Below are 144179 nucleotides of genomic sequence, written 5' to 3'. Positions count from 1 at the left end.
TGGTGTCGTTTTGCAAAACGATTGAGGATTGGATAAAACGAAGGCGTTTTTCAATGTAGGGTAAGCAACTTTGAAAGTTGATTTCCCTGGAGCTTCAGTGATGGTTTCTGACAAAAGCGTTTGCGTTAATTGGCATTTATAGGCAAGAAATGCGGTTTGATGAGGACTTAGACTATTCACAAGCGTTACGAGTAATTCTAGTCACGAACACAGTAATTTTCAAGTTAAAATAGACTTGATAAAAATAATAAGAAGTTAAACCTAGAATTCAGTCATTATATTTTGCATAGTTTTCGCTCAGGTAAGCACTGCTTTCCTTGCTTTCCCTCACCGATCGTCACTGCACAACCTATAGCAACATCAGTTATTTTATGTTATTTTAATATCTAGCAACATTTATTCTGTGTAGAAGTAGTAGGTTTGACAGTCAGAAATGTAAAAATGGTTGCAAAACGGTAAAATGATTGGTCTGTACCAATTGCACGTTAAATGTGATTTTAAAACACTCGCCTCCAGTTTTTAGCTGGCACTGCGCGTCTGGGAGGCATGTAATATAGTAAGCCATGTCCTGTCTCGAAGATTTAGGGTAGGCCTAGCTAAGCATAGTTAATAAATATACCTAAGTATATTTAATAAGTACATTTATTAACTATGGCCAGGGATATCTAGAGAAGGGGATATGAAGGCTTTTACTACGTCTGACAATAGAAGGGCTTCTATTTATCTTAAATAATATCTGTTTATGGTCAAATAACAATTGGCACCTATAATCAGGGCCGGATTAACCATTAGGCTAATAAGGCAATAACCTTAGGCCCTGAAAAAATTCGGCCCTCAATTTTTGTAAGGCTGGTATTGATACAGATCCAGTAGGCCTACAGTTTTTGTTTAAAAACGAATGACTGAGTTGAGTAAATACATATAGCCTATGATGAGCCCATTTCCAAAACCACGTAAGCGCCACTTTTACCGAAATTGAGTTTAGAGCAGAGCTTTTCAACCTGGGAATCACGAACCGTTTTTTGGAGGTTCGCGAGGTGCTTGAAAGTCCAGAGTATTGTCTTCAATTTTTTTTGCCAGAAAAGATTAAAAACTGTGTTTTTTTTGAAATCGCCCATTCCTCCACTTGAGGTTAGGCTACTAGCCTATATCGTTTAAGCTATCAGACTTGCAAGGCTTCAACAATAGGAAAGCATTCGATATTTTTCACCAAGTTTTTGTACTTTGCTTTGTGCAGACTAAAATTAACCAGTAACAACGCTATGGTAAAAAAGCAAAATTATGTACAGTAGAATCCTATGCAAAATATAGATTTCTCTTTGTGACTTTTGGTAACTTTATAACTTCTTAAATATTGACCCAACAACCATGAAATTTTGGTTCTACATTTCTTTTGTTAATAATTGAAACAACTAAAAAAAGTAACTTTAGTGACAAAAAATTGCCCTAGTCATTAGGTAAAGTATTAGCCTACCATAGCTAGCCTACCTACTATCCATTTCTTTCTTTCCAAAATCGTTTCCATCTGCTTCAAATTTGACAATAAAAATTGTGTTTATTTTCAAAGCCAATTATGCGCCATTATTAGCCATTTTTCTGTTATGTTTATGTTATTTTGCAGTAAATAATTTCAATTTTTGATGTAGGCCTATGTATTTTTATTACTTTTTGTAGCTTGGTTTGCAAAATTAGGCCCTTCTCTAGTAAACAGCCTTAGGCCTACACTACCCTTAATCCGACCCTGCCTATAATAATTTAATAAACTTTGTTATGACAACCTGCATTGCACTATTACCACCAGGTATGGATATTCTATGAATGCTCATAATTACTTGTTAATTCAACTGCCCGTATACCTACTTGCTTTACACCGAGCCAACTGCAAAGGTTTTGTCAAAAAACAGCTAACTGGTAACCTTTCAATTGTCTTTTCAAACAAGTATTTTTTAAATATGTTCTACATAACACTTGCTAACTGTCTTGTGTAGCTGAGTGTAGCCTACCAGCTGCACTACACAACTTTCTGCAATTTAAAAAAGAACCGCATGTTTAATGCGGTACCAACTACTGCCCTTAGAGTGTCATGAGAATAAGGCAATCGCTCTGAGCCTTCGTATCCCCTTCTTTAGATATCCCTGGTTCCATATGCCAACTAGGCTACATCTTTTAGCAGTTCATCTTTCAAATCTTTGAAATGGGGTATTTTCTTCAAAAAGTTAGGATTAGTTTCGGCTACTTTCTTCCTCAAGTAAAAATACTGACTATATCTGAATTAAGGGGAAGCACATTTCTCTCCAATCCCTTGAAGTTTTGCATCGACTTACTGATACCTGACCTTAACGCCATAATGACACTTAATTTAAAGCAGGTGAGCAGCATACTGTACCTCTTCCTCAACGGTTACATTAATATTATAATAGTAATACCTGGTCACAACGGTAAACCATAATCTCTTCGTGGGAAAATTGTACCATAAGATTTCCGGATCCGTTCGTCTGTATGCAATGATCAAAAAGAAACACTCTTCTGAAATGTCTATTCAAGAATTGTATTTCTGTAAAAAATAGCCCACTGGCCGTCGAAACTGAGATGCAACGCGATACACCACTAAACTTGTCACTCCAAAACAAATTACTTGGATAAAGACGGAAATTCGTCCAGCTGTCAAGCACTAAGCAAACAGTTAAATATGCGACCACTCTTCAAGCAACAATTTTAAAAATGACAAGAATAAATTACGATATTTCAAACGCACGTAGGCAGTTACTGTGTGTGACGTAATAATGATAACCAATGATAAGCTATTCAAGCAGCTGTTCAAGTTTAGCTTACACCTGTTCAAGCTTGGCCCACACCTGTTCAAGCCTGGCTTACACCTGCTCAAGTAATTAAAGATTTAACGATGATGTAATGTTATGCTGCAGCTGCAAACGGTTGTGCAATTCAAGATTTAACGATGATGTAATCTTTGCTATTTTCTAGCAACAGTCCATGACGTAAGACGTCAGGTTTAGTAGACAACGGTTCTATGTGACGTTTGATATGAAAATTGTCCGTAACATTGAGGGCCCTAGTTATGACAGTCTGACATGGCATAACTAAAAAAGAATTTAAGGACAATTTTGAGCCAATGAATAAAAACACACGAAACACAAATTGTTTGAATCACTCACGTTTAAGTTAAATACGCAAATACAAAGGGCATGCAAAGAATGAACAGCAATAAGAATAATACACGACGATACATGAAATTGGTACCATAGGTAACGCAAAAAAATGACGCTATATCAGGCCCGTAATTGACGGGGGGGCTTGGGGGGACAATGCTCCCCCAAGCTCAAAGTAAGAGATACATATTGTAGACTAAGACTATATTTTGAGGCCTATGACATGATGGTAAATGGACTAAGGGACAGGTACATGCAAAAAGACTTGGCCAATTTAGCCAACTGCCAAGAACTTTTATTGAGTGCTGTCAAAAACATGGAAATTGGTGGAATAAAAGATGTGACTGATTATTATGATGAGTTAAACAAACATGATTTAGAGGCTCAACTGAAGGTGCTCCACACTTTGTTTAAAGAGCAGAATGGAGGAGATATTGAGCATACTAAACTGTCGGACATATTGGCATTTTTAAAAACTAGCCAAACTTCAAGCTCTTCAACTCTGTTAGGGGAAGTCAAAAAACTGGTGAAAATGATTCTGTTAGCACCATCAACTAATGCTTGCAGCGAGCGTTCATTTTCAGCAATGAAGCGTTTAAGAATATCTATGTCTCATGACAGATTGTACAATTTATTGCTGTTGCATGTACACAAAGAGGAAGTCTCTAGCTTGAATGTAAACGATATATCAAGGGACTTCATCAATGCAAACTCTGCCAGGCAAGCTACATTTGGTTTTCCAAATGAGTAATCCCAGGCCCAAGACTTTCTATATTTAATTTGTTTTGATTCTCATATGTCACTTTGTACAATTATCTTGTTGTAATTTTGTAGTTGTTATGTAGGCCTACTGGTAAGGGAATAGTTATAGGGTTATTCCAGACAGATTGCACGATAATGATTTTTAAATTTGGGTGAGTATTTTTGGCAAGGCATCTCAGGTAAAAGCAATTACAATGGAGTAAGATGCTGGTTTTGGAAATATTGTCCATGAATATCTCTTAAAAACAAATCCATCAACATTGGTATTGGTATCAGCTTGGATAGCTGTTGGTGTTTTTTGACGTTTACTGCCGAATATTACACCCCAAAGGGGATAAATTGGTTCGGTGGAGACCTGTACCAGACAAAGTCACGAGGGTCATTCCTGACAAAGTTGTGTGTTAAAAATATTGCATCTATTCTATTCCACATTCATTTTGACTGGAATTACCAATTTTTTGGCTGAAATTATCCCAATCATTCGAAATTACTGCTATCTAGCACCTTGTGACTTTATAACATATGCCGTGCCGTTGCCCGAAAAACCGCAAATTAGACTCATTGCAACTACAAATGTTATGTGCATAGCCTTTTACTTTGCAACAGCTTTTGAGCCCCCCCCCCCCCAAGCTAAAATGTATAATTACGGGCCTGCGCTATATACAATGGTTGCGACAATAGCCGACTGTTCTGGGCTCAGACAAACGTCGACCACCGCAGACAGAACTAGGCTCAAACCCTAACACTTAAGTGTTTTTTACGGGGCGAGGCACGAAATATCCCTCAACACGTAGTCTACTTTCACTTTCCCCGTACTCTCATCATAGTTGCAAACGGCAACTTTAGCTCTCCGAACCACAGGCTTCCCTTTCCTAATTTGTGGAACCACCTCATGCACCCTCCCAAGTTGATACTTCCCACGTTTACCAATGTCTTGGAGAGAACCAGTGTTGGGCACGATAACTCATTTTTCAGTTAAAGGGGCAGTAAACCCCAAACCATACTTTTCGATTTTTTTGTTTGTAAGTGCTCTAGACATGTATAATAAGTAGTTGTCGTTGAAATTTTCGCTTAATTTCATTGCGTTTCCTTTGTAGGGCCGTTTTAGTTAGCCCTTAGTTTCAGAGCGACGCGTGCTCACTGAACCGTGCGATAATCACGTGTGACGTCATAAGAGTACTAGCCGATCTTATGTTCGCGCAAGATGCATTGTAAGCAAGTGTTCGTAGCGTCGTTTCCAACAAATACAATGAACTACATGTATTTATGTCGATTGTAAGCGGCTTAGTAGTTGATAAAATGAACACTGAAAGTAACTACCTTTCGACAAGTACCATATTAGTTTGTAAAGAACTAGGTCAAGAAGATTCTTAAGACCTCTAGTATAGATTACTGTACTGTCTGTACATGTACAAAATTCACTCTCTCTGTGCACACGGAAAAGCTTTTTTCAAAGCAGACTTTGAATTCTGACTTTTTATTTCAAATCAGAATATTTAAATCCAACATATTCGCCGCTATCTTGATTTGAAAATTTCGACCTAATTGCCGAAACGACGCATGACGGCAGAGGCACACGGATTGAACGTCCAAGGTAACCCCAGATCCAGCGAACAAACTGTCTATAGGCAATGTGTCTATAACGTCTGTAAAAACAACTTTTGGTTACATTTACTCTTGTTACGGTAACTCCTTCAAATTCAAAACAACTTTTTAAATGGCCGCGAGTGTTGTATGTGCCGATTCGATGGGAGACGGCCATGGCCGCAAATTTTTCTTGACTTGGCAATGGGAAGCATGTACATTGTACACTGTACAGCCAAATACAACTTGTATTGTTTCAGTGAATTTGTTTCAGTGAAATTGTTTTCAGTGAAATAGCTTAGCATCAATAAATCATCATTGCGTTGTTGCTTTCTGGGCGAAGTTGGCCTGTTTACGAGCAGTTTGAGAAAAGTACACATAATAGCAAATCAGTCGCTTTTTTACATTGATTCAACGTCTAAAATCAATGTAAAAAGCGACTGATTTGTTATCTGGGTATGTTCACACTGAAACGACCATTTATTAGGTTTAAATTAAGTAAGAGACGAAGTACATCTGCAAAACACAAGCCAACAATATAAAACGAACCAATTAAATCAGTCTCACACGATCAGAACTTAAAGTAACAAAAGTCCCTTTTACTGAACACAGCAAGAAAAGCTCTTAGGAAAATGGGCTTGCAGAGAAAACAATCAATGGAAAGCGCGCCGAGCAGAGAAACTATAATGTACAAACATACATAAAATGAACGTAAATTTGTTATAAGACACACTGGCTTTTCAATGAGTCATGTAAAAGAAGCTGGATTTGCTAGCTAAAGTATAAAATGTACTGGCTGAAGTCCATACCTGAAGAAGTTGCAAATCCACTATTTTATGCAATCTTGTGTCCATGATCGTGTATGTGCCGTGCTTCCCACAATGTCCAGGAGAATCTACCCTTCCATCTCCTGCTAACATGAGGTCAATACCATCACCTTCCAATTGTTGAAGTACAGTGTTCTGCTCAATGACATATTAAAAATTCTTATCAATGACACTCAGTGACGTTCGGTGGCTTAAACCATTTGGAAAGCAACTTGGAAATATGTTGCAGCAAGGTAGTAGGCACGAAGGGCGTAACCGTCGGGCGAAGCCCAAAGGCGTGTTGCCGAAGGCAACACTTCCAGCGGGGGGTCTGGGGGGCCTCCCCCAGAAAATTTTGAAAAACACTTCCAATTTGGTGCGCTCTAAGAGCATTTCCAAAACAAAATCTTCGGACTTTCCCAGTCCGAGGATAAAGATTCAATCAATCAATCAAACTGGGACTAGTCTAGAATGTTGGCTGCTTTTTAGACTGAGCACAAAAACTTATTGTCAATGTCATCTGTAAGCATTTACGACATGCATTGGACTGGTGCACTAGTAAAGAGCAAATAATTAGCCTATAAATTAAGCTAGTCCATTCTTGAAGAACACAAGTATGTTTGCTCTGAACTTGTGATGTCAGTCTATTGACCCAAAGAATTTAAAAAACACTTGTGCTGTTTCAGTACTGGTTGGTTAATGTACCCTTTGGAATTGCATGTCTTATTGTAGAATCTATGTTTTTTTTGGTAAGAGAACCAGCTTTATTTTCAGCGTACTCAGTAGCCTATAGTTACAAGCCCGAAAATCACTCATGCGTAGAGACTGTATTCCTTTCGCCTGAAACCAAAAGCAGCCGCTATGAGATACGCATTGACGTCACTGGGAAAGCAACTTTAACCATAACACCAGATAACACATCTGATTGGCTAAGCAGCTGGTGTCGTTTTGCAAAACGATTGAGGATTGGATAAAACGAAGGCGTTTTTCAATGTAGGGTAAGCAATTTTGAAAGTTGATTTCCCTGGAGCTTCAGTGATGGTTTCTGACAAAAGCGTTTGCGTTAATTGGCATTTATAGGCAAGAAATGCGGTTTGGTGAGGACTTAGACTACTCACAAGCGTTACGAGTAATTCTAGTCACGAACACAGTAATTTTCAAGTTAAAATAGACTTGATAAAAATAATAAGAAGTTAAACCTAGAATTCAGTCATTATATTTTGCATAGTTTTCGCTCAGGTAAGCACTGCTTTCCTTGCTTTCCCTCACCGATCGTCACTGATGACACTATTTTAAAGAAAAGATTGAGCACTTCCGTTTACAGTATGTGTGTGTTTCCATACATTTGATGAATGCAAGCATTTGATGCCAGCATTTGATGAATGTGATGAATGCAAAATAGCAGTACCATCTATAACAGATATATCATTGTTTACAAACTTCTATTTGAATAAGTTTATACTGATGAAGCCACACTTGTGTGGCGAAAGCTCTGTATTTAAATAAACCGATTCTTCTGATTTGGTGTGATTTGTTTACTTTATTTAAAATGTTTTGTCACACCGTGCATCTCAGTAGATCATCAGTTAAATTATAGAAAAATTTGATGAAAAGTTTAGGAACGAAGTTTTGTTTTGGAATTTTACAAACTTACCCCGGCTTTTCACTACGTTCATTGGTAGACACCTCCGAAAATGTATTTATTGAGAAATTTGGATAGTGCATTTCATTATCTTCAAAAGATATGTCTTGCAAAGCCATTCTTGCTTTTTTGGAAGTGGAAGTAAGGTAATCTGGTGGAATTCATTTTCTTTCTTGCAAGTTGCAGGTCACACCTACAGATTGTGTTAATATCAGGGCATTAGCCTGAGTTGCTGCAATAAACATATTCCAAATCAAGCAAAGCAACTTTTACAGTATTATTTGGCATCACTTCTCTTTCTAAAGCTATTAAAATGTACACTACTGTTATTTCATAATATGTCATATTATAGAGTCAAAGTTTCTTAGTTACCTTTTGCCGCACTGATTGGCTTCAAGGCAGCTTGGCATCCTTTTGATGAACAAGCACGGAAATCTAACACGTTATATTGTGTTACAGCATCACAAGTAACCATTTCTGTTTGGCATGACTTCGGCTTTTTTTAAAAAATTTCTCTCGATCTTTTCAGGGTACGAATTGAGGGTAGAAATTGTTCAGGGTACGAATTTGGGTGCATCCCTAGCCAGTAACTGAAAAAGACAACAACAATGTATTATATGAAGGAACATTTTTTGTTAATGCACTTGGTGAATTATACATGGGATGTTCTAAAAGCGCATGTAGCTGGGAATCACTATACCAACAGGCAGCATACATATTGTAAACTTATAGAAAACAATTTCTCAAGGATGCTACTTCGCTACTTATGTACGGTACTTTATAACAAACATGTAGTAATATAATTATTAGCTTAAAATTACCTCAAGAACTTGCCGCTTCCTAGCAGCCGGTCGCATGGATAAAGTGGAATTTTGTTGTGGAGTTGTCTCTCCACTGGACTTTGAATCCAACGGTTGCAAAGTTGTTGAAATGTTTTTGTTGGGAAAAATTGAAGGGCATGCATTAAGGTTTAAATTGACACGTGTGGCATGATCCATGTCAAATTGAAAAAGATTTTGAAAATCTGTTTCCTTGAAATGGAGTCGCCATATTGTGCTGGACTCTGTTGATCCTGGCCACACTCTTGTGGTGTTTACAGACTTGTTCCATTTCTTTTTTATGGTACGATTTTTTGGAAAATGGAACAAAGAAATTTTTTATCAGTAGCCAAGAAGAACTGCCAGATGAACAGTTATAAAAGGCACAACACACCGATTTGGCATGATGAGTACCAAATTGTAACAGGTTTAGCTTAGTTTACTCACACAGCACTGGGGAAGAATGCATATTGAGATATAGGCCTACTTGTCTAGACAATACACAATCACAAATTGAAATACATGAGTAAATACTGAGACTGGTAGGTAGGCCTATCGTGCACACAGCACAAGAAACAGCACTGACTAATCATGAAGTAAAAAATAAATGCAAATCTCTGCAAACCTTGACTGTCTAAATCTCCTGCTGTTAAATACCTACCATCAAAACTATGCAAACACTGCAAGGTCTAGCCCAAAATGTTTAGGTTAAACGTCCAATAAAAAGTTTAGTGTAGTCTGTAAAATGATGTAAGCTAGCACCAAGGCTACAATAAACTAAATCTGAACTTCAATTGTAACTTGGAATAATCTTATCCACTGCTGCAAACGCATGCCACACCTAAAACAAGCAAAATATTTGTCCAACAGTACTCGCATGACGTCACCCGAGAAAATTTTTTATTTCGACAACAGTTCGCGCGGTGTGTGTTTGAATTACAAAACCAAAACTTTGTTTTAAGATTGCGTGAGAACAAATGAGTATTTTTTCATAAAAACAAGTGCAACGTGTTTTTGAATATCCCCTTTATGTATTTCAACTCTCAATTTGCATTTGAAAATGGGGTTGTCTGCCCCTTTAAGCGATAACGATAATCGATAAACGAAAAATGCTTAAAGCGATAACGATAAACGATAAATCAAAAAAATTTAAGCGATAACGATAAGCGATAAATTATCGCCGATAATGTCCGATTTGCTAATTTTCATCTTCATACTTTTTGAACTTTCATTTCAATAAAATGCTCAATGACAATAATGACATGACAAGACATGAACAAGACATTTCCCATTTATCACTTTGAGCGATAAGTAAAATGTAATAACGCTTAAGCATTACGCACAAGAAACTTGTGAAATTTGATAACGGATTTGCCTAGCGTCTTATATATAGGACGGTTTTTTTCTCAAAAAGTACAAACACAATGAGGAAAAAATAATTGTGATATGTTCTTTAGGTCATAATTATGCAATATTTAAATTTTCCGAAAATTTTTTTAAGTACTTTCACTTTCGGCACAAATGGGTTAACTTTATAAGTTAAATGGCACTTACGAATTTGGTTATTATTTTTGGATTAAAGTTATATCGCCAAGCTAGAAAAAAATCGATCTTATAGTCTATAACCGATCTTGTGTTGTTATTGTGTGTGAATTTTGTCTTTTAAACTGAGGTTGTGACGTAACCGCACGTCTCAAGGCAAGTTCTTGCAATTTTAGTTAATCTACTCATCTAAAGATTTAATGCGCTTAAAACAGTAAGTTTCATGTTTTGACGAGAGGGACTTTATTTTTTTACGACAATTACTAAAAACTAACACTTCCAACGAAAAAACAAAACACAAGAATAAAATAGTTGATCGTGAGGTCACGCGAAAGACCATGTTTCTGATGTAAAAGCGGCCTCGTATTGCGACACTTTCACAAACCACTTGCCAATTTCTTTCGCTTCGCTTCAAAGGAATCTGTACTGTCTGTGCGCTTACATTTTAATTGTAAAATTCACTTGCGATTGCCCATTGCAGCAAAACAACAAGAGACTTGTTGCATGCATTTCATTGCATTGCAATTTGCAACTCTAATTTTGGAATCAAACTCAATTTGGAATCGAACTCCCATGCCTTTGTGTACTTCTTGGAGATGATTTTCGTACGTCTACATCAACATCAGATATGCCTTTGTCACTGGTATCAAGTTGATGCAAGCTTGAGAATTAGAAAAATTCTCGTCTAGCTAAATTTCGCTGATACAACACGAGGTTATTTCGTTACCCTGAAGAGATAATTTCAATTCATTAAATTTGGAAAATATGTCTGACAAGTAGGCGATATCATTTCTCACAACCAGGACGTCATTCGCAAGGCCAAGGTCACAACAATTTAGAAATTCCACGATACTTTCTAACAGAGAATAAAATCATGCAAGCTCAAAAGCTTTATCATTCTCATTGCACAATCGTTTGAATGAGCGTGTATTCAGAGCGTGCGCTTTAATTTTATTCACTGCTTTGATGACAGTCTTCAAAGACAAATTAAGACGAATGCTAGACCAAAATATTCTGGGATTGTAAGATCGGATTTGCGTAATCGCAGTGCTTCAAATTGTCATGCGTTACGTTACGACCTCAACTAACTTGTAAGGCACTGCGAAGCGACGTTGCCAACATAATCGCCACAATATCTGCCACAGAGCTCTTATAGTCACCCTCTTTTGTATTTCTTTAAAGCGATGCATGACAAAAATGCTTTGCAATCCTTTTGTAACTGCCCCGATTTATTCTCAGCGCCCCCCAAACGCCCACTTTATAGCCAGCGCCCCATTCATGGTCGCAAACGCCCCCAGGGGGGTGCTGGCGCCCACTTTGGGAACCACTGTTTTAAAGCCTTCTTCCTTAAGGCAGCAGCTCTATCTGACGCCAACACAAAATTGTTAGGTAAATCAATATCTTCCTTCAACGGTACAGGTATCTCAAATCGACCATTTTTCAACTCAATATTCGGTTCAACAAGTTCTCTAGCCCGAATGTCATTGCGAGACAATTCACAGGTTTCATTTTGCAAGGTCAAATCCTGAATGACTTTATTCAGGTCTGCTATTTCCATATCACGAGACTCAATTTTACGCTGAAAGCCAGAGATGACATCCGACTCTGAAGACGTCTGCACTCTGCACACATTAGCAACGCTTTCATTTAAGGGTGACTACCATCACAAGCCAACCAACCGAGAGCAGTGAGTAAAGCATGTGGTTCACTACGATATTCACCAACACGCTCTTCTTTAGCCCACATCAAATAAGCGTTGTCGTTGCCAATCAGTACATCTACAGTACTACAATCATTCAAATGAAACATATTCACGTCATGAAAATGACGGAAACCACTTAAATCCTGCTTATGCGGTAAAGTTTTAACATCGTCAACCCAAGCTGGGTTAACCACCGAAGTTATATCACAAAACAGTTCATCCGTCTCTAACGACTGGATGTTGAGTTTAACAAGGTCAGCACAAGTAGGTTTCTGACCAACCAGAGTATCCATTTTAAACGACGCTTTATCCTACGGTTTAAGGCCAAGTTTGCACACCAAATCACTCGAAACAAACGTCAACTGCGAACCAGGATCATGCTGACAATACACCAACTTCGATTTGTCAGTCATTGGATTCAAAACACGAGCAGCAGTAATGTGGTTAAAGGCTGCTTTAACATTTCCAATCTTAACATTACGCACAGGAACTCTGGCACCAGCATTATCTTTACCGATCGAATCCAGAGAATCACGTGACGTCACATAAAAATCATGCAGAAGAAAAAAGTGTTTCCTATCGTTGTTAGGCCCACATTGACGACAGTTGTTTGCATGATTACAGTCCCTAACCATATGCTGGCGCAAACAATTCAAGCATTTTCCAGCTTTCACAATAACATCTCTCCGATCTTTAGGTGTCAAGCGCATAAAATCTTTACAATTAGACAAAAAATGATATTCAACTTGACCACGTGACGAACAATAAAAACATGCCGGCATGTCTCTACGTCTGGCCACAACACCGCGCGATGCGCCAACAGCAGTCGAGTACTGCGAACTCCCTGAAATCACATTATCATGGGGTTTTATCGACGTCTGCTTAACCGGACATGAAGGCAATTTTCCTTTTCCAAACTTTTTAAAATGCTGCGACTCACCAGAATCGCCCATTAGCATAATGCTAAAATCAGTCGACTTACGCGTTTCCTCCCGTACTACAAAATCGAACAAACTCTGAAAAGTAGGCTCATTAGTGCCATCATACCGATCACCTAAAAAGTCAAGATAACGCTGCTTAGCGTCAAACGGGAGTCGCTTAGCCAAATCCAAAACAAAACGTCCTTCCAATTTGTCACGCTGACCATAAGCTTGCGCGTAAAGCAGACACTGCGACAATTCATCTTTAAACTCTTTCAAATCACTGGAAAAGATCGAAGTTAATTTGCTACCATAGCGATACTTTCTAATTTCTGGTTCGGCGAAAAGATCTCCTCCAAAACGTTGGGACAAGCGAGCTAACGACATTTCTATCCTGTCTTCCTCTGACAAGCCAAGAGTGTCAGAAACCAAATTAGCAATCGTTTGAGCAGCTGTTCTAACACAAGCTGTTTGTAACAAAGTCAAACGAGTCCCTTTAAAAGCTGCCATCAAGGCTGTAACACGATTTTTAAAGAAGATAAATGGCATATTATTACCATCGTAACCAATCAAGGCCGCCTTATCGAAAAACGTCCTACTATTTTGGTAATCAAAAAAGCAATTCTGTTGTTGAGAACTCGATTTAGCGAGAGAAGACAAGCTATATCCCTTAAGGGGCTGAGTGGGGCTCAGTCACATGCACACTGCACAGCCCGATCACGATCCTCACACAAGTTAAAATCAGAAGACGCGATACGCCTCTCACAACCACTCAAATTACGTGTAGCTGGGCGATTAAAAACTAGCGGCGCAAAAAACTGTGAAGGGAGCAAAACATTACTTCTGATAGCGGCCCCGTGACCTGTACGCTGTGGGGAGGATTTCGGTTATAATTCGCAGGCCTTGGCTCTAGAGACTTCGGAAGACCCTTTGCCGCGGCCCCGAGACCTCCTGAAACAGCTTGAAAACGTGTGGATTGCACTGGTCCACCCACGGGTTGAACAGGCGTCTGCAAAAGGTTATGTAAATTTAACCGCGATTGATGTTCACTTCTGGAATGGCTAGAAGAGCCCTTTCTAGAACTACGCCGGGAGCCCAACTCTGAACGATATTCAGCTAAAACTACCTCTTTACGTTGTTCAGCCCTCAACTGAGCGTCTTTGAGTGCGAACTCAGCAGGTCTCGCTTCGGCTCTCGCGGCAGCCTCAGCAGCTCTCGCTTCGGCCTCAGCTTTCGCGGCGGCCTCTGCTCGTACGGCCTCAGCAGCTCTCGCGTCGGCCTCAGCTCTTGCGGCGGCCTCTGCTCGTACGGCCTCAGCTCTCGTATGGCCTCAGCTCTCGCAGCGGCCTCAGCAGCTCTCGCTTCGGCCTCAGCTCTCGCGGCAGCCTCAGCTCGTATGGCCTCACCTCTCGCGATGGCCTCAGCAGCTCTTGCTTCGGCCTCAGCTTGGATCTGGAGCTCCTCTCGTCTTAGCTGTAAGTTAATTTGTGCAACTATCCGAGACCAACTCCTAGACATCCTAGTGCTTACATTTGAGGCGCTATCCTCAGGATGTATGTCAGCATCCAACATATCTGAGAACTCACTTTCTTTTTGTTCAAAGTTATTTTTTAATGAGTTAAATTCGGGATCTACTCTATCACGAAATTCTGCCAAAATTGCAGAGTTAAAAATTTTATTCAAAAGTGCATGGAAATGCCGTAATTCCTCTTCTAAAGTAGATAAGTTAGAGCGAAAAATTAACAGTTCCAGCTTATCACTTAAAAAACCTAGGGCTACAGAAAGTTCCCCAATTTGAGTTAAAATATCCCTTCTAAGATGCCGGGCCTCTCGAACTGACTTAGCCTCATCGTTACTGGGTCCCTCCCCAGAATGGCCTGCCCGACCGCAAAGAGCATCATCAGGCTTAAACTCAGTCGACGGCGGTCGAGTCCTTGTCGCCACCGAGTGTAGACATATTAAATGTTGGGGCTAAACTTAACAATTTAAAAAATTAAGTTACTTAAACACACAAATTATTAAGTTATAAAAAACTTAACTGCAAAGACCGTAAAAATGCAAAAAGAATTTAAATGCACAATACCGTGGTTGTAGGAGTAAGCCTATATATATGAAGTCTTAAAGTTCCACAAAACTTGCTTGGATTCGTCCACTTGAATCTTCAAGCACAGATCGATTGTCTTTAATTGTTTTCTTGCCAATGAATGTCAATGTTGTTTTTTCTTCATAACCAACAAAGAAACGTGTTTAATTTTCAGCTTAAAATTCTTCAGTACCAACTGAGAAGAAACGTCTTTATTATTGTGCTTTTGTAGACTACCATCCAGCAACAAATCGTCTTTATTATTTCTTGTGCTTCTGCAGCCTACCAACCAACAACTTTGTCTTTACTTTTTATGGTTACAACGGTAAACCATAATCTCTTCGTGGGAAAATTGTAACATAAGATTCCCGGATCCGTTCGTCTGTATGCAATGACCGAAAAGAAACACTCTTCTGAAAGGTTTATTCAAGAATTGTATTTCTTTAAAAAATAGCCCACTGGCCGTCGAAACTGAGATGCAACGCGATACACCACTAAACTTGTCACTACAAAACAAATTACTAGGATAAAGACGGAAATTCGTCCAGCTGGCAAGCACTAAGCAAACAGTTAAATATGCGACCAACTTTCAAGCAACAATTTTAAAAATGACGAGAATAAATTACGATATTTCAAACGCACGTAGGCAGTTACTGTGTGTGACGTAATAATGATAACAAATGATAAGCTATTCAAGCAGCTGTTCAAGTTTAGCTTACACCTGTTCAAGCTTGGCCCACACCTGTTCAAGCCTGGCTTACACCTGCTCAAGTAATTAAAGATTTAACGATGATGTAATGTTATGCTGCAGCTGCAAACGGTTGTGCAATTCAAGATTTAACGATGATGTAATCTTTGCTATTTTCTAGCAACAGTCCATGACTTAAGACGTCAGGTTTAGTAGACAACGGTTCTATGTGACGTTTGATATGAAAATTGTCCGTAACAATACCTTCAAATTACCATTTTATTTCTTGCAAAACGAGCAAGAACTATTATTACGCAATTACAGCTTCCAAGAGTGGAAAAATATAGAAAAACTTTTTATTTTACATTGACCTTAATATTCTCTACATCAGGTACAGGAAACCGACCCTTCTGCGCATTTTGATACTAATTTTGTCGATCTGTGATGAGTGGTTCCGGAGATATGGCCAAATTTCGAGATTCTAAGGCCCAATAATTTCAAATTTCGTGGACCACCTCAATATGACGTCATAATTGGAAAAAATTGGGGTGTAAACTTTTTACCCCAAATACAACCAAATGGGACCCCAGGCATTTGGATTTCAAAAATGGTGAAAAAATGAAACACCCTAATGTAGATACTTAAAGCACAGTCTCTATATTATATATTATATCTCTATACGCCATTGAGCTTCCAGACTAGTAATATAGAGACTGTGCTTAAAGTGTCCCTGACAGGTTGGACCCAAGTATAGTAACATTTACTTTTCTAAGCATTTCTTAGCGCAGAATTATGCTTAGCGAACTTCTTAATCTTAGCCTCGAAGCTCGACTGGTTAGGGCGAAATTTATACAAAACGACTGCTTCGCAGCGCCACCACAGGCGAAACTCCATATTTCACTGCTCTGGGACGACTTTGGTGGTATTAAGTCATCCTGGGTGGGCGTCGTTAGCGACGGATAAAACAAATGCTTTCTAGATGTAATTGGTGGATCACAGTTTGATCGAAGTTAGTACAAGCGATTGCTTTTTCAAAGATTTCTTGTTTTTTGCAGTTTAATAAAACTGTACTGGATACGTTCCTACAAAACCTAAAATATATTTGAAGTGAAAAATAAAGAAATCGTACGAATCAGCATTCATATTTAATTCATCATCATTCATCACTATTCATAAATAAATCAAAGTTCTCTCTCATAATGTGCCTTCAGTTGGCCATTGAAATCCGGTGTAATGGCCATCTGGACTTGAAAAATTGTATCGGGTTCGCCAAACAATGCATGACGGCAGCACAATCCGATTGTTGCTTCCGAGAGCATCACCTTGTAGCCTAGTATCCACTCCAATACCTGCCTGTAGTAAGCGACTAATTACTGATTCTGCCTGCAAGGAAATAAAATCACTTCTTTTAGTGTGCATTCTTTAGCGTTTAGGGTATTTTTAACCTAATGTAACATCCTTACTCTTTTGATAGGTCTCCGTTTTCTCCTTTCAGTTTATTGTTTTTTCTCCAGTTCTTCCTGCTCCTCATTAAAAAAGTACCCAAAAGTGCAGGATGTAAGTGTGCCTCAAAATCGGTCAAAGTGGTAACACAGCTAGATGCGTCTTTCTTGTCTTTCTTCAAAAGTTCTTTCGTCTGTGGCACTTCATGGCAACATACACATTCATTGGGCTGAGGCATAGACTCGAACTTGTGGCAAACTAACCACCTAGAGTTCCCAGCACGCCACTCATTGCTGAGAAGATCCAAATCGGGTTGGGGAACGTTCAAATATTACATAACGCTTTTTTTCCGAATTTTTGACCCCCCTCCCTCCCCCATGTAACGCCAACGTAACGCTTTTTCAATCCCCCCCTCCCCCATGTAACGCTTTTTTACTACGAATTCAGCACAAAAAAACTACCATTCCGTACTCGAAAGCTTACGTAACGTTTTGCTTGAACACCCTCCCCCCCCCGATGTGACGCTAACGTAACGCTTTGCATAAACCCCCCCCTCCCCCTCGAAGGCGTTACGTAATATTTGAACGTTCCCTTGGTGGTGTTAACAAAATCATCTCCAGTGAAGTGAAGAGAACATAGACGACTATTTTTGTATGGCCTATCCCAGTGGCGGCTGGTGGCCTCCTGAATTGGGGGGGCTGCAAGGCAGCATATCCAAGAATTGTTGGAGGGCGATATCAGACGAACCTTGCGGGCGTGTCGCCGAAGGCGACACCCACGGCGGGGGGTCTGGGGGGCCTCCCCCAGAAAATTTTTTACAATTACATTTAATTTGGTGCATTTTGAGAGCATTTTCAAAAGAAATTTGGGAGTGGAATAACAGTCAAAAATGCTGCTGTAGAGCTTGAAAAATACTAATATTTCAAATTTTTATATTCAAAATCAGTGCTAAATACAAATCAAACTATGTTCTATGCACTTCGTCGTTTTCTCAATAGTTCGCTCAGTTTGTTGTCTGCAAATATTTATTGTCGATCGCCGGCATCGGACACGATTGTCCACATACGATCCACACAAAAAAATACACAGAAACAAAAGACAAACAGAAGTACATTCACAGGAATGACGCTGAAGTAAGCAATAAATTTATTAATCAATCGTCCATTTCAGATCATGCGATCCATATCACACAAATTAAACATGCGAAACAAAAATCAATATTCAAAATGAAATATCATACTTAATCTGTTCAAACACCCAACTATGAAAAGAAATTTAAACTTTATCAATCGATGAATGTTGATATCACTGCTGTGCCATAGCAGCCATCAAGGCTAGGTAACGGCATAGCCTACATAGTGATATTATAATGAAGGAGGTAGTTTGAGTTACGATAGCAGTCATACCTTATCAGGGAATCAACAATAGAGTTTGACGATGATTCACATTACCCAACAAAAAAAAGGCCCTTTTCCGTTGTAATGCATCAATTGTTATATGACATACAATGTTACACAAGACTTGATGTTCACGTAGCCTACGCTATAATGTTTGGGCAAATGGTGAATAATTCTAAATGCATTATTGAATGCAACACGCAAGCGATTAATTCACGTTGGTGATAATTTTCCCATGGTGACATGCATACATTGGGGTACAATATGAACGGAAGAGAACATTTTTAACTTCACTGGAGCTCTTGTAAAATTTTAATTTATTGGTAAAACAGTATAATGATCGTACTTGTCGGTTTATATCCTTGTCATCACACATTGCCGTGTCAAGAAATACACCCAAGTATCTGACGCTATCTACAGATTTGATTTGACTTCCGTTGAGCCGTGAAATTGGATTTAAATTTAACTTTAAGTGATTAGTTAGAAAATACATAGCAAACGACTTTTTGCAGTTAAAAACGATCTCATTACAAAGTACATAATCTTCGCACACACACAGTATATTGCAGTATACATGTAGTATAACCGTAGCTACATCTTTTTTGGAGCACCCTGCATGTATGCACCCACTGCTCCAGAACTAAAAATGCTTGGAAGTTAACATTTTTTATTCTTTCCTACAAAAATTATCTTTTGCCAGCTGAAGCCAGCTAGCAACCCTGCATGTATCACAATACAGAAGGACAAAGACAAAATCTCAATTCTATCACAAGTATAAATGCCCACTGGATGGCAAGTATAATTCAGTTCAATTCAAATTATTTTTCTTTGACAGAATGCAAAAGAAATGATATTGTAAAAAAGAAATACAGTAACAAAACCAACAAAAGGAAAAGGTGGCAAAACCTTAATGGTTTAAGACGTGCATGAAAGGATCTAATATTGCGGTATATGCATCGATAAATATAGTTAAGCACGGCCACCAAACCTGACACTTTAAAACAAGTAGATGAATTAGTTAAGAATCAGTCGCCTCCTCATTCCAGAAACAATTGGAGCGCCAATTCTTAAAGCAATGAGAACACGACTGAACCTAACATTACAAAAACAAACAAATACACACACACATATTGTAATTATAACCATTGATCTCGCTCAAGCCATAGGTGCCACATTTACTCTTTGCTACACATTACTGAGCATCACATATAAAGGACAGCGGACCTTTATTTATAGATGAATTCCATTCGGCGACTTTTTGCCATGGCAAAATGGTCAATTACCCTCTCGTTGAAATCTTTGGTTTCAGTTATTAAGCGATTTTCTATTGACACCATGGCTAATGCAGAAAGTCTTTCAGTACACATGGTGCTGCGGGAAAAGGTTTTAATCCTTTTCAGTGATGAAAAGCAACGTTCTGGTTCTGCTGTTGACATTGGAGTGGTAAGTAGAATTTTAGCTAGCTTTATTACTTCAGAAAAAGTTGATTGCATTCCTTCCAGGTTTAGCAACGAAAGCAGCTGCACAAGTCCACTCACTGAATGCATGTCATTTCTAGAATAGAGAACAGACAGCTCCGGTTTGAGCTTGTCTTTGATTAACATAGGGTATGCTTCACAACATTTTTCTAAAGCTTTTTCTGGAAACTGTCTTGCATATTGTGAAGCATTTTTCAAATTAAATAAAGTGCTTGCTTCAAGATGATTGGTGAACTTGAACCTTTCTTGACACTGCATTAAGACAACATCACATACTTCTTTAGCATCAATGATTTGGGATTCAGGCATTCTCCGTGTGGGTGAAGGTGACTCATTGTCTGCAGCAATGCCTTCCCTTATTCTTTGTATTGCTGACAGAAAATTATCCAGAGAGCACTGCACTTTGAATGACTCAAGCTCCACAGACTGCAGCTGAGCAAACAGTATGTCAACATGAGGCATGATTTTCGAAAAGAAATCTAACCAAAACACAAATTTTGGATCTATGAGCATTTGTTTTATACCAGCAGCAGCAAAGCCAGTCACCGAAGAGTTGCTTTGTTCCAAAGTTGAGCAGCATTCTATAAGTGCGTCTTTTACCTCCGATACAGCATTCACCGTCCTGCTTTTAAAATTCCATCGTGTTGCTGATAGGCGAGGAATACGCCTTTGAGCAACTTGGTCCAAAGCAGCCATTCTTTGAGGAGATTTGGAGAAAAAACTTGGGATTCCCGAAAGACTGTTAAAAAAGACTCTGACACTGGTATTCTGCGAAGTGGCTTTTTGTATAACCAAGTTTAGCTGGTGTGCATAACAATGGACAAAGTGTGCATTGCTATATACTTGCTTGATTCTTGATTGCACACCATTTCTTGCACCACTCATAGCAGCAGCACCATCATAAGTTTGTGCTACAAGTTTGGATGTATTGCTCCCAAGCAAAACTTTAAGTTCCTGAAATAGGATTGAAGACAGAGCTTCTGCTGTCTGGTTAGCAGGATTAAAAAACCCCAAAATCTTTCAACAGGCTTCCCATGACTTTCATACCGTAGTACAATCACCATCTGTGTCTTCTCTGAGATGTCAGTAGTTTCATCACACATGATTGCTACAAATTCAGACTGTGATATTTCTTCTTTAATTTTGCTTTTGCAAAGCTCAAGAATCGTTTCCAAAAGCTCATTTTGAATAGTTTTGGATGTACCTTTGAATACCTTTGCAGAATTAAAATGATTTTGGAAGCGTGAGTCAAGATTGGAAGCAAAATCAATTAACCCCATGAACACACCAGGATTTTTTGAGCCTTGACTTTCATCATGTCCCCTTAATGGCAATTCAAATCTGCCACAAAATTTTATACAATCTATAATCTTTGACAATACTGTTCTGTTCTTCGTTACTTCTTCATTATGTTTAGTAATGGAGAGTTGATATCCAGAATCTATAAGTGTAGCAATATTAACTCTGCCAAGCACTGAAAGACTCAAAGTATTGTTCATGTGGAAAGTTGATCTACTATGCTTCTCTGTCTTTCTACTGAGATTTTTCAGGTCTTTCACACCTACTTTGGTCCAGGAATGTTCTTGATCTCCACCAAACAGTAAACAGGGAAAGCAAAAGAAAGCATTTTCACTGTTGCAGCCACACAGCCAGTCATGATCATCATACACATTTCTGTTAAACTTCCTTGCATAAGGGTTACCTCTACTGGTGGATGATTGGGAAATGTCAAGGTTTGGAGTGGGTCTTCCTTGTGCTTTGATGCTAAGTTTTTCTTGCAGAGACAACTGGGAAAACCTAATTTTTTTCAATGACATTACAGAATTATCCATTGTATATAAATTGCAAAATGTTCCAATTAAAGTGTAAATTATTATAGCATAAACCTGTTAAGACAAATGAAATCATTGTCAATTTTTTTAAATGAAGGTAGATTCAGAGTCAAAATAAGAGTATCCATATATATATGATATTTTTTTTTTATTTATTTGCATCAGACTCAAGATGAAAGTAGAAACAAAGCAGATACTCAACTCCGAAGAGCTGAGTCGTAATGTACCAAATACAAAGATTGAGTGTAACAGTCTGTTCGCATTAGTTCATATATCCATTGGTTGGAAGACAAGTTACAGCGGGTTACAAACTGATATAATTTTTTACAAATGAAAGCTTGAAAAATGGTGATATTGTTATCAACGAATGCAGAGGTGATGCTGCATCGTCTCTGCAGATTAAACAACATTCTGTAACAATTATTGTATCCAACACGTAAGCGATTACTACTGGATAGAAGATAGTTACACCATAGTTGACAGGCATATAAAGGCATACAATAGGAACGAAACAACACATTTTTAACAGCAATCAAACGTTTGGAAAACCTTGCTTTTAACATGTTTTCAGAACAATACAATGACCGTAATTGTCGTTTCATGTCTTTATCATCAGGTAGAAGCGTTAATTATTACTCCAATATATTTCAAGGGTCTCAAAGCAGATACGATTTTTATTTAAATACCGTATTATATATGATCGGATTATAGCCAAATTTCAACATCTAGGCTTTATATAAAACACCAACAGTTTTGTTGCAATTAAATATAATGTCATGAGAAACTACATACATTTGACAAACATTGATGAGTTTCTGGAGTCCCTTGACACTTGATGCAAAACAACACAAGCCTTCAGCATACATTAAATGATTGAAGACAGGAGTTGCCAATGCAGCAGCCAACAGAAAGACCGTTTAATTCAGAAGATAAATCATTCATGTAGATGCACTTCTGCAGCATACCGGTACTAGACCTAGAGGGCAGACACTAGTGAAGCACCTAACTTAACTATCTATCACTCCTGACGGATCACTGAGTGGAAACAATTATCGTTCCTTGCCCTAGAAAATACTATACCAACCCTCAGCAGCATGGAGTCACATGCAAAGATCAAAACTGGGCAAAGATCAAAACCCTAACCTTATTCCTAACTCTAACCCTTACCTTAATTAACCCTACCTAACTTTAATCCTAACTCTGGCAACACCTGATTGTAACTATGGCAACAAGTGTGTAAAAATAGCCACTTTGTAATAACAATAATAGGATGGATGAAGAAAACCGGACATAAAAGAAACCCATCCTCAGGCAAAAGCAGGTTTCGATGTGGCCCAGGAGAGCAGGTGTTGAGCTCTTTTTATGGTCAGACTGCACATCACAGTCACACAGTAGCCTAAGACGATTGAGGTTCGAGATCCAGTGTAAGTTATTGTTTCTTGTCCTAGCACTATTGTTTCTTGTCCTAGCACTGTTGTTTTCTTGCCCTAGTACCGGTACATCCTATAACCTGTTGAATACCCTAATCCTACAGCTATCACATTTACAGTCATGTCTCATCGCTACTCTGCGAAACAAAACTTAACTTTAAAAAGTCTGTAGAATTATTCGGTTAGGGGGGGGGGGCTGTTTTCCATGCAGCCCCAACAGATTCAAAAATTGCTGTTATGTATTCTGTAAAATACCAAAAGAGGTGGAGCTTCAAGGATATTTTTTAGCCAATCAGAGCACTTGAAATCCAAAATCTGGGGCTGCAAAGAATGTTGTCCCAAAGCCATGTTTCCAAACAAATTTTTAAATATTTTAATTTTCAATCCGCAATCCATAAGTGAAAAAAGTAATCGGGTCGGACAAACACAGAGGAAAACATATCTTCCCTTTTTTCTCTTTCTTTCAGGGGGGGCAGCAGCCCTGCAGCCCCATGGCACGAGCCGCCACTGGCCTATCCCACTTTCGAACACTTGAAGAAAACTTTGACTATTTTCTTCTCAGCACCTTGTTTTGTTTGAAAGCGCAAAAAGATAGCATACGTCTTTGTCACGACACTGTCACATAAACAGCAATTTTCAGGCATTACATAAATTAAAGGTAAATGTTTGTGAGATACTGCTGTTACACTGCAAATGGTTACAGCCAAATTAGGACAAATAAAAAATTATCAAAATTGTAGTACAAGAAGTTAAAAAAACTGCAATTTCAATTGAATTGAGATGTTATTTCATAAAAATAAACTCAACCTATTTGATCTAAACATGATAGTAATAATAAGTTGACTTTTTCATTTCGGTACCGTAATTCTCATTTTGCACATTCTTTAGACCAACAGAGCCCCACACATTGACGTTTTGCAGTAGTCGTACCATACCTTACCAACTCACCAGTCACCACAGAGAAATAAAGTATCTTTCCCCACACATGGTGACGTCACAGCGGTGTTGCCGTTTTTATTTTCGCAATTGAATGAGTGCCAGATTCGCCGAAAGTGAACGAAAGTTTACAAGCGTGTAAGTAAGTAGCCTGTTGATATTTTTTACAATTTGCTGGTCATGGAAGTTTGTTAGTGTCATCTCTTTGGTATCTTAGGTAAATTTAGCGAATTTATTTTTCTGTCAGAGGCACTTTAACGACCTGTTTTCGAGTTCGCTGTGGTAATATCGAATTGCGCGACCTAGCTTTCGGAACACCGTTCCCTGGTCATGTGCTATGACGAATAGTGTTGATATCAGTGAACCGTTGTTTTATGCGGCTCTTTTGTTTGACTTGAGGCTGCTGTTGAGTTTCTGTGTTGTTAGGCGTTATTAGATCATACGTTCACTAGGGCTTTGCAGGTGGCAACAGGAATTGACCAAGTAGATAGCAAAACAGTGATAGAAGAAATCTGATTGGCTGTTTGGAAAACCGAAAAATGTTAACATTGTGATAACAAATTTCATTAATAATCAAGCTGGTTTGGTAGGTTTATATTGGAATAGCTTCAAAACTGGCACATTGCACAAAATATAATATAGTGTATGACTTTTATGCATGTTGAAGTTACAGTACACCGTAGGGATAAAAAAAAACACAAATTAAAGTTTGTGCGTAACAGAAAAACTGAACTTTTCACAAAAAGTATAATTGAGAGTTATATTCAAACACAATCTATCTATTACAGGACTATTAGGGTGTTTCATTTTTTCACCATTTTTAAAATTTAAAATGCCTGGGGTCCCATCTGGTGGTATTTGAGGTAAAAAGTTTACACCCCAAATATTTTTCAATTATGACGTCATATTGAGGTGGTCCACAAGGTTTGAAATTTTTGAGTCTCAAAATCTCGAAATTTGGCCGTATCTCCGGAACCACTCATCATATATCGACAAAATTAGTGCCAAAATGCGCAGAAGGGTCAGTTTCCTATACCTGCTGTAGAAAATAGTAAGGTCTATCTGCTTCAGAAAAAAAGTTATTTCAAAAAATCTTATTTTCGGTCTATTTTCTCCTGATAAACAGAGATCAGGTGATCAAGATAAGAAGTTTTTCTGTATTTTTCCATCATAGTCCTTGTTCGTTTTGCAAGAGATAAAATGGTAATTTGAAGGTATTACTATTATAAGTTAATGTAACCGTTCTTCGTCGTATGAGCTTTCTTCCGGACTATATGTTTGGGCATGAGGTCATCAGCCACTCGACAGTCTCATCATCCAGGGCCTTCAGTCCAAGCGTTCCATGTGGTGGTTGATGGGTTGGGTAGTCATGGACGACATGGTCTACCGTCTGGTCTGTGGCACCACACTCGCATGTAACCATTGAAGAAGAGGTATGCTGCTCACCTGCTTTAGATTTAGTGTCATTATGGCATTAAGGTCAGGTATTAGTAAGTCGATGCAAAACTTCAAGGAATTGGAGAGAAATGTGCTTCCCCTTAATGCAGATATAGTCAGTTAGTATTTTTACTTGAGGAAGAAAGTAGCCGAAACTAATCCTAAGCTTTTTGAAGAAAATACCCCATTTCAAAGATTTGAAAGATGCACTGCTGAAAGATGTAGCCTAGTTGGCATATTGAACAAAGCTGGTCTTCCAGTGCTTAGCAAACAGAGAAACCTAGCACTTCTGGCATACAATCTGCCGAAGCATCGGTACTGCTATGTTTGAAACAGAGAAAAAAAAATAAAGTAGTTAGATGTCTACACAAGTAGCGAAAGCGATTCTGATGGTGACATGAATTGGGAAGATGATAAGGAATACGAGCCTCTGAAACCAGCTGTTGGGGAAAAGTGTACAAGAAAGTACATTCTTTTTCAATAAATGATAGAAGTTGTGTACTTGCTGATCGTAGCATGACTTCGGTACGCCAGCAGTCAGATCTTATGAGGTCGGTTCTTGAAAAAGATCAAGTGGCTGCAATGCTGCATCACCTTCGACAGTATACCGCCAACGACAAAAAAAGAGAGAAAAATCTCTGATGGAAAGTGAGAACCTTCTCAACTCAGCTTCTTCCATGCAGTTATGTTGTCGATAAAATAGATCGATACGTTTTTTTGGGCCAACTTGTTGATGATAATGGCATGAAGCACGAAAGTGTGCTTGCTGTTAAATCTTTTCCCAAAAGTGTGTCGGTCACTGCAGAACTGATTTTTGGCACCATCATCCAGGAGGCTTGCAGAGTTCACCTATCCGAAGTATATTCAGTCATGGCTGAGACGACTGCTCTCAACACAGGAAAAAAGTCCGGAGTCAATACTCGACTGGTCAATTATTTTAATGATGAATTTGGTCATGATATTCATACCCTTTAATGCAGGGGCGGGCAACTTCTCCAGTCGCCGGGCCTGATATAGGAAAATGAAGTAATTGGCGGGCCGGATTCATTAATCGCGTATTTATCTACCTACTGTAGACAAGGAATAAATCGTATTTAATGTAATGTAAACTTTAAGTTTAAAGCATAGAGACTAAAAACAGGATTTCATGAATTTATTAACAATTAACTTAATGTACTTCAATAGCTGCTGAAGTCAATGAGACATCTGTGGTCGATCAAAGTTGTCAACAAATTCTTTGAACTCTGGCTGCATGTCGGACGTAGAAACCCTCAGTAAAGACTGCTCGAGAACATCAGTGAGATTGCATCGCAGCTTTGTCTTGTTGATATTGACGGTCGAAAATGTTATGTAGAACAGAACAAGTATGCCTAGTTTCATGGCCATTTTTCTCAGGTTGGAAAACTTGGACTCATTCAGTGACGCATAAAATTTGTCAATGTTTTTGGATTGGAATATCTCTTTCTGGGTAGACACTTTAACAATCGGAAAACTTAACTCTGCCAATCTCGGTAACCGACCGTGTGTCAAAAGTCTACAAGTGGGCCTATGTGAAACTACTAGGGTAACTAATCAAGGCTTTGTCAGTCCGAGGATAAAGATACAAAAACCAACCAAATCAATCAATTCCAGTTGTAGAGCTTGAGACTGAAGGAGATTCTTACAAGAGATAAAAAAAAATGATGGAAAGGCACGTTTATGACGGAACATAACATACTTGTCCCTTGACTAAAGGCCAAAAACAAAGAACTATAAAAAATAATTAACAGTTACTATTATTTGACGTAGTAGGCAAGTAGTGGGGGATTGCGGCAAAGTGTGGTCGCGGGCCATATTACCATGCAAAGACCGGAATCTGTTTGCGGGCCGCTCAAAATCTCGTCGCGGGCCGGGTCCGGCCCGCGTGCCGTATGTTGCCGCCCCTGCTTAATGCATGTTCCACATAAACGAAATATATCTTTCCCATGTCATTTCTTTTGTGGACGGCGCCAAGTAGAGTCCCGGAGCAATGCAAGACTGGGCTTTGCTTATAACCAGATAGCAAGACTAGACAAGTAGACAAGTCCAGTACTGAAACCTTAACACCAACTATTATTACGCAATAACAGCTTCGAAGAGTAGAAAAATAAAGAAAAACTTTCATCTTGATCACCTGATCTCTGTTCAAGAGAAAATAGACCGAAAATAAGATTTTTTGAAATAACTTTTTTTCTGAAGCAGATAGACCTTACTATTTTCTACATCAGGTATAGGAAACCTACCCTTCTGCGCATTTTGATACTAATTTTGTCGATCTATGATAAGCGGTTCCGGAGATACGGCCAAATTTCGAGATTTTGAGGCCCAAAGATTTCAAACATCGTGGACCACCTCAACCCTTTCGGTGCTTGCAAGCACTGATTGTTTCCCTCGTTGCCGTAGGCATTGTTGGATTCCTTTGGTGCTACGAGCACTAGTTTTCCTTCGGTGTTTGTGGGCACTGGTTGATTCTGTTTTGCTTTAAGTGTAGAAGCAATGGAAAGCATGGACATTAGGATGTTTCATTTTTTCACGATTTTTGAAATTGAAAATGCTTGGGGTCTAATCAGATCGGATTTTGTTTACATATAGCCGATCCAAAATATTTTTTCGATCGGACGACTTTTAGAGGGTGCTCGGCCCCCCCAAAGTTTAAAAATTTGAAGCGTGGGAAAATTTGCAGGAAATATGTGGTATCTCGGTAATGGAAGGAGATAGGAAGACGGGCAAGGTGTCAACTTGTTCGGAATGGCCAACTTCCTATCTGCGCTTAATACATTTTACTACCCTATCTGCAACGGAAAAAAAGTTAATTGCAAAAAACTGTTTTTTTCATATTTTTGATGTTTTCTTCAAAAATAGATTGAGTCATCAGAGTTCTTACCAGCAAAAGTTACCAAGTGAAGATGAACCGTCTTGCTCTTATTCAACCAGCTCAGAAACTTCCAGCCTGGTAGCACAGGAGAGGCTAAGGCAAAGACCTGCAGATATGATTCCACCTGATATAACCGTTTCCAGCAGTGAGTCTTCGGAAGATGAGACACAAGGCTTAATTCTTGATCCTGGTTTCGCCAAGAAAGTAGTAACAGGTGGCAAGATGTACACAAAAAATTGCCGTAAGTTCTTTAAGCTGTATGTTAGATGACCGGCAAAACACTTCTATTCGCCATCAATCTGACCAGTTGCTTGCATGTGCTGGTGACGACATTGCTGCCTCACCGACTACCGTATATAGATGTAGGGAGAAAACAAGAAAGCTGTGTTTAGAAAAATGTGAGTATGACATCTCTGCTTCCGATTTTCTGCAGCTTCATTATGATGGTCGAAATGTGAATGGTATGGATCGTTATGTGTTTTTGGGTCAAACGCATGATCGAGCAAAGAACAAAACAATGGAGAGAGTTATCGGAGTAAAGTCTTTTCTCAAGAAAATTTCTGTTAATAGTGAAGCTGTCTTTAATGCGATTATTGGTGCATGTGGTGAAAATCTTTCCAAAGTATACTCGATCATGAGTGATACAGCGAGATTGAACACGGGCAAAAAAAGTGGTGTTAATAAACGAGTGACTGATTACATCATCGAGAATATTGGACATGAAATACATTCTTTTGAATGTATGTTTCATGTAAATGAAATTTACTTGTCTCACGTAATTGCTTAGGTTGAAGGAAAAAGCAAGGGTCCAGATGCAATGCAAGAAGGCGCACTACTCAACAAAATTAAGTGGATTACAAAATGTAACTTAGAAAATCTCATCGCCAGGAACAACGTTGATGTCCAAATCACACCCATAGCTGCTCTCCACCTCAGAAGCAAAATTGAATGGTTTTCAGATCAAAAACGCTCAAGAATTTCTGACAACAGTTTTCGAAGTGACCAAATGTGTCTGTTGGTTTTAGCTTGTCAACTGTTTATGGATGTTCCAGCCAACTTGAAGCATTTGCTTTCCTACAAGCAAGAACAGACAAGTCAATCACGTTGGGTGACAACGGCAAATGGGTACTTTAGAATGTTGCTTTTCAGCCCATTTGATCTAACGTCTGCTGAGAAGAGCAAATTGTCACGTTTAGTTTCGTACATTGCTTCTGTTTAGCCTATGTTCCGTCTTTTATTATGATCCATCTCAATCCTTTTGCCCTGGATGCTCCTTTCCTGACTTTGTTCCAGAAAGATCTCCTGCAAGCTTTTGAAGCAAATTGATTCCACACTCGTGACTGTAGTATGGCGCTACTATCTGGATCATGCAAAAAGCTGGCTCTCTCCACAAAATGTTGCCATAAGCATATATTCAGACAATTCACCTTTCTCTATGACAATTCACCCTGATAGCAGTATGACACAATTAAATGATCAATGGCTTGACAGTGTTGAAGATCTTGATGATACATGCAAATTAATTAGTGAAGATGAATTGTGTCACCATTTTGGTAACAATAATCAACTGGATATTATACATTTTAATATTCGTAGCCTTAGAAAAAACAAGGAAGAAATTGAGAGAGTACTCGCTCCATTAAAAAGACCTCCAGAAATAATTGCCATCTCTGAAACCAAACTGAAACCTTTTGATCCAATTGGTAATATAGCACTACCAGGGTACCAATTTGTCCATGAGGACTCCATTACAAATGCTAGGGGAGTCTGCCTTTACATTAGGGATAACATCCTGTACCAAGTCAGACATGACCTAAAACTCAACATTGAAGGCTGTGAAAACTTATGGATTGAGAATATTTGTGGTGATCAAGGCAAACTAATCATTGGTGTCATCTACAAACATCCCAGTACATCCATCAAAATGTTTATTGATTCATTTAGTGATACGCTACACAAGTTACAAAATTTTAAAGGACTTTGTGTGATAGCTGGTGACATCAATATAAATATTTTAAATTCTACAACAGAAAATATTTTATCCTACAAAAATCTTTTGCAAAGTTTTGGTTTAAATAGCCTAATAGACATACCAACACGGATTACATCTCATTCCAGCTCGCTGCTTGACCATATCTATACAAAATCCACTCTCAATATAAAATCTCAGGCCTTTGTTATTCAAAGCGATATCACTGACCACTTTCCTGTAGCTGCTAAATTTACTTTAGACAATCACTCCAAGTCTGCTGAACACACTCACATCCGGATACGTAGTATGAAGAATTTTAATGAAAACCAGTTTGTAAATGATGTTGCAAAATCTATTGATAACAGCATGACGTTCAATATGACACCACAAGAGAAAGTAATAACCTTGGAACAGATTATTAATAATGAAACCAACAAGCATATGCCCTATACTAAACTTAGCAAAAAAGAAAGCCGGTTATATTTGAGGCCATGGTTGTCAAGGGGTATTCTATCCTCCATCAAAACGAGGAATAAAATGTACAAGCAACTATATAAATCTAACTTTAAGAGTAATGATTTATACACCAAGTACAAAAAATATAGAAATCTGCTTACTCATGTGAAAGAAAAATCGAAGTCTAATTATTATAAAACTTCAATAAACAAAGAAAGAAACAACTCTAGCAAAACATGGCAAATAATAAATTAAATTACTGGCCGTACAAACAAAAAACACAATAAACAATATGCAACCAACTTCTCATTAAGTAATGGTCATAAAGTTACAACCGACCCGGTGCAAATAAGTAATACATTTAACACATATTTTACTCAAGTGGGACCTTCACTTGCAGCCAAAGTTCCAAAAACCACTTCTAATCCATTGTCCCTGATGAGAGGCAGACTTCTCAATTCCCTGCACCTAGAAAATACTGATGAAATGGAAATTTTAAGCATTGTCAACAGCTTAGATAACAAAAAAGCAACTGGTCCAGATGGCATCACTATCAAAACAATAAAAAGATTGAAGTATGTCATAAGCCCAATCTTAGCTTCTATAATAAATGAATCTATGACAATTGGTAAATTCCCTGATAGCTATAAAATTGCAAGAGTGATACCCCTTCATAAAGGAGGACCAAAAAATAAAGTTGATCAATACAGGCCTATTTCCATCTTAACATGTTTCTCTAAAATCTTTGAAAAAATCATTCATAAAAGGTTAGTAAATTTTTTTGAAAAATTCAATGTTTTGTCCCAACAACAGTTTGGTTTCAGAGGTGGACATTCAACCACATTAGCTGCTACGGATATCTATGAACAACTACTACAAAATTGTGATGATGGTTTTGTTACATGTAGTATCTTTATTGATCTTGCTAAAGCATTTGACACTGTTGACCATGAAATCCTTTTAAAGAAACTAGATTATTATGGCATCAGAGGAAATGCTTATAATTTATTAAAGTCTTACTTAAATCACCGTTACCAGTTTGTGCAGTTTGGTACTACAAATTCTAAATATGAAGAAATCAAATGTGGTGTACCCCAAGGCTCAGTTCTTGGTCCACTGTTGTTCATTATCTACATTAATGACCTTAATCATGCTTCTGAATTTGAGACTCGTTTGTTTGCTGATGATACACTACTATGTATTAAGGATAAAAGCCCTACTAGATTGCAAGAAAAAGTGAATTCTAACCTCCTAATGATTCAAAACTGGATGCATACAAACAAGTTAACAATTAATGTAAGCAAAACCAAATACATGTTGTTTGGGTCAAAGTTTGTCCGAGAAAATTCAAATCTAGAAATAACTTTTCAAAATACCAGATTGCAACGCACAAACACCTACAAATACTTAGGAATAACATTTGATGAGTCGTTATCATGGAAACAGCACATCAATATAATCTCAACAAAACTTTCTCAAAGCTGTGGTGCTCTATATCGATTAAGAAAGTACGTAAATTCCCAGACATTAAGAGCAGTTTACTATGCTCTAGTTCACTCCCATCTAATGTATGGTATTATCTGTTGGGGTCGTGCGTCTAAAACGGAACTGTATCCTTTAAATCTAGTACACAATCGCATCATTCGCTGTTTAAACTTCACCAAGATTAAGGACAGAATTCCCACCAAATCTCTTTTCAATAAAAGCAACTTGCTACAAATCGAAGACATGTTTTTAATAGAAGTATGCAAGTTTGTTTATAAAAGCAATAAAGGACATCTACCAGCAATTTTTTTTGAGTACTTTCGTCCTAGTAAGGAAACTCATAACTATAATACCAGAGGTGCTAAGAAAGATATGCTTTTCAAACCAAGAATGCGTACAAAGCTTGGTCAACGCTCAATTAAACTTCTTGGAACAAACACTTGGAACAAATTACCGGAACAGCTAAGAAAACTTCAAACAATTAGTATGTTTTCTAAAAAATTAAAACTGCACTTAATGTCTGAGTATAAGTAACTGATAGCTTATAGTACCATCAAACTGCTTCTACTTATTCTCACCGTATCTCGCTAATTACTGTATATTTGCTTTTGTCTTACCAGTATGCTGTGTTGTATGTATATTGTATATGCCATTTTGTATTTTTGCATCATTTCTAGTAGTTCTGTTTTTTTTGTATATTGCACTGCTAAATTTCGTATGTGTATTGTTTTTTTATGTTGTATATAATTGGTCACAGCGGTAAACCATAATTTCTTCGTGGGAAAATTGTAACATAAAGTTCCCGGATCCGTTCGTCTGCATATAATGACCGAAGAAACACACACTTGAACTTCTTTTCAAAAAGTGTATTTCTGTAAAAATTAGCCCACGGCTACCGAAAACGAGGGGGTGCAACGCGTACACCACTGAAAACTGTCACTACAGAACAGATTACTTGGCTAAAAGACGGAACCTTTGTCCAGCTAGCAAGCACTAAGCCAACAGTTAAATGTGCGGCCAACTTTCAAACAATCATTTTACGAATGACCAGAATAGATAGCAATATCTCAAATTCACGTATGCAGTACTGTGACGCAATAATGAAAGACAATTATGAAGTCATTCCAACAGGTGTTTAAAGCTGATGTAATATTTCCTGTTTAAACAGGCCCAAACAGGCCCAAACAGGTTTGACACAATTCTTATGAACGCTGGTGCAATTTTGGCACATGTTTTAGGAATTTCCATGACGTAATATTCAGTAGACCCGAACGGTTTCTACATTACGTTTGACCAGGCGAACAACCGTCTGGAACATAGCGGCCCCTAGTTATGACAGTTTGACATGGCATAACTAAAAAAGAATTGACGACAATTGTGAGCCAATGAATAAAAACACATGATACACAAATTGTTTGAATCACTCACGTTTAAGTTAATACGCAAATACAAAGGGCTTGCAAAGAATGAACAGCAATAAGAATAAACACGATGATACATGAAATTGGTACCATAGGTATACGCTAAAATGACGCTATATACAATTGTTGCGATAATAACCGACTGTTCTGGGCTCAGACAAGCATCGGCCACCGCAGACAAAACCAGGCTCAAACCCTAACACTTAGGTGTTCTTTACGGGGGCGAGGCACGAAATATCTCTCAACACGTAGTTTACTTTCACTTTCCCCGTACTCTCATCATAGTTGCAGACGGCAACTTTGGCTCTACGAACCACAGGCTTCCCTTTCCTAATTTGTGGAACTACCTCATGCACCCTCCCAAGTTGATACTTCCCACATTTACCAATGTCTTGGAGAGAACCTACCACTACAAGTTGACCAGGCTCCAAATTCTCGGCCATTTTTAGCCATTTTTTCCGGCCCTGAAGACCTGGCAAGTAAAAATCGATCCATTTACTCCAAAACTGCTGAGAAAGTGACAAATTGAACCGATAATCCCTTCTTAATTGGTCACGATCATGTGGTTGCCCAACAGCACAGTATGGGTCTAAGTATGGGGTCAACAGTGAGGCAGGGGTGATGACAGTAAAATCCCTAGGGTCGTCACTCAAAGGTACCAAAGGGCGTTCGTTCACGATCCGAACGGCACTGCCTGTGTACGTAAGCAGTTCAATGAAATTGGGCTTACGTAATGAAGAGTCCAAAATGTGAAAAAAGTATTTGGTCACATCAGCCATGAAACCAAATCTTTCAAGCCGAAATCTAGCCAAGACATCTGCCAGAGGGTTTAACAAGTCAGGACAAGAAGACATTACATCATTAACACAAGTTCCTCGAAATTCAGACTTGCCATCGTAAACAATGCGCTTTTTTAATTGTGACGTCACAAAGTATGGTAAATACCATTCAAATCCCTTGACATTTCCAGCTTCACCAGCGCGCTCAATATAGCCATTAGATTTAAGATCTTTCATGGTGTCAGTAAGGAAATCACGAAGTTCAGGTTGTTTTAAAGCTTTCTTTCTTAAAGCAGCAGCTCTATCTGACGCCAACACAAAATTGTTAGGTAGATCAATATCTTCCTTCAACGGAACAGGTATCTCAAATCGACCATCTTTCAACTCAATACTCGGTTCGACAAGTTCTCTAGCCAAAATATCATTGCGAGACAATTCACAGGTTTCATTTTGCAAAGTCAAATCCTGAATGACTTTATTCAGGTCTGCTATTTCCATATCACGAGACTCAATTTTACGCTGAAAGCCAGAGATGACATCCGACTCTGAAGACGTCTGCACTCTGCACACTTTAGCAACGCTTTCAACTAAGGGTGACTTACCACCACAAGCCAACCAACCGAGAGGAGTGAGTAAAGCATGCGGTTCACTACGATTGTCACCAACACGCTCTTCTTTTGTCCACATCAAATAAGCGTTGTCATTGCCAATCAGTACATCTACAGTACTACATTCATTCAAATGAAACATATCCACGTCATGAAAATGACGGAAACCACTTAAATCTTGTTTATGGGGTAAAGTTTTAACATCGTCAGCCCAAGCTGGGTTAACCACCGAGGTTATATCACAAAACAGTTCATCAGTCTCTAACGACTGGATGTTGAGTTTAACAAGGTCAGCACAAGTAGGTTTCTGACCAGCCAGAGTATCCATTTTAAACGACGCTTTATCATACGGTTTAAGACCAAGTTCGCACACCAAGTCACTCGAAACAAAGGTCAACTGCGAACCAGGATCATGCTGACAATACACCAACTTCGATTTGCCAGTCATTGGATTCAAAACACGAGCAGCAGTAATGCGGTTAAAGGCTGCTTTAACATTTCCAATCTTAACATTACGGACAGGAACTCTGGCACCAGAATCATCTTTACCGATCGAATCCAGAGAATCACGTGACGTCACATAAAAATCATGCAGAAGAAAATAGTGTTTCCTATCGTTGGTAGGTCCACACTTACGACAGTTATTTGCATGATTACAGTCTCTAACCATATGCTGGCGCAAACAATTCAAGCATTTGCCAGCTTTCACAATGACATCTCTCCGATCTTTAGGTGTCAAGCGCAAAAATTCTTTACAATTAGACAAAAAATGATATTCAACTTGACCACGTGACGAACAACAAAAACATGCCGGTATGTCACTACGTCTGGCCATACCGCCGCGCGGTGCGCCAACAGCAGTCGAGTACTGCGAACTCCCTGAAATCACATTATCATGGGGTTTTACCGACGTCTGCCTAACCGGACATGAAGGCAATTTTCCTTTGCCAAACTTTTTAAAATGCTGCGACTCACCAGAATCGCCCATTAGCATAATGCTAAAATCAGTCGACTTGCGCGTTTCCTCCCGTACTACAAAATCAAACAAACTCTGAAAAGTAGGTTCCTCAGTGCTACCATACTGATCACCTAAAAAGTCAAGATAACGCTGCTTAGCGTCAAACGGGAGTCGCTTAGCCAAATCCAAAACAAAACGTCCTTCTAATTTATCACGCTGACCATAAGCTTTCGCGTAAAGCAAACACTGCGACAATTCATCTTTAAACTCTTTCAAATCACTGGAAGAGATAGAAGTCAATTTGCTACCATAGCGATACTTTCTAATTTCTGGTTCTGCGAAAAGACCTCCACGAACTCCAAAACGTTGGGACAAGCGAGCTAACGACATTTCTATCCTGTCTTCCTCTGACAAGTCAGGAGTGTCCGAAACCAAATTAGCAATCGTTTGTGCAGCTGTTCTAACACAAGCTGCTTGCAACAAAGTCAAACGAGTTCCCTTAAAGGGCGAAGCTGCCATCAAGGCCATAACACGATTTTTAAAGAAGACAAATGGCATATTATTACCATCGTAACCAATCAAGGCCGCCTTATCGAAGAACGTCCTACTATTTTGGTATTCAAAAAAGCAATCCTGCTGTTGAGAACTCGATTTAGCGCGAGAAGACAAGCTATATCCCTTAATGGGCTGAGTGGGCTCAGTCACATGCACAGCCCGATCACGATCCTCACATACGTTAAAATCAGGAGACACGATACGCCTCTCACAACCACCCAAATTACGTGTAGCTGGGCGATCAAAAACTAGCGGCGCTGAAAACTGTGAAGGGGGCAAAGCATTACTGCTAATGGCGGCCCCGTGACCTGTACGCTCTGGGGGAGGAGTTCGGTTGTAATTTGCAGACTTTGGCTCTACAGCCTTCGGAAGATCCTTAGCCGTGGCCCCGAGACCTCCTGAAACAGCTGGAAAGCATGTGGATTGTACAGGTCCACTTACGGATTGAACAGGCGTGTGGAAAAGGTTAGGTAAATTAAACTGTGATTGATGTTCACTTCTGGAATGCCTAGAAGAGCCCTTCCTAGAGCTACGCCGGGAGCCCAACTCAGAACGATATTCAGCTAAAACTACCTCTTTACGTTGTTCGGCCCTCAACTGAGCGTCTTTGAGTGCGAACTTAGCAGCTCTCGCTTCGGCCTCAGCTCTCGCGATGGCCTCAGCTCGTATGGCCTCAGCTCGTATGGCCTCAGCTCGTATGGCCTCAGCTCTCGCGGCGGCCTCAGCAGCTCTTGCTTCGGCCTCAGCTCTCGCGGCGGCCTCAGCAGCTCTCGCTTCGGCCTCAGCTTGGATCTGGAGCTCCTCTCGTCTTAACTGTAGGTTAATTTGTGCAACTATCCGTGACGAGCTCTCAGACATCCTAGTGCTTACATTTGAGGCGCTATCCTCAGGATGTATGTCAGCATCCAACCTATCTGACAACTCACTTTCTTTTTGTTCGAAGTTATTTTTTAACGAGTTAAATTCGGGATCTACCCTATCACGAAGTTCTGCCAAGATTGCAGAGTTAACAATTTTACTCAAAAGAGCATGGAAATGCCGTAATTCCTCTTCTAAAGTAGATAAGTTAGATCGAAAAATTAACAGTTCCTGCTTATCACTCAAAGAACCTAGGGCCACAGAAAGTTTCCCAATTTGAATCAAAATATCCCGTCTAAGATGCCGGGCCTCTCGAACTGACTTAGCCTCATCGTTAATGGGTCCCTCCCCAGAATGGCCTGCCCGACCGCAAAGAACATCATCAGGCTTAAACTCAGTCGAGTCGACGGCGGTCGAGTCCCTGTCGCCACCGAGTGTAGACATATTAAATGTTAGGGCTAAATTTAACAATTAAAAAATTAAGTTACACAAACACACAAATTACAGTACTAGTTATAAAAAACTTAACTGCAAAGACCGTAAAAAATACAAAAAAGAATTTAAATGCACGATACCGTAGCTGTACGAGTATGTGAAGTCCAAACGTCCACAAAACTTGCTTGGATTCTTCCACTTGAATCTTCAAGCACAGATGGATTGCCTTTAATCTTCTTTCTTGCCAATAAATGTCAAAGTTATTTTTCTTCTGTACCAAACTGAGAAGAAATGTCTTTACTTTTTAGCTTAAAGTTCTTCAGTTGCCTACCGAGAAGAAATGTCTTTAATTTTCTTTGCTTCTTTAGACTACCCACCAACAAGATCTTCTTTTATTATTTCTTTGCTTCTAAGTGCTTCTTAGCCTACCAACTAACAAACTTCGTCTTTTATTTTTTATGCTTTAATTTCTTCTTGACCTACCAACTGACAAGAACTCGTCTTTTATTTTTTATGGTCACAGCGGTAAACCATAATTTCTTCGTGGGAAAATTGTAACATAAAGTTCCCGGATCCGTTCGTCTGCATATAATGACCGAAGAAACACACACTTGAACTTCTTTTCAAAAAGTGTATTTCTGTAAAAATTAGCCCACGGCTACCGAAAACGAGGGGGTGCAACGCGTACACCACTGAAAACTGTCACTACAGAACAGATTACTTGGCTAAAAGACGGAACCTTTGTCCAGCTAGCAAGCACTAAGCCAACAGTTAAATGTGCGGCCAACTTTCAAACAATCATTTTACGAATGACCAGAATAGATAGCAATATCTCAAATTCACGTATGCAGTACTGTGACGCAATAATGAAAGACAATTATGAAGTCATTCCAACAGGTGTTTAAAGCTGATGTAATATTTCCTGTTTAAACAGGCCCAAACAGGCCCAAACAGGTTTGACACAATTCTTATGAACGCTGGTGCAATTTTGGCACATGTTTTAGGAATTTCCATGACGTAATATTCAGTAGACCCGAACGGTTTCTACATTACGTTTGACCAGGCGAACAACCGTCTGGAACAATAATATATATCTATCAATCAAATCAATCAATACATCAATCAATCAATATTTGCGTTCAACTTCGACACCGTTCCATTTTAAATAAGCCATGACACCACTCGAGTGTGGCAGACTCGATGACCAGTTCGGTCCTTCTGTCACTCCCATCGTCATCAGCAAACAACCTAGCTCACATTGTAATCTTGTATTGTTTTGTTTTTTCGCATGTGCTGATGATGCAAAATAAAAGAACTTCTTCTTCTTCTCTAAAAATGTACTGACAGATCTTACTTCACTACCTAGTGAGGTAAGCATCGAAAATATGCTGCAACAAAGACAATCAAACCTGAAGCATTTCTTCACTGTTCAAAGCAAGCAAGCACGCTGTGTTTTGTTTGGGAACAGGCAGTTCTGGAAGAGCGTCAACAACCACAATAGATCAAATGAGAGGGAAATAGGGAAGATCATAGAATTGCTACAACGAAAGAAGATTATTAACAACTCTGATCAACAAAGCAAAGTTGATGTTAGACTGAGGTCGTATTTAAGCAATGCTGAAGAATAATCATTAAGTGTTACATGCCGGCAGTAATTTTTATTCTTGGGTAACATGCCCGATTTTTCGTTTTACATGATGTTGCTTATTTGTTTTGCTTTCACTGGTCATGACTGGGGATCCCTGTTTCTGGAGCTGCGTTTGAGTACCTCTAGCCCGCAAGTATTGTACATACTGTTGAATTTATGATTTTCTTCGCGTTCGCATGGTGTATGACTCTTGATTTGCACAGCCACGTCAATGTCAACTGTTTTGTTTAATTACTCTGTGTTGGTAGCTTATGCTGAAACGTTTACATACTATGTGAGAGACACTGTGCGATAGGAGATGACGGTATTCTAAGCCAATCGTGAAAGGAAGTCCATTGTCGTGTAAAATTCGATGCACACTTGTACCCTATGCCATAGCACATGTTTGTTGCTCTCTATAACTTGTAATCACTGTAGTTACTGGTTCCAAGGGTTTTGCTTCTGTAGAACAAAACATCAAAAATATGAAAAAAACAGTTTTTTGCAATTAACTTTTTTTTCGTTGCAGATAGGGTAGCAAAATGTATTAAACGCAGATAGGAAGTTGGCCATTCCGCACAAGTTGACACCTTACACGTCTTCCTATCACTTTCCGTTACCGAGATATCGCATATTTCCTGCAAATTTTCCCACGCTTCAAATTTTCAAACTTTGGGGGGGCCGCGCACCCTCTAAAAGTCGTCCGATTGAAAAAATATTTTGGATCGGCTGTTTGTGGCCAAAATCCAATCTGATTAGACCCCAAGCATTTTCAATTTCAAAAATCGTGAAAAAATGAAACATCCTAATGGATATTATGATTGTAAAATAGCTGCCTTTGAATTCTTCGGACAATTCATTCAACGACCTAGTTTTGTAGACACGAATGTGTACTATATTTCTTTATGTTTCATTACCCTGGCATGAATAGCCGATGCATACTTGCCTGCGAACTGTGATTAACTTCTGCTCTCTCTGTGTTGATTTTTGTTAATATTAACATTTAATTTTTTACAAATCCTTTTCTTTTGTCTGCTTGTTATTTGTCTAATGTTTTTCACTCATGCATCTGAGTAGATTATTAGTGATGATTCAATGTTTTTTTAGTACTGAATTGATGTCTGGCTACTTCACATTTGGCCTTCCGCGATGCCACGTGATGCTATTCTTTTGCGTGCTTTTTATATCTTGAATAAACCCTGCGTGCTGATTACCGCGTCAAACTGTGCTGTTCTACATTTCTCGTAATTAATTGTACCAATAATGACATTTTAGAGACTCATGTGTCCTCGAGTCAGGCTACTGCTCTTGATTCAGACGCAGAAAATGCGTTCTACCTGTGCGATTCTCTTCGGTCACTAACTCGCAATTTCAATATCTGCAAATACCACAACATCAACTCTCCTACTTTTGAGACAATTCGTAGTGCATCATTATTTGTTATTCATATAAATATCAGGTCATTACAAAAGAATTTTGACTCTTTGTACGATTTTCTTGCTAACTTCGACAAACCTCCTGATGTTATTTGCACAACTGAAACTCGTATTCAAGTCACTCCTCTGTTAAATATTACTCTACCTGGGTACGTGTATAAATAGGTTAACTCCATTACTTCTGCAGGTGGAGTTTTGATTTACGCATTAGACAAATATAATATCGCACCCTTGAAACCTTTTGAAGTGCCTTGTGTTGACTGTGAAAGCTTATTTGTTAATATAAGTAACACCACAACAAGCGCTAACATGAAAATTGGCGTAGTATACCGTCACCCAAACACCAATATTCAACGTTTTGTTGATGCTCTTGACAGTGTGCTAAGTAACTTAAACAAAATGAATCAAACCTACTATATTTTAGGTGACTTCAATATCAATATTTTAAATGACGTTCTCCCTTCACCCGTCACAAAATATCTAAATTTTATCGAACGATGTTTCTCATTCCGTATTACCTGGAATAATTAAGTCTGACATCTCTGATCATTACCCTATTTTTTGTATAATTTCCCTTGTTGACAACTCGCATCAACGCAAACCTCCTTTCTACAGAGACAAGCGTAACCTTGATTCGGCTTCCTTCATTGAGGATTTGAACTCCCAACTTGGCACGTTTCTGTTGGGTATTAAATCATTACAACCTCATGAACTGGATTATAAATACAGCGAACTGTTACAGATTTAAAAAAATGCAATTGACAAATACGCTCCACTAAAAAAAATGTCAAGGAAAATGTGCAAGTTAAAAAGGAAGCCGTGGATTACCAGTGGGTTGTTTACTTCAATTAAAAATAAGCAAAAAATGTACAAATCGCACTACCTGAAAGGAAATCAAACAGACAAGCTAGAGTACAAAAAATATGCAAATAAGCTCACCAAATTGAAATACATTTCCAAGCAAAATTATATACAATCGGAGATTGAACAGAACAAATCTTCTCCACGCAAAGTTTGGGAAGTCATTAACTCACTACTGCCAAATAAACAAAAATCAAAACAAACAATCAGTTCTATTAATATTGATGGAGTGTCATCAAACAAACCCATCGAAATGGCGAACCAATTCAATAAATTCTTCTGCAATATTGGAAAAGTGATCTCTGACAGCGTTCCGCTTGCCAACAATAACAACTTCACATCCTACCTTACAAACCATACACGTTCCTTCTTCTATTTTTCTTGAACCAACGACTGGCGATGAGGTACTCAAAGAAATCCGAGCTCTAAAACCCAACAAAGCAACTGGCTACGATGACATTTCAGCATACTTCATACAGATCACCTCCGTGATTATTGCCCTGCCCTTCTCAATTCTTATTAACTATTCCTTTCAGTTCGGTATTTTCCGAGAAACATTTAAACTTGCTAAAGTTGTACCTGTCTTCAAATCTGGAGACAAACTTGAGGTAAATAATTATAGACCAGTGTTTCTCAAACTTTTTTAGTTTATCGCCCCTTTTTCGTTATTGAAATAAAATTTCGCCCCCCAAATTCTGTCAAGTAAAATAAACATTGATAATAGAGTGATAGACAAATTTAGTTTGGTTTGGTGGCCGTGCTTAATTTACTTTCGTGTACGTAACCTTTAATTTGCATCGCATGCACGTTTTAAACTTTTGTAGTTTTGCCACCTTTTCCTTTTGTTGGTTTTGTTCCCGTTCACTATTTGTAACTTTATCATTGCTGTTGTTTTCCGACAAAGAAAAATAAATTGAATTGAATTGAATAGTTTTGGGAATTTAATCAACGAAATTGAAAATAACATGATAATGTTCAATGGGATGGATGAGCTTGGCGACTTTCACAAAGTTTTGAAATGTTTGGCGACATTTTCGTAAGATAGAGTCGAAGATCACCCCGTTTATGAACTAGCAAGCGATTTCTTTGCTTTGGAAGCATCAATGCCACAGCCGAAAGCCCCTTTTCAACCATATGTAGGCTATATGAAGTAAGAAACGACAAAATCCACATTCTAGCTTCGTTCCAGAGAAGCTCATATTTGCTAGCAACCTGGCACCAAAACAAATCGTATCGATCATTTCTAAATTTCACTCTTGACTCATCATCTGTTTGCATATCAATGAACTGCTCTTGAAGTTCCACTTCTATGTCTGTAGGTTCGGTAGAAAATGGTTGTAGCCTACCACCCAGTTTGGAACATGGAAGTCTGTTTGTTTGTTTGTTTATCTTTATCCTGCATTGCGGGAAAGCGGACTTGAGCGCTATGCATCGGTGTACGCCTTCCGACATACACCTGACCCACGCTGCAGCCGACGGCAATGTCTGTTTCCGGTGGTCTACTCTACTTATGACGTAAATTTGGTACTACCCATTACTCGAAATCGATCACTAGGTAGAGGCAATTATCGTAAAGTTTCTTGCCCAGAGAAACAACAGCAAGTGCGGGTGGCTGGAGTCGAACATGCAGGCTCTCGACTGCGAGCCCAACGCGCTAACCACTCGGCCACGGCTCCACGAGATCTGCAAAGCGAAGCTTCATGTCTTTATGAAGCATGTTTAAATGTCAGCACTATTTTTGCCATTGTTCTTCTGTAATAACATTCTGGCTCAAATTGGGAAACTGAATTAAGATATTTCGACCCAAATTTTGTTTGAATAAAGATAGCTTTGCAAGGAATGGGGTAGTCACGCTTTTGCACTTGATGAGAGTTATTATTTCTCCCTGAAGCTTTTTGTTTACTTTGTTTATGGCATTGAAAATGTCTGCCAAATATGCGATGTCATTCTTTAAGGGTACGGTATCACATCTTCAGCTAATGTCGCGTCAGTGCTTGATAGGGACTCGATAACTGAAACAAAAAGGGCATAAAAGCGGCTCAAACAAGCACCTTTTGAAAGACATCTTATCGCGGTATCCAATAAAAGACGTTCAAATTGTTCATCATTTTGGCAACAAAGTGAACGAAATAATCTGTCGTTGAGAGCATGCGCTTTTATCTTGTTGACGCATTTTATCACAATATTCAGTGATTCATGCAGTTAAGGACTGATATTACGGGCAACCAAATGCTGACGGTGAATTAGCCTACACAATGTATTGCAATAAGCCCAGGAATTTCTCTTTTCATCAGTGCAATGAAATGAACCCTCGATGCTTTCCAACCATTGCCGGAGCATCATCAATTGCGCATTGTAGAATATTCTTCAGTGGAATCCCCTTCTCTTCGTAGAAGTTTTTCACTGCATTAAAGATGCTTGATGCCCGAATATCTGGAGGAAGACTGAGCACAAAAATCATTTCTTCTTGAGTTCTCATATTATGAACAAAACGCACATCCAAGCAGCAGCGATACATTGTCAATCAAGGTGGATTCATCTATTTGTAGTGAATGGTTTGCACGTTGGACTGCTATTAACGCATTAGACTGTTATTGGTGGTTTGATAAATTCGCCCCCTTTGAGTGTTTTCGCCCCCCGATCGCCTCCTTTGATTTTTTCGCCCCCCTGGCGCTCGAAATCGCCCCCAGGGGGGCGATTTCGCCCACTTTGAGAAACGCTGTTATAGACCTATCTCCCTTTTATCGTCTTTCGAAATTTTTTTGGAAAAGCTCATGTATAAAAGGGTCTCTTCCTTTCTAGATAAACATTCTGTCCTTGCTCCTACGCAATTTGGATTTCGGTCTGGCTTATCTACTTCATTTGCCGCTATTGATATTATTAGTGCCACCTATGAACACGTAAAAAGCAACCTGTACACAGGTTTGGTTCTCTTGGATCTCAAAAAAGCCTTTGACACGGTATACCATCCCATTCTACTTTACAAACTCAACCACTATGGAATCCGAGGTACAGCAAACGAATTATTCTCCTCTTACCTAAAAGACAGAAAGCAGTATGTCGCGATTAATGAACAGGAATCTGTACAGAGATGCATAACACATGGTGTACCTCAGGGTTCAACGGTGGGTCCATTACTGTTTTTATTGTACGTAAACGATTTACCAAACTGCACGTCTTCTGTTCCAAGACTTTTCGCAGACGATACCTGCCTGGTAATTAACGCTCCTAATCCATCCTACTTAGAAAAGGAAATACAGTATCGTCTGAATTACTTAACACCAAGAACTGAATTAATGCCAATATATTAGTTATCAATCCTTCAAAATCAAATGTCATTGTGGTTCCTCCTAAAAAATGCAGCTACCCAGAAGATATCAATGTAGGCCTACAGTAAAATTCGCCTATAACGGCTTCGTTTATAACGTCAATTCGCCTATTACGCCACATTTCGCTCGGTCCCGGCAGAATTCCTACCTTTTACGTACATTTTAGTTCGGCTACAACAACATCGCCTATAACGTCAATTCGCATGTAACAGCACCCTTTATTGGTCCCCAGACGTCTTTTGTTCGTTTATAACGTCACTTTAAGCCATCACCTTCACCACGAACGGTCAGTCTTTCAGTTAGCGCTGCTGCTTGCAAAATGTCTTCCCTTTATTTTGCTACGTCGTTCGCAGCAGGGACTTTAATTTACTGAATTAACTTTTTTTCCGCGTGAAAAACTATCACTTGTAAAAAGCAGCTCTACAGCTGACCTTTAAGATGTCGTACAAGAGGAGGCCGGTGATGATGGCGACGATCCTGTAGAAGCCGTTTTAACCCCAGAAGTCAATCAGACAACTAGACCGATACTTCCGAAGTCACGACGATAGGGAGCAAATCCTACATTATTTAGCAAAAGCTGAACGCTATGTGGTAGAAATCTGTGTCAAAACCGAAACAGTTCAAGATCAATGCCTTTTTTGCTAATAAACGATGAACTTTTCTACTACTGTATGTAATGAGCAGACGAGCTGTATTGCGCAAATTTCCTGTATAGGCTATACCTTTTGCTGTAGCCTGTAGGTTATTTTTTTTAAATAATTTCTTTGTTTACTGTATTTTCTGCGTGACTTTTGTCAGTTTGGTGGTACACCGTAAACCTGACTAGATTATACACCTCTTTCTTTAATCAAAAGACAGTTTTGGAATAGTTTGCGGTAGTTCGTCTATAACGTCAGTTTTTGGAATCCCCTAGAGGTGCCATTATAGGCGAATTCTACTGTACTTTATAATTGTGCTCAGATCGAACAAGTTAAGTATGCGAAATACCTTGACATTATTTTTGACAATGGTCTAAATTTTGAACCTCATATTAATACAGTATGCTCCACAAGAAACTTTCTAAATCTGTAGGAATATTGTCCAAACTCAAATACATTCTACCAAACAAAACATTATTACAATTATACTACGCACTGCTGGTACATTCTGGTATAACGATTTGGGGTTCATGCTGCAAGACACAAATGAACAAGCTTAGCACCTTACAAAATAAGGCTGTCAGAATAGTAGCAGGTGGTCTGATCATGTCACACCTTTCTATAAGCAACTTAACATACTCAAGCTTAAAGATTTGTACGAACACGAAATTGCTAAGTTCATGTTTAAATTTGATACGGATGTATTGCCTCTGCCTTTCGCACACTACTTTGAGAAAACCAAACTCATGTATAATGCACGTCTTACTAGACACTCTACCAATGATTGTTATTTTGTCCCACGTTACGCCTCATCCCGACTCCAGCGCAACATTAAGTATGCCGGAGTGAAAGTCTGCAACTCCTTACCAACGAGCATGCGTAAATTGTCATTTTATTCTTTTTAAAAAGCAACACAAATATTCACTCATCGCCTAATATTAGCACGACTAATTTTGTACTACCTTTATGTTACCGATAGCCTACTTTGGCTACTAAATATATTTCTCTGCGCAAGACTATCATCTAACACCTTGTCTCAATTTTCGTTATTGAATTATTCATTGTGTTCTCTATCCTATGTCGCTTGTTCGTAGTGATCATTTAGATTAGGTAGGCTACGTAACTAACTGTTATCGCAATTCTAGATCTTCTATTAGAATCTGGGGTATCTGCTTGACTCGAAGACCCATGGTCTCTTCGCAGATTCCCGTTGCTGAAAATTCCTTTTTTATTGCTGTATTTATTGTACTATATTTACCTACAACGAAATAAATCAATCAATCAATATGACGTCATAATTGAAAACATTTGGGGTGTAAACTTTTTTCCCCAAATACCACCAGATGCGATCCCAGGCATTTTGAATTTCAAAAATGGTGAAAAAATGAAACACCCTAAGGACTATATGTATCATGTCTAACAAATCTGTTATAACGATTCACTACCTACCGTCACTGCGAAAGCAATATGACGAAGGTTCATTTTCACTGCAATTTAGTTCCTTTTTAAACTGGTGCAAGCAAGAACAAGACTGTTCTTCAACAAGGATGAAGATTACAAAGTTAATACAGTAGAACTCGGTTAATCCGGATTCGATTTGACCGGCGATTCCATCCGGATTAGGCGAAGATCCGGATTAACCGATGACGGTTCTATCAAACCAGACTCATTTGTACTTCCAGTTTCATCCGGATTAGGCGAAGATCCGGATTAACCGAATTCTACTGTACATTGTTACTACCTGGTGAACAACAATTACTCCAATAAAGAAAATATTGATTGATTGCAAACAAAGAAAAAAGCCGAAGTAGAAAAGAAACCTTCAGCAAACGTTTCTTAAACTATCGTTTTCATCTTCAGTGTTAGAAAGTAGGTTAGTTAATAGTTACGTACAAAGTAAGTCAATTGGATTTAATTGGAATATCTGATGAAAGGTTATTTGACAAAAGCGTGGCACATGCTCTACGCCGTCGCAAAAAGAAGTGAATAATGTAAAAAAAAGGTTAAAAATATACCAAAAGGCAATTAAAGAGTTTTGACTTCGATCACCAATACACTTTGTATGTCGCATCCGTCTCATACATTAGCTTGATATTCCACGGTTTTTAAACCAATATTATCGTTTTGTAATATCAACATTGCAAAATCAACGTTGGTTTCCACAAGTGCCAAACCAAACGTCACTGAACACAACCTGAAGATAATTCCAACCTTTTCAGATGCTCAAAGCTGGTTGTCACTCAAAAAAATCAACAAATAGGTTCATTAAATAGCTGACAATTTTTATAGCGTTGTAACGACGTAGGCTGGGTAAATAGTGACACCTGTTAGGTGAAGTTTGCAAACAGCATTTCATGAAACGCGGCACCAGGTTTCAAAATTAAATACAAAATGCATTGTTGTTTTAACAAGCATTACAATGCAGGCAGTCTGCAACCCAGCCAGCGATAATTGCCATTTTTTATGTCGTTATAACGTCGCTAGATATAGACATAAAAATGACAATTCTTGTGGCTGAGAAACTGTCGACTCCGTTTGCAACCACGTATTCATCATTCAAACGCGGCATTGAAAGTTTCAAAATTAAACACAAATTTCGATACAAATACTGCGCTTCGCAATAGATATGATCAGCAACAAGCTTGAAACAAAATAATTTATCATTGCATACAAAACATGTCACACAGTGAGATTAACAATAGAGAAAAACAAAACAAACAATTTATTTTCAAGTGAAAATACTTGACATAGGAAATGACGTTGACAAAAGGTAACAAAAAAGATTACAGCCACGTGTGCTCATGCAGTAGTCTCCGGTAATTAAGCTTACCCGCTTAATAAGTCCAAAATTGTCCGGCTTAATAAGCGGAAACTACTGCAATAGTTTTAAACGCTACAGGTTTACAATGGAAAAGCTAACGAAAATCGAAAAAGAACACCCAAAACTTTTTACAACATTCTACTTTTATATATTTGAAGCGTTTTAAAACTCAACCGAAAACCAATTAAAATGTAATGGTAGAAATATGAGGAAAAATGCAAAACGTAATTTCAAGAAAAAACCTCTTGATGCTTCAGTGTGATTTCTGGTGTAAAGAAGCATTGGGAGTAAGACATTATGGGAATATAATTATTGGAAATAAGCACTATGGGAATAAGACAAATTTATGACGAGAAAAGAACTTCTAAAAATTTGACAGAAGAAACGCAATGCCTTGCATAATGTGGATCACTTGGATTAAATTGTTTTTTTGAAAACAGTTGTAGGAATTGTAAACAAGAAAACGAGTATAATAAATCAATGTGAAATATACCATCAGTGTAATAAGCTGGATAAACACATTTGCAAGAACTGAACTGGAATTAGGTTGGTCAATGCACATTTTAAGATCGTATCAAAAAAGGGCTTTTAGGGAACACCAAAAATAATAAATCAATTTTAGCAAAGCTCGATTTCGCAATATAGACGCAGCATTTCATTTACAATACAAATACATCATCACATTTCTTTAATTTTTGTAATGGTTAGTAGTAAATTTCATTCATTGTTAAATAAACGGGACATTGTAAAATGATGATGGCAAAAATTTAAGAATATATTTGACAGTGGCTTAAATAGAACATTTAAGGCACAAGTGAGACTTCACAAAATGAACACAGCCATTTTTCTTGTTTTGTACCTGTATGTTTTGACAATAACCGAAGAGCTTTCACAATGAAAAACAAGCAGTTTAATATTTTAGATTCCAATTTTAAACAGTAGAAAAATTAAATAGCAACTGCTCATGCGAACTTTACTAAAAGTTTTTCTATATTTCTTTTCATAACTCGCCGAATTTGGTAGAATATATTTCATCGTTGGCAAAAAGTATAAAAGTTTTTTACAAAACCAAATAAAAATACCATACTTTCACCAGTTGGGTAAATAAAAGCTATGACACACCATTTTACAGATAATGTAAAATGGTGAGGATGTTGTCCTAAAAGAGAACTCCTGCATCAAATTTTAACAAAAATCTAGAACAAACAAAGTACCCTATCAAAGTACTACATTTAAACTTATAAGCAATTACTTTTTGTATTAATTTTTACTACAACTGAACAGTTCGTTAGTTTCTTTGTTCAAACAAAAAATAGTGCAACTTTCCCAAAGTTAAGGAATAAACAAAGAACATGACACAATCTTAAACCAAAATTGCTCATATAAATCTTTAACTAGTAATAAATTTCGTGGGTCGAATGTGGTGAATGATATGCTTTTATTGCAAACTCTTCAAGGTAAAAGTATGTTGTTAAAATATGAAAACGCAAAATGAAAAAAAAACTTTTGTGGTCGTCTTTCAAAACCCTACTAGTGACAAGACATCTAAGGTACCATATCTCAGCCACGGTCAAAGATATTTCAATTCTTTGCTATTATTGCGATTTTTAAATATATATATATGACGAAGACAAATCTATTAGTCGCAGTTGCAAAAGGATGTGAGGTTATAAATGCACTGCCCCAGACATGATTTTTTTCTCTCTTGATACTTGCACAAAAAGGTTGCGTATCTCAGATGCGTCGAAGCTGTTTGCAATTGACAAAGAAAAAAAAACTAACAAACTGTGAAAGATGAACCGAGTTACGCTTGTATCCCAGAGTGACCATTCGACAGCAAAGGCGTTCTTTCAGATACTTGATTTGAAGGCATCTCAGGCGGATCTTCGCGAACGTTCAAGCGTTTGTACGAAGCAAGTACTAAGATCTGCAAGACACACAAAGGATGGATTGCATTGGCATTTGTTGATAACAATGCAGAGGTAGATTACCTGGGATATTGTTGACATAAACGAGTGTGTTGTAATGTGCACACATGACAATGTTTAAGTAAGTTAACCATTGTTGAGGCAAGTATGTGGAGTTTGTGACTTGTGGCAAGTTTGTACGTGGTTTCGACACTAAAACCGTAAGCATTGGTCATGTAGATCACAGAAAAACCTTTTGTTGTGTTATAAAAATGATCATGAAATGCTCATTTTCTTTCATTATTCAAGTTGAATACACAATTAGTTGCTTATGCGAGTGTGTTTAAAAACAGAATTTATAAGGTTTACTCAGACATCCTTTTATCGTTCAAGTGCGGAAATCAGAAAACCCGATGTTTCCATAAACTCAAGGGTTACGAAACTCTTGCTGATTGGCTAGTTTGATCTTGATTTAAAACCCTTTGTTGGTAGCTTTGTAGTTTTTAGCTGCTTTGAACAAAATTCCTTTTTTCGTCTGGTGACAGACTACATAAACAAATCAGGACAAGTACTTGTCATTGATATCATTGTAAAGTTCTGCAACATCCCATTTTCCCAGACCGAAAGAAATTTCTGCAGGTAAAAATTAACTCTTTCGTCGAATAAAATTCGAAATATAACATCATCGATAACAACATGGGTAAATAAATAAAAGAGTAAATAACACCAATGATGACAGAATAGCCAACGGGTTGGCAATAAAATAAGCTTTCAAGACTTACAAAAACTAGAAATACAAGAGTTAGATTCACAGTTCCCATGATTTCCAATCGATCTAGCAACGAAGCAGCCCACAATGGTCCTAGAATCTGACCTATCCCCATCACTAGTAGACGAATGCCTTGATTAAAACCTGGTAAAAAATATTTGGGAAAAAAAATCTTTTCAATGAATTGTTAACACAACAATCTGTATCATAAAAACTCTGTTTATAGTAAGGAACTAGCAACTTTAGCAGTCTCCCTTTTCCAGACAAATTAAATCAGCTTTTGCAGCAGCATTACAAAATTAATCCAAGTTATCGTTGTCACACAAACAAGCCAGAAACCTAGCACTCTTAATTGTGGAAAACCAACAGTGTTGTGATTGTAGTGAGAGATTTCAACACTTTAAAGCTTACCTTGCGTTCGTTCGCTGGTGATCTTAGAATACAACGAGGCCTGGGGGACCCAAACAAATGGAAGATCAAGTACTAAAACACCGCTTTGTATGCTGAAGCACACAATCACCCACGTCGTGCCTTAACGAAAAGTTACGTTCAGGCAGTTATGAAGCAATTTCAGTTAAGTTGTTTTTGAAAAATAAAAAACATTTAAAATTCATTACTTGGCTACATTAGTACTATTTACTATATTTAATATATATATTGAGCAAATTTGACCGTTGATTTGACTCATTTGCAATTGTTGCAGTTCCAAAAGTAAAATAAGGAATTTACAAACTCTTCATACTTCTTTCATATAACCAATATTATCGTTTTAAACGCCAACCATTTGTCATAAAATTGTCCAGTATAAATTTTTTTAAGGAAATCTAAAAAGTTATGCGCGTGGCGAAAACACTCACCGACTGGCGACTTGACAGCGAAAGAAATATATGCAGCAAAAACCACATACACAAAAACCATCACGATTAAACCCCCCAGGAGCAAAACACGGTCGGATAACTTCTTGCTTAGAAATGCCAAGACAAAGAAGCTGATGACAATCTGCATAAATAAAACATAATAAAAACATAAACAGACATTTAATAATAGATTTAGGAGATCGTGAAACTTTTCGAGCGCCCAATTAGATTATTTTCTAAACAGTAGTATTGCATCAAGATGTTTTTTACGCTTATCGGCCAGATTGTGATTTCAAGATCGCATGTGTATTGCACATTTACATGGTCATGATCCAGGTGCGGGTATAGCGCTACTGCCTTCAGATCTTGAAGGTTTTCTACTGACGCTACTTTAACCGGTGCACGACCTGTCGACCTAATGTCGCGGTTTAATAAATGAGTACGAACGACGCAGACACGAGACGGTTCTTTCTTGTGTCTATTATTCCAACTACGCTAGTCAGAGGTAATCACGCGTCTTTCAATGTTAAACCTGCTCAATTTCAATGTTAAACCTGCTCTGTTGATTTATTCAACAGTTAACACCATAAAAAACAAAACAAAGAAATAACAGAAGCGCACACAATTCCATGTAAATTTGTAAGGTTTCATCTCAAATTATAGGAAAATCCCCTTACAAATTCCAACATTTGGAGAGGCTGCTTTAGTACAACTGAAGAGATTTCATTTTGCAACACTGACACTGCAAGCGATGCCTCTGAACAGCGCAACTTCAACAACAGATACAAGAAATAGCCCTGTCTCGCGTCATCATTCGGGTCAGGCATCATTTGTGCCGTGGTTTGCAGTATTCAGGTCTTGCGGTTATAAGGATCGCGTCATTTGGACGGCGGTATAACGACTTGTTTTGACTTTAGCGGCAACTTCCAGACCGGTGATCGTTCTGCTAGGGTACTCCCATTGCCATTCAACAAAGGCATAAAAAAGCAGATCTTGATAAAATGACTTTAAATCCACGCTTAAATCAAATGTGCACAGCATATCAACAAACATAAAATACAACAAATGTATTGTATATAAAGTACAATCCTATACGATTTGATTAATATTTGTATAAACAATTACAGACTGGTTGTCGCTTTTGATCGTGCTGCGACGAAGATGAACTTAACTTTGAAACATACAAATATTTCTACATAAAAGTTAGAAAAAGTTTTGCAAGTGAGCTAAGTCTGAAATTATTGAAATGAAACATATATTCATCCAAGTGTGGAAAAGAATTTCTGCATTTTCAAGCAGATTTGGTATTGCCAAAGTTGGCAGTCCTAATCTAGATTTTTTATCAACTTGCATAAACATAAAATAATTGCAAAGTTTTTCTTAGATGGCTACATTGCTTCACAAGAGAATCAATTATAATACATTTGCTGTACAACTGCATCCCTGAATAAAAAGAATCGAACACAAAGATCGAGAAAATAAGTTCATCGTTCAGAAAAAGTTTTCAAAGCTCTAACTATATCTTTACGACTGAAATCTAAAAACTGCTTTAGTATTAGCACTTACAAGAACTCCAGCTACACAAAAAAAGATACTGTTTGGAAGTTCTCCCCAATCAAATAGTTGAAGTGTAAGAGGTGTCAGCAGTGTTTCTATTCCAGTCTGGATGAACATCAGAGTAAAAGTAACTGCGAGGCAAACAATAACCTCTTCACGAAGCAAATCTGCAAACAAATTAAAAGGGTTAGTAATAAAAATTGAATGTAAACATGTTTACGTTGCATCGATCGCGGCACAAAGGTTGTTGAGTAGCAGTAGACCTGCTCTTTCTAAATAGTTTATAAACTAGCTTTGGAAAACATTCTTAGAAATACTTCTTATAGTGTCTAGATTTCAACAAATATCCACTTATATTTATCTCGTACGTGCGAGCCCAAAGAGAAATCTATAAAGTTGAAGTGGCAGCGAGCGGATAAACTGAAAGCACACAAATGCGTGGAGTTCACAATTGCAGATGTTGTTATTAACTCCACGTAGATGTGTGCTTCCTGCTTCAACTACTCTGTACCAGCTATGGCTAGGTGACACATGGATTCTTCACGACAATTGCTTAAACTCATGAAATAGAAAATTAGTGATATTATACGGAAAATATTGTTTCTAGCACTACTGTAGTTGTAACGTTCAATTGACGAAAATGGAAGGAACGACAAACAGGTTCATTTATTGCTTCACTGACGTTCGCCCACCATGACAATGCGCATCCTCAGAGCGAATAACACATAAAATAAAATTGTCAAAGTTATATAGTGCAGTGCGGCTGAAGGCAAGAAAAAATGAAACACAGATTATTTTAAAGGTTGGCCAAAAAATGTATGGCGGTTACTTTCCACGTTAAATTGTAAACGTAATAACTTCCAACATTACACATAAAGTCGAAGCAGTGGAGACCAACAGACAGACATTCGAGACGAAATTAAATTACAATAGATTCTTAGATTTTATTTTGGCATGTGTAAACAAAAAGCTGACTTTTCATGTTCCATTTTTAACAGCTCTGCGATGTTCTTTGACCGGGTAATTTATGCTGCGTTCAGTCCGGCCAATGTAAACTGCGTCACAATCATTGCACGGAATTTCATAAACAATACCACATTTATTGTGAAAAGAAGTTGTGTCTTTTGGTAGCAATTACATATTGCCGATGGTTTGAAACAGTTTCATAGCGACTTTAACTCCGGCACGATTCAATACTCGCCTCATCGACTCAAAAGCTCCATGTATGTGTGGAATGGTGATGAAACAGTTATAAGTTTTGTTGGTGGTTTGTTTGACGTGACGGCTGGTCGAGAAATGAGTGTGTCGCTCTGTTATCTTTTTTTAGAAATCCATTAAGTTTGAAGGTCGAATGCACCACAATGCGCATGCATTAACTTAATCAATGATTAAAGTTAATCATTGTTTAACTAAACAGTGATTAAAGTTAATTCGTTGTTGGTATGCACCAATAAAATTTTGTTCATGATTAGTTGATCAATGATTTAATCAGACTGTTGATGGTTTTTGCTGAGTCATAACTCTAGCAATGTGTATATCTTTGATTTGTTATGGGATTCAGTAGTACAATTCAGTGGTAGAAAAGGGTAACTGACATACATTGTTTGTTCATGGCAATGGCAAAAAGCGTTATATTTGACTGATAAGTTATTTGTAAGGGGTATGTTAAAATACAAATTTGGATTACAAACTCTGAGTACCCCCCAAAATAATGCTACTGGGAGTAAAAAAAGACATACCACGAAAAAATTTTTGGGTTGCCCCTACACTAACTCTCCGCTACCGGGGGGGAGGGAGGGGGTTACGAGCGATTGTCTAAATACATGGGATTTGATATCTAAAATTTGAACTGGTGGTCATAGAAGGCTGGGACTAATCTCAACAGTTTCGTTTTGAAAATTAAGATAGGAATGTAACAGTTTCAGAAGTATCAGGTGTATGGATTGGCCCAGACAGGCCCATTTTGGTCCGAAATGGCCTATCGTGATTGAATCAAATTCAAAATTTTACCTTAATAATAAGGGGATATTTTTTGTTTAAAACAGTTATGATTCGAATTGGTACTTTCAAATGAATCATATGCATTATGCAATCAAGATTTTCTTTTTTCACTCCACTCTACTGCACATATTGCAATATAACAATTTCTGCTATACGGTTTTAGCCTAATTATGATCTTTCATTTTTGCCTCAAAATAACATTCACGGCACAAAATTCTGCAACACAGTAGGTTACATCATTATAACATAGCATGCTGCCTTTCTTTGTATATCGGACACTTGTATCATTACTCGCTAGTGAACTGATAGATGAGCATTATCGCTATATCTTGTTAAAACTTTTAACAAAATTGGCCTTTTAGCAACAAAAATGCCCTTTTTTTCATAATCCTGCCCGCCCCCACAGTCAAATTCGTTCCGGCGCCTCTGACTACAATAGCCAAATTTTGGTCAGCAACCCATAACCTCAACTATGATACAATTTTAATCAGTTGCTGTCCATTAAAAGTGTCCATCAGTTGCTGTCCATTAAAAGTTGCTGTCCATCCAATAACCCTTTACAATTACATTTTGGTCATTCTAATCCAATCACCCATCACATCTTCCATAGTTCAGAAGGTGCAGCCTGATGTTGCAATTACCAAGAGCTAATAAAATACCAGTACTAGAAACCTTTGCTGGTAAGTTAATCAAGCTTTAAACCTACTCTGGAGCTGTATTAAATCTGTTACTTAATTTGCCTAGTTAATCACTGTTTGATCATGGATTAAACAGCCCTTGGTGTTGGTGCATACGAAAGTCTCACTTAATTGTAGTTTGATTCAAGATTAAGTTAATTGCAATTTAATCACTGTTGGTGCATTCGACAGGTTGTAGAGTGTTTTGGGAATAGATAATTTGTGTTGAAGTGAGTGATGTGTACTGCATGAGTACATGTATCTGTTGGTGTGTGTCGGTTTTTTGGAAATCTCTGATGCTTTGGTTGCTTTCGAATTCTTTAGTGAATTGAAAATATTGTTATATAATGCCATGGTGTAACCTAGCAGGAAAAGGATGGGGAGCCCGAGCATCAACTTTGCGTACAAGTGCACTAGCCTTGGTCTACAGCTCAGCCAAATATGCCTCAGCTGTGTAGAACCGTAGCAGACACACTAAAAAGATGGATGTATGCATTAACGACACCTTGCGCATCATCACTGGCTGTCTCCGCCCCACACCTACTGCTTATCTGCCAACTTTGGCTGGTATTGCTCCTGCTCATGTCCGTAGGGAAGAAGCCTCTCACAAACTGGCTTTGCATGCGAGACTCGATCCTCAACACCTTCTCCACAGTCACTCCCAAACAAATGGACCAGTCAGACCTCAACGCCTATCATCAAGGCGCCCATTCCATTGATATGCTACACAACTTGTGGATAAGAACTTCAGCTGCATGGAAACATGGGCCCAGGAATGGAACGAGCTGCCACATATCCCTCCCCAGTTTTCAGTTATACCAGCACTCTCCATCCCTCCTGAAGCAGACCTCTCAAGAAAGGCATGGGTCACATTGAACAGGATCAGATGTGACGTTGGCTGCATTGGAGCTAATCTGTTTAGGTGGGGGTTGCATAATTCGCCGATATGTGTCTACGGAGCGGTAGAACAAACAATGCAACACATACTCCATGAATGTTCCATCTTACGGCCCCCAAGTGGAATCACTGGTACTCGACAACTGGACCCAACTACCGTATCTTGGCTGCACGAGAAGGCATTGCCAATCTAAGCTACTACAAGTCAAACGAGAGAAGAAGACGGAGTAACTTATAACCATCAGTGGTGTAACATTGTTAAGGCGGTTTGATTGGCCTCTCTGGAATTTATTATTGTGCAACAGTATTTTTACGTTACTTTGCCTTTGTTTTTAAAGACAGGCGTTGCCACTCTAATAGTCGCTCCCGCCGCATGTCAAAGGCGATTATGTGAAGTCAGTCCCTTTGTGTTGAAAAAACAGTATTCGTAAACAAGCGAAAGGGTGCCCGAACGCCTTTACTAGACGTGTATGCTATTAGTTTTGGTTATGTAATTGTACTGAAATTCTTAAGTGTTGGAGAAAAAATCAGGTGTTTATCTCAGGCCTCCTAGATGTCCTCCAAATGCAATGTTTGGTCGCCGGCTTGCACAAGCCAACATTTCTCCTCGAGTTCCCATTTTAAACTTTTTTCTCCACTCGAGTTTGAACGTGAAACTGTTTTCTCTTTACTCGCTTTCACAACTTTTTTTTATTCAACGCCTACAGACGTGACACGTTTAACGTCAACATTGTACAATCGTCTGCAAAAAGCGACTGATTTGCTGTCTGTGAAAGTCTCTTACCGCCGCTGAGAAACATTGCTGAGAAACATTTCCAAAAAAAACTTGAAAACCAGCTCCACACAGCTTTGGAAGCATTGCATTTAAATATGACTGGAAATATTCTTCATGGCCTTGTTTGCGTTGTTTTTACCTGAGTGAATAAAAAATATGCTGCGGAGCGCGATACTTGGCTATCAGGAAGATTTCTGGTAGCCCACGCTTGGTCGCGGAAAAATGAAGGAGCTTGGAGGCCTGTTATCTCATTTGCAAACTCAATTAAATCGTCAAAATAAAGGATTGCGAGATATGCGACTATGCGTGTGGCAGCAAAGCGAGCGAAACAGAAGATAAGCATCAAGCCCCTACTCTTTATAACATTGTTAATATTTTTCAATGGCGAGAACAGAGAAACAACGTTCTTGTGAAATTATAATATACAATATATATACATGTAAATTTGACTACCACTGAAAAACTTAGTGAAACATTTTACTGAATACTCACCATTGTAAACGTAAGTAAAAAATTGTGAAGGGGCCCTATCCCTTCTTTGTATTTTGGATCTTGTTTCATGAACATTGCTATTAGCACCAATGTGATTACTGGAATTAGTGTCTTCAAAGCAATCATCATCAACACTTCTGCTGTCGGACCTGGGATTTTTATATAATTCTTTGTAAAAAAGTAACATCAAAAACGTATGGATGACCCAAAGTAGTGCCATGAAGAGTCCTGGTACTGTAAACGAATTGACAGAAAATGGTCCTATGTTGAAGTTCAACTTGCGAAGGAATAAGTTGAAGGCAGGTCCGAGTATGAGACCTATTTGTCGCAAAGACATTAAGTGTGAAAATGCAGCGGTTCTTTCATCTTTGCTTGTACTACGACTTATCATCCCCAAAATCGATGATCCAGATCCAGAGCCCAGTCCAGCTATTAATCTGCTTCCTAAAATCATGTAGGGATTGATAGCAGAGAAATACATGAAGTTTCCTAAAAAAAACAACATTCGGTAAATTTTCAATCACTATATATTCAGTTTCCATTGTTAAATTTAGAAAAATATTAATTAGAAGCAGCAATATTATATACCGACACTTGCACAAACCATGGTCGGATAAAAAATAAAACGTTCAAGTAAACTACTACTACATGAAATCGTTTATGATTTGAATATTTTTTTTTTGAAAGGGCTATAATATGTTGATGTCACGTCAATGATTTCGCAGATGACATCATCAACGTCAAAAATATTGCGCATTATACATCAGTGCTAAGCAAATCATACCTAACGAGAACACAAACACGCAGTCAGTCAAGCATGACAAATAAAAAGTCAAATTTTGTTTAAATTATACTGAAAGAAAGCAAATGAATTGAGCCATAGATGACTAATTTGCATATATGTGTACTGCGTAGTTAACAAAAGGAGTGGGAGCTGGAGACACCATTTCAAGATTCAATTAATCCTTTAAACCTACGAAAATAGTCATGCCAAAGATACCGAAAATAAACCTTTTATGAGATAAAAGAGCAATTATAACTTATGTAATTATGTATATATTATAATATGCTAGATACCAAACAACTGCTTCTATCAAACGCAATAAAACAACTCATCATGCAATATGAAAGTCCTATTTCATAAGTTAACATATCATAATGCATTTGTGTAACTGGGTAAATGATATTTGTCACAAACTTAATAGAAAGTTATTTTCAGACTATACGTGTCATGCCTAGGCGACAAACAGTAAGATTTTATGGTTCTTCATAACTTTCAGTGCAATGTAGTCAGAGGTGAGCAGTAGTGCATTACTTTCGTAGTGCTGTTATCGCTACTTTTTAGTAGCGGCGCTATCTTTTTGTTGAGTAGTGGCTGCAGTAGCGGTGCTACTTTTTTTTCAATGTAGCGGTAGCTGAGAGGCGCTACATTTCTTTCAGTCGCACTAAGGCTACTTTTCAATTTAAAGTGAACAAATGACTCGTTTTTGTACATGTTGCATTATGGAAATAATGCATTAAAAAATCAAAGCAGAAATCGTTTGACTATTGCGGGAAACATCAAGCCACGTTGATACCCACAAGAGTGACAACAACACCAGCCACGGCTACAAGAATAAATTTTTTGGTGTGTTTGTGCATCGATACAGAAAGAAAAGTCAATTGTGGAGGTCTGTTTTTCAGACAGAAGCAAGTCCTTGAGCTTTCCTAGTGCCGATTTATAACGTGCCTCTTTATTAAATATAACATCTCCATTTCTTCTAGTGCTACGGGGGAAAGATTTTTCTCCGTTGTTTCTCCAAGTAGTGGTGGCACGGTGTTTTTGAAGTAGCGGATGCACACCTCTGAGTTTAGTTAGCATATAGAGAAAATCTTTAAAAAATTGTACCTCCAATTTCAAACAAATTACTAAATATAACTAAAGCCTTTGTTGATCCAGTTATATCAGTGACTCGTCCATAAATTGGTGCAGATAACAGACCAGTTAAACTGAAAGATGCCATCACTAATCCAATGAAGAAAGGCTGTGCATTCAGGCTCAAAAGGTACATGTTTAAAGTTGGCAAGATGACAGCTGAAAATAAAATTTGAATTAAGTTTATAGACAATTAATAAGGAGCCATAGCAACAAAATACTTGACAAGTTATTAAATAACAAATAGTGACATTATCGAAACAACCTACAGTTTTGCAAGGTCATAAACTGCATCATAGTGCATCAATTTATGGCCAATAAATTTGAACTAAACATACAAGATTTAATATGTTTGCTTAAATGACAAATAATACGGTAATGTAAATGGATACAGTCTAAAATCATGTTATAAGGTTACACAGTGACAGTTCAGACTCCAACAGGTCAACTTATGAACACAAAAAAGTCTTACAAAGCAAAAATGTTTCCTTGGAATTTTGGGGGTCCAAAGAAAGTTTTGAAACAATCCGAATGACCATGAAATAGTTGAAGGCAATATGAAAATAATTGCGGGAAGCCAGCTCAGAGAATACTTACTGCTCAACCAGACTATTCTATTTACCTGTTCATGCTTTAGTTATCATTATTTTATGTCAGACATATAAAATATCTTCAATTCCATTTTAAATTTCATCTTTTAAATATGTATATATTATATTCAGACATGTGTCTACAGAGGTGTAATCGACTTATTGTGAAATGCGTTTAAAAAAACTGATCGGTAAAGTGGGTGAATATGAATATTTTGAAATATCTTATTAATTTTCAAAAACAAGTATAAAGAGTTACAGTTTCCTTAAAAAGTGGTTTTAAAGATATGCTGACAATTCTTTATTTCTCAGGTTACGTACAAATGTAGTCTGATGTTTTCAAGAAAAAAAATTGCTGAAAGGTTACATTTGTTAAAATTATTAAACTTTACCACACTACCAAACAAAATCAAGGCTATCAAATCAAAAGGGAAGTAGCCTACAAACAAAATCGGTTAAGCGCATATCGCTTAAACGTATCAATCGTTTTATCTGGATCAAAATCTGAAACCCCAAATCAATCCTATCCAGCAGCGTGTTTAGGAGGGAGGATAAACGACGATGCCTCCTCCTCCCCTAATGATCAGGTAAAAAAATACAATTTTTGCAAAAAAAAAATTGTAGCGCCAGACATAAATTGCTTGGATGATTCATCCTAACGCAGGGGGGGTATACTTTTTGCAATGTAATTTGTCAACAGTTTTTCTTGAGATTCAATGAGCACTTTTAATGTAAGCACATTTCTGCCTTTTTTCGTGATGACTGCCCGATCGACGAGATTTTCGACTTCTATCATGAAATGCTGAATGTTGAACCAAGCAATTGCTTCGCAGCTACTACTGAATTGCGAAGATGGAAAGCGAATTGGCTTGCAGGTTCTGTGGATAAACAACCTGCGACACTTTTGGATGCGTGTCAAGCTGCTGAACAACTCGGCACATCCGATTATTCATAAATTTCTTCAAATCTTTGCTGCGCTTCCAGTTGCAACTGCCTCCAATGAGCGATGTTTCAGTTCACTAAAGTACCTTAAAAATTATCGCACGACCATGACCGAGCCACGCTTATATGGTCTAGCTCAGATGTATTTAAACAAGGATATTGTACTAGAGTATGATACAGTCATTGATATATTTGCTAAGCGCAGCCATCGCATTAAACTGTAAATTGTCATTGCGAATCGCCGAGAATGTTCTAAAGGTATTCGAGGCGGGAAGGACTAACTTATTGTGTATGTTCTGAAGTGTTTGTTTGATACCTTTTGTTGGTTCATTATTCACTAATTGGGACAGTAACTTCCTTCTGCAAATTCACTCTTGATTTTGAACCCCTCTCCCCTATCTGACGGTTTCAGCTAATACTCTCCCCCCGTTCTAACGCATCATATGACATTTTGGTATACCCCACCTCTATTTAAAGGGTCAAACAAGTCTAATTTTAACCCAAGTATAAAAATTTTGAACCAATTAACAGCCATTTCACCAAAGTTGAGCTTCCTGTGTACTGCCGTTGAGACTACCCGTCCCCATGTGTACTACCCCCAGCTGCCGAGTCAGCCGCTACGCGGCTGACTGATGCAATGTCTTGGCCTCCCCCTAACAAACTTTCTAAATATGCCACTGATCCTATCTAATGTGAAGTAAAGCCATCAGTTAAGCATATCTAGCTTATAAGAATAAGTCGGATAATACTATCAGGATTTACTTGTCGTTTGCATACTCCACTTGTTTAATAGTATAATTCTGCCACAAAGCAAACATAAAATGTCTCCTTTTCATTTTGCATAATTGTTTGCCATGTTCAAAGGGGACATAAAGCAAAAGTGAGACAGACACCTGCAATCAAAACGAAGACAAGTGTCTGTAATTCCATGTCGTAATCTTATGTACAAGACACGGCACTGAAAACATACAATTTTCGCACAGCTGGGCTTCATTAAAGCAAAAGAGCAGACAAAAGGAATAATCACACTAATCAGTAAATACAATAAACTGTGAAAGAAATCGATGAACTACCTCATCTAAATAAAGAAGTTTTAATGCTTTTGACGTCATTCGTTGGCGACTGACCTTCCAACGAACGGACAATCGGACATTGGAGAAATTATTTTGGCTTGAGAACTTTGGAAATTTTCTTTACTGGATCAAATTACTGTTGTGAAATGTAAAGCGTGATTTGTGCAGGTTCGTTGAGTAGCAATGTTTTTCTTCCACGCCTCTATTTTCATAGAGTCTCATATAACTCAGCAGTTGTGAACTCAGCACATTGCAGTTGAGTAAGTGACACCTGAGCTAGTAACATTTCAGCAAGTGACTGAAATTGATAAATGATGAACCTAAGCAAGTAAAAACTGACCAAACCGATACTTAGCATGCAACAAGTCAGCAAATTCAGTTTAGCAAACGATGACCAAGCAAGTCTGATGCTAGATGAAAATTTCATTTGCAACTTGGGCAGTAGCTGAAATGTAGTTTGCTGAGTTGACACATGCTAAGTGGTCCGAGTACAATTTTGTAGGCCACGTTCCATGCCCATAACCACGCAGCAGCTGCAGAGCTGAAAATAGCATGCTTGAAACAAAAATGTCAGAGGTCAAAGTTTGTGTTGTGACATCACAGAGATTGTTAAGATAAAATAAGTCCGATTGTCACCTTTTGCAGAAAAATGCTTTGATCGTACATGCTCTGGGACGATCGCTGACAATATTGTGTTGTGTAAAACTAATAAACTCTTTCAAGTTTAACCAGAATTGTAAACAGTTGGAAGGATTGGATCAGTTGTAATGTACACTGCAGCCTATGGTTATTAGTTAGCACATGCACAACACAATGCACATTCCCAGCAATATCACTCATTCAAACTAAGCCCTTTTTTAGCAAATTGGTTAAGGGTATCCACTATCTGGTCTGCTACTATTCGATGAGTCCAATTCGGTGAGTTCCTAACATCTAACCCCTAACCCTAAAACGGCAATGATAATTTGGCTACGGTACCCAATAGTTTAAAAAAAAAATTGAAAAAATCTCCGAATAGGGATCGGACTCACCGAAACAGGCCATTCTACCACTATCCAACCATCGGATCATTGTATCAAATATAGGTGATATATGCTGATACAACCAACCGATTTTGTCTGTATTTCGTTTCGTTTGCTTCTAACAAGAAGTTACAAAAGATTAAGATAAGATATACTGTGCATCAAGTTTTCTTTATAATCTTTCCAACTATCTTTAGTCTTCTTTGAGAATATGCCAATCCTTTCATAAAGGAGACTGAACATCAATATTGTAGAACCTGTTAAACAAAGAAGTGATGACTAAGAAGGTTTCAAAGGATATGCTTAAACTAGATAGAATTGGGCAGAAGAAGCTAAAGCTATTGTAGTGAACCGTTAAATGAAACAAAAGTCTCTGTTTGGGATACAAATAAGGCAAAATAACAGATGTTTAAAAGTGCAAACGAAGAAACACAGCTAAGAAAAAGCAATAATTTAGTGAATGTTAAAAAAGGGAAAGTTAAAGATGGACTCCAACACCATTCGTCATTGCATATGACTAAGAAACTGTGTTCCGAAAGCTAGTGTAAACCGCTACTATTGCAGCAAACCTACAGCATCAGGCTAAAACAGGTCGTTTCTATCTACATTTGTTAAGTTAAAAAAGCTTGGATCAGCACAATGCTGAACTTTGTGATTTACGCATAATAACATGAGATGGCCAAGTAAAGTAAGGGCGACGCTTAGAGAGCATCAGTTGCCCCGATGTTGGAATTTTTGATCAGCCCTTGGTAATTTTGTTCCAAATAATGAAAAAACACAGGATGTGAAATATTTTGTCAATCGGAGTTGGTTAAGGGGGTCAACATCCAAGTCAAAGTTTGATGTTTAAAGCTATTTTGTGAATATCCGTCGGTCACGTTGTGGAGTTTCCCTGCAATCTGGCCATTGTACGTCACAATGGTTTATTGTCTTTGAACAATCAACAAACTAGTCGTTGTATAGTATGCAGTTGAAATAAACGTTGTTTGATAATTTGATTCGTTTGCTGTTTAGTTAGAGTTATGCTTGTTTAATGGTTTGTCGAAGCTAGCTAGATAGAAGATAGATAGAAGCTTGAGGATAGATAACAGCAACATAAATTAACTTTTATGAAACAGTCTTAACTTTTACATCGATTCAGTTGAGAGAAGTGACCATAGTTGCACAAATTCAATGTTCGACAATGTTGAATCGTTGTATAAATGATGAATTTGGTATATAACTACGTTGGTGTGAACTTTTAAGTTTGCTTTGAAATATGTGCATGTCTGAGCTTAGTTAACGACTTTACTAAAACTTAATTTGGTCTATGTAACGCGTTCACAGGCCTGGAGCATAGTCAGTAGTCAAGTGCTTCACTGACGTCCAATTCTCTAATTTTAATGACATCACTTCAACATTTCCACCTCTTATATTTTGTTTTATGTACACACTGATTTACGATTTAAACAGCCTGAGAAGCTGCTCTTACACATAACCATAATATGGAAGTTACAGTGTAACTGTGTATTTATTCCACTTTTCTTTCCTTACCTTGCTGTACATACTGTGATAACGGATGCGTTAATTTTCCAAAATTTCGAGTTCACTGTTGACCCCTTTAATGAAGTTCAAATTCAATAAAATTTTGGCTATGACGTTTTTTGGTGAATAGGAACAAAACTACCAAGGGCCGAGTTGAATTTCCAATTTTTTAAAAATAAAGGGGCAACTGATGCACTCTAGCGACGCTTTGAAAAGGCTGTGGGACCTTCGTAAAGCGGAATGGCCCGTTTTGGTGAGTCTGATTCGGTGAGTCCGATCCCTTAGCGGGGGATTTTTTTAATTTTTTTTTTAAATTATTGGGTACCGTAGCCTAATTATCATTGCCGTTTTAGGGTTAGGGGTTAGAGGTTAGGAACTCACCGAATTGGACTCACCGAATAGTAGCAAACCCTCGTACAGAGTTGGTCATGTTTTGAATGAGAAGGGTCAAACTAGTACTCTGCTTGAAGATATCAATCTATGCTATTAAAGAATGTCCAACATGTTTATTTAGGGTGTACCAAAAAAACCTTACTTTCACTGATCTTGCTGTTGGCTGGCAAAAAGTTGTGTTTGGGGTCAAAACTAATGCTAATATAAAAATTTTTTAATTTCATTGTTGTTTGACGCCTATTTTCTTTACGTTTCCATGGAAACAACCCAAATTTTAAAAAAATAGCGTAACTTGAAAACCACTATAGTTAGAAAGCTGTAATAAACACCAAAAGTTCCAGAATACCAATATTCCTATTAGTGTTTCATACATTTTATTGGTCTAGGTAATGTAGTTTTTTAGATATTTCCTAAAATAGCGTTTTTGTAAAAAAATCTTGATAATTTACTCTAAAAATTATTATTTTATACAAATTTTTGCTATAGCTGGCTAAAGTGGCAATGTAACAATCACACAATAGTCTGGCAATGTAAACAAAAAATTAAAGTACTTGACTAAACACTTAAATTACCGGTATACAGTAAGCAATACTATTTTACTTCCTTTGACAATGCTCAAGACAAAAGGTGTAGCCTACCAGTGGTCCTCCGGTACCTGTGTAGCCGTAATGCGATATGCAATGTTTTACACATCATATCAATGAAAATCAATGTTGCTTGATTTGTAGTTTTTACAAATACAGTTTCATTCCTTTTTTAGTGACTCTTTTTGATGATGTGGCTTGTTTTTCTTTCAATCCTTTGATAATCTTTAAAATGTTTGTTTTGCTGTAGCATTTCGGGTGAGTTTGTTATAAAATTCAGTAAGAAGACCCAATGCTCGTTCAGATGCATCATTGACAACTGGGATTGCTTTGATTATATATATTTTTTACCTTTAAGGCAGTAGATTTTTGTGCCAAAACTTGGGATTAGCTGTTAAAACACTTGTATCTAATTTGAGCAAATTGAACAAAGTCCATGAGTCTTTTCCTATAAGGTTGTGGAGTTGAGTTTGTTGTTGAAGAACTGGCATTTTCTGGATTTTGGAAGTTTACTTGATTTAAATGCTCCATCATACTTTAAGAGTTCTCTAGCCATTTCCTGTTTTTGAGTGAAGGAAGCATGATCGCTGAATAGTGCAAAAATAACTAGGCGCTCAGAAAGGTACCACAAATGTTTATCAAACTTTGTCAAATACGCTGAAAGTTATTTCAATAAAAAGTGGAGGTATAGTTGCAGAATATTTTTGCATCTCTTTCATATCATTCCTCGACTGGCAATGTAGTTTTAAATCATTGATTGGACAATCAAGAGAATTGGATGCAGTAAACCAAGGCTCTATATGACATAATACCAGACTGCCAGAGATGAAATTTCATTCAATGTTGCTTCAGATACCAGATTTAACTTCAGCAATTGTGATTTGAATAAAGATTTTTCAAAGAATGTATTATTCTGTTGCAACCTTGTTATTATTATATTACCGTATACACTACACTACAGTTTATACAGTTATTATATGAATACAGTTTTGCTACTGTTGGATAAATTGCACTGAACAACTGTCTATAAATCTTCGTAAAGATTACAGAGAATTATTTATGCTCTCAATAATATATCTCGGAGGAAGTTTGGATGCCAGACAAGTGTTCCATTTTCAAACTCCAGGAGCATCACATCATGCTCGTTGGATGAGTAGAATAATATATTCTTTGAAAATATTTTTTTCAAATCACAATTGCTGAAGTTAAATCTGGTATCTGAAGCAACATTGAATGAAATCTCATCTCTGGCAGTCTGGTATTATGTCATATAGACTATAGAGCCTTGGTTTACTGCATCCAATTCTCTTGATTGTCCAATCAATGATTTAAAACTACATTGCCAGTCGAGGAATGATATGAAAGAGATGCAAAAATATTCTGCAACTATACCTCCACTTTTTATTGAAATAACTTTCAGCGTATTTGACAAAGTTTGATAAACATTTGTGGTACCTTTCTGAGCGCCTAGTTATTTTTGCACTACAGACGAAATCGGTTAATAGTATACTGCTTAAACGTATCAATCGTTTATTTGAATCAAAACCTGAAATCCCAAACCAAATCCAATCTAATGTTAAGTAAAAACATCGGTTAAGCGTATACCGCTTAAAAGAATAAGTCGGATAAAAGCATCAGGATTTGCTTCTAGTTTGCCTACTTCATTCATTTAATCGTATAATAATTGTACCCGTTAGCGAAAAGAGAATGTCTCTTTTTTGCTTCGCATAATTGTCTGCAATGTTCAAAGGCGAAATGAAGCAAAGGTGAGACAGACGCAAGCGATCAAAACAAAGACAAGTGTCTGTAATCCCAGGCCATAATCTTATGTGCTAGACATCGCACTACAAAGAACCAATTTTCGCACAGCTGGGCTTCATTAAAACAGAAGAGCACACAAAAGGAATAATCACACTTCCCAATAAAGAAGTTTAAATGCTTTTGATGTCATCGGTCGGCGACTGGCCTTGCAAGGAAAGGACACGGACAAATTATTTCGGCTTGAGAGGAAAGTGTTGAAAAGAATGTCTAAAAGTTTAAACCAGAAAACTGTGGAGAATTTTTTTTTAAATTGCTGAAAAAAAGTAGCCTATTGTTGTGAAATGCAGTGCGTAATTTCATTTGTTGCAGTATTGTTCAGTTGAAGAACAATGCAAATTAATTATTTTACCAGACATGGCAAAACACTTGAAAAAAAACCTTTGTGATTTCAAAACAAACAATGAGTGTGAGCTGTGTTTTTCCACCATACCACTATTTTCGTAGGCCCTTTTCCATACTCAAAACTACACAGCTGGTACAGAGCTAAAAATGGCCCGCTTGATTCAAAATCTTCAACGTCAAAGTTCGCGTTGTGACGTCACAGAGATCGGTGATATGAAAGATTGCCGATTTGCAGTCCGATTGCTGCAGTTTGCAGAAAAATGCTTTGATGGTTCTCCCAGTCAGCAAAGCTGATCTTTTTTACATTGTTTCAACCTCTGCAGACAATAAATCAATGTAAAAAAGACCAGTTTTGCTGGCTGGGACATACAGCGTAGTGGTATGTTAACACAGAACTAGGAAATTCTTTAAAGTTTAACCAGAATTGTAAACAGTTGTAGGAAGTATCAGTGGTAATGTGCGTTGCAGCCTAGTCAGCACAGACATCTTCTCAACATTACGCCCATTCACAATAAACCTTTTTTTAGTAAATTGGTTAAATGAATCAATCGTATAATCGTATCAAAATGTCTGGCAAATAGGTGATTCGATTAACCGATTTCGTCTGTATTCAGCGATCATGCTTCCTTCACTCAAAAACAGGAAATGGCTAGAGAACTCTTAAAGTATGATGGAGCATTTAAATCAAGTAAACTTCCAAAATCCAGCAAATGCCAGTTCTTCAACAACAAACTCAACTCCACAACCTTATAGGAAAAGACTCATGGACTTTGTTCAATTTGCTCAAATTAGATACAAGTTTTTTAACAGCTAATCCCAAGTTTTGGCACAAAAATCTACTGCCTTAAAGGTAAAAAATATATATAATCAAAGCAATCCCAGTTGTCAATGATGCATCTGAACGAGCATTGGGTCTTCTTACTGAATTTTATAACAAACTCACCCGAAATGCTACAGCAAAACAAACATTTTAAAGATTATCAAAGGATTGAAAGAAAAACAAGCCACATCATCAAAAAGAGTCACTAAAAAAGGAATGAAACTGTATTTGTAAAAACTACAAATCAAGCAACATCGATTTTCATTGATATGATGTGTAAAACATTGCATATCGCATTACGGCTACACAGGTACCGGAGGACCACTGGTAGGCTACACCTTTTGTCTTGAGCATTGTCAAAGGAAGTAAAATAGTATTGCTTACTGTATACCGGTAATTTAAGTGTTTAGTCAAGTACTTTAATTTTTTGTTTACATTGCCAGACTATTGTGTGATTGTTACATTGCCACTTTAGCCAGCTATAGCAAAAATTTGTATAAAATAATAATTTTTAGAGTAAATTATCAAGATTTTTTTACAAAAATGCTATTTTAGGAAATATCTAAAAAACTACATTACCTAGACCAATAAAATGTATGAAACACTAATAGGAATATTGGTATTCTGGAACTTTTGGTGTTTATTACAGCTTTCTAACTATAGTGGTTTTCAAGTTACGCTATTTTTTTAAAATTTGGGTTGTTTCCATGGAAACGTAAAGAAAATAGGCGTCAAACAACAATGAAATTTAAAAATTTTTATATTAGCATTAGTTTTGACCCCAAACACAACTTTTTGCCAGCCAACAGCAAGATCAGTGAAAGTAAGGTTTTTTTGGTACACCCTAGATTGTTTACTATTCGTATTTAGTGGATCGTTGTCCGGTTTGTTTGTGGTGGATCATGGCAGAAATCATTTGAAAACCCCTGCTTTAGATTGTTCAGATTTAACAGAAAAAATGCATGCAATTACTGTAGAACACTCCGTCTGTTAATTGTATAAATTTAAGGATCTAACAAAAGTAAAAAAGTCTGCTGGTTCGTGTTTTCTAATCATGGTACAGAAGGTGAAAACCTTCCTCCCCACAATTTTTGTATGTTCAGTTCAATTTGTTTTTATTTCTGACCATCATAACGAAAAAACAATCTATTCCAAAAATAGCGGAGGTCTAAAAAAAATCTATTGCACATTTGGCGATCACATCTTATTGACATTATAAGGAGAAAATCAATTGAAAGTGATCCATCACTTCCTTCTCTGACTGACTAGTGACTATGGCTGACAACTTTCCAATCAAAATACTTACTCACTGCCCTATCCTAGAAGAGGCTAAACTTAGATTTTAAGGGTCCCTTACTATGACATTCATGAAATGTATATTTGTTGTGCATTATTGATGAACAGTCGCGATTTCCGCTTTGCTTTTTCATGTGCTAATACAGGGGTCACACACTGGCGGCCCGCCACGCTGTTATGTGCAGCCCTCGGAAGGTATCAGCGTATAAGTATAACCAAAAATACTTTTCTTGGGGAGTTAATGAGCATGAAGGCAAGAAATACTTTCCAGGAAGCATATTTTTGCTTTGCATACGATTCCACTGACCGACCAATCAGATGGTAGTACCAGGTGGGGGTTACTTAAAGTTATTCCAATGCAATGTCCAGCCACACTATCTCAGTGGTTGATAAAAACGTCTGTTTTCGAAATTGTCTGTTGAGCATAGGGTTGATTATTTTAAGTTTGTAAATGTCATGTAAACACACTACTATGTTTCACCGTTATTGCGTTTCACGAGCAGCGTTCCCTTTATGCAAGTTTTTGTTGGCAAAATAGGCAGGTGTGCCAACTCAATTTATAATACATTGGCAAAATATTATATATAAATTTAAAGACTTTTTCTGGTTGTCTTATAAAAATATTTATCTCAGTACTGCAGAATGTTGTTAATCAACAATTCTTGCTATGCTGATAAGCTCCGCAAGTGACAGTTGAAGAGCTTGTTTCCAAAATCGCTTACATCCACTTTTGGTGATTTCGAGAAAACCACGAAAAACGTTTATGCGCGTAAGTGGTTTTGGAAGAAAATGCAATTTTTAGTGTCGAATTTGAAGCAGATAGAAAAGACTTTGGAAAAAAATAATTTGATAGTAGGTACCTATGGTAATACTCTACCTAATGACACTCTAAACTCAATTTTGGTAAAAGTGGCGCCAAAGCGGTTTTGGAAACAAGCTCTTCAGTTGTCTAAGAATAACACAGGCCAACAAAAAGAAAATTTAAACGGCACGACATGTTAGAGTCATTTTAGGGTATTATTTTGCGAAAGAGATTTAGATAATTTAAACGGACTTAAAGAATGCCAAAAGCAAAAAAACAGCTTACGTTGCTCTTGCCCGCAAAACAGCCGCTGATCGCATGGCTTTCTCATATGGTATGGAAATTTCAAAGAAGATGGTAGAGTAACTTACGCTGCTGGAATAGTCACGTAACTATTCACTGCAATATTAAGTAAACCAGCTAAATTAGATGCACTATTTTTAATGAGGTTTTTCCGCTGTGAGACAAAAACTTTTACTTAGGCCGACGCGATTTCACACTCCGTAATCTACGTCGACAATGATTTTAAGTGCGTTCATTTTGAAAACTGCTGAGTTGAAGACAACAGCTTGTCCTGCGTTAGTTGAACTTGTCTTTTGGAGGTGAAAATCACTTGCGAACATCTCGACCTATACTAGAGTGTATTATAGCCTACTGTATTCAATAAAAGACTATAAATAGGAGTGGGCTATAAATGGGCAATTTTTAGTTTTGCTTTAGGGACAGTTTTTTTGTGTCCCATTTAACCTATCTCAACATGAAATGACAAAATTTTTGGTCTGAGTTCCAAGAAAAAAGTGTGCAGGGCGAAAATTCAAAATGGCCGCCATTTTCCATGAAAATCACGATTTTAGCCATAATTTGGTCATTTTGGGGTATTTTTACCTGGTTGTGGTGTCTTACCCCATGTTTGTGGGGTTAGGCAATCTGTTTAAGCAATAATAAGTAGGGTTTAACTTTCACGTGTAAAGTTACGATATAGTTTGACAAAATTACCCACTTTTTTAAATCTATTTTGTGGTTTTTGTTTCGAGCATCAGCAGACTACAAACTGTATGAAATTGTCCTGCTTTCAGCTAAATCAATAAAAAACTTCAAACACAAAAAGGTACTCTGTCAGGAAGTAGCATCTGCAAATGCCCTTGTAAATAAGAAGCCCACAACAAAAGTAATTCTGTACAGAGAAGTAGGATAATAGATGGTGATTGGCATCTATACCACTTCGGTAATTCTCATCTTAAATTTTTTTAATGATGATTGCACTGAATATACGATGATCTCTATGTCCTCTCTTCATTGCCTTTGAAGATAGAGACCAAATAGTTGCCTTTATTGTTGAGACGATGAAGAGACTATAGGTAGCTGCCAATGACCCTCGCTGGACTGCAGTACGTCTTTGGGAGCAGATTGATGCCCTCACAACAGCAGCCACAAGCAAAAATCTCAAGATTGAGATATGTGTTGCAGAACAACTGGCATTAAAGCATGTGCCATATCATTTGCTTTGTAAGTCCCATACATGTGAACAGTTTGATACAGACAATCTCACAGCTATGGCTGCTCTTGAAAACAAAACTGGTCTTCGTAAACTCATTGTCAAGAGAGAGCCAGCATTGCAGGCCTAAATCTGGAAAAAATCTGTGGTTGAAACTACTTTGGCAGCTCTTACAAAGCTCTTAGCCCATGAGGGAGATGGCAAGACAACATCTTTAGCAGAACAGTTTAGAGGAAGCTGGAGTATATAGGTCGTTTAGCCTCTACAAGAGCGACGTTTTACCCCGACTTGAATATCAGGCAGGTGCAGTCTATGATTGCATTCCGTACATGAAGCAGTTTCTTGTCAGGACACAATAATCTTGTTCGAGCTTGTAAAATTTACCTTGAGAATGATTTCATCAAAGCAGGATTCAAAGCACTTGCAAATTTTACATACCAAGTGACAATGCCCTTCCTTGAATGTGTGGAATGAGCAAACCAGGATTTGTTAATTGACATCCTTTTTCAGCTCTGCAGTGACCTTGCTGAAAAAAAGATACACACCCTCCGAGACTACTATGTAGAATGGACACATGTGAAAATGGAAGACAATGCTCCACAAAGCGATCTTGATCATCTTCTTCTTGGAGAGATGTGCAATTGTCCATCCAGACTGGAAAAGTATGCTACTCGAGCAACTCCTCTCCATACACTGGTATCCGACCAACAAAAAACCTGCCGACACACAACTTGAATGCAGAGAGGTACTTGGTCAAATTTGGTTATCTTGCTTCACAATCGGCTAAACACTCAAACATGATGTTCAAGGCAAAGAGGATCAAAGATGACCTTATGCTAGCCTGTAAGAAAGACAAATCAATGAAGTTAAGTGGCCAACCACTACTTTTCTCAAACAACTAGATTTAATGGAAGTGACCTGGAGCAACAAGCAGAAAAAGAAAAAGCAAAAGTTGAAAGAGAATTTACAAAAGAAAGTGAGAGCCAGTGATTTTATTTACCAACTCCTTGTGAAATGGAAAAAACATGTGGGGGGGGCTTTTACATCTGTCCATGAAGTAAAAACTCTTGTTTCTAAAACGCCACCTTAGCTAAAGACATTCTTAAAGCAAGAAATCCAATATCACAGAGAGTCACCCACCAACATGATGCAGAATGCAGATGTCCGCAGAGATCTTTACCAGGTCAACAAGGTATCCCAAAATGAGATGATTGATAACCTCACTGTACTCCTTGAGGCAGAGGGTCAGGATAAGGAAGGCCTGGTGTTCCAGCCAAACCAGTCACTTGGCGTCATAAGGGATGTGGGAGAAAACAAAAGATGGTATGCTGGGTTTTACCCCAACGATAATGGGGATGGAACATTTCGAGTGGACCATCTGATGCGTGCTAGCACAGGAGAGGAAACTTGGCAGCGACCACCTGGCACTGATGACATTCAGGACACTATGGAGCAACAGATTATCTCTGTGACAATTTCAGGAACTTGGGTCTTTTCTCGGAGAAAACCATGTTACATTTTAAACAATTCCACTGAAATTGAAACTGTGTTTAAAGAAATAATACAATATAAAGGTGAAAAAAAACGATCAATTTGGTAAAAATTAGTATTAAGTCAACCTCCAATCGTCAGTGACTTTTTTGATATGCACTAACAGATTGCCTGACCCAACAAACATAGGGTTGAACACCAGAACCAGTGAAAACAAGCCCAAAATAACAAAGTTATGGCTAATTATGTGATTTTTATGGAAAATAGCGGCCATTTTGGATTTTTGCTCTGCACACTTTTTTCTTGGATACAAGGTCAAAAATTTTGTCATTTTATGTTGAGATAGGTTAAATGGAATAGAAAAAAACTGTCCCGAGTGAAAAATAACAAAAAAAGTATTTTTGACCTATGTATAGCCCACTCCTACTATAAAGACTTTCGATAAAATACAGAAAAGAAAACACTTCGCCGTTGTTAACGCTTTGAAGGTAAGTAATTAGCAAAACGAGGTTAATTAAACTGATAGCGGGTTTTAACTCTGCTTGAGATCATGATTTTTTTGCTTTTTATTTCGATAACTTCACTGTCTTGATCGTTGTTATTCACTCGCACGAAAAGGAAATGAATAGGCTTGTTTTCTAACTGTTCCAATTATGAACTAACAATATCAAAATTTTTACTACTAGGTGTACTGAAAGCGTAAAACTAATCGTTTTAAGCAGCGATTCTAATAAATTCGGTTTGCGACCTAGGTGTCAATATAAACAAGACACTAAGCTTAATCAAAGACTATTTTAATTGAGTAAGATTGCGTTATGGTTATGACGTCATCACCTTTCTCGCCCCCCAAGGTTTTTTGAAAAGTCGGCGCCTATGGTGATTACAGAATACAAAATTATGTCTTTCAGTAAAGTAGCTGCTTAGAATTTTATCCTTGTTATGGAAGAACGTAATCTTGGCCTAGGAGTCAAGAATGCCAAGTTGATCGAGATGAGGAGTCAAGATTCCAACTGCCACTTTTGATAACTAAATCTCTAACTACAATAGGTGGTAGAAATGGTTTTGAGAAAAAACCTTGACCTTGCTCCAAAACATTGCTGAAGGTATTGAAGTTACTCTGGGTCATTCCCGTTTTACTATTGTTTCAAGCAAATCCCCACTTGAAACATCATAATCCATAACATCAGGAGACTTGGTAATTTCAAATTTTAGACCATTAAAAATTTGAGACAGAGTGACTTCCCCTATATGGTGTCTACAGGCAGACCATAACAAGGGACGCTGCAGACTATCTTGATACATGCTGCTGAATACTTCAGAAAGTTGGACTTGGGTTATGGTATACCAAATACATGGACCAAGTCAAACTTGAGTTTCAGTTTGAACTCAAATTGGATCTTAGAATACGGGCCTTAGTATCCTATCCATTTCCTACTCAATCAGCGTTAGCTGTTGCTGTGTTACTATTCATGATTCATGTCCCACTTGTATTGTCGTCATTGAATTTTTATCCTCCAGGACGGAAAAACGTCATTGAAGCACAGCACATAGTAGGCAATTTTTGCAGCACTTGCTGTGGAGTTGCCTGTAATACACTGTTTCCAGTGACTTACATTAGTATGACTGGAATTTTATTTAACTACCCGTTACTGGATGGAGGCAATCATTTTGACCTTTCTTGCACAAGAAAACAGCAACACAGTGGTTTCAGTAGCTGAAATTAATGTAAACACTCTTTGGTGCGAAGACCAATAAGACCAATGCGCTAAGCAGAACACACCACGTTGCTGCCTGCTTAATGGAGGTTGTGTGAGCCCCTGCTGTGCTATTACTTATTGTGATGTCCCATTTCTTCATAGATGGTTTTTGATAATGTAATTAATTTTGGTGTTGTGTCAGTTGCCACTTATGTTTGGTTGTTCACATTGTATGTTTGGCTATTCAATGTTCATGCTAACTGCTGTTCTTATCGTTTCTAGCACTAGTTGCTACGTTCATCTGATGAAATTGAAAGTAAAATTAACAACAAACAAGATGATTTATTGCTTCACTGACGTTTCGCGCACCATGACAATGCGCATCCTCAGAGCGAATAACATACAAAATAAAATTTCACCAGGTTATATACTGCAGTGCGATTGAAGGCAAGAAAAAATAAAATAAAACACGCAATATTTTAAAAAATTGGCCAATAATGTGTGAGCGGTTACTTTCCTCGTTAAATTACGTAAAAACTTCCAACAATAGACATAAAAATTCGAAGCGGTGACGATCAACAGAAAAAGTGCGATTGAAGGCAAGAGAAATAGAACACAATGTTTTTAAAGATTGGCTAATGATGTGCGGTTACTTTCGACGTTAAATTACGTAAAAACTTCCAACAATAAATATAAATTTGAAGCACTGAAGACCACTAGAAATTCGAGACAAAATTAGATTGCAATGACTTTTCTAACTGTGTTTAAGTAGGCTTGAAGCCTGCATGTCGAGACAATAGTGATTTATAAGGTTTTGGTAAAAGGTTTCCATCGTTCCGGTTGAGTACATTGCAATGTTTGGATGTGATGTTGATGAAGCAACTTTCGGCGGTGGTGCGTTGATAATAATTACTTTCATTTTTCAAAATTTTTGTTTCTGACCAGTTAATTTTGTGATCCTCTTCTAACATATGTGAACAAAGGGCTGACTTTTCATGTTTCATATTTTTGACCGCTCTGCGATGTTCTTTGACCCGGGAATTTATACTACGTTCAGTTTGGCCAATATAAACTGCGTCACAATCATTACACGGAATTTCATAAACAACACCACATTTATTGTCAAAAGGGGTGGGGTCTTTCGGTAGTGATAAAATATTGCCGATGGTTCGAAATGGTTTCATAGCGACTTTAACTCCGGCGCGATTCAATGCTCGTCTTATCGACTCAGAAACTCCCTGTATGTATGGAATGGTGGTGAAACTGTTATAAGTTTTGCTGTTGCTTTGTTTGACCTGACGTTTGGTCGAGAAATGAGTGTGCCGTTCTGCCATTTTCTTGGGAAATCCATTAAGTTTTAAAGTGTTATAAATTTGTTTGTTTTCGTTTTTCTTGTTCTTTGCAGAGGTGACCAAGTTGTTGGCGCGGTTGTAAAGTGTTTTGGGAATAGATAATTTGTGTTGAAGAGGGTGGTGTGATGTGTATTGCATGTACCTGTTGGTGTGTGTTGGTTTTTTGTAAATCTCTGTAGCTAATGTACCGTTGGTTTGTCGTGGTTTGTTGTTGTGCAAAAATGAAAAAAAAAAATTTTTTTTGCTCAGATTGTTATTTTGGCAGCATTTTTGAATTAAAGTGGGGTATGCCAATAACTTTGATATCCAACAACCCATGTCTATCTAAAGCGGTTTTTGAGTTATGGCGATTGGAGTAGGCAGAAATTTCGGAGTTGCGGTGGGGAGGTAAACGGGGGGCCACGGAATTAAAAATTATTTTAAGGTTATTTTTTTCCCGAATGGAACAGAATTAACTTAGGGACAGATCAAAATTCAAGTAAAGGGAGCAAATGAAACACCCTAATGTTCACCGTACATAAGTAGCCTATCAATAAGGTGATTCCACGGCTCTCTTTACGCCATGGCACTATATCTTCTCAGCCTTGAGCCCAGAAATGGGTTTGAGTGCAATGTCTGCATACTTTAAGAGGAACCCAGGACTTATCTTGATCAACCAGTTTCATGTCAAAGTAATAATAATAATGCTTATTTTTATATAGCGCTGTATCCATCGCAGAATGCGTTGCTCCTCAGCGCTTCACAAAGCAGACAGTGTCAATGCAGCCATATAGAGGACAGCATCCTACTCGCCAAAGGCATATTTTATTAGCCCATGCCATTTATTAGCCAATAGATAAAAAAAAACTTCTTGCAGCAAAGACTTGGCCTTAGCAAAGACTTAGAATAAAATTTCATTTGTACAAGTTTCCATTTCAGTAGGCCTACTTTTTCAATATAAAGCTTAGGGTGTTTCATTTTTTCACCATTTTTGAAATTCAAAATGCCTGGGGTCCCATCTGGTGGTATTTGGGGTAAAAAGTTTATACCCCAATTTTTTTTCAATTATGACGTCATATTGAGGTGGTCCACGAGGTTTAAAATTTTTAGGCCTCAAATTCTCGAAATTTGGCCGTATCTTCGGAACCGCTCATCATATATCGACAAAATTAGTATCAAAATGCGCAAAAGGGTCGGTTTCCTATACCTGATGTAGAGAATATTAAGGTCTATCTGCTTCAGAAAAAAAGTTATTTCAAAAAATCTGATTTTCGGTCTATTTTCTCTTGATGAACAGAGATCAGGTGATCAAGATAAAAGTTTTTCTGTATTTTTCCACTCTTGGAAGCTGTTATTGCGTAATAATAGTTGGTGTTAAGGTTTCAGTACTGGGCTTGTCTAGTCTTGATATCTGCTTAAGCAAAGCCCCATCTTGCATTGCTCCGGGACTCTTCTTGTCGTCGTCCACAAAAGAAATGACATGGGAAAGATATATTTCGTTTATGTGGAACATGCATTAAAGGGTATGAATATCATGACCAACTTCACCATTAAAATAATTGACCAGTCGAGTATTGACTCCGGACTTTTTTCCTGTGTTGAGAGCAGTCGTATCAGCCATGACTGAATATTGGGATAGGTGAACTCTGCAAGCCTCCTGGATGATGGTGCCAAAAATCAGTTCTGCAATGACCGACACACTTTTGGGAAAAGATTTAACAGCAAGCACACCTTCGTGCTTCATGCCATTATCATCAACAAGTTGGCCCAAGGAAACGTATCGATCTATTTGATCGACAACGCGCCCATCATAACATAAGCTGAGTTGAGCAGAAGCTGAGTTGAGAAAGTTCTCATTTTCCATCAGAGATTTTTCTCTCGTTTTTTGTCGTTTGCGGTATACTGTCGAAGGTGATGCAGCATTGCAGCTACTTGATCTTTTCCAAGAACCGACCTCATAAGATCTTACTGCTGGCGTACCGAAGTTATCCTACGATCAGCAAGTACACAACTTCTATCATTTATGGAAAAAGAATGTACTTTCTTGTACACTTTTCCCCAAACAGCTGGTTTCAGAGGCTCGTATTCCTTATCATCTTCCCAATTTATATCACCATCAGAGTCGCTTTCGCTACTGTGTAGACATCTAACTACTTCATTTATTTTTCTTTGTTTCAAACATAGTAGTGCCGATGCTTTGGCAGATTGTATGCCAGAAGTGCTAGGTTTCTCTGTTTGCTAAGCACTGGAAGACCAGCTTTGTTCCATATGCCAACTACATCTTTCAGCAGTTCATCTTTCAAATCTTTGAAATGGAGTATTTTCTTCAAAAACTTAGGATTAGTTTCGGCTACTTTCTTCCTCAAGTAAAAATAGTGACTGGCTATATCTGAATTCAGGGGAAGCACATTTCTCTCCAATTCCATGAAGTTTTGCATCGACTTACTAATACCTGACCTTAATGCCATAATGACACTTAATCTAAAGCAGGTGAGCAGCATACCTCTTCCTCAACGGTTACATTAATATTATAATAGTAATACCTTCAAATTACTATTTCATCTCTTGCAAAACGAACAAGAACTATTATTACGCAATAGCAGCTTCCAAGATGGAAAAACACAGAAAAACTTTTATCTTGATCACCTGATCTCTGTTCATCAGAAGAAAATAGACCGAAAATCAGATTTTTTGAAATAACTTTTTTTCTGAAGCAGATAGATCTTAATATTCTCTACATCAGGTATAGAAAACCGACCCTTCTGCGCATTTTGATACTAATTTTGTCGATATATGGTGAGCGATTCCGGAGATACGGCCAAATTTCGAGATTTTGAAAACCAAAAATTTTAAACCTCGTGGACCACCTCAATGTGACGTCATAATTGAAAAAAATTTGCGGTGTAAACTTTTTACCCCAAATACCACCAGATGGGACCCCAGGCATTTTGAATTTCAAAAATGGTGAAAAAATGAAACACCCTAATAAAGCTGCATTCATAAACACATGACTTTCGGGCTATTTTTCTTGTGAGGTACTGATTCACAACTATTTTTATTGAATATTCATGTCTCCCTTATATTAATCACAGTTCATTTCAACCCTTGCTTGCGTTTTGACGTTTCGTACAATATCAACCAATTGAACTAGACAAGTGCAATTATGACATCACAATAGAAAGCAGGGTTAAAAATAAGTAATGTGCCAGTTAAAAGCTTTTGAGTAACGATTTCAAAAATATTTTCATTGTCGAAGATCTCGAAAACTAGAGCCAATTTGAAAAAACTAAGTGCATTTACGGAATCAGGGGCCCTGAAATACTCTAAAATGACTCTCACCTTTTGTGCCAAATTTTTTTTGTTGGCCTGTGTAATCAAAGAAAGACGGTTTTATAGCAGGGTTGTCGGTATTTTACCCGACCCAAAAAAACCCGGGTGGGTTTTTTTGAAAAAACCCACTTAAAAAAACCCAAAAAAACCCATAAAAAAACCCAAAACATCATATTTGTCCAGTTTTTATTAAAAAATTAAAAAAATGAACAAAAACACTACAAGGCACTTAAAACAAACTTTAAATTAGGACTTAAGGATGTGATTGTGAAGTAAATTTCCAAGAATAAACTGAAAACGCAGTGGATATTGTACAGTGCACAAAAATCAAGTAATGCCACTTTGTGTATACTACATTAAAACTCATTTATGCAAGAAGGCCTTATAGTTAAACTGGTGAAAGTACTAGGCCTACTCTACTGTAGTCTGTATATATGATGTGAAATGCAATTTAGGAGGCTATTTACCAATTACAGATTCATGATTCTAACGCATGGCTGTTTCAGAGCATTTGCCTAAATGGTCATTGGCCACGCAATCGCTCAATTGCTCATCCATTACTATATATAATATAAAAAAACAATGAAAACTATTAATACTACAAAAAGTGCTCAATGCCAAGCAAAAAGGCAAAGCAGAGCGAATTAAATCAAATGTAGTTATTACTATCTGAAGCCTTTACAAATTGTTTCACCTAACGGATCATCAGAAGGTTTGAAAAAACATGTAAACAGTAAAGAATCGATAATTCTGAAAAGATATTAAATATTACAACTGTAGTTTAATCTGCCAAAAAAAATCTCTAAACCTGTACTTCCTGAGAAGATATTAAATATTACAACTGTAATTTAATCTGCAAAAAAAACCTCTAAACCTGAATTCCTGAAAAGATATTAAATATTATAACCTATGTATATTAACCTACCGTATTTTACGGACCATAAGGCGCACCGGACTATAAGGTGCACTGTCAATAAATTGCTTTGATTAGTTTTTTGTTCATACATAAGGCGCACCGGACTATAAGGCGCACCGGACCATAAGGCGCACCGGACCATAAGGCGCACCGGACCATATATAATAGTATATCGGTACTGGTTTTGAGTGTAGGCAATAAAGCACTACCGCACTTGATCCATACATAAGGCGCATCGGACCATAAGGCGCACGATCAATTTATGAGGAAAGAAAAGAATTTAAAGTGCGCCTTATGGTCCGTAAAATACGGTATATATATTATAGTATAGGTTATAATATTTAATATCTTTTCAGGAATTCAGGTTTAGAGGGTTTTTTTTTTCAGATTAAATTACAGTTGTAATATTTAATATCTTCTCAGGAAGTACAGGTTTAGAGTTTTTTTTGGCAGATTAAATTACAGTTGTAATATTTAATATCTTTTTAGAATTGTCGATTTTTTACTGTTTACATGTTTTTTCAGACCTTCTGATGATCCGTTAGGTGAAACAATTTGTAAAGGCTTCAGATAGTAATAACTACATTTGATTTATATATAATATATATATAAATGATAAAAAATATTTAAACATGATGGCATAAATGCTCCTTGCCTTCAAATCTAAAGAAAATGATGCAATAATGTGATTTCTACCACGGTAGCATCAACTAGGTATAGAAATCAGTGGATGATGCAACATCTAACTTGATCTTGAAATGAATGGATGATGCAACATTCAAGCAACAACAACCCTAGTGCATTATTTTATTGAGTTATGCAAGCATGTACTGTGAGTGAAAGCAGTGAAAGGCACTTCATTTGTAAAAAGTAGTTTTGAGGTGAAATAAGCATAAATCTACCTTTTTTTTGCATCTTTTTTAAAAAAACCCAATAAAACCCAAAAAAACCCGGGCGGGTTGGGCTTTTTTAAAAAAACCCGGGTTTTTCTCAACCCTGTTTTATAGACTCTCACAAAAAGGATGAAAAACCAAATCATTGCTTTTTTAAAGGAAACACTGTTTATGAGTTACGATAGAGACGTTTTTTCAGTGATTTCCACAAGCCTTTGTTTCATGATGCCTGTTTTTTTTCCTGTTATTGGAGTCTATTTTTTGCTGATATGTTTGCAGGTCACTAATTGTTGCCTGTATTGCGATGTGTCAAACATTTCCTTTTTTATTGAAACTGTTAATTGCAAGATATCTTTTGTGCAGCGATGTGCCAACACCACTCTTGCTTGGCGATGAATATTCTGATGAAACCACTCGCCTAGCTATAAGTGCGCAAAACAAGTGGCCTCGTTGATTAGGTATTGTTAAAGAAGTCAAAAGTGTTGTTAAAGTAGTTTGGCCTGGCAGTAGCGTTGTTCGATTAATTTTGTTGCTGCGGTATTCTAAGATAAATATTAACAATATGTAACGCTGGATACTGGGTACAAAATGCGTTCTTTTCTAGCATAAGAGTCAACCTACCTAAAAGTTTATTAGTGTGGCTCGCCACAGCTCTCCTTAGTGCCAAAGTGGCCCGCATGCAAAAAAGATTGGTGACCCCTGTGCTAATATGCCATGTGCTACAGTAATCAGTTTGCGATGTTTTATTCATCCTGATCAAGACCAAAGTTTCATATCTACTGAAGTTAAACGATTCTTACTGGAAAGAGGTACGGCTGTCAACCAATCGACACCCTATCACTCGCAAGGCAATTTTCAAGTTCAACAATGAACATTACAGCGGAGTAATACAGAAATCATAAGGTAATCTCAAATCATTCTGCCTGTAAGCAAATGGGGAAGTGCCCTTCTGAACGCCTTACACTACTTTGTACATCAACAAACTCCACCCTGTATGAGCAATTCTTCCACCATTTTAGATGGTCAGCAAACAGAAAATCCCTTCCTGATTGGTTAAGCACTCCTGGCCCAATCTTACTGAGAAAGTTTGACGGGTCTAGCAAAGATGATAACCAAGTTGCAAAAGTGGACTAAACTAAAGCCAACCCATTGTACGCTCGAATCAGACATAGCAATGGCCGAGAGTCCAACATTTCCTTAAGAGACTTAACCCCACATTCTACTAATAATACCTTTTGCGGGGATGCTGTGGATTCTCCTCAATCATCGAACACAAAGGAAAAGGCATTCCTATCGATTAATGTGTCGCCTTAATGTGTCGGTGAAGTGAGGCTTCACCGAGTAATCATTTCAATCACGTCGAAGAAGTTGTTTGCGATCCAAGCCTTGAAGCAGCCGGCGGCCATCGCGGACATGGCCGCTAAGTAGTGCTTGAATGACCGCCGGTGCTACCTCCTCAGTCGGCCAATTTGGCCGCTGATTTCTTCAGCTAATTATTTAATTTTGCAATAGAATGATTGCGGATTGTGCGGAAACATTTGGTATTGTATCGAAAATATCCAGCTGCGATCACCCGCTATAAGTCTTGTTTGTAATTCCCTGCTTTTATTTTAACAAAGTGTTAATCCGAAGTGCTAATTTACATTGGCTGGCAATATTGTCGTTTTTATGTTGATTCAATGTTGTCGGAAATCGTTGTTAAAAAGGAGAATTACCCAGACAACAAAATTCGTCATTTTTACCCTGATTTAACCACTGCAAACGTAGAATCAATGTAAAAATGACGGATTTTGTTGTCTGGGAAGGTTAGTTGACATCCGAGGGGAAAACACGTGTCTTCAGAGTTGAGAAACGTTTCGGCTGTGGGTTAGTGACTTCACAGTTCACACCCTAAATGGTGACATCATAACGGTATAAATGGTCAGGTTTTATGAAAGGCGGTATGCAGAGCAGTTGAAACAATTTAGTGTCGTTAGATGGTCCCGCAATACCGGATTACAACCCCGATAAAGCAGTTATTGCGTGTTACAACGATTCTATAGCAGGACGCCCAGACTTCAATAACACTAGTCACTAAGTGATCATTTTGGCATTGTTGCAAGTTTAATTCTATTTACTTGTGCTATCGTTATTTTGGCCTCCAAGCACGCAGATTTGGCCGCCGAGAAGGAGCTTTCGGTAGGCCACGATGGCTGCCCGACAAAAACACGAGTTTTAAGGCCTGCGATCCAATCACAATCAACAATGACTAGTGACCAGACCCAATCAAGGTTTTCCCATGAAAATCAAAGAAGATTGTCAAGGCTTACCAGAGGGGTTCCTGCCGTTAGGTACATGGATCCCATTATTTTTTAAAGTGGGTTAATATTACAATATGTTGTTTCTATGTACGAATTGCGATGGTATATACATTGTTACTTGTCTCAATCAGGGCTTTGGAACAGGCGTAAATGTAAGTTGCTCCAGCTTCAGAGCTCTCTTTTATCATAAATTAGCTCCAGCTCCGGAGCTCCGGAGCTCATTGATACCACTGCTCCGGCTCCGAAAAGTGCTTTCATTAAAATAATGACAACAATTTTAAAATTTAATTTCTAAACTTTAAAATTGCCTGCAGTCAACTGTTGCTAAAAATGACACAACTTTGTGAAATTTAAGGTACTTTCATCAAATGTCATGCGGAACTGCGTTTCAAAACATATTCATTAATTCGATGTCAAATTATGCAAATAATTTCTTAATTTTGTGAAGGGTTGCTGTTAAATTATGTGAATTCACCTAATAGTGGTAGCATCTTTATGAAATACATCGGAGCCGGAGCTATCTTTCAAAGAACTGGCTCCAGCTCCACTTGAATTTCACATAGAGCTCCGGCTCCAGCTGCTTTGAAAATACACGACTTAGGGGCTCCGGCTCCGAAGCACTGGTCTCAATGATTACTTTATGGGTGTGTTTCATCCTTGAGTTGTTCTCTATTTTGTGTTGCTTATTGCTGTGAGCCCCTGCCTTCATTTTAATAAGCTTATATAGTTTTAGTTGGAGTGGTCGCATTTTAAGTTGGTAAAACCTTACCAATAAATTTAGGTGTTAGTTTCATGACAACACTAAGTAAACACTACTTTTACGATACTGGTACAATTTTTATATATATAACAAACAAAATTGTTGAAAGTAGGTTTGAGTGAGCAAGTAACTTAAAAATGTGATAGTTTTGACACAAAGTTATATATTATACCAAATCAGGCCTCTAAGCTCCTTTTTTTCCCCAAAACCAAGCATGAATTATCAGGGCTTCTTTCGGGCAGCCAAAACAAACAATATGTTAAAAATTACGTTTTTAAAATCCGTTAATTAATATTGTATCCCATTGATGAAGTGGTTTCGGAGGCCATAGGCGCCAACTTTTCAAAAAACTTTGGGGGCGAGAAAGGTGATGACGTCATAACCATAACGCAATTTTACTCAATTAAAATAGTCTTTGATTAAGCTTAGTGTCTTCTTGATATTGACACCTAGGTTGCAAACAGAATTTATTAGAACCGCTGCTTGAAACGATTAGTTTTATGCATGCAGTACGCCTAGTCGTAAAGTTTTTGATATTGTTAGTTCATAATTGGAACAGTTGGAAAACAAGCCTATTCATCTCCTTTTCATGCGAGTGAATAACAACGATCAAGACAGTGAAGTTATCGAAATAAAATGCAAAAAATCATGATCTCAAGCAGAGTGGAAACCCGCTATTAGTTTTATTAACCTCGTTTTGCTAATTACTTACTTTTAAAGCGTTAACAACGGCGAAGTGTTTTCTCTTCCGTTTTTAATTGAAAGTCTTTTATCAAATACCGTAGTGCAGTTTTCTCATAATTGTTGATGTATATATTGTGAAAATATATTCACCAATACAATGCTTATTGAAGCAAAACTTGGATGACAGTTTTGAAAAATGCATTATTTTTTTCTTTAAGCTGTATTCACGTAATTGTTTGTTGCGTTGTAGTTTCAACTCAATAAATTTTGCTAAAATCGATTTCATGTTTGAAGTCACAGAAAATCTAACGGATGTTGGGATAACTCGTGAAATGAGAATAAACATTCAACGTCGCATTCGCTTTTCCCTACCACGAGATGCGTTTTGACTTTGAAGTTGCGCCTCACGCGCGGGAAGATAAGCACTAAGCAGTGTGTGACTGCAAGCATGCGTGCCGTGCGCATCTCAGTAGTAATTCACATTTAAAAGAAAGCCATGCGATCAGCTGCTGTTTTGCGGGCAAGAGCAACGTAGGCTTTTTTTGCTTTCGACAATCGGAATTCTTTAAGTCCATTTTAATCTGGGGTGACGAACCCTTTTGTGGTCGCGGGCCACCTTGTCAATTACACATGAGTTATTGGGCCACACAACTTTTTAATCGTAACCTACTATGAAATGTTTCAGAAGCGACCAGGACGGATTTACCTATGGCGCCGGGGCGCTCCCTAAAATTCCATTTTATTTTTTTATGTCTGCATGCAAATTTCCTTTTTATGCTATAGGCTACTTTAACTTGTAAATTTCCATTTTACTAACGTAAAGCAATAAGTGATGTTTAGTTTCTGCAAGTAGACCTACTAACCACTAATAACCGCTGATAACAGTACAAGAGACAATGGACATTATATAAAATACTAATAACTAATAAAGAAACTTTTTTTCACTCAAGTTTAAATAATATAATGCATGGTAGCAATCCAGATTTTATGGCAGTTTAGGCAGAGAGATTGGATGGAATGCCATACATTGACCTTTTGGACAGTAAAGCTGGATCTGGTCTTGAACACATCTCTGCTAAATTTATTACGTATTTTATTCAAAACATAATTGTGATCAAATTTCTTGTTTGAGGAAATCTCATGTCATTTTTATGCGTTGTTACAAATTACAATTACGTATTGAGACATTTTAGCAACATTATCAGCATGAGTATTGAGTAGTTTATTGTTCTTTTGCTCAATTGCATTATAGTCAGTGCACAATATTTTGTTTTGCTGATAGAGCATAGGCCCGATTTCACTTATTCTACAAAATAGAAATGGTAGACTCTTATTGCTGCAAGCGCTTTGTTCATATTTGAATTATATATTTTTTTATTGGCAATATCTTAACTGAGTACCACTCACTTGTACTAAGTACACCTAGTCCTCACCGTTTGAATGTTTTTTATAATGCATTCTTTTGGGTTATGCGCCAGTGAGCTTCATGCGATCTAGGTTGGTGATTTATTGAAATCGATTTTAGTAGATACCCCTTTTTATTCACTTGGAGCAATTACTGTTGTATAGCCTAAAATTTTAGTGGAAAATACCTAAATTATCATTTCACGTACATTATTGCTTTTAATTGCCATGAGCGGCATTATGGCATTGCCTCAACTTTACAACTGATTGTCACTTGTAGAGATGTACCGATACCAATATTTTGGCCGATACCGATATCACTTTTTTAGGCCGATACCGATATTTTGGCCGATACTTTAGTGTTACAAAAAGAAGCAATTTTGGTTTTTGCAAGTAATTATATCAAATGCTAAGTTTTACCTTATTTACATAAAACTATTAAAAAAAGCTTTGAATTGGCATATTATGCCAATTCAAAGTTTTTTTAAATAGTTTTATGCAAATAAGGTAAAACTTACAGCACAAGAGCACCAGATCAAAAGTAAAACCACAAGATCTTGTGCTAAAACACAAGCCGTGGCACCACCGCGACTGACACAGTGACAAATTAGTCTAAAACCAAAAAATCCCCCAAAATTCAAAATTAGTTGTGTTTAAGTTTGGCGCTTACAATAAATAAATTCCAAAATACGCTCAAAACCAACCAAATTTGGAAATTTATAGAGCAGCAAGGGGAACTTCAAATGGGCAACATTAGGTGCCAAAGGGGGCATTATTACATCATTATGAGTGACAATGGACGGATTTGGACATCCACTTGAAGATTCAAGAATCCAATCCCAACTCAATGTTGTGTCGTAATAGTAGGTTTTAGTAATGAAAGGCCACCGTGATTGAGAACTGGGGTATAAGGGAAGAAACATGATATCATAATTGGGGTTTCTGAAAAATTAATAAAGGATTTGCGCAAACTCTCCTAATAGGCAATCATAATTGATAATAAGATGTAAAATGTAAACTAAGTCATTTGTGTAGTCGTACAAAAACTATTCGACAAGTAATATGCAACCTAAGGGCGGTAGGCACTTTAACATACTGATATCCCATTGAACCACGAACCATCAACCAATCAGAAGCTACGCTGTTCATGACATCATCAAGGTTGCGTTTCTCGGAACAAAGGAAAAATGCAACTTCCCACCACTGCTATTGCTCTTGTTTGTTGTGTAATTACCAAAAAAAGTTTAAAGTAATAATCAACTCTCTGGCTGAATGCTGAAATGGCCACAATTGGACGGACAACCTAACATCTGATGGTTCGGGTTCGTTCAATTGAATATCAGTATGTCAAAGGTTCTACCCCTAAGGGCGCTTGTCGTTTGGTTAAGAAGCTTTTGCCAGGCCAAGACTACTAAGGTAGCAAATATATATAATTTTGCATCGTTCTTACGTTGCTAAACGTTTAAAAAAAACATGTAACTTGGTTGTTTTTAGTAAGCTGGTTCTATCAGTTTGTGATTTAATGTCCACCCTTTGTTGTAATAAACTCATCAAGCTTAAACAATGTCAGAGTAGGCTAAGCAGGCTGCGTAACAAACTCCCACAGCCACAGTTATCACCACTTGCTGCTGACAAGTGAAAGAACATCTATATATGTCTTTTGATGTTGCCTATTTGCGTTGCATTTTTGTGTTTTTTTTATAGTGTTACTTGCTCTTCGCTATTTCTGTTACGTTTAGATGATGTCACGTTATTATGCCGATTTGAGATATAATAATTTAATTCATGACGTTGTATGGATGAAAAACTTTTACAAGTTTTATACTCTGCTGAGAGTAAAAAAGAAACACAAATGATAAATATTGGAGAAATTGAGTCTCCTTACACAACTTAAGAATCGAACAACGCAAAACCGCTGAAACAAAATGTTTCGTTTAAGTGAAAAAATCACTCTAAGCAACCAATGTCAAAACTTGCACGCAAGAAGTCATGGGAGTGTGATGTATCAAAAATTTGAACAGGTTGTTATTTTTCTACATCAATGTGACGTTAGTTACTACTTTTAAAAAATTATATCTTTGCTTCTGTGGAAAATCCTCAGCAAACGCCTTTTTTTACGTGTTTAGTATCGGCCAAATTTTGCCGATACCGATACTCAAAAAATGGCCGACATCACCGATACTGATATATCGGTACATCTCTAGTCACTTGTGGTGTTGATTTGTGATGTGGGAATGACTGGTAGCCTACCTGACTTAGATAGGCAATTTTAGTGATAAAAACGCGAAAAATTTTCCCAAGCCATTTGCGGCGAGGTTGTTCCATACTTCTTTGGCGCCCTCTAAAATTTTGCCCTAAATCTGCCACTGGAAGCGACTCAAGATTTTATTCATGAAAAGTAACAAACGGCAAATGAAAGTAATAAAACTCACACAGTTGAAATTATCTTACGCAAAATCGAAACATACAACAGTAAAAATAAAAACAAATCAACTTGAGCGAAAAGGATGAGGGTCTGCTACTATTCGGCTAGTCCGATTGGGCTAGTCCGATTAGGCTAGTCCGATTCGGCTATTACCCTATTTGGCTACAGCCCGATTCAGCAAGTCCGATTTGGCAAGTCCGATTTGGCTAGTCCGATTGGGCTAGTTTCCTTTTTGGCTACAGTCTTTATCAGTTAGTTCCCTATTCAGCAATTTTTTGAAAATCCAATGATAATCCTTCTGTAATCCAACAAAATCCTTATGTAAATCCAACGGACGCCTTCTGTTTATTTAGACAATTTTGTATTTTATTACACAATAGGCTATCGTTTCTTTTGCATTCTTGCATTTTATCCAGTGTTTACCTTTGAGTGCCTTCCCAGACAGCAAAATCAGTCATTTTTACATTGATTCAATGTCTGCAGACGTTAAATCAATGTAAAAATGGCTGATTTTACAGTCTGGGTAAGCCATGTGATAAATTAAAGCCTTTGGTTGCGTCATAATGAGTTGCGTGTAATTACCACCCCTTGACGGAGGTGCAAGACTATGCGAGCCGGTATTTAAAAGAGAATAGCTGAGCAAAAAGTAGGAAGCAAGGTAAAGTTGTTTACCATAGAAATGCTTGTCACAAAGCAATAACGAAATTCTGGAAAACCTTTTCGAATGCGCTGATTAATGATTTTAATTAGGAAAGAAAGCCAGAAGTAGACATTTTTTTATTCAGGTTAAAGTGAAACCACTCTACGTTGGACTAAAGTTCAAAGTAACTATCAAGTTGCCTTGCAAAGCGGAAGATCAAAGTTTGCAAAACCGGTCGTAAAGTTGATTTTGCCCAAAAATTAGACCCAATTTTTTTTTTGTAGTCAGAGTGTAAAGATGGAGGTTTGATATTATCGAATTGAATTGCCGGTTAATACTTACCGCCGGTTAATTCTCTAAATCAGGGGTCGGCAACCTACGGCCCGCGGGCCGGATCCGGCCCGCCAAGCAAAATTATCCGGCCCGCAGCATTTTTGCAAATTGTAGTTGGCGGGCCAAAACGAACATCCCATTATTTTATGCTGCCATTTGGTTTTACATAACCGAAGTAAGATTACTAAATGTTATGTAAAACTTTCGCAATTTTTACTTTTCCATATTTATCCGTAACGCTCACTTGTAATCTGTGTACTTATGCCGTGTAGCCTGTGTACTTATGCCGCAACAATGCTTAGTTAGAGCATTGTCGCCATTTTGAATTTCCTTGATATTCTTTCTCTGCGAACTGCATTTTAGAGAGAGCGACGTTGCAGGCCTGACAGATAGTTTGATAGATTTGAAGTTTTAAGAATTAGTTTGTTTGAAGGTTGATAATTTAGAAATATGTGTAGCTTAGGAAGCAGGAATTGGCCTTTTTAGTGACAGCCGGTCCAGACTTTTAAATTACTTTATTTTTTAGAGTTATAATTTACTCCCAGTTCCATTTTTCCGTTTTTTTCAACAAGTGATTCTTGTCTTTGAAGAATTTGCTGCTTGTTAGAATCCACCAAGCATAGGAAATTATCACAAAGCGCCTTTGTACCCGCGACCTATCGATCACGGGTCGCTTTGTTATAGTAAACTAGGTTTGGGGCAAAATTTAGCTTAAGCTTGCAGAAGGTAGCATCAAGGTACTTGGCAGTTTCACCTTGAAGTCCGGTTATATTAGCCTATTTACTGCATGCTAGTTGCAGGCTACATGAGTTGCGTTAGTAATAGTCAATTAACCGTATATTTAACGGCAAGTTGAGAACACAACTTACTGATGACCACTTGCAAGATGTTATGATTCTTGCCTCATCCAACCTATCACCTGACCTTCAGAAACTTTCTAGCAGGAAACAACATCAAATATCACATTAATGTTGTGCTGTCAATAAATAAAGTACTTGGTGTTTTTCGTTACCAATTGTTACTAATTTTCTTTATATTAATCTATATAAGCCTATAGTAGCTAAATATGGAGATACTCTGATAAGAATGCCAATTTTAACAATATTATGAAAAGTAAAGAAAACGGAAGTGCAAATGGAAAACTTGTACGGCCCGTTGACATCTGCGCAGTTTTGTTTTGGCCCGCGACTGAAGAAAGGTTGCCGACCCCTGCTCTAAATTGATGGACCGTGCATTATCGTAAAAACTGTCCGTCCGCGCATTTGCCACTTTGACTATATATGATAATATATGACTTTGTTTTAGAGCATCAAATTTATGCTATCTCCGTAATTAATAACTCCTATGTAAGTTTTTACATGTATTTTGAACATAGGCGCCGAAGCCGTGGGGGCAACTTTTTATGCTGTATTGGTACATAAAACAGTAGATGAACTAGCGATCGGCAGCAGGAAAACATTTTTTGAATGCAAACCGCAACAGCTTTGCAATAAATAATCACTAGAACGAGTAGTGATGCTACAATCCCACACCAGACAACAAAATCTGTGATTTTTACATTGATTTAACGTCTGCAGATGTTGAATCAATGTAAATATGATTGATTTTGCTGCCTGGGACATAGCAAAAATCTACCATTTTGTGTCGATTCAATGTCATCAGATGTTGAATGCACCCAAACAAAAAACATAATTTGCTACGTAGACGGAGCGTGCGTTTAGCTTTATGAGCTTGCAAACAGACTTGATGTCGCTTTCGAAAGTCGAAACCTCTGCACTGCAGTGAATTGCACGGTGCCCAGTGAATCGCTCGCTGTGAAAATGAACTTGAAGTCTCGGCCCGAGGTAACCACTAACCAACGCAACACAGGCTGGTACAAACCGCCTTGCGCACAAGCCGCATAATCAACGCAGTAACGGACTCACGCAAACTGAATGGCGCACACGACCGTTGCCATAGAAACCCGATCAAAGGGGGAATACGCGCATCTTTTGTTTCATCTGCAACGCAAAAACGGGCGTTTTACAGCGGTCAGTCATAAGTTGCGATATTGCAGTGAAAAGGGAGCAATGTCAAGTCGAAAACTTAATCAAACCTCTCTCCGTAACTACAGTAGAATTCGCCTATAACAGCACCTCTAGGGGATTTGGAAAAACTGACATTATAGCCGAATTGACGTTATAGACGAACTACCGCAAACTATTCCACAACTGTCTTTTGATTAAAGAAAGAGGTGTATAATCCAATCAGGGTTACTGTGTAGCCTACCACCAAACTGACAATTAAGGAACGCAGAAAATACAGTAAACAAAGAAATTGATTAAAAAAAATAAACTACAGCGAAAGGTACAGGAAATTTGCGCAATACATCTCGTACATACAATAGTAGAGAAGTTCATTGTTTATTAGCAAAAAAGGCATTGATCTTCAGCTGTTTCGGATTTGACACAGCTGTAGACTGTAGTGTAGAGCTGCTTTTTACACGTGATAGTTTTTCACGCGGGAAAAAAGTTAATTCAGTTAATTAAAGTCCCTGCTGAGAACGACGTAGCAAAATAAAGGGAAGACATTTTGCAAGCAGCAGCGCTAACTGGAAAAAACTGACCGTTTGTGTCTGAAGGTGATGGCTTAAAGTGACGTTATAAACAAACAAAAGACGTCTGGGGACCAATAAAGGGTGCTGTTACATGCGAATTGACGTTATAGGAGATGCTGTTGTAGCCGAACTACAATGTACGTAAAAGATAGGAATTCTGCCGGGACCGAGCGAAATGTGACGTAATAGGCGAATTGACGTTATAAACGAAGCCGTTATAGGCGAATTCTACTGTATTTTTCAAGGGCTGCTTACGGATGTCAGCAACTTTTAAATTTATTCAAGGTGACGTGCTGCTGAATTGATGTTAACATGAATGATTTTACTTTCCACAGGTATATTTTCAATATGATCATTAATTAAGTTAGTATTTGCATTCCATTTTCAAAACATTGTCATTCCATTTACAGTGTACCTTTTAGTAAACCTTTTCGTCTCTTGTTTCATGCTAATAAATCTAGTTCGTTGCTAAACTTTATGTTGTGCTTAGCTTAAAGAGTCGCAGTCCATCAACCGCTAGCTAACGCAGACGCATGTCATGTGTTTGCTTAACCGAAGTGGTCGAGTTTTGTTTATAATAATTAACGGTAGGTCAAACGTAGCGATAACTCCGAGTGTGGCAATAAAAGCAATCCTAGTGTAACGGCATAATTACGTCATCCATCTGCGATACATTTGCTGAATTTACGTTGCTGCTGATGAAACACGCTTTCGCCCCCACGGCCAAAAAAATAGTTAGGCGCCTATGATTTTGAACAATAACACACTCGAACAACTAACAAAACACTTCTGTTTATCTCATGATTAACCTCTATTGTTAATCATGAAAAATGTTGTTTTGATGTAAAACGCATATTTTGAACGAACCCAGACAACAAAAATGACGGAGTATGCCGTCAGGGAAGGCACTCAAAGATAAACACTGGATAAAATGCAAGAATGCAAAAGAAACGATACCCTATTGTTGAATAAAATATAAAATTCTCTAAATAAACAGAAGGCGTGTTAGATTTACAGAAGGATTTTGTTGGATTACAGAAGGATTATCATTGGATTTTCAAAAAATTGCCGAATAGGGAACTAACTGATAAAGACTGTAGCCAAATAGGGGACTAGCCGAATCGGGCTAGCCGAATCGGGCTGTAGCCGAATAGGGTAATAGCCGAATCGGACTAGCCCAATCGGACTAGCCGAAACGGGCCATTCCAGAAAAGGATAGAGCAACAGTACTTGCACTGAAGACAGTTTACTTTTCTAAGTTTAATTTTCCAGTTTAAGCGTTTGCTTTCATGAGAGTATGATTTCTTATTTTTTGGGCTCTATCCTTTTTGCTCAATTTGACGAAATGTTTCGACCATTATGCTCCTAAACAACAAATCAGAAAATGAAATTTCTTTTTCTAACAACAAACAAGCCCATGCGAATCATACAGCTGAAGCTATCTAATGCAGAATTGAAGCATAAAATATTAAAAAATAACATTGAAGCATTGAATTATTTTGCTTAGTGGGATTTTTGGAAAGTTTTTTGCTTGACTAAGCATTCAATATTAGGTCAAACAGACGACGTGGGAACTCTCAACTGCACACTAAGATTTTCATCTGTCAGCCTCGACCTGGAAAGACCTGTAGCAAAGGAAAGGTGTACCAGTGAAAGCGTAAAACAGCTTTGCGATGTCTTTTGTCTTTAATGCATGAGGGATAGTCAAGTTGTTTTGCGGGACGCACAAAATTCTTTAACGGGCTGCGCGCCGCAGTTTCGTCACCTCTGATTTAAATGATCTAAATCTCTTTCGCGAAGTATTTTATCTTTAAACCACCACTTGTAATAGCCATTTTTGTTGCCCTTCAACCATAAATTTATGGGGGGCACCGCGCGTTTGTCGGAGGCCATTCAATGACTTTGGGCGGCCATGGCCATGGGAGCTTAGAGACCAGCCAAATAATGTTTACAACACCAGACGGCGGTGACGTGTTATTGCTTTAAGTTGCATTGTAATTTACGTTGTTGCTGATTGCTTCGTTGCTGATTGCTTTGTTACGTTGCCTTAAGTTCCTTTGTCGTTTTTACTGGTGTTTATTTTCAGTCTCAATTCAGTTTGCAGTTTATGTCGTCAGAACAACCTAGTTGCATTTTAGCGTAATAAACTTCTTAATAGAGGAATTGTAGATGGTTTCACTACATTTTATTACGCTAATAAAGTATGGATCTAAAAGACTTGCGCCCTAGACTCTTAGCTGCGGACCCGCAAAGTAAAGACGCTAAACGACAATGGGTGCATTGGTACAAGTCTTTTACAATTTATCTAGAAAAGCTCGGAGAAGTTTCAGCTGAAGACAAGTTGAATTTGCTTATAAATCATATAGACGCTTCAATATATGAACTGGTGTGTGAGACAACAAATTATGATGAAGCTATCGAACAACTGAAGCGCCTTTTTGAGAAGGTTTCTAACCCCATGTTTTCTCGATTTGTTTTAAAAACTAGGAAGCAGAAGCCAGATGAATCACTAGACGAGTACATGCAGACCTTAAAGCGATTGAGCCTCTCCTGTGACTTTCGGGCCGTATCGGCAGTTGCGCATAAAGAGGAAGCTATACGTGACTCGTTTATCGCTGGGATTTCGTCAAATCACATTAAACAACGCTTGCTAGAGGACAAAAATGCTTCGCTACAACAAACTTTTGATAAAGCTCGATCCTTAGATGATGCCCAAACGTTTTGCAATCGTGTAGAAATGACTGCGAGCCAGACTCCGTCTTCACTTGATTGTGGCGCAACAGCTTTTGAAACACGTCCTACCTTTAAAATTGAAGATTCTTCAGATAAGGAAGAAAGCTCAGATGTTAGCGCCGCGTTGGTTGAAAAGTGTAACTATTGCGGAAATAGGCGACATAGTAGAAGATATTGCCCTGCTCGTGAAGTTATTTGTTTCAAATGTTCTAAAAAAGGTCATTTCTCAAAAGTTTGTCGTCTTTCCAGGGTAAATCGAAAACCTATTTATTCATCTGCTTCTACTCCACGAGATGTCATTATGAATATGACAACCGAATCTTTCGACACCCACGCAAAGGTCAACGTCCCTGTTACAGTTAACGGAGTTCAAGCCAATGCTCTTATCGACACTGGCTCTACCCTTTGTCACATGAGCGACCGTTTAAGAAAGCGTCTAAAACTAAATCTTGAAGAAAGTGAATGCCGCATTGGTTTAGCCGTGAAAGGATGTTCATCGCAAAGTTTAGGAATCTGTAACGTAAAAGTCGCGCTTTTTGGACAAGAGTATGATAATGTAGGAGTCACTGTTTTGAAAAATTTGCTCACCGACCTAATTATCGGACAAACTTTTATGAAACAGCACAAAAGCGTGAACATTCAATTTGGAGGGCCTATGCCAACGTTACAGATCGGAGCATTAGAAGCTATTAAAACGTCTACTTCAATACAGCTTTTCAAACACTTAAGGAAGGAGTGCCATCCGATTGCTACAAAGCCTAGAAAGTATTCTCAAGCCGATAGAAGTTTTATCTCTTCAGAGGTGCAGCGACTTTATAAGGAAGGTTTAATTGAGCCGAGTCGTTCGCCATGGCGAGCACAACCTCTTGTGGTCACTCAAGAAAATCACAAAAAGCGTATGGTCATCGATTTTAGCCAAACCATAAACAAATTCACTTGTTTGGACGCGTATCCTTTACCTCTTATGTCAGACGTAGTGAACAATGTTGCTAGGAACAGCATCTATACAACGCTAGATTTAAAAAGTGCGTACCACCAGGTAGAAGTTCCTCTGCAAGATCGAAATTACACTGCTTTCGAAGCCGATGGAAGCTTGTGGCAATGGAAGAGAACGCCGTTTGGTCTAACGAATGCAGTACCTGGTTTTCAACGGATAATGGACAACATTATCAAAGACTACGAGTGCAAAGGTACGTACGCTTATCTTGACAATATTACCATTTGCGGGAAAACCCAAGAAGAGCACGATCAAAATTTATCAAAATTTCTTGCAGTAGCTCGAGAATGCAATCTAACTTTCAATGAAGCAAAAAGTACTTATTCGGCAGATACAATCGACTTGCTTGGATATAGAATCTCTAAAGGTACTTTAAGTCCTAACCCCGAAAGAGTAGAATCTTTACTAAAAATCCCGCCTCCAAAAAGTAGTAAACAACAGCAGAGGATTGTCGGTTTATTTGCGTATTATGCGCAATGGATTTCGCGTTATTCTGACAAGATTCAGCCTCTAATTCGAAACAGTACCTTTCCTCTGAATGATGCAGCCCTAAACTCTTTCGCGACGTTGAAAGCTGAATTGGCTCAAGTTACGCTTGGGGTGATAGATGAAGAAATTTCATTTACAGTAGAAACTGACGCATCTGACATTGCCATTTCAGCCACTTTAAATCAGAACGGGCGACCCGTTGCTTTTTTTTCCAGGACACTCAACAAAAGTGAAAAAGTTCACTCAAGCATAGAGAAAGAAGCGACGGCAATTATCGAAGCCATTCGAAAATGGAGTCATTTTCTAGCGGGACGCCGATTCAAACTTGTCACAGATCAAAAATCGGTGGCATTCATGTACAACAGCAACAACCATGGCAAGGTAAAAAATGCAAAAATTTTGAGATGGCGTCTGGAACTATCACAGTACGATTATGAAATTGTTTATCGAGCAGGGAAGTATAATACTGCTCCCGACACTTTATCTAGAGTGTATTGTGCAACTATGATGGACAATTCGTTGTATGAAATTCATGCGGCCTTATGCCACCCTGGAGTAACTCGCATGCATCATTATGTTAAAACAAAGAATTTGCCTTATTCTATTGATGACATCCGTAAAATGACATCCGCTTGTGAAATTTGTGCTGAGTTGAAACCTAAGTTCTACAAGCCAATTGAAATTCCATTGATAAAAGCTACGCAACCTATGGAGCGCTTAAGCATCGATTTCAAAGGACCTTTACCTTCTGCTACGAATAACAAATACATTCTGACTGTAGTAGATGAGTACTCTCGATTCCCTTTCGCCTTTCCTTGTAGTAAAGTAGACACTGAAACTGTAATCTCGTGCATGTCTAGTCTTTTTGCAATGTTTGGTAAATGTGGTTATGTGCATTCGGATAGAGGTGCATCGTTTATGTCTAAGGATTTTGTGTCTTACATGTACAGTTTGCGTATTCCTACCAGCAGAACCTCTATATACAATCCACGGGCTAATGGCCAATGCGAAAGATACAACGACGTAATTTGGACTTCTGTAAAACTTGCTTTGAAAACTCGAGATCTTCCTATTTCTAAATGGGAGTGTGTTCTACCTGATGTTTTACATTCTATGCGCTCTTTATTATGTACTGCAACAAACGTGACGCCACACGAGCGATTTTTTAATTTTCAGCGTCGTTCAAGTCTAGGTCTTTCCATACCTACTTGGGTTAAATGTCCTCAAAAGGTTTTATTGAGACGACACGTTCGTGCTAGCAAGTATGAACCGCTTGTCGAAGAAGTGGAAATGACTCATGCAACTCCGAACTACGCGCACGTTCGTTTCGCGAACGGACGCGAAACCACAGTGTCAATTCGTGACATCGCTCCAACTGCTCGTGGTGGCCTTGACGAGTCGACTCTTAGTTTGCCGGATCCCGGGAGTCCAAACGAAGGGATAAACAATCCATCTGTGGAATTTCCCGAACAAATAACAACTAATAATGAGTCTGTCAATGAAGATGCACCTGCCCCGTCATCGGAAACTCATATACCGACTGATTCCAGCGAGCGCCCCATGCCCCGGCGCTCATCTCGTTCAAGGCGACCGCCAAACAGATTTGTAAATTAATTAAATGTATTTAATGTATTAGCGCTTTTAATTTTTGTTGATCCCTATTGATAATCTATGGAAGGGGTGAATGACGTGTTATTGCTTTAAGTTGCATTGTAATTTACGTTGTTGCTGATTGCTTCGTTGCTGATTGCTTTGTTACGTTGCCTTAAGTTCCTTTGTCGTTTTTACTGGTGTTTATTTTCAGTCTCAATTCAGTTTGCAGTTTATGTCGTCAGAACAACCTAGTTGCATTTTAGCGTAATAAACTTCTTAATAGAGGAATTGTAGATGGTTTCACTACAGGCGGTAACAAAATTCTAACACGGGCCACTTGCAACTCCTAGGTTCTCCAACCGAACTCCAGCCCATGCCTGGTTAAGGGAAATTACTATCTGTTTTCATGGCAACAGCTTGCATTGCTTCACACCTGTACAAATAGTATGTACATTGTACAGGATCTCTAGAGCATTATTTCACCATTTATTATATACAATATGCAAAAATTACTTTTTGATCTGACTTCACAGGTGTGTGCACACTGCACAGTGCACAGCTTACACTTTTTCTGTCCACAAGCTAACAATACTAGCCAAAATGAACCTAATACTACTAAAAAAAAGAAAATTATAACAACTTACCATATTCAATTCCACTGAGCAAATAATATAAACATATTATTATGAAGGTAGGAGAAAATTGTTTCAGTCCTGTAGTTCTGTTAGCGTTTGATTCCATTTTTTAATTATTACAAAAATTTTTTTCCAGTTTAAATAAATAACTTACAAAAAAAGTTCAAACACAATAATGCCCCACTTTCCTAATAAAACAACATTTTTATATTATACATACTAACATTTTACATTTGGATTAGCAATGTACTGATACCAATATTTTGGCTGATACCGAAATCACGTTTTTAGGCCGATACCGATACTTTGGCCGATACTTTAGTGTTACAAAAAGAAGCAATTTTTTTGGTATTTGCAAGGAATTATATCAAATGCTAAGTTTGACCTTATTTGCATAAAACTACAGTAGAACTTGGATAACTCGTCTTCGGAAAACTCGTCAGTTTGCCCAAGTCGTCAATGATTGCTAGGTCCCGGCAGAAAGCCTATCTTTTGTACACAATCAAGTTCGGTTAAGTGGTCATCGCATAATTCGTTAATTTGATTATTTCATCACTGTTTTTCTTCCCTTGGGACGTAAAATTCGTCTAAGTTGTCATCCACCCAAATGCTGAAGTGGCATTTACAGACTCTTCAAGAAATTACTGCGCTAAGACGTGCGCACGCACACACTCTATCGGGCCAGACGCACATGCGTGGAGTATGTTTTGCAGATGGTTGGAAAGCTCCAACACTATATGTTATGCCAAGAAGACAGTGGTGAACTTGCAAGCTCACTATCAAAAATGCATGACTACTTGGTTGACAAGACACTTGCAAGCAAAACGCAGTCGAAATATCTGTGTTCTTCAGTTAAGCTGTTAAGTGAGTTATTACTGTACTGTACTTTATTGTGTATCGTAATAAGTTCTTTTCTCGCTTGCCTCTTCATCTCACTTTACCACTATCGCATTTAATTAGGTCGCGGAACACCATGAAATTAATGCAACGCGAAACAATGGCAAAACTTAGCTGTTTGCATTGGTCGTCAGTTCGCGTAAGTTGTCACTTTTTCTGTTCCCCTGGGGTGACGAGTTATCCAAGTTCTACTGTACTAAAAAAAGCTTTGAATTGACATACGGTAATTTATTAAAGATTCAAGAATCCAATCTCAACCTCATTGTTGTATTATAATAGTAGGTTTTAGTAATGAAAGGCCACCATGATTGAGGACTGGGGTATAAAGGAAGAAACATATCATAATTAGGGTTTCTGAAAAATTAATAAAGGGTTTGCGCAAACTCTCCAAACAGGCTATCATAATTGATAATAAGATGTAAACCAAGTCATTTGTGTAGTCGTACAAAAACTATTCGACAAGTAATGTGCAACCTAAGGGTTTTGTTGTTTGGTTGAGAAGCTTTTGCCAGGCCAAGACTAACCACTAACCAGGTTGAAAAAATGTATAATTTTGCATCGTTTTTACGTTGCTAAACGTTTAAAAAACCCATGTAACTTGGTTGTTTTTAGTAAGCTGGTTCTATAAGTTTGTGATTTAATTTCCACCTTTTGTTGTAGTGAACTCATCAAGCTTAAACAAAGTCATGACAACGTAAGTAGGCTCAAAATGAAAGCAATGGAACTACGAATCCTCATTAAACCAATCAATAAATGGTCTTGTTGCACCTAAGATGAATAATTTACCACCACCAGTCATAAGTGCACTTAGCTTGAATGCATTCAAGGCAAGGCTTGACAAGCACTGGAGCAGTGATCCATTGAAATTTACCTTGAAATCATCTTATGATGTTATGTATTAAGTGACAGTACTATTGTGAATGTGTTTTTCATGTATATAATGACCATATCTTTCTTTTTCTGCGCCCACTTATATGTTTTTTAAAAGTTTACATATGTTATCAGATGTTATTGAAGGTTAGAGTTATTAGTTATGAAACTAGCTGTTAACCTAATTAACAGCAAATGTGTTATGTAATATTGTATATCACAATGATGAAAAGGCACCTCAGTGCTTACAACATCAAACGTTTATTATTATATTATAACCTTATCTTTTACTGAACTCCGGAGCTGACTTGAAGCCTTAAAAATCATGTCGACTTATTATTGAGGGTGCAACCTAGTTCGTACCTTGAACCATTCATACAGTCAGTTCGTACCATGAAACGATCGAGAAAAAAAATTAAAAAAGCCGAAGTTGCTGATCGCAGTTTAATAGCACAAAGCCGAAGTCGCTGATCGGAGTTTCCCCAAACAATCTGAAACAAACCCGAAGGTTAGGGTTAGCGGAAACTGCGGAAAAATGTTTGCAAAAACTGCGATCAGCGAAGGTTAGGGTTAGAGCATAGATTACTCTATGGTTAGAGTTAGGGTAAGCGGAAACTGCGGAAAAATGTTTGCGGATATTGCAATCAGCAAGGGTTAGAGCATAGATTACTCTATGGTTAGGGTAAAGGTTAGCGGAAACTGCGGAAAAATGTTTGCGGAAACTGCAATCAGCGAGGGTTAGGGTTAGAGCATAGATTACCCTATGGTTAGAATTAGGGTAAGGGTTAACGGAAACAGCAAAAAAAATTTTGCAGAAACTGCGATCAGCGAGGGTTAGAACAGGGCTTCCCAAACTTTTTTGCTCGCGACCCCTTTTAATCTCCTAAAACTTTTCGCGACCCTTCACGGTTAAAATGATAAATAGTGCGAACTATAGCCTACATTTGTGATATTGATCGAAAAGTTTTCAATTGAAAACTTAAAGTGCTCCTGACAGGTTAGATCCAAGTATAGTAACTTTTCAAAGCATTTCCTAGCGCAGAATTATACTTAGCGAACTTTTTAATCTTAAGCTAGTAGCTCAACTGGTTAGGACGTAATTTATATCAAACGACTGTTCCGCAGCGCCACCACAGGCGAAACTCCATATTTCACTGCTCTGGGACGACTTTGGTGGTATTACGTCATCCTAAGTGGGCGTCGTTAACGACGGATGAAACAAACGCTTCCTAGATGTAATTGGTGGATCACAGTTTGGTCGGAGTTGGTACAAGCGGTTGCTTTTTTAAAAATTTATTGTTTTTTGCAGTTTAATAAAACTGTACTGGATACGTTCCTACAAAACCTAAAATATACTTGAAGTGAAAAATGAAGACATTTACAAATCATCATTCATATTTAATTCATCATCACTATTCAAAAATAAATAAAAGTTTTCTCTCTCTCATAATGTGCCTTCAGTTGGCCATTGAAATCCGGTGTAACGGCCATCTGGATCTAGAAAATTGTTTCGGATTCACCAAACAATGCATGACGGCAGCACAATCTGATTGTTGCTTCCGAGAGCATCAAACTGCAAGCAGTGAGCTTTGTGCAATGCAAGTTGTCAGTGCCAGTGTTAACAAAATCTTAGTTATATAGTTACGTAGCCTACATAGCAGAGTCTACACATGTAAAAGCCTACTTTACCTGTGCAAGGATACGTTTTTGTAAACGTTGTTGTTTAGAAGTGCTGGAATCATCATCAGCAACTGGTTTTTACTTTTATAGATGGTATGGCAGATTTTTTCAAAATGTAAAGTTCGCTCAAGCCCATTTTTACTTGAGTGGTATTAATAAAATCATCTTCAGTGAAGTGAAGAGAACATAATACGACTAGTTTTGTATGGCCCATCCCACTTTCAAACACTTGAAGAAAACTTTGACCATTTTCTTCTCAGCACCTTGGTTTGTGGGAAAGCGTGAAAAGAAAGCACACGGTCTTTGTCACTGACACATAAACAGCAATTTGAAGACATTGCCTCAATCATAAATTAAGGCTACTGTTTGTGAGATACTATTGTTACACTGCAAATGGCTATAGCCAGATTAGGACAAATAAAAAAGTATGAAAATTGTAGCCCTACGAAACTGCAATTTCAATTGAATTGAGATGCTGTTTGATAAAAATAAACTCAACCTATTTGATCGAAACCTGATAGTAATAATAAGTTGACTTTTTCATTTCGGTAATTCTTAATTTGCACATGCGTTAGACCAACAGAGCCCCACACATTCACGTTTTGCAGTAGCCATACTATACTTTACCAAGTCACCACAGAGAAAGAATGTATCCTTCCCGCTTACGGTGACGTCACAGCGGTGTTGCTGTTTTTATTTTCGCAATTGAATGAGTGCCAGATTCGCCAATGTCAACGAAAGTTTGGAAGCGTGTAACTTAGTAGCCTGTTGATATTTTTTATAATTTGCTGGTCAGGAAAGTTTGTTAGTGTCATCTTTTTGGTATCTTAGGTAAATTTAGCGAATTTATTTACCTGTCAGAGGCACTTTAAAACAAGCTACGGTACTCAATGACTGTTACTTTACAGTTTACACGCAGCCTACTGGAAATAAAACAAAGAACCAAATACATCTATTCAGATGGATATGAGTGTGATGGATGGATGCAATCGTTTTTTGCTATAAAGCAAGTCCAGACGTGGCTCAATTGGCTAAGGCTGGTCCCAGGGCGGTTTCAATGTTGCTTCGTTTGATGGTGTTTGTTCATCAACATTAAAAACGCTGACTCGCACAAATTGTCGTCGTAGGCTCCAGCTCGTGGCTGAACATTGGTTTTATTTCCAGTCGGATGTGGCTTTGGAGGCCTACTCTACAGTGAAAAAGACGTGGCCAAAAGTCACATTGTATGGAGAGTTGGGAACGTGGTTGTAGCCTATTAGCTTTTTTTCTAATGTTTTATTTTTTCTGAACCTTTTGTATCCCTTTTTTTTCTCGAAAAATTCCTTGCCTTCCCTCGTTCTCTTCTTCGAGTTTGACTTATCACTAGCAAGTTGTTCCCACCGTTCTAGATCAATGTTTGCTGGGTTGAGGGAGACTTTAACTGATCTTTGTAATTGCGTCATTGGTGAGACGATCCTCTCAACAAGTACCCAGCATTTGCCTCAGTTTCCTCTGCTGCATAACTTTTATTGTAATTGTTTGTTTGTTTATCTTTATCCTGCATTGCGGGAAAGCGGACTTGAGCGCTATGCATCGGTGTACGCCTTCCAACGTACACCTGACCCACGCTGCAGCCGACGGCAATGTCTGTTTTCGGTTGTCTACTCTACTTATGACTTAAATTTGGTACTACCCATTACTCGAAATCGATCACTGGGTAGAGGCAATTATCGTAAAGTTTCTTGCTCAGAGAAACAACAGCAAGTGCGGGTGGCTGGAGTCGAACATGCAGGCTCTCGACTGCGAGCCCAACGTTTAGGTAGATTTCCAATTTGGCAAAATTTTCTATTCACCTGATTTTGTATTGTTTTTAAGATATTTATGATTTTTGGTTTGTCATACTTAATCCAATGTTACAGGCTACAGCACAAAATAAAAGGGAATGCATGATCCATCTTTGTGACTCACTCTTGTTACCTCATCTAAAACAGTTTATCCCGAATCTGCACAAGGTAATCTATTTTAGCGATGGTGCAGCTTCACAATATAAAAACTTCACCAACCTGTGCTATCACAAACATGACTTTGGTATTTATGCTGAATGGCACTTTTTTGCCACTTTGCATGGGAAAAGCCTATGTGACCGGAATTGGAGGCACTGTCAAGCGTCTTACAGCACGTGCAAGTCTTCAGGCCCCAATGCAAACCATATTTTGACACCATTGCAGATGTTTGAATGGGCAACAACAAACATTAAAAACATTCAGTTCTTCTTCATTAGTGCAGACAATGTTAAAAAAATAAAGAAGAGTATTGTCATCGTGTGAGCCTCTGGGGCCGAGGGTCTATCCTTTTACCACCCCAGATTCACGATGTTCCCAGACTACACTGCAAGGCTACTAGAGAGCAGCCAGTCTTTGGTTTCATCATCCATGACACGCAGACTTTCCACTCCGTTAGGTGGCTTGAAGATGGAGCAGTCATTGATGATGTGGTCTGCGGTCTGTTCCTCGGCACCACATTCACAGGAGGAGGAAGAGGCCATTCCCCATTGGTGCATGGTTGAGAAGAGTATGAATTGGAGACGTTATGCCTCGACTAAAACTATTAGGGGAACACGTTCACACCATTGCTTTATTCCAATTTCCATCAATAGTACGAATGAAAAGAATGTTGAAAGATTCAATAATATTCACTGACATCAGTGCAGAACAAATCTGTGATGCAAAACATTTGGATGAAGAATGCTTGCTTTCAGATCAATCAAAAATTTCAACTCTGTTCCAACCAGGAATATACATTGCCTGTATCTATGATGATGATTGGTTCATTGGAAATATTATTGAACGTTCAAATAAACATGGTGTTTGGTGATGTTTTCGTAAAATTCATGAAGCGTGTAAACAACATTTTGATGTGGCTGCCAGACCAAAGACAAATGCCTTGTTGGGTGCCATTCCAACATATCATTTGTTGTGTTGGTGTACCAGAAACCTACGGACACAGTGCTCGAAAATACAAACTTAACCAAAAAGATTATGAAAGTGTTCTGACATTACTTCCACAGTTTCTTAGACAATAGATGATATTCAAACTCAACTGAGCTGATTTGTGCTATGCATTTTACATAATGCAGAATTATAGTGCAAACTGAAAACAATTTAATTTTTGAACACGACTTGATCATTTTCCTACAATTTTATCTCCATATCATAGCTTATTGATTTCAGGTGGGTACTTTTTCATGGGTGAGAAGAGGTGAAAGCATCATTTTGAACATAAATTGATGGTCAACAATGTCAGGATTCCAATGTTTATGATCACTAAGCATAATACCTACTTATCTTCACTATTTTCATGATAAATTATTGTTGAATTTTCTCTGATCTACATTAAGGACTTGTGATTATTTGTCAAAAATGACCAAAATGTTACATTTTAAAAACATAAAATTTATAGTGAAGGAGTTTGATACTCAAAGATTTTATTTCATGAAATGAAAGAATAAATGTATGTGTTTGTCTGGTATAAATTTCAACATGACCATAAAATACCCACGCGGTCATTTGAGGCTCTAAACATAGGGGTAAAAAAGGGTCATTTCTGCCTGATAAGGTTTTCAAACCCCCATAAGATCTCTGTTAATGGCATCACAACTCCCAAATTCAAGTTAGCAGAAGAAAAGTTTCCAAATATTACAAATAATTAGGTTTTAAAGAAATATTTTGATTGGTTTGGGTGGTAGAAGCATTTGAAAATTGAAAAAAACACTTATACGGGGCAAAAAAATAGGATTTTGATGACCCACTTAACACTTATGCATCAAGAGATGTTGTTTGTTACTATTGAATTGTGTAGTATAGTTTATGATGCACTAGCACAGCAATTTTTAGTCTTCTACCACAATTACAATAAAAGTTATGGGGCTCTGAAAATGGCTGAAATTGCTATTCGCTACTCCCCCAAGTCAAAAACAAGGGTAGCACCTGAAATTCAAATGGCCGCCATGGGAAAACCGTTTGAGATATTGATCTAAAACTTAGGATTCTTTCGTTTGGTAGCCTAAGGCATAGTATGACAACTTTTCAGCAAAATCTGAGAGGTACCATAATACAAGATTTCTTTATATTGGCTGTTTTGATATGGAATGACCCAGCAGCTGAAACAATTTATTGTCGTTAGATGGTCCCGCAATACCGGATTACAATCTCGATAAAGCAGTTATTGCGTGGTACAATGATTCTATTGCAGGACGTCGACCAGACTTCAACAGACGCTAAGTGATCATTATAGCATTGTAGCAAGTTTAATTCTATCGTTATTTGTATTTTGGCCTCCAAGCACGCAGATATGGCCGCCGAGAAGGAGCTCCCGGTAGGCCACGATGGCTGCCGGAAAAAAATACGAGTTTTAAGGCCTGAAGTTCCATGTTTCTGCTCCGTATGTCATTGTTGGGAGAATGCATTGATTATATACTTTTCTTTTCATTGAGATCGGTAATTTACTTTTAAATATTGAGCTCACTCTTCCAAATGCCTGACAACCAAGGGTAATTCTTCTTTTAATTTCTTCTTCTTTATTAGGTGATGTGGTTACTATTTGGCCAAGGTATGTGTATTTGTTTACGTTTTGGAGATTGGCTCCATCTAATGTAATGTTTTGGTTTCCTTTGACATGGTGATTGAACATAACTTGTGTTTCAGTGAAATTCATTTTGAGACCGACCTCTTTGCTTGTCTTGTCGAGTTCAGTCAGCATTGCTTGGAGTTCATTGGGTGTTGAAGATATCAAAATGATGTCATCAGCAAACCTGAGATTGGATAGGTATTCGCCATCTACTTTGATACCTTTTTCTTCCCAATTTAAATTTTTGAAAATTTCTTCTAAGCATGCTGTGAAAAGCTTAGGAGAGATGGTGTCTCCTTGCCTAACACCTCATTTAAGTTGAAATTTGGCTGAGTCTTTGTGTAGTCTGATGAAGGAATAACAATTTTGATAGATGTGTTGAAGGATATTGATGTATGTCTGGTCAATTGCTTGGTTTCTGATGGCTTGTAGCACTGCAGGGATCTGTATTGAATCAAACGCTTTACTGTAGTCAACAAAGGCAAGGCAGAGAGGCAAGTTGTATTCATTTGTTTTTTCGATTATTTGGTTGATTGTTTGTAGATGATCTATGGTGGAGTAGCCACTTCTAAATCCAGCTTGTTCTCTTGGTTGGCAATCATCCAGTGAAAAGTTTGTAGACACTACTAAGTAGACTGATTGGTCGATAATTGTTCAGATCTTTGTGATCTCCTTTTTTGTGAAGCAAGATCATGATAGCAGTATTCCAGGCTTCCGGAGTCTTTCCCTGCCGAAGGCATTCAGTGAAGAGGTTAGCTAGCCTTTTCAATATGGTCTCTCCAGTATCTTTTAGAAGATCATTAGTGATGTTGTCTGGTCCTGGAGCTTTTTGTGTTTTTAGAGCATCAATAGCATGTTTCACTTCAGAAACAGTTATTGGTGGTTCGTGGTTTGTTGCTATTTTTGGCTTTGGTGTTTTGGAGAGATTCTGCAGATTGTTGTTACTACTGTAAAGTTTTTCATAGAATTCATTTGATCATTCAACAATTCGATCTTGATTGTTTGTGATTTTTCCGTCTTCTTCTTTTATAGCTGTTATTTGGCTTTTCCTTGACTTAGTTTTTTCTTTGCAAAATTGAATCCTCTACCTTGTTTAATAGTTTCATCAAACATTTTCATGTTATGGGATCGAATGTCCATTCTTTGGTTCTTTTTGATTAGTTTGTTTAGTTCTATCTCTTCGATTTTGTTTCGATTATTGTCCATTGTTTTCCATGCTTTCCGTTTGTTCATTAGCTGCATAGTGTTTTCAGATAACTTGCTTTTCTTCATTATTTTTTCTTCTTGGTATGCCGAGGCAGTTTCATGTAAGGGAATGGTTAATGGTTATGTTATTGTAAAGTTCCTCTATGTTGTTGAGTTGACTGGTGTTTGTTGCTTCTTGTTTTTTAAGAGCTGTTTCTAAGTTTTCCTGGAAGTTATTCACCTGTTCTTGGTTGATTTTCAGTGGTTGGAGTTTGCAGTAGTGAAGTATTTTCCTTTCTTTTTGTACATCGATTTTCAGTGTACTTCTTACCATTCGATGATCACTTCCTTTCACATTGTTTAAGACTTCTGTGTTCTGCACTACCTCAGGTTTGTTTATGAGTATACAGACGAAATCGGTTAATCGAATCACCTATTTGCCAGACGTTTTGATACGATTATCCGATTGATTTGTTTAACCAATTTACTAAAAAAAAGGTTTATTGTGAATGGGCGTAATTGTTGAGATGTCTGTGCTGACTAGGCTGCAACGCACATTACAACTGATACTTCCTACAACTGTTTACAATTCTGGTTAAGCTTTAAAGAGTTTACTAGTTCTGTGTTACATAACACTATGCTGTATTTTCAAGCCAGCAAAACTGGTCCTTTTTGCATTGATTTATTATCTGCAGACGTTGAAACAATGTAAAAAGACCAGCTTTGCTGACTGGGAGAGCATTTATGATCAAAGCATGTTTCTGCAAACTGTGGCAATCGGACTTCTTTTAATCTCACCGATATCTGTGACGTCACAACGCGAACTTTGACGTTGATGTTTTTGATTCAAGTGTGCTATTTTTAGCTCCATACCAGCTGTGTAGTTTTGAGTATGGAACATGGCCTACGAAAATAGTGGTATGGTAGAAAAACACGGCTCACACTCATTGTTTGTTTTGAAATCGCAAAGGTTTTTTTTTCAAATCTTTTGCGCTGTCTGGTAAAATAATTAATTTGCTATGTTCTTCAACTGAACGAAACTGCACAAATCAAATTACGCACTGCATTTCACAACAGCAGGCTGCTTTTTTCAGCAATTTAAAAAAAAATTCTCCAAAGTTTTCTGGTTTAAACTTTTGGACATGCTTTCCAACACTTCCCTCTCAAGCCGAAATAATTTGTCCTTGTCCATTCCTTGGAAAGCCAGTCGCCGACGGATGACATCAAAAGCATTTAAACTTCTTTATTGGGAAGTGTGATTATTCCTTTTGTCTGTTCTTCTGTTTTAATGAAGCCCAGCTGTGCGAAAATGGTTTTTTTTGTAGTGCGATGTCTATTAGATTATGGCCTGGGATTACAGACACTTGTCTTTGTTTTGATCGCATGCCTATGTCTCACCTCTGCTTCATTTCGCCTTTGAACATTGCAGACACTTATGTGAAGCAAAAAAGAGACATTCTCTTTTCCCTAACAGGCACAATTATACGATTAAATGAATGAAGTATGCAAACTAGAAGCAAATCCTGATGCTTTTATCCAACTTATTCTTTTAAGTGGTATTCGTTTAACCAATGTTTTTACTTAACATTAGATTGGATTTGGGTTGGGATTTCAGGTTTTGATTCAAATAAACGATTGATACGTTTAAGCAGTATACTATTAACCGATTTCGTCTGTATAGTCAATTTCGTTATACGTTTGGTGATTGGGGCTTCTCCATGTCCATTTACGGTTTAACTTTTTCTTGAAGCAAATGTTGGTTATTTTCAGGTTGTCTTTATGGAGGTACAAATTAACTTTGTTCAGTTTTTTAAGAAAATCTGATAAATAGCTTAATTTCAAGAACCAGATGTCATTGCAAAAATGATGGCAAAGACTGCATATTTTTCGTTAGAAACATCACGACCTCAATTTTCAACACTAATAACCTTTTTAGCTTCAACTTTTGAAAGCCATCTTACTTCACATCACAATAGCCTAAAAGAGTTTTGATTCCGTTTTACCACACCAATTTGCGAAAATACGCGTACTGGGTGCGTTACTCTCAACGCATTTGGTTACAGTTCATAACTTGCACAGAAGTGTTAATATGCAGTACTTTGAGTAAAATTGACACACTCTCTGTGACTCCTGAAGTTCGTTACACGACTCCTTGCGGGGTTGCGACCCCCAGTTTGGGAAGCCCTGGGTTAGAGCATAGATTACTCTATGGTTAGAATTAGGGTAAGGGTTAACGGAAACTGCAGAAAAAATTTCGCAGAAGCTGTGATCAGCGAGGGTTAAAGCATAGATTACTCTATGGTTAGAGTTAGCGGAAACTGTGGAAAAATGTTTGCGGAAACTGCAATCAGCGGACTTCAGTTTTGAGCTATTTTTTCTCTCAATCTTTTCAGGGGGAAAATTTTAAAATGATTGCAGAAACTGCGATCAGTGACTTCGGCTTTTTTTTATTTTTTTTCTCGATCTTTTCAAGGTACGAACTGACGGTCCGAACTGTTAATGGTACGAACTAGGTTGCATCCATTATTGATGCCCAATTGCCCACCCTTATCGAAAATTGTTCTTTGTTATATATACCGCTTTGAAGGTGAATTACAACTAAGAAAAAAACATTTTTTTGAACTTCAATTTGTGGTATTGAAAATACATGACGTAATGTCTTCCAACTTCATCACATATTTCTTCATTACGTAAATTTGTCTTATAAGAATGAATTGAAAACAAGTCTATTCTCTAAAAATGAGAGCAATAGGACCACAAATCCTCACTGAACCAATCAGTAAAAGGTCTTCTTATTAATACTAATCTCTGGAGCTGACGTTACCTTAAAAAATATGGACTTATTTGTGATATGGGATTTGACTACATTACATATCAATTAATGGATATTTTGTTCCACTGAACTTCCAAGTCAAAACGTATTTGTTTACCACCATCAAACCACTTGTGACGATCGAATTTGTTAATTCATTATTCGATAAAATGTTGTAACGGGGGAGCAACCTAATTCGTACCATGAACAATTCGTACCGTCAGTTCGTACCTTGAAAAGATCGAGAGAAAAAATTAAAAAAAGCCAAAGTTGCTGATTGAAGTTTCCGCAAAGTTAGGGTATGGGAGTATCGGTTAGGTATCGGTAGTTAGGGTTAGGGTATAGGAGTATCGGTATCTGCAAACAAACAAACTGAAAAGATTGAGAGCAAAAAATAGAACATCGCTGATCGCAGTTTCCGTTGTTCTGCAAACATTTTAAAATTTCCGATAATGATCCTAAGAGTTTGCCGAAGTCGCTGATCGCAGTTTCCACAAACATTTTGAAAGGGTTAGGGTTGATAAGAGTTTCCGCAAGCATTTTAAAAGGGTTAGGTATTGCCTTGGTATCCGCAAACAAACAAACTGAAAAGATCAAGAGGAAAAAATAGAACAAAGCCAAAGTCGCTGATCGCAGTTTCCGTTTTTCCGCAGTTTCCGCAAACATTTTAAAAGTTCCAGTAATGATCCTAGGAGTTTACCGAAGTCGCTGATCGCAGTTTCCGCAAACATTTTAAAATGGTTAGGGTTAATCAGAGTTTCCGCAAACATTTTAAAAGTTTTAGGGTTGATCAGAGTTTCCGCAAACATTTTAAAGTTTCTGGTAATGATCCTAAGAGTCTTTGTTTGTTTGCAGAACATTTTAAAATGTTTGCGGAAACTGCGATCAGCGACTTCGGCTTTTTTGAATTTTTTTTCTCTTGATCTTTTCAAGGTATGAACTGACGGTACGAATTGTTCATGGTACGAATTAGGTTGCATCCAAACGTGAATACCACCACCGAATTGCAACAATTATTATGTAAAACATACAAAAACAGGACAATTTGATACTATTGCAGAGAACAAAGATTAAAAAGTAGCCTACTACGATACGATGATATATTATATACTGTAAAGGTAGATTATCCTTTGCAAATTGCATTGAGCACTTAATGTATGCACGTATCCTATATCCATGTAACAGTTCGTTCTTGACATATTTTTTAAAGCGATGGAACGTTAAATCTTTTATGTCGTGTGAAATGTCACTCCACACTTGCACACACAAGAAATGGGGTGTTATTTTTGCCAAAGTTTGTTTTAAACCTTGGAAGAAAAAATCTGGCTTTAGCCTTACCGGTATGTCTTGTACCATATTGATGTTTGTCGTCTAGTTTAACAAAGTAGCCAGAGAAACATGCTGGCAAAAAAATATTTTCATACTTGAACATTAGGGTGGCCCTTAAAAATCATTTTTCTGAAATTTACTGCTCCTAACCCTTAAAAAGTTTCGTCCTTACAAAAAATGAGGTCTCGTAAAAAATTTTTAAATTTGAAGATAATTTAGAGGGTGCACAAGACCCCTCAAGTTCCGCATCCCCCTAAAAATGCAAAATTTTGATATCTCGAAAACCGCTTGAGCTAGAGATGTGCTTTTGGTGTCTAAAGATGCAGAAGACAAGGTTTTCTATATGCTTTCTAAACATTGAATATGCCCATCTTGAGTAGAAAAGCAGTAATTTTGAAAAAACTACTTTTTAAGGGTTTTGTGTGTAAGATTCATAGTTAAACAATAGTGCAGACCAAAAACCACAATTTTACAATTTACCTTTCTAACCTGTTAAATTGTGATTGCAAAACAAGTAGTACAAGTAAACAAATAGAACATTGCAAACATGTGTTGTAGGGTAGTAGGGTGGTCCTTACACAAATAACAAGGTCGGGTAAGGTGGTCCTTACGAGAAAATGCATGTAAATTCTGAGATTCGGTAATTTGTTTTTGAAAAAGGCTACAAAAGCACTTCTTGTAATCAAAAATAGGAAAACAATGCGCAATAAACTATATGATACAAAGCATAAGCTTAGCATTATGACAAATTATTGGGCTTTATCGGCTTACGACGAATTATTGGACAAATTATCAGAATATCAGTCACTGACGGCAAAATTACCTAGCTTTTCGCATTGCCTTGGCATAAAATCACATATTTTTTCTGTTCGCATTGTTAATTGTTTGCCAACACATGCTTGTCAGCTAAAGTCGCTTTATTGCAGTTTGGAAATCGTTTTCAAAGGTCTGCAACCACCTGCATCAGATACTGAACCTGTTCTTCATTGTGAGTGAGGATGCGGTTATTATTCCTCTATGAGAGCTGCACCTCGCTCAGCGTGGTCATCTGTGACAGTTAGAGTGTCTACTATGTTTGATGCCTCACAGTATTATAACCATCACAGATTGCCCAAGTTTCTGGATCCTGTTCCATAAACTCAGTTGATATGTCCAGTTTTTTTAACAGTGACAATGACCTCTTAATGACCTGGTCAGACAACTCCAGTCGATCAGTCATTGCAGAATTGATTGTCAGTCGTTAAGGGGCATCCTCAGTTTCTTCCCGCTCTTGTATTGCTTTAACCATGAGTCTTTAGGTTTGGGTCGATACAGAACGATCAAAAAAGGCAAGGGCAGCTAGTTTTTCAGACAGATACCACATTTGGGAGGAAAACGTGGATAATACAGCATTCGACAATGCAGTGTTAATGCTGGAATATGTTTTAAAAGACTTCAAAAGATTTAGATCGTTATTCGGGGCTGCGGCAGGAGATTCTATCTATGCCTTAAGGTACAATTTTGTAGTAAAAATACACATCTGCAAGAGCCCACTCCTTTCTCTTTCTGCAAGTTTAAACTGGTCATAAAACATCCAAACTTTTAATGAGTACAAAATCTTCGACATCCATCTAGCATGATGCATTTGGCCAGGAATTATAAAATGAACACCTCTCAAAGGAATAGCTCCCATAAAAATTAATGAGAGCTCTATAAATTCTCTGTTATCATCATCATCACGTAAATCTTTTCTTTCCTTCAAAGATTTTTCAGCCCAAGCTATTATAGATCCACATCGATGACTGTCTCAGCTATTTCTTTGTTTTCAGCTATTGTGGTGAACCTCGTCTTGCCTATAAACTCCAAGCGTGTTTGAAATCTTTTAAATACCAGAACATCTGGTGAAGCAGTGCTTCGCATGATTGTGGTAAAAGCTGTTTGTACAAGCAGCTCATGAATATGATGGCAGCATGCTAGATACAATAAATCTTTTTGCAGCTTTTGTTCAATGAGGATTGAGGACACATGAGCCAAGCTTTCGCCCTGTGTTGGAAGCAGTAGTGTCAAATGCTAATGCAATCACTTGTTCTATTAGGCCCCATTCATTGAGAGCTTCTACAGCAGCTTTTGCTTGTTGTAATCCCGTTCCGTTTGGCTATTTTGCTACTTGCAACAGCTGAGAAACCCCATTACCAGTTACAATAATCGGCAAGCGGTCGACATGCTGTTTGGTTGTTAAGTCTCTGAGAAGCTTTCCATCCCAGTTGACAACCGCAGGAACATTAGCTCGGAACTCAGCTTTAAGTTTTACCTGAATTTTATGAAGTTTACCATTAGCTCGGAACTCAGCTAGACTTAGGGACATGAAAACAGTACTTACAGGTTGTTAAAGGTTATGAACATTGTGTATCTGATGCCCAGGTCGCTGGATTTCTAGTCACTTTAAACAATGCTATTTGTTTACTTGTAACATCACAATTTAACAGGTTAGAAAGGTAAATTGTAAAATTGTGGTTTTTTGTCTGCACTATTGTTTAACTATGAATCTTACACACAAAACCCTTAAAAAGTAGTTTTTGCAAAATTACTGCTTTTCTACTCAAGATGGGCATATTCAATGTTCAGAAAGCATATAGAAAACCTTGTCTTCTGCATCTTTAGACACCAAAAGCACATCTCTAACTCAAGCGGTTTTCGAGATATCCAAATTTTACATTTTTAGGGGGATGCGGAACTTGAGGGGTCTTGTGCACCCTCTAAATTATCTTCAAATTTAAAAATTTTTTGCAAGACCTCATTTTTTGTAAGGACGAAACTTTTTAAGGGTTAGAAGCAGTAAATTTCAGAAAAATGATTTTTAAGGGCCACCCTATTGAACATGAATTGTGCATAGGCCTATGCCAGCTTTGCAAGATCACTTACTTTTATAAACAGATAAAACACTTACTTTTAATGCCGTAGGCTACTTGAAATTTGCTATACATGTAGGTCGTCAAAGTTGTCCTGTCACCAAACAAGTACGCTCTAATGAATTTGTTCTGAATTACTTCCACCTTGTGTAGTAACGTTTTGTTGGCTCTATCCCAATTAATTATCGAATATAGAAGATGTGATTAAATAATGAAAAATATATTAACCATAATGTAGATAATTTTGTTTGTTTTTCATATCCTTACCCTGCATTGTGAGAAAGCAGACTTGAGCGCTACGGTACTGTATGCATCGGTGTACGGCTGTACGCCTTCCGACGTACTCCTGACCCATGGTCATGACTGTTTCCGGTTGTCTACTCTACTTATTTTATGACTTAAATTTGGAACTACCATTACTCGAAATCGATCACTGGGTAGAGGCAATTATCGTAATATTTCTTGCCCAGAGAAACAACAGCAAGTGTGGGTGGCTAGAGTAGAATATGCAGGCTCTCGACTGCGAGCCCAACGCGCTAACCACTCGGCCACTGCTGGGACATAGTATCTGATTTTGTAAGCAATGCCACATACTTTCCTCAATTTTGTGCAAAGGTCAGAGATATGGACGCTCCAGTTCGATCTGTGGTCCATCGTTAGACCAAGATATTTTTACTTGATCAGATCAAATGAGTTCCAGGTTTTTTCAAAAAAGGGGTTCATATCTTACAGACGGTTATTTCAGTTGAATACAGGGTGATTTAAAAAAAAAAAGTCTTTGCCGGTTTAAAAAGGCTTTTTTTGCTAAGAAAGACTTGTCCGCTCTTCGATCTCTATCGAGAAAATTTTCTGCGATTGTAATTTTTATTTTCTTTACTACCGTCAAATTGTTCAAAAATGCGAATAAAAGATAGCTGGCAACACTTTATATGGACGATGGACTTGACCAAGGATGCCAGGTTGGCATTTGTAATGGCTAATTTCACAAATTTGGCATTTTTTATGTTGTTTGGCATAAAAAAATCTTGTTGGGCATTTCTTCAAAATTCTTTTTTTCTGAAGAATACGGTACTTTCAAACTTTGTTGCAGTTTTATCTATATTTTTACCAATACCAATACTTATTAATGAAGAAACCTTCAATTTTGCAGCGTTTTGCCTATTTGGCATTTTTTTAGGTCATTTGGCATTTTTTGACTAGTTGTTTGGCATTTTTTCCATAATTGGACCTGGCAACCCTGGACTGGACTCATTGATGTTTTTCAACCAATGACGTTAAATGTTATGCAATCGAACCATGTTGCCTAACTATTTTCAACAAGTTCAACGACCTTGATTCGGATGTTACATAACGCCATTGCTTTGATATTGCGGTGAAAGAATTACTAATAGGTTTTTATTTGCATGAGACAAGTTTGTCCATAGAATATTCAAATCAAAAAAGAGCACAAGAATATTACAGGCCCACCACCCTTTCATCGCTCAAAAAGAGGACATGTTCCGTAAGCAAGGATAGTGTAATTGTAGCTTTACGTTTGAAAAGTTTTTTTCTTGGATAACATAAACAATAGGCCCAGCGCCAGGCTTGGAGGAACCACGTGGGCTTGAGCCCACCTACTTTATTTTCTGGGTGGGCCTGGCCCAACCACTTTTGAGTCAAATTTCTTTGAAAAGGTAGCGAAAACGGCAAACTAGAGAGGGAGTTCCAATAAAAGGTCTTATTTGATACACACTTATTTGATACACACTAGTTTGATTATCTTTGATAGTGGCCACAGCGGTAAACCATAATATTTTCGTGAGAAAGTTGTAACATAAAATTCCCGGATCCGTTCGTCTGTATGCGACGACACGAAAAAGAATACTCTTCTGAAAACGTTTTTTTCAAGAATTGCATTTCAGCAAACTATAGCCACAGGCTGTCGAAGAAGGAGAAACACCGTACCCACTAAAACTTGTCACCACAACACAAATTACTGAGATAAAGACAGAAATTTCGTCTAGTTGGTAGCCTAAGCACAAAGCAAAACAGTTTTAATATGCGACCAACTTTTCAAACGACGATTTTAAAATGACGAAACTGACTTGAAATATTTCAAATGCACGTAACCAGCTTCTGTGACGTAACAGTGATAAACATTGTTATGCAATTTTAACAGGTGTTCAAAAGAGATTGTGCAATGCAATAGGTTTGTTTTTCGTATCTTTATCCTGCATTGTGGGAAAGCAGACTTGATTGAGCGCTATGCATCGGTGTACGCCTTCTGACGTACTCCTGACCCACGGTGCAGCCGACGGCAATGTCTGCTTCCGGTTGTCTACTTATGACTTAAATTTGGTACTACCCATTACTCGAAATCGATCACTGGGTAAAAGCAATTATCGTAAAATTTCTTGCCCAGAGAAACAACAGCAAGTGTGGGTGACTGGAGTCGAACATGCAGGCTCTCGACTGCGAGCCCAACGCGCTAACCACTCGGCCACTGCTGCCAATGTTACGAAATATGTTGCAATCGAAATATGTTGCAATCTCGGCTCACTTTTTAGCAATTTCCATAAAGTATGACGCCAGCTAGGTTAAGTAGACCATAACGATTTTATGTGACGTTTGATTTGGTGAACGGTTGTCCGGAACAGATAACTCTATGATGAAATCCAATCTTCAAACTTTTCTGTTGAGCCCGCACTAGCCTATTCATGGCCAGTGTTAGATTTTCAACAGGTCCTTGATAGGCCTTTCGTTTTACTGCATTACTCCCGTTAGCCTATGTTGTGTATTCGCCACCTAGCGTCATTTCCCCTTCATTGTTATCGCTGATTTGCAAATGGCAGCATTCACCACGAGATTGTCATGGAACTTTCTAGTCGTTTTTGTTTTTGCTGCTAGTTTGCCAGCTAGCCGAACTTGATAGCCACTGTAGTTCGTGGCTAAAAATTGATTGAGTGATGTTTGTTTATATGCTTTGTTAGCTGTTTCTTTGTTATGTGTTTTTGCAGGACTTAAGTTTGACGACTGTTAGGGTGGCATACCTATTTACAGAGATGTAGCCTACGTATACGCCGCATACTTGCGGCGTAGACTTTTTGTTTGCGCTAACGCTTGCAGCCACATTTTTTTGGATAGTTTGCGCTTGAGGCTACGCCGTAAAGTTTTCGCGGCTTTTAGCGCATAGCGTCAACGCATACTTTTTAATGTATTTTTTTTTTCTCTACAACATGCCAATACCTTCCAGCGCTGCAGAGAGAGAGAGAGAAAACTTTTATTTTGTCTGTTGCAACAATAGCACGGTACAATTATACACAACATGAATAGAATAGCACCATAGCCATCTAGGTACCACAACAGACAGGAAGCAGCGAAAGACTATATAGGGCTACCATATGTCCTCTTTTAAGAGGATTTGTCCTCTTTTTTCAAGAAAAATGAATTGTCCTCCGAGGACACTAAAAAATGCTCAAATGTCCTCGTTTTTGACAGTTTGGGTTTTCATGCTTATATTTTCAGCGGGATTGTATTGCTTGATGACGTATCAGCGACGGCTTGTAGGCTATTCGTTTTCTAAACATTTTGCATACCAATGTAACATGCTGATTTATGAATTCTACAAGAAATTGGCGCATTTTATGTAGGCTAACTATTGTTGAACGTTCATTGCCTGGTTCACTGTAAGATATTAAATGACATTTCAACGGCCATGCTCACACTTTCACAAAAAATTATTCTTTTTACCTACATATGTTTTATATTGATACAACGCTGGTAGACGTTGTTGATTACCAACTCAGTTTGGTTCGTGTGGTAGGCTACTTGAACAAATCGAAATGAATATCATAAGTGCAATGTGTATAACTCCTTACCTCCAGCAAAAGAAATCTTGGCATGGATAGGCCTACAGCTTTGCAAGCAAAGGAACAGCTTTTTCGTTCACGCCGTTTTTACAATCTTAACGGTAATGTGCACTGTGCAGCTTACTGTTTTAGTCATATTTCTTGCAAATAATTTAACAATTTCGTTAAAACTGACCATTCCTTTTTGAAAAAAGTTAAGGCTTGACCTGGAGGTCGTGTCTGATTTGTCATATTTTGTAGATTTTTGCGATCATTGCTGTCTGACTGAAACTGTTTAAAAATTAGGTCTTTTTTCACTTTTGCTGACTCTTAGTCTGTCTACCTTGGGGTCCAATGGACCCCAAAACAAATTTTGCTCTGCGATTTCTCAGGACATATACCAGATGCGATATTGATATACCTTGACTTTTCACAGCTTTGCTTGAGCTTTATAGACAATATAGTAATCATTGATCTCAAACAAAAGTTAGTATATCATAGAAAAAAAATAATAGCATCTTGTAACGTGGGGTCCAATGGACCCCAAGCCTGCTGTATTCGAAGTAATCCTGTATTACAACAGCACTAAAAGGCGAGTCGACACTATTGACACAATGGTTAGAAAATAGACTTCCAAAAGAATGACGAGAAGATGGCCGATAGCTCTATTTTAGAATATGATCGATGTCACTGCTGTCAATGCTTTTGTGACCGGTGTTGCGACCGTGCCAAATTTTTTTCAACTTAATAACTTACTTTGGTCACAAGCACGTTTTAACGTTCGCGTTTTGTCGCTTCTACCTTTTTCTCGACCTTTGCTATGTTGACGTGTATTGTTTTTGATATGATGGTCAGAAATAAAAACAACTGAATCTGAATCTGTGATATGGCATCAATTGCAAGTCGAAAATAGTAGCACAACATTCAGCATGAAAGAGAATAAAACTTTAGATCCAACTAGGAAAAGAGCTTGCTGGATTACCAGCTTCGACTTCAATATCAACAAGGCATCTAAATTCGCAACAAAATAAAAGAAACAGCTGTAGAAGATCAGGCGCCAAATTAAAGAAGACTAGATGCTACCTTTGCGAAAGACATGAACACCAAAAATGCAGACAATTCTGTGCTAGGCTACTTGCAAATTCAACGTTTGCGGCGAATATTCATTGCAAATCATTTGGTTTGGTTTGGTTTGGTTTTGAATCTTTATCCTCGGACTGACAAAGCCTTGATAGGTTATTCCTGGTACTTGTTCGCATACTTGTAGAGGCACTTGACGCAGGGCCGGTTACCGAGATTGGCAGAGTGAAGTTTTCCGATTGTTGAAGTCTTGTTGCCGAGAAATTATTCCATTCACTAGGTGCCGCTGAATGGAGAGCAGTCCTGAAATGCGTTGCTCAAACGCACACCCCGAGAGTCGAACCAGCGCCGTGTGATCTTGAGCCCGGCGCGTAACCACTGAGCTATCGGGGCGGACTATCGGGGACGGACTATCACTGAGCTATCGGGGCGGGCGATTTGCAATGAATACGATAATATATAAACTCACAATATTTATTGTGAACTAATATGTAGGCCTAATATGCGTTTTTTAGGCAAACCTCTCAATAGTTTGACCACCATTGCTCAAAAATAGACCAATTCCGTACGAGTTTGGTTTGTGCATGGGTTACTGTATGACTCGTTTGTTAAATTTCGAGTATTTTTGGTTTTTCTACAGTGTTTATAAGTTAAGATTTTTGTAGTCTGTTACGTTCTTTCCTATTGAGCTTTAATTTCATCATCGGAGCTGATTTTTTTTGTCTAAAACAAGTACATTGAAACTTGGGGTCCAATGGACCCCTTCGGTAAAACTTGCATATTTTTTTTTCGGTAGACAGAGGGTTAAAAATATAAAATCATTTGTTGTCTTAAGGAAGCGTGAGAAAAATAAGTTAAACGTTCAGTCAATCTGTTTTTGTTTTTTTTTGGTAACTTTTGCTGCGTAGGCCTATAGCCTACTCCAGGGGTGTGCAACGTGCAGCCCGCGGGCCAAATGTGGCCCGCGAAGAAAAATTGTGCGGCCCGCAGAGATGTGCCAATTTTGAATTGCGTGCGGCCCGTGAAACGTGTTTATAATTTAGTTTAGTACGTGTGAACAATTCATTGTGGAGTGGATTAGGCATATTATAGATTTCGCACCTTCTGTTAACCATTTTAGAAATCTCCCAGCGGCCACCGCTAATCCATTGTGTTTAATTATCTGGAACGTAAAAATGTATGGTCGCATAAAAGGCTTTATGAACAAATTACGACTTTGGAAAGCTCACATACAGATAAGAAATCTTTTCCACTTTCCAACTTTGAGAGACTATGGAATGCATCCTGAAAAGAAAACTAAATTTGAAAAATTGTTGTATGAATTTTTGGCTCTTCAAGGACTTCAAATCTCATGAATATTTGTTTGGTATATTCTCTTCGCCTTTCAACACAGACATTGACAAAGCACCATCTGATATCCAGCTTGAACTGATTGATCTTCAAGAGAAAACGGATTTGAAAGCAAAGTATTTAGAAATGAATTTTGGCGATTTTTACCGAAAACATCTCAACCAAGATGACTTTTCACATTTGAAAAAAATCTATTGCTTCAAAAATGGCTCTTTTTGGCTCAACGTATTTGTGCGAAATATTTTTTTTCTAAAATGGGCCTCATGAAATCTCCCTATCGATCGGTTCTGACAGACGAACACTTGGAAAATGGACTTCGAATTGCCAGCACTTCCATTAAAGTAAATTTGGAAAAAGCGTCGGGAAAAGAAGCCAGCTGCAAACTTCCCACTGAACTCGTTTAAAGACTATGCGATAATAAATTGGAATAACAGTTTTCTTCAGAAATTTATGCGTCTTAACTTATTATTTCTGCAAGGAGATAACCCCTAATAATGCCATAAGAATAACATGAATAACAAAAAAACTACTTTTTTGTGCCTGCAACTAACTAGAAATCATATATTAAATAACCGTGCGGCCCGCGGCTTCACCCAGTTATTTATATCTGGCCCTCCCGTAATAAAGGTTGCACACCCCTGGCCTACTCTACTGTAATGATCTAAAAACATGTAAAAAATTCTTCAAGCGTAAAGTTCGACTTGCTGGCGAAACGTGTCCTCTTTTTAGGCGATGAAAATATGGTAGGCCTACTATATCCAGGGCCCGATCAACCATGAGGCACACGAGGCACAGGCCTCAGGCCCCCTGCTTTTGGGGGCCCCGATTTTTGGTGTTAAATATTGTACATTGTACACAATATTTCTGTTATTTCACTTTTAATGTAGAATTTCATGCTATCATACACTGAGATGCCCACCGAGGCATAATATTTTATGGATGCAGCCTATTTCGTCCCCTGAACACTTCGTCCCCCGATTTCGCACCCTGAAAAGATCGAGAGAAATAATAGAACAAAGCCGAAGTCAATTCAATTTATTTTTCTTTGTCAGAATGCAAAAGAAATGATATTGTGAAAAAGAAATACAGTAACAAAACCAACAAAAGGAAAAGGTGGCAAAACGTCGCTGATCGGAGTTTCCGCAAACATTTTAACATTGTCATTAACCAGAGGCTCCGGACACTTCCTGAGAGTGGGAGGGTAATTTAAGCAGGGGCGGGAACGATCTTTTGACATCGACGAGGGCTTATTGGATTATTACATATACTTCCCGAAGGTCGCTCCTCAGACTCCGTTCGCATTACTGAAAGCTTCAGTTTCTTATAGGCTACAGCGCGTTTAGGCTGCATGTTTCGTGCCGAAAGCGCAAAAATTTTGCCTTTCAGCACGATTTAAAATCGAAAAATTCTTTCAACGAATCTGAAATCACGAGCAAAAGCTTTTTAACATTTGCCAAATTTTTTGAGGTTTTGAGACAATTTTGACTGGAAGAGAGGACGTAAGCAAAATCCCTCTTTGTATTCTTCCTTGGCTCAAGTCCTCCAAATTTTGCACTTCAGACGCTAAAAGGTTAGATTTAAAAGGCCAAAAGCATTAAGGTCAAAGCTATATTCTATAAAACTTAATTTACAATTACATGAATACAGCACGACAACCTGTGCCATAACACCCACAGTGAAATGAAGCGTTTCAGCATCTAGCTTCTGCAGAAGAAGGGCCATTGACCAATAGCAATTTTTTCCACACTGGCATAAAACTCTTTGACAAGAATAGGCTTAAATCCAATTAACTTGTTTCGAACATCGCACACATACTTGATCGGCTCAAATTTCTGATGGAAGTGGCTTACATCTTGGCCCAAAATTTTCACGTCGAAAGCACTGTCGTTGACTGTGCCAGATACTAAAACTTCAAGCATTTGGTGAGTTTTAATTTCTTCGCCATTGAAGCGGTGGGTGAGGCCTTGCACTATGATGTCAATAGATGCATAGAACTGCCTTCTGTAATGAGAAGCGAGGTCATGGGAAGCACTTTGCTCACTGCGCTTTCTTGAAATTTGGACTTTAGCTAAGCCTAAACTATATACTTGCTGCTGAAATTCCTTGTATAACTGCATAAATTGTTCTTCATTTCTAAGACTCTCGTAATTAACTTTTGAGTTTTTAACCAGCTCCATCATGTCGCTGATGGTATAAGACTTGGTCTGCAACAGGCCAGTTATCTTTTCAAGTGGTTTGAATAAAACTTGGCAAAACTGCAACGCAAAGTAGGCTATGTGTTGCCTTGCAATAATTGGAAATAAAGGCCTAATCATTTCGCATTGTTGAAATTTTAAAGTGTGTTTAGCAAAGCTTCGTAGTTTGACAAGACTGAAGAAATAGCCGGTATACGTGTCAGCCATCTTGTTTGGCACAAAGTGTGCAAGCCATGGTGGGATTCTTCCTGCAGGGCGATTTTGAACTTGCCAGACTGATTTTGCAAACTACTTAGCTCCTGAACAATTCCCATAGCATTATGCAGGTCTCTATTGCATATTTGCGTTGTCTTGCGAGTCAGAGTTTCCAAGCAAACAACTAAAAAGTTGTGCGACAAAATAAAAAAAAATGAAAATAAAACACAAAAGTAGAAAAAATATAAAAATTAAATTTTTATCTCTACATTATTGGGGGGACAATTTTGCATTAGTTACCCCCCCACTCCAATTGGTGGGGGGTAATCACCCCCGCGCCCCCCCTCTAACGGAGCCCATGTCCTTAACCTACGTTGTGTTACCAATGCTACTAGCCTACAGCTAGAAAATTCCAATGCAATTGCACCCCACTGTCTTGCTTCTTTCCTGTTAGGGTAGGTTACGTCACAATGAGCAAAAGTCATTCATGGGGGTTGTCATGCAATACGGCCCAGGATTCACGTTTTTATTGAAACAACGCATTTTCGAATAGCGAAAAGAAGGAAAACATGGTTAGAGTAAGCCAAACAACAATAATAAAACTGCAGTCTAGCATTGAGAGGAAAAAAGTGTAGTTCGGTTAGTTTTGAAATATTTGCGGAAACTCCGGTCAGCGACTTCGGCTTTGTTCTAATTATTTTCTCGTTTTTTTCATGGTACGAAATGGGGGTACGAAATAGGTTGCACCCATATTCTATTATTATTAATGCTTTCATGGTCTTGGGCAGATTTGCTAGGCCTACTTGGAAAGTTACTTGTTATGCTAGGCTTCAGTTGATCACTGCTGCTCTGCATCGTAAGCGATTGCCAATAGGGGCCCCTAAACTTAGCTGTGCCTCGGGCCCCCGTGAGCCTTAATCAGGCCCTGACTATATCAGTCATCGAGTCAGCTGCTTCCCTGTTCTTAATGTGACAAATGTCAAGCATCGGTAAATTACGTTTTAGTTATTTTTCCAGTTTCCCTTTTGTTAGTTTGCTGTTCACTACGTGTTTGCGCCAACAATTAAAAATAAAATTGAAAAGAAATTAAAAAAATTACAAGTTTCCTGAACTTTTTACTTTGAGTCTTCATAGGCAAGTTAAAAAATGAATTGTGATGTCACAGAAGACCCCCCCCCCCCCCCGCAAGATAAAAAATTGAGGAAACCGGTTCAGCGTGACCGCACGACTTGTAGAAAAAAAAGATATAGGCCTAAGCTAAGGTGATTAGTGAAAATTAGCTTATCTGTAATTGATGTACAGTAGGCTACTACTTTTTATTCAGACAAACTTTAATCATTTAATTTTAGTTTAAAACGGTGGTATTAAAACAAATGAATTAGGTTAAAATGCTACGCAATTAAAACATATGCAGATTTGAAAACAAATTCAATTCAATTTATTTTTCTTTGTCGGAAAACAACAGCAATGATAAAGTTACAAATAGTGAACGGGAACAAAACCAACAAAAGGAAAATGTGGTCTGTTGCAGTTAATGGATCAAGTAGCCTACTTAAGACATCAAATAGGCCTACTGTAACATGGGGAACAAAAATAGAAAAAACAAGAGAAGGAACAGCTCGAAAGGCCAAATTTTCAAAAATATTATTGTTGCGTCATAAAATATGAAAATTAGGCAAAAAATACAAAATCAGTCAGACCGAGCTGATTCATCATCATCATCATTTTCAGCCTGTGAGAGCCCACTGCAGAGCGTAAGCCTTCCCCTTTTCATGCCAATTTACATGATTATGTGCTAGTTGGTACCAATTGGCTGTATTGCATTGTTTGTCAATGTCGTCCCTCCATCTCACTTTTGGTTTTCCTTTTTTTCTTTTGGTTTCTCGTGGTGTCCATGTTGTTAATTTTTTAGTCCATCTATTGTCCTGATATCTTGCTATATGACCTGCCCAGGACCATTTTAGTTTCTTGATTGTGCTTAATATATCTCGTAATTTCGTTTGATTTCTGATCCATTCGGCAGTCTTTTTATCTCTCCATGTTAAACCCATCATGATTCGTTCATGTGCTCTCTGCATAGTTCTTAGTTTAAATGTTAATTTCTTTGTAAGGTTCCAAGTTTCTGCACCATATGTAGCGGTTGGAAGGATGCATTGATCGTAGACTTGTTTCTTGAGGGAAAGAGGCAGTTTTGACTTAAATATCGTACTTGCTCTTCCGAAGGCTTGCCATCCAAGTGATATTCTTCTTTTGATTTCATCTTCTTTATTGGAGTTGGTTGTAATTTTTTGGCCAAGGTATATATAGTGATCAACTTTTTCGGTAGTCGCTCCGTCCAAAAGAATATTGTTGCCGATGTCTGCCAGTTTGTTAAACATAACTTTCGTTTTGTTAAAGTTCATATGAAGGCCAATCTTTTTGCTTTCTGTATTGAGTTCACTTAGCATTGTTTGTAGTTGTTTAGGTTGCTCAGATATAAGGATGATGTCATCAGCAAAACGTAAATGGTTTATGTATTCACCATCAATTTTGATTCCTTTTTCTTCCCAGTTAAGTTGTTTAAAAATTTCTTCTAAGGCTGCTGTAAAAAGTTTTGGAGATATTGAGCTGATTACATTCCTATTTACATTCCTTGAGCTGATTACATTCCTATAAATTCAAAATTGCGCAGATCTACAAACTATTGGCCAACAAAACAAAATTAAACAAAAACGGGGTTGTAACATACAGTACAATGAACAGTCCAGATTCAATTCTTTAAAAAATTTGATTTGGTAACCATAAACGACATTCTATTGAGTCGATGATTGCAGCATCAAGCCTGGGTAGGGTTTGAACTTGGTTGAGTGAAAATGAAGGTTGACTACGGTTGGGTGGATTATAAAAAGGCCAAAAACATTTCCTGTGACTTCTTTTTACTTGGTCTTCAAAATTCAATAATAAAAGTGGCTATCTATGAGTGATCCAACTCAGAATATGCAAATAACAAAATGACTGCCGAATTCACTGACAGTAGGCCTTTATACTGTAGCTACTAGCTAGGCTAAATCAAGGTTTCTTTGAATTGTCCCTTCTCCGCGAGTTCTTCATCGATTTTGAAAATTTCTCCACTAAAATGACCACAATTAAATTCCTTTCTCAATTTGTACAAATCTAGCTATTCTCCAGGCTTAAATTTTTCTTGATTCCAACTTATATATTTAGACCTGGAGACAAGCCCGCAACCAGGGGGGGGCATTGGGGGCATTTGCCCCCCCCGAAATTTTTTGAAAAAATTTTAAGTGATGAAAATCCAGCAAGTGCGATTGATGCGGTGTCAACAATAGAATTCCAAAAAGAGTTTTATCCAAACATTTACAAATTCTTGATAATTTTGGCTACACTTCCAGTCACAACTGCTTCTGCAGAAAGAACATTTACCTGTCTACGACGCTTGAAAAGTTACCTTAGAAGCACTATGGGGCAGGACAGGCTTTCTGGACTAGCTCTCATGCAAATCTATCGTAGGCTACTCAAATTCCAAGCGCGGAATTGGCGTTAAACGAACTTGCCAAATCAAGTAGAAAGTTAGACATTATGCTCTAAATTAAAATGTCATTTTGCATTTGCAAAGTCAACTTCTTTGGGCCTACAAACATAAAAACTTGTTGAGCCAACAAAATGTTTCAGGATTGTAATTTGTAATTACCGTGTTGAGTTTATTCATATGTATCTGTTTGTTTATGTTGATGTAAATATATGTTATTGATTAATTTATGACTCCAGTCGTGCCAATGCAGTTCGTAGCCTACAGATGTTGTATTTTATTTGTAATCACCTGAACACATTACTGTATTATCGTAATTTTCTTCCTTGTGTAGTCATAGCTAAATGAGAAAAGGTTACAAAGGCTAGTTTCCTTGAATGCTGTACGGTACTAAACAAAAACGTGATTGACATAAGTTATGACCACTGAACCGTATCATGGTAGTGCCACACACTCTATCAATGGGCGTGGACATTAACATAAAAATGTCACAATGCATCATTAAAAAAAATTAAATGCCCCCCCCGAAAATATTTGCTGGTTGCGGGCCTGCCTGGAGAACAAAAACTTTGCTGTTCACTTAAAAAAAGCGCAGTTGAAAGAATGTTTTCAATGGGCAAAGACATATTGAAACCAAAACGCAGCAAAATGTCAGATGAACACTTTCAGATGCTTGTGTTTCTTCGTGGAAATTCAAAATAAAACTTGTTTGTTTCGAGTGGTTTATACCGTGTGAATGTTTGGCACCTATAGCAAACAAAATTAGTTTACGCTAGTGTATGCGCTGACGTTGACGCCATCAACTTTTTTTACAAGTTGCGTTGACGCATAGGCTACGGCGTATGTTTTTTCGAACGTTTGCGTTTACGATGACGGCATCAATATTTTTTGTATGCGCGTACATCACTGCCTATTTACGTGTAGGCTGTCTGATTCCATATTTACAGCTTGCTATCTCTCAAAGTTCAACTTACTGGTGAGCCTACTTGTGATGTAATAATGTTTTGTGCAGCTGAAATGTTGACTTTCTACCTTGAACAAACGTAACTTATCTCTGATGTACCGGTACGTAAATTGTTGTTAGACTAATACTTCAAACTTAAATATTGCTGAGTCAATCACTATAGAATCCTTTGCAGGCAAGTACATCATTTGGCATTACTGATCCGGTCATACTACCGGTATGTTTATTATTCTAAATTGTATGATCGATTGATTTGTGTCGTGAATTATGGATTCATGTTTAATGCTGAATTATTGACTAAAAAAATGAAGCAAATAATAGTAATTGTAAAGAAAAGATAATGTACAATACAAAGAGAAAAAAATATAACTTATTAGAAATGTAGCCTACTGGATTGTTGGCTCCACTATTATCTTGCCCTGCAGTTGAGCAAATATTAATAAACTTTGGGCTTCACCCAAGTTTATGTTGTTTCAATTAATCTGTTCGGAGCTTTTACACTTCAACGTCGAGGTAAAACCACGTTACTGGGTTGATCAGACGAAATAAAAGGCGGCGATAAAGGTAACACATTGGGTAAATCATCATCATAATTGTAGTCTTTTCGGATATGACAACGATTTCTCCTGCAAATTACGTCGTTGTTTAATTTAACTTCATAGGATCTTGGGGCAACCATTTTTAAAACAACACCTTTTTGATACCAGGTACGATCGTTAAAATCGAATACTCGAACTCGATCATTATTTTGGAGATTGGGTAGAGACTTTGTGTGTTGATCATAATACAATTTTTGCTTCTGCTTTTCCAATGCAAAAGGACGATTTACAACACTAAATTGAAGCAATGCATTAGACATTGGCAAGTTACTACGCAAGCGCCCAGCCACAAGCAACTGCGAAGGAGATGAGCCACATTTTAATGGCGTAGAGCCGTAGATCGATAGATGAGCAGTGCTAACATTACATCTTGACCAGACAACAGACACTTTTTCAATAAATTTTTAACAGTTTGAACTGTTCGCTCGGCTAAAGGTGCGTCTACACGAGAAAGTGTTCTTGCTTAGAAATTCTTGCTTAAGCTAGTGATTAAGGTCGTTTTGTCTACACTGGCAACCTCGACGAAGATTTTGCTCGCTTGAATCGCGGTCACGTGAGTATCTAATCCCCAATGACGTCACGTTTTAAAAAGTTACCGCCAAAGCATAGCAGTTCGCGCTAAAGTACAGCAGAGTAGACCAAGCAACTGACTGTTCTTTAACCATTTGAAGTTGTTCAAGTTGTTGCAGTCTTTCAGTCATGGCTTCCCGGAAGCTGTGTAAAAAATGCTGCAAAAAGCGAAGGATGCAAACCCGCAATTTACTGCTTATTGAAGCATTCAGACACCTCAGTGAGGTTGAAATGTTGGAAACAGAATTTCGTGTCAGCGTGGGTGACTGGTAACAACCAGCAAGATCATTCCTCCGCTATTTTTATTACCCAGTGTACAATGGCAATGGTTTTCTGCTGAGATCCTGTTTTGGATTTGAAATTGGAAAATATTGTGCTTTCTATGGGCTATTTCGAGTACGATCACCGCCAGTTCAGCCCACAACATTAATAAGAACGGGTTGGGATCAAAACTTAACGAAATCCTTTAACGATACCGCGCTGCCCTGTCTGGATACTGAGCTGAGAGGAGACCTGAGATTTTGGCGGGAAAAAAACATTTCTAAGCAAGAGAACTCACTTAAGCGCCCAGTTTTTCGCTCTGGAGCGTATTTTTTCTCGACGGCTCGCTTACTCGCCCATTTTCTTAAAAGTAAGCGGCACAAACTGCGATTAACTTAAAGAAACAAGAAGTTTGGCTAGTTTAAGCAAGAAAACAGTCGTCGTGTAGACGCACCTTAAGCCGTTCGATCTGGCGTAATACGGGCTAGAGGTTTCGTGATGAAAATTCCACGTCTGAGCAAACGACGCTTGAAAGAGATAACTGGAAAATTGTGGGCCATTGTCGGAAAAAACACATGTAGGAACACGGTGGCGAGAAAATATTTCTTTTAAATGAGAAATCACACATTGCGATGAAGTATTTTGTAACTTGCACACTTCGGGATATCCCGAATAGTAGTCACACAGTACAAGATAATTGTTGCCATTAATAGGCTACTACACAAGTCAATGCCCACCTTTTCAAACGGCAGTTTTGAAGATTCATGAGATTGCAAAGGTTCGCGTTGATGTTTAGGATTATATAACGCACACGTTGAACAACTTGATACAACATTTTCAATGTCGCGAGTAATTCCAGGCCAAAACATCACTTCAAGTGCTCTACATCTACACTTTTCTTGTCCTAAATGGCCTTCGAGGATTTTTTTTAACATTGCTTTTTGCAAGCTTTTAGGTATAACAAGTTTTGTCCCCTTTAGTAAAACGTTTTTATGGACGCTTAGTTCATTTCTACAGTTCCAAAACACTTTGGCCTCATCGTCGCACAGCGGTTCGGATGCAGGCCATCCGTTGAGCACATAGTTCATCACAATAGAGAGGTGTTTATCTTTGAGTATTTCGTCACTAAGCTGAACAAGGAAGCGTTCTGTTACCGGTAGGCTAAGTTGGCAATAGTCATTTCAACATGCTCCTGCACCTCCATGATGGATAACGATGGCTCTGAAATGTACATATTGCGCGACAGGGTGTTTGCTACGTACATGTGCTTTCCTGGTGTATGCGATATGTCTATGTCGTACATCTGCAACTTGATCATCAATCTTTGTACACGTAAAGGGCAGTTGTTTAACGGTTTAGAAAAACAGAGAAATTAAAGGCTTATGATCTGTCCCTACAAGAATTTTTTGTCCATTGTACTGGTGAATATGTTCACAAGCGTAAGATGTTGCCAAAAGCTCCTTTTCGATTTGACCATATCTTGTTTCTGCGGGCTGCATAACTCGAGCCGCATATGCTACCGGGCAGTGGCGCCGCCAGACCTTCAACAATGGGGGGGCAAAATATTGACAGTGCAAGAAAAGGAGGGGTGTTGACAGCCGGCGGGCGAAGCCCGATGGCGTGTTTGCCAAAGGCGACACCCAGCGGCGGGAGGTCTGGGGGCCTCCCCCAGAAAATTTTAAAAAATTGCTTTCAGTTTGGTACACTCTGAGAGCATTTTCAACAAAATTGTGGGTATGACTATTTCTGTAAAATGGTGCTGTCCGGTGGCATAGCAAAAGGATAAGATCATGTTTTCTTGGGCATTTTTCGGAAATAAGGCTAAGTCTCTATGTTTTCTTGTTGCTAATTCCAGACTAAGATATTTGAATGTTTGGTATTGGCAAAACTCGCTCTTTTAATGCAGTTTCGTTTAAAATTAGGCAAACTTTGTTTTAGAGACATAGGTTGATTGCTTTTTTTTGCGAGATTATTACAGTTTTATTATTTATCAATTTTCTCCTTGGTTGATTCAAAAAGCGATCTTATTCCGGTAAGTCACTAATTTTTATGCTCTGAAGTCAACCCAAAGTTAAGAAAATGTAACGTCATAGAGGTCATACATCTTGATGAGTGTCAAACAAAAAGCTTTGAGACAATGAAGTTACTTTAGGCTATTTCTGATATATTCAAGTTTTGTATAACGAATAGCTGTTTAGATGTTAATCTAGATCGAACAAGCAATCTCAGCAGTTGCAGATGGCTTGCATCCTTGCACAGTTTGACGAGAAATTACATCATAGGCTAAAGCTTTTCTTGTAAACAATGTATTAACATCTGTAAATTCAATTTGAAAGGTTGAAACCCCCGAACCTCCCTCCCTTGGCTACGCCACTGGTGCAAGACATGCAAGACAGTGGTATAATATTTAATTTCTCTTGTTTTCTACCAGGGCTGGAAAAAATGTTTAGCTTCCCGGGAATCTGTTTTTTAGAGAAAAAATTTCCCGCGGCTTACAATCACGATAATGATAACCTTATATTTTACTGATCTCCGGAGCTGACGTAAACCTTAAAAGTCATGTCGATATTCTGTTGATGCTCCCCTTATCGAAAATTGTTCTTTGTAATACCGCTTTGAAGGAGGATTACGACTATGAACAAAAGAATAAATTTTAAACTTCATTTTGAATTGAAAAGACATGACGTAATGTCTTCCAACCTTAGTTATATATTTTTTCATTACGTAACGTCTTGTAGGAATAAATTGAAAATCAGTATGATCACTCAAAATGAAAGCAATGGGACTACGAATCCTCACTAAACCAATCAATCAATGGTCTTGTTGCACCGAAGATGACAACCTTATATTTTACTGATCTCCGGAGCTGACGTAAACCTTAAGGCATAGATCTGTTGACTCAATGCAAACCCTTTGAAGGTTGGGGGGGGGGGCTGTCAATTCAACTTTTTTGTATCAACAGTTGTATCTCTAAAACCACTGAGGCTGCGACTACGAGATTTCTTGACTTTTCCTAACTTTTATTCACCTCTATTGAGCTGAAATTTTGAGCGAATAATGGTTATAAATTGAAAGATATAAGGCATTTCTCAGCACATTCTCTGAAATATTTCATATTCTATTGTTCAAAATTTTCTCACCAGCTGGATGAAAGTAATTAATTTGGCCCATGTCTCGTTAATCCTAACTGTTTCACAGCGTGAAGGGAATTGGCTGTATGCGTGGACCTTTTGTTCTCACCATGAAAACGACGTCGATAGAGGAACAGCTTCAACTTTGATACGATGAGTTACCGTCGCTTTGCGGTTGAAATTGCGTAAAGTCATGTCGACTTATTCTTGATGCCCCCCTTATCGAAAATTGTTCTTTGTAGTAACGTATTGAAGGTGGATTACGACTATGAACAAAAGAATAAATTTTAAACTTCAATTTGTATTGAAAATACATGACGTAATGTCTTCCAACCTTATCACATTTTTTTCATTACGTAATATTCACCACCACCAAACCACTTTTGACGATCGAATTTGTTAATTTATTATTCAGTAAAATGTTTAGATGATGTCACGTCATTACGCCGACTTGAGATATAATTTCATTCATGACGTCGTATGGATGAAAAACTTTTACAAGTTTTATGAATCGAACAACTCAAAACTACTGAAACAAAACGTTGTTGTTATTTTTCTACATCAATGTGACGTTAGTTAAAACTTTAAAAAGTCTATATCTTTGCTTCTGTAGAAATTTTTTTTATCTACTGTACAATTTAGTCATCAAGGTTTTCCATACTTTTTTTAAAAAGAGAGAGCTTTTACTCCCCCCCCCCCGAGTTGACTTACTTGAGGTTGGGATCCAAATATTAAAAATAATATTAATATGTATTAATAAAAAATAAAATAAAAAGATGATGCCCAAAACATTGAGGGGCAGCTGCCCCGCCTGCCCTCCCCCTGCCGGCGCCACTGGGTGACAGAGAAAATTTTGAGTTAAACAAATAAAAAAGTCAACTGCTGAAAATAGCCTATATTGCTAAAAAGATAGCAGATAATACTTTAGAGCGCCCTGTCCATTAGACTTAGGCCTACGTGATTCTAATTTATCAGAAGCACGCAAGAGATGGAGGCAGCATCTATTTTAGAAGTTTAATTAAATGCAAGTGGAGCTTACGAAGAAGCAGCCATCATACTTCAATGTGCAGGAAAACAATTTATAGAAGCATTTATTCAGTTTTAGATGACCTTCGATGAAGAGGACGACAAGAACAAATCAAACGTGGTTTTGAAAAAGATTTAAGAATACGTATTGTCCTCCTAAACCGAACTCAGTCGTGGAAAGTCTTCGGCAGTGGTGGCCTTAAGGTTTTGTGGGCCCTGGGCAAGAAGTAATATGTGGGCCCCCTACAGCCCGTATCGACCAATTAAAGTACGCAAACGCAAAATAACCATAAATCACAATAACGCAAAAAGAAATCAAAATGATACCAGTGGGTTGCCAGGAATTTTGAAAGGGGGGGGGGGGGTTGACGGCCGGAAGACGAAGCCCAACAACGTGTTCACCTAAAACGACACCCAGCGGCGTGTGGTCTGGGGGCCTCCCCAAAAAGTTTTTAAAAAATTACTTTGAATTTGGTGCAATCAGAGAGCATTTTCAACAAAATTGTGGGTATGAATATTCCTGTAAAATGGTGCTCTCCGGTGGCATAGAAGTTTTCTTCGGCATTTTTCGGAATTAAAGCTAAGTCTCTATGTTTTCTTGTTGCTAATTCCTGGCTGAGATATTTGAATGTTTGGTATTGGCAAAACTCGCAGTTCTTTTACTGCAGTTTCGTTTAAAATTAAACAAACTTTGTTTTAGAGACATAAAGAGACTGAAAGCATCATTCTCAATATCGTGACGTCACACGCGTGCCAGGAGGTTCAATCTATTCAATCACAGTCTGGTTCAAATCACACCTTCAATCTGGTTCAATCACACGCGTGCCAGGAGGTTGCTTTCTGTTAGTCCTTAATGTAAATTTTATTTGTGCATATTTTGGGTAAGTGCGGGCCGTTTGAATTTGCGGGCCCTGGGTGGTCGCCCAGCTTGCCCCCCCCAAAGGCCACCACTGGTCTTCGGTATGCCCCTGTAGGCTTTTTGATTTGGTAGGCTACATGTTACAACCCGACCTGGAATCGATCTCAGATCTACCAGCACCAGAGCCGAAACCACTTGGCCACTGAGCCGGAAACTAAATAATTGTACACCAAAGAACACGACGCCTACCAATTATGACGTCACATAATTTACGTTGGTGCTGGTTGGTTGGTTTGGTTTTGAATCTTTATCCTCGGTCTGACAAAGCCTTGATATGTTAGGCTATTCCTGGTAGTTTCGCATACTTGTAGAGGCTCTTTACGCAGGGCCGGCTACCGAGATCGGCAGAGTGAAGTTTTCCGATTGTTGAAGTGTTGTTGCCGAGAAATTATTCCATTCACTCGCTGCCGCTGAATGGAGAGCGGTCCTGAAATGCGTTGCTCAAACGCACATACCGAGAGTCGAACCTAGCGCCGCATGATTTTGAGCCGGGCGCGTAACCACTGAGCTAACAGGGTGGACTTTACGTGCTTTAGGTAACTGTCGACCCTGTCGACAATCAGATGCAGGAAGATTTTTTTCATTCCTTTTAATTTATTAACCTGTGTCTCAGAAGTAGGCTAAGTTACATGAGGGCTCACTAATCGCATATAGCCTGTACAAATTTTCTGAATAAGGTAGGCTAACGTTTTGTGAAGAAACGGGACATTTGTAATAACTACGAGACGGTAGCCTAACAAAAAAAACGGCACTGGCCTGTTTAAAACAGTAGCCTACATCTAGTCGACTTAGTTATGATGCAAGCTTTTTTTAATCTCAACTATTCAGTCCACAATTTCAAAAGCTTGATCGTTATCTACACAAAGTTGGTTCGAAAGTTTCGCCTTTGAACATGTTGTGTCTGTTGCTTCTGTGCTTGTTGTTGTCATAATATTTCAACGATAAATTAGTTTGTTTTCTGTTTTTTAGATTTTAAACTCACATTCCGTTTTTTCTAATCACAACTGTTTCTGCTAGGCTGTTTAATCACAGTTATAAATGCTGACCAATCAGAAGTAGCGCACCCAGAAAAAAGTTAGGTGGGGGCTAATTCAGAAATGTTAGACGAGTGATTTGCCACAATAGTGACAGTGACATTAGGCCAATTCCCATCCCTTTGCTTAATATTAAAAGGCACTCATAGCCCTCAACCCACCGGTTGTCGATACATCAGGATTCGTTCTCTCAATCAGAATGGAAGTTGGCCTAGTGAACCCCATGCTAGGCTACTAGCACTATCAGCATACTCATCCCTACGTCCACTCTTGCAATCTTCTATAGATTTCGACTTTTTCGTCATGTATGACAAAATAGAATTAGCTTTCTGTTTGCCAACAAAATAAGTGCGAAAACAACAACTAGCACGAAAACAGTTTGAAACAAAGCACTAATTTTGTAAATAATGAATTTGATGTTGGCGTTTTTCCTACTTACTAAACATTCAAATTTAGTTGGTTTTTTGAACTAAAGTCCCAGACGCCTTCGTCTCTCTGCTCAAATGTCGTAGCCTATACAGTTTTACATGTCCGTGTGATTTGGCATTGACGTACGGTACAGCGGTATGTCCACCAGACATTTGAGATTTGACCACGAGAGTACAGAAGCATCTGAACTTTAGGGAGTTAAACAAAGTACCATCAAAGACCATATCATGGAGTGTTCTTTTTGCTCTGATCGAAAATTCTCTGCCAACTCATTTAAAATTTTACGCAAAGGCAAATCCCAATTTGATACAAAACTTTAGAAAGCACTGTTAATCAAACTCTATAACTCAAATTTAAACAAACAATTATTTGCTGGAGACGTGTCTATTTTCTTGAACATTTTCTTGATGTAGGCCTATCACCAGAGCCACTATCTGGTATCATGTTCCCTGTGGTGCAAATTTTTTCGTAGTTATTTATATAGTTGCCTTTTCCTAATGTAATTTTACCTTCAAAAAGTTGAAATTCATTGCATTTTTATAAATATTTTCAGATTCCTGATAAGGGCTTAATCGTATCTGTCACTGCTTCCTTTTGGCGTCAAGAGTTACTGGCCGAGACCATCAGGTCTACGTCTGTCTTATTGCTAATTACTCCGTCGGCTTATATCAAATAACAACGGGAAAAAGTATGCCGTTGGTCAAAAGCCTTATCTATCACTTCAATCAATTTATTTCGCAAAATATATTCGTGATTGTGTATTTTAGGTAGAAAAGGTGATAAAGACTCGGTTTTTGACCTATTTTCGCCATTTCTTGGTCAAATTTTTCAGTTGACATTTTATTTTGAAAGTCCTTTTGCATAGAACACAAAATTTCATCAATTTTGTTTTTCTGTTTTTGTGCAAACAGTATTCCATGCACTTTTTGCACTACAAAGCAATTTGCGCAAATAATAAATTACCTTCCTAATTGATGTCTGCCAGCAAAGAATGACTCATATCGCGTCAAAGACCAACTCCCTACCCAGACAGAAAAATCGACGTTGAATCAATGTAAAAATGACGGATTTTGCTGCCTGGGTAGAGAATGGAATTTTAGCGCCGTCGTGCTATGACTGACAGACACAAAATGAAACACGCTAATAGTAAACTGTCAATCAAGCTATTGAATATCAGGAAATTTCTTGCATTTTATAACTGGCTGTGACAAAAGGTTTATTGTGAACTTCACAATTATCCGATACCAACATAATCGGGATTAAAAGTTGGGGCAAAAAAAAAAACTAAAAGTCAAGAAATCTCAGGTTTCTAGCGTAACTGCTTCTATGTGAAATTGCTGAATTAGCAGAGGGCGAGACCATAAGGTCTACGCCAGTAACAGATAGGCCTACGGTTAAGTTAAACCGAAAACGTTCGACTGTTAAAACTATTTGTAAATATGCAAAATGTATTGTTATAATGCTCAGCCCTGTTGTATTGTTGTGTCTTATTCATACATAACCTCTAAGAAAAATGTATAGGCTAAATGAGGAACATACAAAAACTTCATTTTTAGTGGCGGGTTTTGGGGGTGGCTTGAGCCCCTTAGCCCCATGCTGGGTGCGCTACAGCCAGTGTTGGGCGCGATAACTCATTTTTCAGTTAAGCGATAACGATAATCGAAAAATGCCTAAAGCGATAATGATAAATCAAAAAAAGTTAAGCGATAACGATAAAATCATCGCCGATAATGTCCGATAACAATATTTTTTTTCTTGATTAGCGCTGCCCCATCCAGGGGCGCCGGAAGCGGGGGGGGGGGAAGGAGGGCGGCGGATGTTCCCTGCCCTCAATTTTTCTGTGGATGGGGTGCAGGAGGGGCAATCAGGCCCGGATTTAGGGGGGGGCAGAGGGGGCAGGTGCCCCGGGCCCCCCGACTTTTGAAGGGCCCCCCTACGAGGAAAAAATGTTGTGTTATGTGTTATTTTTTTCTTCCTTTCAGCCTTTGAAGTTTCTGCAAAATGCTGTGCAGTTCTGGATTGATGCTACTGTAGACGCAGAGGCAGTTTTTGCGCCGTAGACGCGAAAATTTTTTTTGCAGGGGGGCCCCCCGATCTAAAAGTGCCCCGGGCCCCCCTTCAGCTAAATCCGGCCCTGGGGGCAATGGTGCTCTTTTAAGGTCACGTAAGCTACTGCACATTTTGAAATATAACAATTTCTTCTATTCGCTTTTAGCCTAGGCCTAATTATAATCTTTCATTTTTGCCTCGAAATAATATTCACGACGCAAAATTCTGTATCACAGTTGGTTACATCATTATAACATGGCATGATGCCCTTCCGTGCCATATTGTTACTTGTAGGCCTATATTGGACACTTATTGTATCATTAAGTCTCAATAGGCTAATGAGCTGATAGAAAAGCATTATCGCTATATCTTATCTTAAAATTTTAAAAAAATTGGCCTTTCAGCAACAAAAGTGCCCTTTTTTATGATCCTGCCCATAGCATCTTTTCACATATAAACTAGGTGGGCAATTGCCCACCTAGTCCCTTTGCTTGCCCCCCTAGCCCTTTCTTTGCCCACCTAGTTTGAAACTAGGTGGGCAATTTTTAAGACTTAATTTTTGTTTAAGTTAGATCCAAGTTAAAGAATGAACAGCTAAATGGAAAGCTTCAGCATACATTTAGAACTTATGAGCCTACCTTTGACCTTACTTAGTTATAGGCTAATATCCTTAATGTTCCATTCAAGCAGATTAATTAGCAACTTGTGTAGTGAGTACCTCAAATTTTGTGTGAGATTCTAAATTAAGTTTGTTTCCTGATTTTCATCAAAATAAAATACCAGCTATTTAGAATCATCTAATTCTGCAAAGATTCAACTCATTATAATACGATACGGTATCTCAGCAGTTGTGTTTCATAGATTATCGTAGGCTAGTTGCTTATTTTTACTTTAGTACAAGAGACCTCTGCAACTAAATGTTGCTAGATTAAGTTTTATTACAATATTATTCATAAAATATTGTGGGCAGGGAATGTGAATATAGGAATCAATTATGGGTCTCAAAAGTTTAGTCTAGGTAGGCTATAATACAGTGGCGTAGCCAGGGGGGGGGTTCGGGGTTACAACCCCCCCCCTTTGGCACGCGTGTAACGTCACGATATTGAGAATGATGCTTTCAGTCTAAAAAAAAAATTGCCTACTTTTTAACAAAACTGTATTGAAAAAGCGAGTTTTGCCAATACCAAACATCTCAGCCAGGAATTAGCAACAAGAAAACATAGAAACTTAGCTTATTTGCAAAAATTGCCGAAGAAAACATGATCTTATCCTTTCGCTATGCCACCGAACAGCACCATTTTACAGGAATATTTATATCCACATTTTTGTTGAAAATGCTCTCAGAATGCACCAAATTCAAGGTAACTTTTGAAAATTTTCTGGGGGAGGCCCCCCAGACCCCCGCTGCTGGGTCGTCAAGACTCCCCCATTGAAAATTCCTGGCCACGCTACTGCTATAATGTGCCTTTTTACGGACAATTTGCCTGAGAAATCTACATTTTTAAGTTTAGGCTACACGTTTTACCCTCGGGAAAAAATGCCCTTTTTTTCATCATTTACGCGCGAAAAGTGGCCTTTTTAATATAACACTCGCGCTAAAAGTGCCCTTTTTAGAAAATTTGCCCACCTAGTCCCAATTTGTGAAAAGATGCTATGATCCTGCCCCCCAGTCAAAACTCGTTCCGGCGCCCCTGGCCCCATCCCATGCAGCACGAACTGTTTTCATTAACATGACGAAAAATCGAACATAATATTGATTGATTGAATCTTTATCCTCGGACTGGGAAAGCTTCTTGCAGAGCTTAATCCTGGCAGTTTCGCATGCTTGTAGAAGCTTTGAATCACTGACGCAGGCCCGGTTGCGAAATATTTTTTCCTACGAGATTTTTGTCCCATTTACATATTTTGGTAAAAGTTTGTATTAAAACCGTGTGGAATGCAACAGTTTCTCGTTGGCACGGTTGGTTCATTGGTATCATCCTTCGCCTAGTAATCGTGAGAACGAGGGTTCGACGCCCGTCGAAGTCAAACTTTTTTTTTTCTTTAAATTAATTTTTGCGGTGCACAAGAGCTTTTCAAAAAAGTAGGGTTAGGGAAAGCTTATATTTTATTATCATTGCAGAATTTTATTGGCAAATAGTTATTTCGCAATCTGAATCAACCAATCTCTCAAACACTTTCGGAAAATCTTACTTTTAAAGTGACTAAAATAAATGAGACAAAAATCTCGTAGGAAAAAAAATTTCGCGGCCCGGTTACCGAGATTGACAGAGTGAAGTTTCCGATTGTTGAAGTCTTGTTGCCGGGGAATTATTCCATCCATTAGATGCCACTGAATGGAGTGCAGTCCTTAACGTGCGTTGCTCAAGCGCACACCCCGAGAGTCGAACCAGCGCCGCTTTTGATGTTGAAGTTTTTTCGTTGCAGAAGTGACGCGCTAACCAATTGAGCTATCGGGGACAAAAAATAATACTGTAAATATACTGTAAAAGCGACACAAAATTTTGTAAGTTATATGCATGAATAGAATCGCAACAGCGGCAGTGGGTATGGATTCTTCAACCTCTTGATCCAGAACCAAACCACCTAACTTTAGTGACTAAAGTAACCGACGTGCTTATAATTATACTTTCAGATATCAGTAACCAGTTGGATGCTTTTATCGGCGGTAAAATCAAATATTGCCTTTGGCGATAACGATAACTAAAAAAATAATTGAGCGATAACTATAGGCGATAAAAATATATCGCCGATAATGCCCATCACTAGTCCTACAGGCTACAGGCCTACAGCCAATCAGAGTTCTGAAAGTTACACGAAAAGGGTTTCGTTTTTGTCATATAAAACCGCTTGAAGTATTACCAGAGCCACTATATACATAGTCTGGAAAGTCATGTTTTGAGGTTGTTGTTTACAGCGCCACCTAGGAGAGCTATGGTTAAATCACAGAATCTGCTTGGAAGGTATGCAAATACAGGCATATTGTCTACTATCAACAGTGAAACTGTTGATGATATTGTGGTTGCAGACTTGTTTTAAACTATTGTAGAATGTTTAGGATGTTAGTTACAGTTATTATCCAGAAAAATTCGTTTGGTCTACTTTTCTGAGGCTTAGTTTAGCATGACTACAAGTAGTTAAAAGATGATGTGACTTCAAATTACTAAGGAATTGATTAGTTTATAGTTTGAAGTAGTGGTCTTTAAAGTTCATAAGTTTCAATGTATCAAGTGTATACAGCAGCTTACTAATGGAAGGGTTTAATTAGTAAATATTTGTGGAAGCTTTAAGTTGAAGTAGGCTTGAAATTTGTACCGTAATTGGCAGATGCTACTTAGCCAGCATCATTTTCAAAAACATTGATTGATCAACTAATTCAGTTGACAGTTATTTAAAAAAAGTGTATAAAGATACAACAAAAGTTGATAGGTTTCAATCTGTGGCACTCAAAATAGCCACTCCCAAAAATAATTTGTAAACAAAGAGCATTAGCAAGACAATTTTGAGTAGGCTACTGTACCGGTAAGTATGCAGGTTCAGTAATTTAAAGCAACAATGTCACAAAGGTTACAAGTCCTGAGATTTAACTTAAAACTAGTTAGGCTGAGGGAAGATACAGCAGAATCAGAAAGGCTACCGTAACGTGTTCCGTATTTGAAGAACCTGGTTTGCGACATATATAGCATCTTAATTGATTACGTACAGACTGGAAATTTGATTGAATAGACCAGTTAAGGCAGTTATGCTGACAAAGGTTATGTTTTGTTTATTTCCTTTGTGTTGTAATTTCCTGTTATCTTAAGCATGCCGTTCTTTGAAGATCAATTAGTCTACTTTGAGACTACTAGCAGACACTAATGCATTAACCGGTTAACCACTACCTTTGTTAGCAATTATCTTTTGTTGTTATTAGCATTACAGTTCATAATCAAATGCTGTACTCTATGTAGGGTTGTGAATTATCTTAGTTATGATTATTTAGTTTGATAATGTCCCAAGTTAAGCGTAAATGGGGTGGAATAAACTGCTGTTTACCACAATGTAACAACACTACAAATATGGGATTTTGTTACTTGTACAAAGTTCCAAGTGATGAAAAGAAAAGGTTTTCTGTTTCAACAGCACAGTGGGAAAAACAGTTTCATCAGGTAAGATCAACAC

At 38.0% G+C, this 144179-nt stretch overlaps 2 protein-coding genes across 2 annotated transcripts; one reads left to right on the top strand and one right to left on the bottom strand.

The window, feature by feature from the left end:
- Positions 1 to 47217: 47217 nt before the first annotated feature.
- LOC145765324 (major facilitator superfamily domain-containing protein 8-like) lies at positions 47218 to 100722 on the bottom strand. The gene is made up of 8 exons (XM_082577128.1): positions 100607 to 100722; positions 60620 to 60805; positions 58732 to 59220; positions 53899 to 54056; positions 52333 to 52474; positions 51887 to 52006; positions 51489 to 51619; positions 47218 to 50726 (listed from the first exon to the last, which is right to left on the bottom strand). Exons 1-8 carry the CDS (start codon positions 100701 to 100703, stop codon positions 50604 to 50606), a joined length of 1446 nt encoding a protein of 481 aa, XP_082433254.1. The 5' UTR covers positions 100704 to 100722; the 3' UTR covers positions 47218 to 50603.
- On the top strand, positions 96354 to 99983 carry LOC145765677 (uncharacterized). Its single transcript, XM_082577499.1, has 4 exons — positions 96354 to 97779; positions 97855 to 98073; positions 98212 to 98750; positions 99546 to 99983. The coding sequence occupies exons 1-4, from the start codon at positions 96354 to 96356 to the stop codon at positions 99981 to 99983; spliced, it is 2622 nt and encodes an 873-aa protein (XP_082433625.1).
- Positions 100723 to 144179: the final 43457 nt, after the last annotated feature.

This window comes from Aplidium turbinatum, chromosome 2 (assembly GCF_918807975.1).
Source record: "Aplidium turbinatum chromosome 2, kaAplTurb1.1, whole genome shotgun sequence".
Lineage (NCBI taxonomy): Eukaryota > Metazoa > Chordata > Ascidiacea > Aplousobranchia > Polyclinidae > Aplidium > Aplidium turbinatum.
Note: the sequence above shows the minus strand (reverse complement) of the source record. Positions and strands in the feature narration are given on the sequence as shown.

Bases quoted from the DNA above. Each gene is read 5' to 3' on its own strand.
- LOC145765324 (XM_082577128.1), bottom strand. From the start codon at position 100,703: ATGGAATCAAACGCTAACAGAACTACAGGACTGAAACAATTTTCTCCT. The intron at 59,221-60,619 runs GTACAATTTTTT...TGTTTTTTTTAG, and splicing joins TAATTTGTTTGAAATTGGAG to GAAACTTCATGTATTTCTCT. The intron at 52,007-52,332 runs GTGAGTGTTTTC...CTTTTCGTTAAG, and splicing joins CGCTGTCAAGTCGCCAGTCG to GCACGACGTGGGTGATTGTG.
- LOC145765677 (XM_082577499.1), top strand. From the start codon at position 96,354: ATGGATCTAAAAGACTTGCGCCCTAGACTCTTAGCTGCGGACCCGCAA. The intron at 97,780-97,854 runs GTATGGTCATCG...CTCTTATGTCAG, and splicing joins TCAAGAAAATCACAAAAAGC to ACGTAGTGAACAATGTTGCT. The intron at 98,751-99,545 runs GTAAAAAATGCA...TTTAATTTTCAG, and splicing joins ACAGCAACAACCATGGCAAG to CGTCGTTCAAGTCTAGGTCT.